Source organism: Perissodus microlepis, chromosome 20 (assembly GCF_051167445.1).
Source record: "Perissodus microlepis isolate ML-2025 ecotype Zambia chromosome 20, ASM5116744v1, whole genome shotgun sequence".
Lineage (NCBI taxonomy): Eukaryota > Metazoa > Chordata > Actinopteri > Cichliformes > Cichlidae > Perissodus > Perissodus microlepis.
The window spans coordinates 33192403-33336581 of record NC_140480.1 but is presented as its reverse complement, the minus strand read 5'-3'; the positions used below and the strand labels follow the sequence as shown (position 1 = coordinate 33336581).

The window sequence follows — 144179 nt, the reverse complement described above, 5'->3', positions numbered from 1 at the left end:
TATTGTATAATAATTACAGAAATACTGCACCTGCATTTATTTAGAGTTTGTGTTAGGTTGGATAGAATTGGGACACGTCTCTGGAAACCATCCAGCAATTATAAAGCAGCTATATTATTAAGAGAGGGTTTATAAATCTGCTGGGATTGAGTCACTGACAAACATTAAAAATATCTGTTTCAACCACAGACTTTAATGACCTGAAAATAGTAAAACTACTTTTCTGTAAAAATGTTTTGTTTCAACGAATTTCCCTTTGTCTTTCTTATAGATGGCGTTGGTTCTCTGGCTAACCACAAGGTGACTGTAGGTAACTGTGACGTCATTATTTTTTGTTCCAAGTGCCACCTTTTGCCATCATTTGTCCCGGCTCAGGTTCTTCCTCCAGTCAATGTAGAGGAACCACAGAAGTAGAAATTTAACTGTGTAAATGTGTCGTGAAGGCAGGAAACTGCAGTGTTTTTGATTTGGTATGAACAGTGTTGGAAATCCCGTTTTCTTTCTTTTCTTTCTTTGTAATTAAGCTTCTCTTCCACTTCTGAGAAGCATACTTGTTAAGTGAGTAGTGTGCTGAGAGTGCTTAATGATGTATGTACTCCACAATCTTTGTGCTTGTAGAGAATTTAAACAGTGCCTCACATACACAACAGTGGAACTTGCTAAAGGAAAAAAATGTTTAATAAATAAATTAATCAAAAGGTGTGAATGTCTACCACAACAATAAGCAACAAATTAAGATGACAAATTAATTGTAAAAATGTAGCAAGATCTGTGAAACCACGTGTTTTTAAGGTATTAGATAAGGTCAGGGGCGGATCTAGAAGGGTGGCATGGGGTGGCAAGTGCCACCCTAAAACGATCTCTTGCCACCCCAAGTGCCACCCTAGTTTTGCATTGTTGCATTGTTGCAGTGTTGTTTGTTAAAGTAAGATAGCATTAACACTTTGAGTGCAGTTACAGTTTACAGTGAATCTAAATTTTAAAACTGAATTTATTGCATAGTGTTAGGTTTGTCCTTGTGCTGTTCTCCTCTGTCTTGTGGAGGACAAATTTTTTTACTGGCACAAGTAGTTTGTGGGGCATCTTATTGTGACACCTGGTTGTTCTCTCATTTTAGTTTTAGTAGTATTTTTAAATGGTTGTGCCAAATTTTAAAAATGCCAGCTGTATTGGCTGCATTTTCAGATAAATAGTTGTATATGTTTACAAAATGTGTGCACAAGTTTTCAAAATGTAAAATTTATATTTGCATTTCAAGTTATAAAAATTATTTACTCAACATGTCTGTGGTTTTGACAGTAAAAAAATAACTACTAGGATTTTATGTTTTTTGTGTGATTTTAGATCAGTTGTGTTAATACAGTATGTCAATGAAAAAAACAACTAAATTCAGACACAAGAGGTTGAGCTGAAAAGAATGATACCAAACAAGGCAGGAAAAAAATAAATACAATGAAACAATTTGAGGGTGAAATACAAATGTAAATTCAAAAGGAGTCAAAATGTCCATTTCTATTTTGTTATTTTGTACCTCAGCGGGTTAACCTAACAAATCATGAAAAGTTAGGTTTAGATTTTTGTTCATGACGGTGCAGATTTCTGACATTTTGTGTAAATTTAAGCATGTACAATTTGTTTTTTTTTCTAACAAAAAAAGTGTGAAACTGAAGTTAGAATTGTGTTTGTAAAGCAACCACCCCATGTTCTGTTGCTTTCTGGATTTTATACTTATTGGGCTACATATTTATTCATTTATTATATTGGCCATACAGTACATAAAATCAAAATTTGCATGTGTTATGTAACTAAAGTGTTTAATTATATGGGCTACAGAAAATAATTCAGTTATAGACTATATTTATATGAAAAACGTGTATACTTACTGCATTTGAATCATTTTAAACATATGCAACCACCTGCATATTAGAGGTGGGAATCACCATACATCCCACGATACGATATTATCACAATACTTAACGCACGATACGATATTATTGCAATTTTTTAAAATATTTTGCGATATTCAGATTCTGTACATAAAGGTAAACTTTATCAATATTCATTTTATCTAATATCAAAGTCTCACACTCAGTCTTTCTCTCATTTCAGTCAGTTTTATTGTTGACAAACTGAACGGTTTGTATTACAGTCTAGTCCAACTTAACTGAATGCAACCATCTGGTACAATTATAGCTATTCTGAACTATGCAATTTATGAAAACTGTGCAGCCCCTTCAGCAACTGAAGAATTTGAAAGTAAATTAAAACAAAATATAATTTTGCATTAAATAAAAAAGTTTTAAACTTAATTCAAATAAAACATGTCTTAAATTAAAATAAGTAAACTGTCATGTTTATTGCTGCCAAAAAAAAGTTAAACACATTTGGACAGTGAAGGAATGTCAGGATTCTTGCTCAGAAAAAGGATCAACATGCTCTGAAGTCAGAGCACAAAAACTTTTTTTGTAACAAAATATCGATTTCTGCTGTCCCTGTATCGATACATTATTAGCAAACAAAATATCACGATACTACACAGTATCGATTTTTTCCCCCCACCCCTACTGCATATGTGTTTGAAAAAAAAAAATACTTTAATTTTGCCACCCCATTTGACTTCCTTGCCACCCTAAGAAAATTTCTCTAGATCTGCCCCTGAATAAGGCATTTAAGGTAGTCTGTAATAGTGATCCTGGTAACTTAACACAGCTAAATTTCCTGGGAGCAGAAACAGCTGGAAGGTGGCTGTGAATGGGAGAAGCGCTGTAAACGGTGAAACCGAAGGTTCACTGAAATTTCTCAGAACGTCTTCTGAACTGTATGTTTTTTAATTGAACATTTACCTGAATGTAACGTGCGACAATGTTCCCTCAGTGCTCCCCTGTTAGCTGGGTAGTGTGCTGTATTAGGAAGTGTTTCAATCCTTTTGCACATTGACGTGGAAAGCCTTGATTAGAGAGGATGCCCACTCCTGCCGTGTGGTTTAATCAAACAGGGAAGTTGAGCAGGTGCCGGTTACACCATTTTCAGGTTAGCATGTATGAAACATCCCATAACTGACTGAATTTAGAAAGTTTAATGCGTTTTGTAATATTTACATTGATACTCTAGATATTGGCAGTTAACCGTGTCACATGGTGCTCAAGCCTTTTAATTCAGCTACTATTGTTGTTTGTTTTTTTAATAATATATTATCCTCATTTTTAAATCAAGGCGTAGGCCTGTTTTGTGATATTCATGGCTTCTAGACTTCAGGAAGTCATCGACTGCAAATGATATTCATCCAAGTATTAAAAACAATGCTTATATTTAAAAACTATGTTTGTTAATTTTGTTACTCTGTTTATAAAAACGGTTGTTATTCCTTATAATTTACTAAGAAATTGTATTTATTAAAAGCTTTTGAATTTAAGCTTATTTTTACTTTAATCACATCTTAACTGCTTCATTTAAAATCTGCTGAGGTGGTGTACAGAGGCAAACACTTAATTCAACACATTATGAGCCTACCTGTATACATGTAGGAACTGTTTCATAAAAGATTCTAAATACAGGCATTTTGTTTAAAACTTACATACAGTTCATATTTTCTGCCTATATACAATATTGCACAGTTTAGGTCAATTCTGACCTGTGCCAAGAATTCCCTCATAAGAATCTATAGCAAATTTAGGACCGTGGATACATTTAGAACAAGCTATCTGACATTAATAAAAGGATGTTAATGTGAGTCCTTAATGTTTCAGAGGAGGGAAAGTCTATCTTTTAGAATTTACAACACTTGTTATTGGAAAAAGACCACATCAAGTCCTGTTTTACTAAAGACATGACAACATAGCAGCCACAATGATTTAAATATATTTTTATCAAAAATGAAAAGTGGCATGAACGTTCTGAACCTCTACTGCTGTATCGTCAAAAACCTCCTCTTACTTTCCATTTATAACAATAAATATAAGTTCAGTATTAATTAACACTTTGAAAACTAGTTTGTGCTTTCAAATCACAAACTGGGGGAGGGGGGGCTGCTGAAATGGCTGCTCGGCTGTTGTCATAATTTCCTCCTGTTGAATGATCTAGTTCTAATCTCAGAATGAGCTACATTGTGGGTGATTGGCCATGCAGGTGAAACTTTAATATATTCATTTGTATATATAGCATAAATACAGAATATTTCTCTAGCTTTACTGTCCACTCAGAGCACTTTTACCAATACCTTCATGAAGCTCTTTTATGTTTATGCTTCTAGAACTTTTTACAGCCAAAGCTGATTTAGAATCACTAGTTTACCTTGGCCACGATTCAAACTAGTAACCTTGTTAATATGAGGCAGCGGTAACCACTGCACCACCATAACACCTTTTTTTCAAATCTTGTGCCTGTTGCATCTCTGACCTCTGTAGCACTTCAGTTTTATTTGTGCACCATATACCGTTTTACTGTTTTGAGATTCCTATTTGCTGTTTTGACACATCATTCAAAGACCAACAGGTACATTAGAACCATCAGTCAAAGGTACAAGAGGCACCAACTTTCAGGCTCAAGGTCATGAAAATACTTTAAAGGTAACTGTACCATTCAGAGAGAGTCAGAATAGATTGCTGAAGAACATTAGTAGGTTTAATCATGTTAAACACCAGATTAGTTGACTGCATGTACAAAATGAATATAATTGTATGCATTGAGACAAAAACAACAACTCACCTTTGACTTATTTTACAGCTCAGAGGTGTTTGTGTGGCTGACAGGTGTAGATATAGCTCCTTGTTTTAGAAAACTTCAGCAGATGTTTAAAACTCTGCACATATGGCAGGTTGTAATCTACAGAACTAAGTCACTTTGATCCTGATACATCTGAACCAACAGGAAACCAAGTCTTTCTTCGGGGTGTGACTTCATTTGACACATTCTCACCACCCACCACTGCTAGTGTAAAAAACAAAAAACAAACAAAAAAAAAAACCCCACGAAACATGAATCGTAGTGAGATGTGCATTCATTTACTGTTGTCTGTAGTACTGGTGTGAGACTTTAGACTTGGTGTTCATGTTTGGTGTGGAAGAGAGAAAATAAGAATAACTACATGAAGGGAGAAAGAAACAAATCAATGCAAATATCAGTGAAACCGTCCAGATACAGTAAAGTCTGATTCAAAATGCTGCAGCAACAGTCCTGACAGGGACCACAGAGAGAGAGCATATATCTCCTGTATTATCTTGTTGAACTTGTTGTTCCTAGAGTATTTAAAAGTAGAGTGGGAGGGAGAGCCTTCAGTTTTCAGGCCCCTCTTCTATGGAACCAGCTTCCAGTTTGGATTCGGGAGACCTTGGATCTCTACATTTAAAATTAGGCTTCAAACTTTCCTTTTTGCTAAAGCATATAGTCAGGCCTGGATCAGGTGACCATTAACCCTCTCTTAGTTCTGCTGCAATAGACCTAGGCTACTGGTGGCTTCCCATGATGCAGTTTGTATTAAATAATTAATCATTGATAATGATTAAAGATAATTTTGATCTCTGGGTGTGTTGCTTTTGTCCTTTCTTCCTCCCCTCACCCCCAACCAATCAGAGCAGATGGTTGCGCCTCTCTGAGCCTGGTTTCGCCGAAGGTTCCTTCTGTTGAAAGGGATGATTTTTACTGACACTGTCACCAAGTGTTTGCTCATGGGGTCGACTGATTGTTGTGGTTTTCTCTGCATTATCGTTGGTGTTTGCCTTACAATATAAAACACAACAGTTGACTGTTGTTGTGAATTTGTCTTAACTATTTAAATAAGTGAAGAGAACAACCGATTCAAAATCTCTGCACTCCTGAATGTGTGAAAGATGCATAGGAAGAAAAAAACTTACTGACTTACTTAACGCTATTTTATGAGTCTCAATGTTTTGTTCCAACTCACCTTCATGAGGTATAAAACATCCAAAAACATTCCAACTCACTAAAGTAGAAATGGCCGCGACTCAGTACAGCAGCCACAGAAATGGAGATGAAGAACATGACCCGCTCACACTTAGTGTTGGAATGCTGTTTGTTGGACTGAGCCTCTGCTCAAAGTAAAGCCTCACTATGGTATTTTTTTTTATATATCTATGTATATAACTGAAAAAGCTAATTTCCCTTTTCTTTGCCTAATTATATCTATAATGGTCGTCATCCTCATTATCAAACAGAGTTTGAGAAGTAAATGTTACCTCATCAACTGTGTCCATTGATTACCTTAGATACAGACCACAGCAGACCAGTAAAAATAGCTGGTAAAATTTCATATAATAAAAAGAAAATAGAGAGACTTGAAAATTCTAAACATGTGTAATTCCAGAACCTCTGATAGATTCATTCCATGCAGAGAAATAGGACAACCGCAAAGCATGCAGGCTGAGTCATATATAAACAGGAAACAGTGGTTTGCACAGCCACACAAAATCATTTTCAAATAAGACATGATGGGACATGATGCAGAGAATAGATGTCGGGTCTTCTAACAGACTGGATCACTACATGATTCGTTGTGACTGCATGTTTGATAAAAGTTGAGAATTTACTGAGGAAACAAATCGCCTGCAGCCTGCCACCTGTGAACAACTGTGGTTTCCAGCATGAAACCAGTTTTCTTTTTCTTTGAATTTCCATTGCACTTGCTTGTGGTTTGATCTGCATTATAGCTCATTTGCCTTCACCCAAACTCGTGGGAACCACACCAGCACCTTACCAGTACTTGACACATTTGTCATTTCTGCTAAATCCATCAAAGTGACTCACTCATTATGTAGGTCAGAGGTATATCAATGTTTTGTTTTTTTTAAATGGGCCGTCTGAATTAAAAAAAAGGAAAAAAAGAAATAAAAAAAGAAAAGAATAAAGCAGTGTGGAAACAGTGTGGACCATTTATATAGAAACACCAACATGATTTTAAGGATCAAGTGAAGATTTGTTCTTTTATGTAGATGAATTAAAATGGGTTGAACAAGAGTTTAAACATGTTTTTTAATTGAATAACTAATTTTACCTGCTTTTATTTATTAAATAATTTATTTATTACCTGCTAAGTATTTATTAAAAGTCATAATTCACTTTAAGCAATAGGAAAAGGCAGAATATTATGCATTAGATGTTTTTTTAATAGGATTGGGATTATTAATTGTTACTCCTTTAATATGTATATCAGCTAGAGATGATTTCAATAATTGTACCCTGATCGACAGTGTGGGCCATTTATATGGATACACCGTAATAACATGGGAATGGTTGGTGATATTAAAGTCCTGTTTGTGGCATATTAGTATATGTGAGGGGGCAAACTCCTCAAGATGGGTGGTGACCACGGTGGCCATTTAGAAGTCGGCCATCTTGGATACAACTTTTGTTTTTTCAATAGGAAGAGGGCCATGTGACACATCAAACTTATTGGTAATGTCACAAGAAAAACAAATATATTAATTTTGCACAGGAAAGTACTCAAGTAATAGTATTAAATTACATCTGTACACTGGGCCTATCACCACTGGAGGAGACAGTGATGTTGGTCACTACAAACTTCCCCTCCCAGTTTGTAAATGATACCAGCATTACTAAACTGTTTACTGGCCATGTTCAGACACTGATGACTTTTGACTAGTTTAAGGTCGTGGTCTGTTTAATTACTGAACATGTCTGTAGTGCAGTGCAACCACGAGACAGGAAGCATGTACTGTACCGCTCTCTGTCACCAACTGTGTCCCACATACTGTGAAGAAGACACTGACACCACTTACTAGTAGGTTAAACTGTTTATGTGAATGTGAGGTTATTTTTATTATAACATTTCATTAGTAATATTATCATACTACACTTTATGTTAATATTACTATGGTTTATGAAACCACTTAAGCTATTCACGTGCTTGTCTCCCTCTTGAACTGGCGTCTTCTGCAGTGATGATGGTTACTGTTGTGAGCAGTGTTGGGACTAACGCTTTATTAAGTAACGCGTTACAGTAACTACGTTATTATTGTGGTAACGAGCACGGTAACTAGTTATTATGCCAAAATCAGGAACGCGTTACTCGTTACTGGGATTTAGATGCGGTGGCTATCGTGGAGCTTCCACAGATTCAGTAACATTAGCAAGTGGTGGAGGCCAGCAGGTGGATGAGGAAAGGGGAGGCAGGAGGAGGAGAGACCCGAAGAGTGTCAGGTGAACTGAACTTCAGGTAAGAAGTTATGACCTGCAGTCTATCTGGGTCAGATATAAACCAAATGTAGGTGGAGTTTATTTTCGCCATGCTGACTTTTTTGTACTGCATACTAGCTAGCATGAAGGGGTTTCTATACAGCTGGGTGGGTGCTATGATGTTACTGATGTTGAACTTTATTTTGTTCATAAGGTTAATTATTAGAGTTGCCAACCATCCCGTAAAAAACGGAGTCGTCTCATATTCAGAGAAAATATTACGCGTTTTGTAATATTTTCGTTTCGTATTGAGGTGAAAAGGAACAGTTTGTCCCGGACTTCAGCTACAATGAAAAAGGCACAAAGCTGGATTTATTCTGCGTCTTTACGCTGCAGCTGCCTCTTCTTCTCTCATTCTCTCCCCTCCCTCTCCCGTTTCTACTTCAATCATGAAACTGATCAATGATCAGCTGATCGGCTTTTCTCTCTTGTTTGTTTATCGCCCACTTTGTGCCAGAAAGAAGAAACCAGCGGATGTGGCGCTAAACAACAGCAGCACGTTTAAGCTTGATCAGCTGTTGTTAGAATTTATTTAATATTACTTTCTAGTATCAGCTGATGTTTGCTGGAGCCACAGCTGTAAAGCTGCTGGTCATGATGTGGGTTTGGATATGTGGTGAGAGGGAAACATGAAGATGAAACCAGGAGATGTTCTTACTGAATCATCAGAGCTGTGATGGAGAAACAGGTTTACCTTTTAGGTGACATGAATGAGTTGAAGGGAAGTTATGAACTGTTTCTGAGAGACTAATAACACCAGGATCCTTTTCTAAATAGCTGACAGCTGGTAACTGTGCAGGGGCGGGTCTAGCAAAGTGTTGCCAGGGGGCCAGGTAGGACATTAACAGGGAAAGGTGGGCACAAAGAAATACTTTTCTTTCTTATTCTCATTTAAAATATCTAGCTTTTAATAAATAATTATCTGAGTCTTACAACAAATGATTGATAGATTGATGCATATATACCATGAAAACTGTGTACATCACTGTCACAACAGCGTTTGTTTTCATTCAAAGGCTTTATGATTTTTCCTATAATGGTGGGCCGGTCTCTAGTCAAAATGCCTGGGCCGATTTTTTTTTGTCCCAGTCCAGCCCTGTATGCAGCTCATCTGCAGTCTGGTGTTACCTACATCTTCCTATTCAGAAGGCAGAATTTCAGAGTTCTGAGTACAATCAAAAGCACCACGACTGCAGTTTTCGTGTTCGATGTAAAAAGCGCACATGACGCTGTGACGTAGGCTAGAATCATGGCGCCGGTCAACGACGGTCCAGGCGTGGGATTTCTCTCGTGGAAATATGCACATTATCTTTTCCTTTCTATTGGTAGGTGGCACAGTGGACTTGTGGCAAGTAAGCAAGCTAGAAGACTGGCAAAGTTATGGAAGCAACACATTAACAAGAGAATTCTGAGTAAAACCAAAGTTACTTTGCCTAGTAACTAGTTACTTTGAAAGTAACGAGTAACTTGAAGTAACTGAGTTACTTTTGATAGAAGTAACTAGTAATGTAACTAAGTTACTAATTTAAAGTAACTTACCCAACACTGGTTGTGAGTCCACTGCCTAACCACATGAAACCAAAGAGGGAGAGTTAACTGAAAGCAAAACAAAGTAGTACTTTCTTACACTCATTTCAGCTGATTCCTCTGCTCCCACAGGAAGTATGCAGAGTGTCCTCATTCTGACAACCGCATACATTAAAATCACTGAAGACAATTTAAATGAATGACGAATTCATTTTATGTTATAATGTTTATAAATAAAATTGAAAAATTGAATTAAAGTTTGAATAAATTTTCATCAAAATGAGACATTTTCAATTTTTTAAAGAAAAATAAATACTGAAACTGAACAATCACTTTTATGTATGAACAATACAATTTTTGTTTTAATCTTATTTTTATTAAATACTAGGGGTGGGAATTTAATGCGTTAATTGCGATTAATTAATTTGAAAAAAATAAATTAATCGCACTTTGCATTCCAAGCAAAGGGGAACTTTTGTCAATGCAAGATTTCCTGGTATACTGATTACACTGATGCACACATCAGAGCTACAAAGAATCAGAAGAAAGCATGTTGCTTGAACTGATCTGAGGCAAATTTCATTTCAAAAGACTACCTGACCAAAGCCTTGATAAAAGCGTGGTTTTGTGCAAATTGTGCAAAATGGAGCTTGCATACAACCGAAGCACTTCAACCTTACAGTACCATCTAAATGCAAAACATGTTGCAGCATTCCACAATTTGGGATTGAAACAGAGATCTTCACTGGTAGGGGAGGCGAAACGATCTAACAAATATGCCCCGAAGGCCGCTAAGGCGCTAACGGTAGAGGATGACAGCTATGTCAGTGTTTGCACGTTAAAAGCTATGCTGGAACAGCAACGTGAGGATCTGACTCATCAACAGCAAGATAGCTTCAAGCCATTTGTCAAATTAAAATCATAGATAGAACTAACAAGAGGTTGGACAGCATTCTGAAGGAATGATGGTGCTGTTGATGAGCAAACTGAAGAGAAGCGTGTGAAAAGCAAACTGAACGAGTTTGAATCAGCGGTCAGCAGCATGCACGAGAAAAACAAAGAGTTAACAACCAAGATGGATTGTTTAGAAAATCAGTTGAGGAGGAGGGATGGAGGACGTAGTGGAGGATTAATAGAAGAAAAAGCAGAAACTTGGGAAACATCGGAGGATAAAGTCCGACACATGCAGAAGAAGAAGCTGGGCCTGGCCTGAGACAGCATTGAAATTGAACGCACTCACAGAGTCGGTCCATACAAGTAGAATGGACGAGCTGGCAGATTGTGGACAGATGTAAAAAGAGACATTTAATCCTCTCATTTGAAAGAAAGCTTTACAGTCTTTACATCAATGAAGATGTTTCAGAGTCCATCAGGAAGAAGAGAAAATTACTGTTACCACAGCTGAGAGTGGCCAGAGACAGAGGTGATATTGCCGTCCTTAAATATGATAAATTAATTGTCAAACCGAGATTCCAGAACATTCGACTTAACACTTAGACGTCAGTAATTTTGTCATTTGTAGCTTTTATGATTGGTCTGTTTGTAAATGGCCGACTCTATACTTCTATATACTATACTACTCCCAGATTCTCCAGAACAGATTTATCAGTAGCTCATGTTAATATTTCTGAGACACATTTAGAAGCTGCCTTTGAGAATAATGTATCTGAAATGAATGGTAAGTTGTATAGGAAAGACAGAAACACATTTGAAGGAGGCGTAGCCCTTTATATTAAAGTGTTTTGCAAGGGGAGAGTTAAAAAACGTTTATACCAGCCTTGAGGCCCTGCTGCAGGTACAGTGTAAAGATGCCACCACAAAGAAGGCAGCAAAGACAAGGAGCCTCATCCTCTCTGATTCAGATGAGGAAGCCCTGTGTAACTGGGCCCGGAGCTTGTGCAGAGCAGAATCCACCATCAGCTAGACGACTGCCTGCTGCAGTGAGGGTCCAGGTGAGCAGGGACCCACCCACAGCTGTCTGTACTGGCCCGCAAGTATTTGATTAGTCCCGCCACTTCTGTCCCATGTGAGTGACTGTTCTCACTTGGAGGTCACATAGTAACAAAAAATGTACTTAAAGTACTTAAAATAACACTTTATTTTTAAGTCTGCCCAATTTTGTCCAGGAATATTATGTTTGTTTCCCTGTTTTGAATCGGAATGTAGTTTAAATGTTGTTTTTTTCCATAAATTAAAAGAGCTTGAGTTTACAATATTCATGTCCGTGTCTATTATTTGATTCTGCGCCCACTAAAATCCTTTTAAAGTAAAAAAAACCCCTTCTGACAGTTTCAGCTGAAAATAGTTTGACTGGTAAAGATTTTTATTGAAACAGTATAAACACATTATGATTGATTAAGATTACATGTTTCAAAGACATTCACACTACATCATCTGCAAGTTTGTTGTTGGTTATTTAAGATATTCAATCAACCACTTAATCAGCTTAGCAAGTTAGCAAGAGTAGAACAATAATTAATCAATAACCAAAATATGAAATCTTTAAATAGTCACAAGTAATTAAAATCATGATAAATGACAAACCGACCAAACAGCATAAGTCAAGTCTTAGTAAAGAGAATAAACATATATTAAACATATTTTAACTTCAATAAAAGGAACAGTGATGGCATCAAACAACACTTTGACATTTTATCTCATGTAAAGAAAAAAAAAACTAAGTACAACACATTTTGTGAGCAAGCTATAACTATGTTGCTGTTTCATATAATTTTAAAAAATATAATTCTGCTATAATTCTGGAAAACGTTCAGACTTCTGAGATGCAGAATCTCAAAGGCCCAGCAGTACTTCTTGTGCCAGCTGCCTCAGGAGTTTTTATGCAGTAACCCAGTCTGCTCATCTATCACTGTATACTTTAGATCAGCCACCAAACAGGACAAAAAAGACTACAATGCACTGTGATGTCTGCAGAAAAAATAATTTGTGCTGACTCGCTCTCGATTCAAGATTTTTACAAATCCAGTATCAGGAAGCAGGAAATATTACTGCAGAGCCATCACGCCCTCATCACAGCCTGATCCAGCTCCTCCCCTGCTACAGAGCAGTGCACGCCAGGATGGCCGATCGGAGCAGCTGATAGGAGAGGAGGTGGCAGCAGGGACTGAGCTGACATGGCATAAAATAAAACAGAAAGTTCACAAGCAGCCATACATACATACCTTACACATACTGTATATATATGAACTAGTTATGCATATTTTAGATTTGCATTTAGGCATATGTATTCGATAAATAATCGAGAATCTCTGCACCATAAATGTGCTATATGTGTTTTTATTGTCTGTGACATGTCGATGTCAGGTTGTCAGTATTGTTGCTGTCAACTGTGTTCTGTACACTGAGAGCAAGGGAATATCTGGAGCCCACACACACACACACACACACACGTATGATTGACCAGTAAAGAACACATATTAATCTATAGTCTATCTAAGTTGACTTGCTAATGTAAACCTGTGAACAGCTTGAGGTTTCCTGCTAAAAGCAATTTAGTTTCATAGTATTTCAGGCAGTACATGGTGTATTATGATGATTTAGTTTCATATTGAATAACAAAAAGTTTACTGGATCTATTTATTAAATTCCTGGCTAAACTTGGATCAGAGTTAGTTTAGGTTAAACTTCCAAACTAATGAAAATGTAGAATATTTACATAGTAAACTTTGAATTAAATGGCAGAATAAAACATTTCAACTTGGGGTTTTATAATAATGTGGTTTAGTTTTCAATAGATAATTGAAAGGCTGATTTTATTGAGCTCTCTTTTACATCTTTGTGATTGCTCCTTAGCACTTTTCATGCAAACAGTAAACATAAGCTGTGGTTCAAAATGTCAACATCTGGTTCGATTTCCAACAGAAATATCCATAATCCGGAAAACTGTTCACCTTCCTGCTGCTACACTCCACTTTTCTCTTTTATCCAGCTGCGGTATTTGGTAACTCGGGTGTAGACACCAGGTCTGAAACTTAGAGCACAGCCTTTGCCCCAGCTCGTCACGCCTGCCAGGAAAAACTGCCCATGGGAGTTGGCGACAGACAGGGGCCCGCCGGAGTCACCCTGAGAGTTAGAAAGAAGAGTCACAGCAGAACTTGACATTCAGCTCACTTAATTTACTGAGAAATATCTCCGACTGAATCCCAACAAGCATCACAATACAAACCATGTGATTTTCTGAAGGCTTTTACACACTAAAAACCGATGTTATTTTGCTGGAAGGATTTGTGGAATTTATTTTCTTGAACCAGGCTCGATTTTCTGATCTGAATAATCATATCGCTGATTTTGGAAATCAGATGAAGCTGCCAACAAGAGCTCAAACTGCCTTGCAATGTGTACGACAGCTTTACTGCTGTCTTTGAAGCCTTTGTGCCAGTGCTGTGCCAAAAAGTGATTTCTGGTGGTTGCAGGAATTTAGGGTGTTATAAATGACTTGTTGACCTAAAATCTGTCAAAAATAGGTCAATCACATCTCTCATGAAGAATATCAATTAGCCAGAAAGTGACTTTTATATATGCTTTATTTATCCAGGTAAAATTAACATTGACATTAAAAATATATTTTAAGCTTACTTGAAGTGATCAAAAAAGACCTGGATTGATGAGAATATGGGTACAAATAAAAAGAGCCATGAAGATATTTCAAAAACAGACAATTTCTTTGTTTTATATGTAACCCTGTCATAAATCTTTTTCACAACAGTCTTTTTACTGATATAAGTAAATATATCAGACGTAAAAAAGAAAAACCCACAGAAAACCATCGGAAATCACTTTTTGGCACAACACTGGCAACAAAGACAATTTCTACAAATCAACTACAATAATTTCTACAATCAAATCAGTCGATCCGAGTCGAGTCGAGTCGTGGCCAGTCGATCAGAGTAGGCACTAATGAAAAGGTGCTAACAACCAGATTGCAAGCATGTGTGAATTATTTGTACCTGACAGGTATCCACGCCTCCTGAAAGGAATCCGGCACATAACATGTTATCTGTGACCCTGTAATACAGGAGGAGATTACACAACCGACTGCTGAAGATCAGAATTTCCGCCATCTGGAGGACACTCGCTGCGACACCTGAGAGACAACAAGATCATATCATGTAGAGCTTGTGGATGAATAACAAAAAAAATAGATTCTGTTTGTAAAAGTTTATATTAAACCAAACTACCTCCACAGATCTGCTCCCACTAACTACTCAAATGTTTGTCTTTCTCATTATTTTATTCAAACTCATCACCCTCATCACTTCCAGTGTGGAAAGAGCTTTGAGATGGGCAGTGTTTAAGTGATTCTTTATTATCATCTCACCATCTTCCATGGTAGTCCCCCAGCCGGTGATCCAAGCATCTTGGTCTGAGTGGAAGTAGTAGGTGGAGGAAGGCAGGCAGATGGGTCTGATGTGCTGGGTTAGGCTGACTCTGGTGTCCAGCTCCATCAGAGCGATGTCATTGTCTTCAGTGTATCTGTTGTAGTACCTGTGAGCAATGATCTGCTTCACACCTCTCTTTACTGTCCACTCATTGGTCTGGTTCTGCACATGGAGGCCTAAAAAGGCCTCCCATTGGTCAGCGTGAGACAGCCTACATCAATAAAACAGACAGCTGTAAACAACTTCTTTAACCTCAAATCTTGAATTGAATTTAAAATAAAATACTGAATTAGATCAATGATTATTAGCCATTGGATTATTAGCCATTCAGTGAAAAGACTGGCTGTCAGGGATTCTAACAGCTAGTCCTTTTACTGAATGGCTAATCATTTAAATTAATAAATGGATAATTTTAAATTTATTTCTACTTATATTTAAAGGCATCTTTACTTTTACGTGGTTTTAAACAAAGCATTAAAAGGATTGAGGAAAGACTTGCATAGCCTCTTGTTTTTCTTAGTATTTAATGATGGCACAATAAACTACCTTTTGCCTTTAATAAGTCACTTTTGTATAATTAGTTTAAATACTCTCTGAATTCTGTTGACACTGTAAAATTGTCAAAGTATGCTAATGTTAAAACAATGTTTTGAACTGTTCCAAACTCAGAGTAAATTTGTCCCTACATTTTTTCTTTGTTTTTTTTAGTTTTTTTTTTACTGTCTTAAAAGTACAGAGTTTGTCTCCTGAATCCAAATTGGGAGTTTGTTCCCACATAAGAGGTGCCTAAAAGGCTCTGACTCCCATTCTACTTTTAAATATTCTGGGAACAAAGGTAAGCCAGGAGGACAAGACTTAGGTACCTGATTGTTCAAGACTTTAGGCTGTTGTTGTTCTATTTCTACGCTATATAAATAAAATGAAATTGAAATGAAAGTTGAATTGACCTTGTGTGTGATTAGAAGGATTTTAAATTTGATTTTGGATTTAACAGGGAGCCAATAAGGAGAAGCCAGTACAAGAAAGAGATGCTCTCTAGTCCCTGTCAGTGCTCTTGCTGCAGCTTTTATGATCAACTGAAGGCTTTACAGGAAGTTTTTAGTACCGCCAGATAATAATGACCTACAGTAGTCCAGCCTAGAATTAATAAATGCATAGACTCGTTTTTTAGAATCACTCTGAGACAGGATATTTCTAATTGTAGAGCTACTACTGCAAGAAAGCACTCCTACATTTCTGTTTAACATACACATTAAAGTACATATGGTGGTGAAAAATTCCAAGATTCCTCACAGGAAGCCATAGGAATGCCATTTAGAGAAAGTATACAATAATGCCTAATAATTCAAAAACATAATGGGGTTCTTAGGATAGAGTTACATAACCTCCACATATTATTTGATAGTCTACTACTTATTGGCAGTGAAAGCCCTTTTCAAGGCCATATTAACAGTGTCTGTCACAGTTTGACACACATGAATTGTTATAAAAGGATCTGTGACTGGCCTCAGACTACAGACTGAAACCTTACCTGAAATAAATTAATCTGATCTGTCATTCAAGGTCATCTTCTGAATCTCTTTCAGTGTGTCTAAATGGCAATCATTAAAAAACATTTTGTTTTTGTGAAAAAAAAGCATCCAAAGTGAGGCATATTGGATGCTCTGGGTTAAAATTTTGGGTCTGAGATGGAATTTCAGACGACACAACCAAAGAGTGAGAACTGGAATTCCAGGTAGAGAAAACTAGCATTGCACTGGAAGCTGTCTAGAAATTCCAGAGTAGATGACTATGAACGAGAGATTCAGGCAAGGTTTTAAAATTTTAGATGTCTGATCATGGATCCAAGTACAATCAATGATCAAACATCTGAACACTACTAAACACTCAGTACTTCAGATGGAGGAGCTCCTACTTGTAAACTGTAGTGTCTCGGACGCAGTGGGCAGCAGTCAGCAGCCAACGGTCACTCAGCACAGAGGCTCCACACACGTGTCCTAGCCCCTTGAAGTGGAGGCTTACTTGCCAGGGCCACTCACCCACACTAGCTGCCTGACCTCCCACGATACGAGTGCTACTGTACAGATTCGTCCCGCAATCTGAAAGCAAACACAGATCTCAATGTCCAAGTAACAAGAAAAGTCACACTGCAACCATCTGTGGGTGAGTGTGTGGTAAACGTACCACAGTTAGCCTCGTCAGAGCCGTCCTCACAGTCCTGCTCTCCATCACACTCTGGGTTCAGTTTACTGATGCAGAGTCCATTACTGCAGTGGAAGGTGAACGCTGAGCACACCACTGAAGCTAAATGAAAGGAGACACACATGATATCAGTCCCTAAGAAAACTCTAATCTAACATGTCCGTGAAGGTTCTCAGTCATCCAGGTCATCGTAGTCTAAGGAGCTTGGAAAGAAAAGTTGCTTGAAGATGTTTCACCTCTCATCCGAGAAGCTTCTTCAGTTCTAAGGGTCAAATGGTAGAGAGTCCCAGATTTAAACCCAGTGGGAGTTTCCCCCCAAAGAGGGACAAAGGAACCCCCGATGATCCTTTAGCTAATCACATGAGCCAAGGTGTGAAAACAGGTGTGGGTCACAATCAGCCAGGGTTTCGGGTGAGCTCATTGTGAAACCTAGCCCCACCCTATCGCGTGATTTCCTGAGGTCAGATGGCCCAGGGTGTGAGTGGGCGTTAAGGGGTCTGGGAAGGGATCTCAAAACTGGATTATAGATGGCAGACAGGAAATATACCAAGTGTCTGCCAGGGGGATCGAACCGGCAACCTTCCGGTTACAGATGAGCTTCCCAATCCCCTGACGCCTTCGAAGCTTATGTCTTCTATATTGTGTGATGATTCATGTGCCGAGTTGATTTTTTTTTTCTATTCTCAAACTGATCTCCTTGTTGGAGCTCAGTCTGGGGGGAGTTCTTTTTTTTCTCCTCGTCTTTCTTCATGTTGTGCATTTTCCATTGTTATAACTCTCTGACTTGTCTTCCCCATGTGATGTTTGTGTAATGTATGTATAGTCGGAAGGAATTCCTGTGCTGAAGACACCCACAACTGTCGTCTACAAACTCTAACCGGCTGCTGATGATTACCCTCGTCAGTGGTCCACTACTTAACAGTGTTTAGCTGAGCTTCAATCAACACTGGATCTTTGAGTGACCTAGTCAGTACAGCCCTGGCTCTGATATGAACCTGTCTTTTGCTCTTGTCTGTGTGAATGCTAAATTGATCATCATATCCTGTTTTTTTTAGGAACCTGGAAAGGAGTGTGTCGCAGGAGAAGAGCATTATTGTAAATATCGAGTGTTGGGTTTTCATCTTTCACACCATGGACCACGAGCGCTGTGCGGGAGTAGGGAGTACCAGGAAGAAGTCACGTCTTTGGAAACTGTTACATTATTTATAATGAATAGTGAGTAAACAAACTAACTGTCACTAACCAGAAAGTCCTGCATTTGGGTCCTGTTCGTGTCCTGAACCTGACATGGGGAGGTAGGTAGGTAATTGGCGGGGTGTTGACATGCAGTTGTTGCTTGTGAAGTGAACTATCGGTTGGTTTTTTGTACTGTATGTCTGGGACTTTTGTATAAAGAAAAGAAAAACTGTTCTATAGATAAAGTTGGGGGGAAAGGATTCTATCAGAATATTTACTTCATCTTCTTTTAAACAGGCTTTATGTAGCTTTTAGCTCTTCTGAGACCAATTCAAGTTGAGATTTAATCCACATTTTTTGCTAAACCTTCTTTAACTCTTTTTACACAAAGAGATCTTTGATGGTTTGGACTCACTGCAGTTGAGCTCATCACTGTTGTCTCCACAGTCATCCCTGCCGTTACACTGCAGAGTCTTCTTGATGCACCGGTTGTTGCTGCACTTGAACTTTCCCGGACAAGCTGACAAGACAGAAAAAAATCCCTTCATCTATTTACCTAGTTCAGAGAATGCTGCAATCCTGTAATTAAACATTTATAAAATAAATAAATAATTCTCTTTAAAATGATTTGGGTTCAGGCCTCCTCCTGGCATCTCCACCTCTCTGCTCATTACTCACCTGTCACAAGATCTGCTGATTAACCTACCAGTTCCTAATCGGGTCATTATGCTGGTTTCTTAATGTGGAAGAAGACTCTCCGTCCTCATCAGATTATTGCATCAGCCAGGAAACGTGTCTGACATCTGTCCTGTTCTCATCACCGTCAGGCTCTGTTTTGATTTTAACCTGTGTTTCTGTGCAGACTTCTCAGCATTTAGATTCCTGTGATGTTAAAGCAACTGTTGATGTGATTTGGAGCTATACTAGTAAAACTGAATTGAACTGAACTGAATTAATTTTGTTGATAGTGCGCATACCCAGCACTACCTGTAACACCTTGTCTCTGATTCATGCAGAGCAACTTCCTTGGTTTTTTGATAGTCTGTTAAATGAACCTGTCTTAACTTTTAACAGTGCTCTGCGTGTGGGTCTATTTAGATATAAACATGCCCCACACTGAATGGATTGGCGTATTTCTACCCTTTGTAAAGAGGAATGGGTATCCACCAAATCCCAGTTGTGATAGGGACTGCATTTGCCATGAACGAGGAATTCCCAAAAAGCATGGGACAAAAACTTGTGCTGTACAGTGGTAACACTAATTGTCTTCAGAGCAGTACATCAGGAGTTTAAATCCCAACCACTAAGGCCCCTAGGCTACATATACCAAAGCTTTCCAAAGCCTACTTCAGTATATGAGAAAGAAATATATAAATGAAGCAATGCCCGCTCGGACGTTGCCTATATTAACAAGATCCACATCAGGTGTTGAGGGGCCACGGCATGTTAATGAGTGGCTACTGGAGCCAGGTTATGGTTCCAGTGGACAAGCTATGAGAAAAGGGTATTATCAGAATGCTACTACACCAGTTACCCCTATGAAAGAGATTACATGAGGATTTGGGACCTATGAATTATTTAACGCCACAATTTACACTTACATTCAAACAACTAGTTGCTCAGTGTTCCAACATCTGTAAGAGTCCGTAAGAAGCAACTGCTATTACTTTCTATGAGGTCTTCTACTAGAATATCTGAATACTGCATAACAGACAATCCCCCTCTGGCAGCACCATGTGGAAGGTCCTGTCCATTTGGCTAGGATAAACAAGCACATGGCTCAAAAATGAGCAGTGCCCAGAAAGGAATTGGCTGAAACACCAGAGGGGCAAAACACCATCTGCAGATAGCACATTCACTTCCTTTCAACCTTGACGAAGAAAGCCTATGAATTAATGTGTCACACATTGGTGGCCACAACTGCCCGTGTGCTTAATGGATAACTCAGGCAGCAGAAACCCAAGAAAGAAGAGGAGCAAGAAAGTGAACCATGGTGAAAGGACGGGCCCCTGCATGGCATGTAGCAACAGCAGAAGAAGTGGCTGAGAAATCTTACCAACAGCTGGACCTAACGACAGCACAGAGACACTGATCACAGCACAAGAACAAACTGTAAGCACAAGATCGATAGAGACTGGGGTCTACCACAACAGGGAGGACCCTAAGCTAGCAGGCAGGGCGTACATGAAATGCCACAACCTAGTGGCTGGCACAGTTATATTTGTGCCACAAAACCAACCAATCACAGACTTGGATGCAAAAAATTCTGATTGGCTGTTTTGGTCTCCAGTCAGCTCACTAGCCACTGTAGCTAAACCCAGGCAAATATCCCAGAATGCATTTTGTCCAAAGCTCAAACGAGGCAGTTGCCGAGGAACGCAGAGTGGCGGAGTTTGAAATATTACTCTTTCTGGGTCACAACATAAACTGTGTTCATTTCTTCACTCAAAATAAATGTCTGCTAAAAATGCAACAATTTTTTTAAAAAAATTTTTACATACGCTCTGAGCCATAATTTTGGTTTGCTGTGAGTGATTTTTTTTTTTTTTTTTTTTTTAGTATCCAAGACACGTCACACCCAAAGCAGAGTCACAAAGAAAACCCGTGTTTGTGTCTGGACTCACTGCAGTTGATCTCATCGCTGTTATCTCCACAGTCGTTCCAGCCATCACATTGAGAACTCTTGCTGATGCACAGGGTGTTGTTGCACTGGAACCTTCCTGGACAAGCTGATAAGACAAAAACAAAAATCATGTCATCTATTTATGTCATGGTACCAGAATTTTAGACTTCTGCATTCTATTTTTTTGCAGGTTTATCTTTAGTTTTCTTCTTAGTCGTTATCAAGGTTTCTGCTTTGGCTCCAGTTGTGTTTATGATATTCTGTCTTTCAGTAACACTGCTTCTCCAGTAAGAACCATGTATTATGAAGTCTTCTTTCTGTGATTTCTCCTTGTTTAATCGCTTCCTTCTTTATTTTGCCAACCCTAGTCATATGTGTTTAGTGTTCTGTTTTATTTTGTCTTGTTTCCCTGATTAGTTTCAGCTGGGTTCCCTCGTGTTTCCTGGTTTTTCAATGTTTTCAATATTTTCCTTTGTTACCTTTTGGGTTGGATTGCCTTCAATAAAGAGTTGATTTAATTTAATCCCTGCCTCAGAGTCTGCATTTGGGGTCCTCATTCACACACACACACACACACACACGCACACACACACACACACACACGCCAGATTACGAGATTAAGTTAGATAATCTGTTGTGGCAATACCTAAAGTTAAGGGAGAAGCCAAAAAAAAAAACAAAAAGAAGAAGCAATGATCGGTGGATGAGCTTACCAACCTTTTTAATTCCACATGCTCCTCTATTCTGGACACTCTGGCTCCTCCAAAGACTACGTGTACTAAGTCTTTACATCAACTCTGGCTGAATGAAAATACCTGTGCTCTGAAGCTTCAAGTGTCACTGAAAATCCTTCAAAACTGTTTATCAAAATATCAGAAGTCTATGAAAGCTGCTAAATCTGCCTTGTTGTCCGGTCTTATTTTGACCAATTGCCACAAGCCTCGCTCCCTTTGTGAAATTTTTTTTAAGGTATATTATTGATAAAATTACAACTTCAAGGGCCCAGAGAGTACTCAGTACTCTCACATCAAGTCCCAGTCCTAAATACTTTGCTGTCTTTCAGCAGTTTGAGCCTGTATCTCTTTCGGATGTAAAGGAAATAATTGATCACTTAACAATCTCCATTCCCCATATGATATTCTTCCTGCCCGTAATTTCAAGGAAGCGCTGAACACTATTGGGCCCTGTATTTTATGTATATTGAATGTCTGACTGTCTTCAGGTTGTGTACCGTCTGCCTTCGAGCATGCTGTTGTACAACCTGTTATTAAGAAGACCAATCTTGATTCTAGTGTTCTTTCAAATTACAGGCCAATTTCTAAACTTCCCTCTTTGCCAAAAATCCTGGAAAAAGTAGTATGTAAAAAACTTCTTAGATACCAGTGGTATTAGCGAAAAGTTCCAGTCTGGCTTTAAGACCAACTACTTGATCTAACCTTGATCAAAGAATGTTATTGCACTGCTGAGTCTATTCAGTCTTCTAAATCTCACTTAAAGACTCATCTTTTTACTTTGGCTCTGACTTGGGTTAGTTTGACTATCATTTGGCTGGTTTCTATGTTTTTCTTGTGTTGCTGTTGTTTTGCTGTTGGTAAATTTGTCTATTTTATTGGCTCCTAACTTGTGAAGCACTTTGATTGCCATTGTTGTTTTTAATTGTGCTATATAAAAATGTTTTGATTTGATGAAATGAAATAGGTAGAAATTAAATTTCTGCTTTACTCACTGCAGTTTTGTTCATCTGTGTTGTCTCCACAGTCATCAATCCCATCACACAGCCAAGATTTGGGTTTACAGTGACCATTTTTGCATTGTATCTGAGATGCGTCACATGCTAAGCAGAGAAACAAATTGAACACAACAACAATAAAATGCTACAGACTGAGTGTGATTTACAGTTTTTTTGAGGTCAATTCCAGTTGATATTTAACCTGGATTTTTTTTGCTAAACCTTCTTTTATTCTTTTTAGACTTCATACAAAGAGATGTTTGATGGTTTGGACTCACTGCAGTTGATCTCGTCACTGTTATCTCCACAGTCGTTCCAGCCATCACATTGAGAAATCTTGCTGATGCACAGGGAGTTGTTGCACTGGAACCTTCCCGGACAAGCTGATAAAATAAAAAGTCCCTTCATCTATTTGCCTGGGTTGGAAAATGCTAAAATCCTTTTATTAAAATGTTTTTTAAAAGTTCTCTTTACAGTCAGTCGGGATGAAGGCCTCATACTCAGCAGTGAAACCCTGGTCAACATAGGAGGAGTCCGAGTTAAACGTAATGGTCACCTTGTTGCTTTTGATGGTGATCAGTCTGGTGTTTAAGCCATTGCCACACAGCCTACAACAAAAAAAAGAGATAGACAGACACACACTGAGCTGTCTGTCTGTCTGTCTGTCCATCTAAACAGACATACATACACACACAAGTCCTAAAATAGTGTTTTCAACACAGTCTAGTGACACGGGATGAATAACTAATACTTAGAGCACATACAGTGTGATTCTGTTGAATAACACAGAACAATACTCGTCCAGCTACAGAGAAGCTTCATGACCAAACAGCCAAATGTTAAAACTCAAGTTTTTTCCTGAAATGTAAATTTGAGCCGGAAATCTGAGCTACAGACTCCTCAAATAGATTCAATCAGTCATAAGCTCAGGTACTTAAATCCCCCCAACCCCACCCCACCCACTCAGTGTGCAATATCACTGATCACACTGCACCTCACAATGCACCTGCTCATCAGAGGGCATGTATGTGTATGTATATATATGTAAACGTGTATGTGGAAATATGTGTGTGTACATATGTACGCATGCATGTATGTATGTGTGTATGTATTTATGGGTGCATCCATGCAGGTGTATGTATAACTTGTACATATCTTTCTTGTGTAAATTTGTCTGTTATTGTGTAAATACGTATGCTTTTGTGTACTTCACACACATGGAGAGATGCCAAACTGCCTTTCATTGTTTTTGTAACAATGGCAATAAAGAGCTATTCTATTCTATTCTATTCTATTCTGCATGTTGAACTAGTTGGATGTGAGAGAGTAACTTCTTATTTGTACCAGAAAGAACACAGCTCCAGTAATGTAGCCAAGAAAAAACAAAAGAATACATGACTTTTTCATGCAAAGCATGACTGCACAACTTACTGATGTGTGGCTCAAAGGTTAGAACTGAGTCTAATTTTACCCCCTTTAGATTGTAGCAGTTGGCTTCACATTAGCATATATGGGGATGAATTTCAAAATTGTTCATGTAACTTTCAACTAATTTTTCAAGTGGCCTTGAGCGATAGCTTTCCAGGCATGAAGAACAATGACCCATAAATCATTCAAGTATAAAAAAGGGATGGGGCAATGTTGTGCCAACACATAACCAACTACAGTAATTCTACATTAATTCTGATTCTGTGGTCATCACCCAGTGTGTCAATGGTCAGCACAAATGCAGTAAGCCAGAATTTTTTGTTTTAAGCATGCTGTAAATTCTAAAATAGGAGTTTTTCTACACCTGGGTCTGTATGATGTCAAATATTAGGAAAATCCTTTATATGGTCACCGTGCGCACACAGCTGTGCCTGTGGGCACACAACCTCCATCCACCTGCTGTTCCAACATTCTGTTTGTGAGCATCAGTTCATTAGTAAAAAGTTGGCTTAACGAGAGAGGAGCTTGTTTCAGACTGTGCTTAGAGGCTACATCAAAAGCCCATTATAAGATAAATTATTATTATATGAACAGTGAATCATGCAAAGCTACTCTAGTCCAGTCCAATAATAAAAAATTGAGATGAAAATGAGCAGAATAAATCAAATTTAAGGCAATGTTCACAATTTGATTGATCAAGTCATAAAACTCTTCTGACACATTGACTTGTGGTCTTTATTTGGGATTTGCTGACTCAGAACTCTGCAGTTTTAATTTTGGACTCATGCAATCCCACCACTGGCACGGATGATGTACAAAGTCAGTAAAAGGAGGCATAAACTGATGCTTACTTACCTTTCACCGTTGATGTCAACATAATCATGGGGGCAATGCTCACTTTGATTTCCCACAAAGAACTTTTTGAAGTCAACCTTCACAAATTTTTCCTTTGCAACCTGAAAATCAAATACAACTCAAATGTAATTATTAACTGAGAAAATGTTGTGAAAACGGATGTCAAGGTCAGTGGATGATCAGTGGATTCTTTGGGGTTTTAGATGGGATCTGCATCTGTGTGTATTGTTTTCCATCCATTTTTACCACTCAGCTGTAAAAGGCTGATAGGGTGGGTGGGGGGGGGATTGTCATCAGAAATCTGATGTAGATGATAGCAACCCCTTATTCATTTTTTTATTCTTAATTTTTAATTTAAATGAAATTAAAATAGGATCTTGAGGACTTACCTCGATGTTCCAGACACATGATGTGCTTGGAGGGTAATTGGAGGGGAAAAATGGTGAAGAGAACAAGCCTTTGTCTTCAGTCATTGTGCCACCACAATCTGAACAACAGATAGTTCATCACTATACTCAGCTTCCATTTATTAGGTTTCTAATATCACAAGAATCAGCAGAAATGTCAGGAGACGGTGTTTACACTGACACAACATAATCCTGCAGGTCAACTGAATTCTATTTCCGTACACATTCAAGTGCATAATCCCAGTTACAGTGACATGTTTTTGTCTGTGTGCTCTAGCTTATGGATTTTTTTATTGAATAATTATAAGTTTATGAGAATGCATCAGTTTCTTGGAAGACAAAATTACACGTTAATCTATGTATATAAGTGCAATATTATTTTCATGAAATTCTTTGAGACCCAGTGAAAACAATTGTTTCTTTTTTCCTTAAAAAAACATGAAGAAGTGATAACTGTTCAAAATGTGTCTTCATTTACTTAGTTTAGTCACAGGAATCTGGAAGTAGCTTGCTTTGAAGCCAGGGAAGTTTTTCTCCTCATTTGTGACCAGCGTCAGTAACATGACGTTTCCAGAGATGAAGGATAATGATTTTTGAGGATGACCACACTGTCTGAGAAAAGAATGGATATATTAACTTTTAAAGAGGAACTTTAAAGAAGCCTGAAAGGCCCGTTTTATTTCTGATAACACAGAGCAGTGATACCACAGTCCTGGGGCTGGATGCATGTAAAGATGTGAAAAAGAAAAAAGAAAAAACATCCCAAGCATTTATAAAGGAAGAATGTGTCATAAAAATACACAGCTCTCCCATATAGCTCAGACCAGATCTACACAGTTTGGTTTTTAAGTTAGGCAGGAATTAAGGTAGCTTACCAAACTAAAACATCTATCTACATTATTACAAACTTAGCGTTCAAAAACTTCTTTGCAAACAAATCCAACAATAAAAAGAATGAGTGTACCTTTCTGCCTTTTCCCGTACACATAGCTTTAGCTGTGAATTTGCAAAGATTCATGCATCCGCCCCTGAAGTATATCTGCCCATCACTGTAATAAGCTAAAATCTCAAACACACAGAGGTAGATAACAGTTTAAATTCTTGGAGAGGGATTATTTGTCTCACTCTGTCAGAGCACGTTTCTCTATGGGAGCCAGCGAATCATAGGCTTTGATGAAGTCGTGCTGACAGTCGTCCTCCAAGATCAGACTGTGGAAACTGAGCTGGACTCTGTGGCCCGGGTCCGCACGAAGCCTCCACTGCAAGTTGAGATTTGGAGGATAAAGATAATCTGGAAACCCTGGAGAATGAACAAATCCAGGGTTTCTGACGTGGATGTTGAAGAACATCCTCTCTGAAAATACATTGAAAAAAGTTCTTGTTTGACCCACACCAGCACTACCATGAATGCATCACTTTTTTTTCAACAGGATATGAAGGTACAAGCTTTTATATTTTGCAACCTATTTACCTCCATAAACAGACTTCTTTACATTTTAATTTTAATAAAGTTGTATACTTTACTACACAAATGCTTGCAGGTAAACCAGTTCTCACCAGTTAATGGGGTCCTGGCCAAGCGCTGATCTATAGCTGTGAACACAAAAATACATTTATTAGGACACCACATATCAGTTCTTCACTACTAACTCAAATTTCATGACGCTTAAAATGTTCAGATAAATACTGGTGGAATTTTCTTTTTTAATCATGTATGATTTTATTTTGCTGTAATGTAATTATTTATTATTCAAGGTCGCTCTGGTTAGCATTTGTTCAGTTAAACACATCAAAACTCACATAACTATGACAATAATGATATCTTGTTGTATCACACACTTCTTTAACAGTCTCATAAAGTCCCAAATAGTGTACTTTTTGCATTTTCAGATAAAAGCACTTTTGTGAGCTTTTTTGCCACATCAGCTGTCGAGCATGACACCTGAAACTTTTTTGCAATAGTAGCAGCATATGCTGAGGCTACATCCACACTAATTGTTTTGGCCTCCCGTCCACGCTGAGACGGTGTTTTCACTGGTGGAAAACGCTCTCAAAAACGCATACATTTCAAAACGGTGCTTTTGCGTCGCAGTGTGAGCAGCGAAAATGGAGACTTGCTCAAACAATGAGGCATGGTAGTCATATGATGCAGTCATCTGACCAATTAAACTAAGATAGCGGAGGGCATTATACAGCAGTTGTTTTGTTTGCTCTCAATTTTGACAGCCCTGTTAAAGATTAATATGTCTGCACATGCTCCAGATAGCTTTTCTTCAAATTCTTTAACTCTCACTCGCTTTTGCACTTTTGTACTTTTGTGATACTCAACATCTCCACCTCACTGTTAGTCCATTTAAAAAACTCAGTTCTTTTTCTCAACATTTTTCTGCAACGTTTCAAAGAGCCGGAAAGTAAATAACTGGCTGACAGAAATGAGGCAGGCTAAATCTTCTTGCTTTTCACGCATGTGCAGGACTGGGACGTAAGCATTTTCGGCCGTTTTAATGTGGAAGCTCAACTCTGTGAAAACGACTGAAAACGATAATGTGACGCAGAGTGTTTTCAGGCAAAAACGCTGTTTTCAAATCTATCCGGGCTGGTGTGGACGTAGCCTGAGTCCCCATTGCCTTATCAGATACAATGCAGCAGTCTAGCAGCCACTAGAGCAAATCCAGTGTTTCAAAGACTTCAAAGTTTCTCACCACTGGGAGACAACAGTGATACAGAAATAGATATGTTATTCTAAGTGGTCTCCAGCAAACATCAGTGTTGCATGTACCACACACTATAAGGCATTTTCAGCAGTCGTGCAACCACTTAGGAATCTCTGTTATATTCTGAATCAACTAAAATCACACTGTGAGGGAAGTGGATACCAGAAGATCTCAGATATATGTTAACCTAATATTTTTTAAAAAGTAAATATGGTGCTTTGAGTTCAAAGGCTCAAATATTAACCTAACTTAGATCATTCTTGCACTTTTCAGAACTTTTGAGATGTTTCAAGAAATGTGTCCTCTTCATGGACTATGTGCATCTTCCTGTCTAATGCTGCCATCTGTTAGTCACTGCCGAGTCATATACCTGTTGGAAGTCTGAACTATTTCCTTGACCAGAACCACCTCTTGACCAGAAAGCAACATTTATCCAGGAACTCATTTACAATGGTAATTGATTTGGTAACAAACAACAAACAAACCTGTAAAAAAGTGTAAATTTTATGGATCTGTGAGCTGTCAAACCTTGTGAGATGATGCTGCTGATGTTCAGGGTGTCACTGGGTTTCAGCAGCCCTTGTCCCTGTTGGCCCCATTCACTTTCTGCTGGAGGCTCCAGAGATTCAATGGCTTCATCCACAGTGGTTTGCTGAGGGACGGGGACATCAAACTTCGACTCATAATACACCACAATGCTGTCGTCACCGCTGTCACCCTCACTGCTCCACAAGACACAGAAAGGATTTATATAGACTTTATTTTTAAAGTGCCCCACTGAACAAGAGAGTTCAGTATTTTAGGTACAAACCAATCCACCATATTAAAACCAATCATCGAATACTCAGATGCAAAGGACTACAGCTCAGCGTTTAACACCACAATACCAAACTGGCCATATTTATAAAACCTAATTTATGTATTCAAAATATTAATATGTGCATTGCTGGTAAATATGGACCCAATTTTGAATACCCCTTCTTTTTTCATACCTCCCAGTCTTACACATGCGGTTTTAGTGTCAGGGTTACAAGGTTAGGTTTAGGCTGAGGTTTATGATTAGGCATTCATTTTTGATGGTTAAGGTAAGCGGCTAAGGAAAGCATTGTGTCAACGACAGGTCCCCCCTAGGATAGCAACACCTGATATGCGCGTGCGTGTGCGCATGGCTGGGCATGGCTGCCTTCTGACCACCCCGGGAAGCCATTGCATCTTGATCCATGTCACAGTTGTACCGACTCTAATGCATCTTAGAAAACATTAACTTCAAGAACTGACTGTTGATTCAGCACCGTAACATCGTCAACTAGATAAGCTGATCACAGTGAACAAATGACAAACACACAACATTTAACAGTCAGCATCACACCATGGCCACTGACAGGCAGTCAAGTTTTTATTTCACAGTACCTGAAAGCCTGGACGATGTTGCAGTTGAAGTATTTGGCCAGCACTGAGTTTTTGAAGTAAATCAGTTTCAGCTGAAAGAGAAAAAAGTCACACATCATTGCAGTGACTTCCTTTAATTGCCTCAACAAAGACAGAAACACACAACAGAGGAAGCCACAGGTTTGTGATAACATCAAGATTACAATACAGATTCATAGCAAGCAGTCATTTAGCAAAATGAACCATGTTGTAAGTGAATCATTAGGCAGTTAACCCTGCAATTTAATCAGGTCTCATTGTGTGGATGTATACATGAACTGCTTTAATTCTTTGTGGCACAGATTAAACAACAAGATCTTGATCCATCTCGACAGGATGGCATCACACAGTCGCTGGAGATTTGTCACATGCACAGTGACATGTGAGACTGTGCATGTGACAAAGACCAGTTGAGACCAGTTGACTACTGTGAAGTCACTGTCATGTTCAAGAAACCAGTGACATGGTGCAGCCACAAGAAGTTGAGTATCATCATCGAGCCCAAAGAGGCCCAAAGTGTACCAACAAAATATTCCCTACACCACTACACCACCACTACCAGGCTGAACTGTTGACACAAAGCAGGATAGGGCCAAGGTTTCCTGCTGTTTACACCAAATTCCGACCCTACCATACAAATGCAGCAGAAGTCAAGACTCTTAAAACTGTGCAATGGAAAAAAAAAAAATCATAACATAGAAAATAGTCTCAGTTTAAAAATGTGAGATGTTATCTGTCTTCTATTGTGAATAAAATATTGGTTTATGAAATGTGCAAATCATTGCAGTCCTATATTGTCCAGTTCTTTTGATGTTACTGAACAACCACAGTTTCCTGTTCCCAGCCGACAGGAGACGTACCCAGAGTGGATTCAGAGATGCTGTTCTGCAAACCTCGGTTGTAACCAGTGGTTAAAGTGATACATGCGATACAGCATACATGGAGAACACCCATCATGCTGTGAGTCTGTTAGGTCTCACCTGTTGGCTGACTTGAGCGGCCAGCTGAGTAAACTCTGAGCTGCTGGGATCTTCATGCTCTGGCAGGAATCGCTGGTTGCTGATTCCCATGGAGCCGATGTAAATTCTCTGCACCGTGTCATCGTTGTGTACTGATGACACATATGGATGTTTCAATATTGAATATATAATTACCAAAATTTTCAAACAACTGTTCGCATAAAAAAAGCCAGAACTAGCTGTGAAAGTCCAATTCAGAAAAGTCACCTGGAGTTATACCAATTACTCCAAACCAAGTTTCCGTTTATATTATATTATATTATATTATATTATATTATATTATATTATATTATATTATCAAATAAAGAAGCTGATGTGTTATCAAAACAAGTGTCTGCATGTTTTCACTTCATGGATGAAGCAGGATGAACAGGTGAAAGAAGTAAACTTTTTCAGTACTTGGGAAAAACAAAAAAAGCAATATTATAAAATGAACTAAAAAATATATATAAATTTCCTTATAGTTTGTAGCTGTGACTCAGCAGGTTGAGCAGGTCATTTGCTAACGACTTAAATGTTTGGTGGTTTGATTCCTGGCTGCTACTGTCTACATACCAAAATATCTATATCTATATTAGTAGAAAAGCAATTTAACTGTCCACTACATTTCTGTAATCCTACTACATCAAAGTTCAGACTCTCAAATTGAAGACCCAACTGGAATTTTGGCAGTACAATAACTAAATCTGCAGAAAAACCATCACTTAACCCTAATCCTTGTGACCGTAAAAAATAGAAGCAACAACATCATTCTGAAAAGAAAGTTCATGTGCTCTGTTAGCCCAACCATGACTGTGGCATTGACAGAAAACTCAGAATGTCCTCTTGACAGTACAGTAGGACTGATATAGATTGTATAAATGGTGAATGCAGAGGTCTCCAACTCATAAAGAATTGCTGGGTCTTTGAAGGATACCTGCTGTTACTCCACTGTGAAATCGAGCTGAATGAACTGCACACCTTTACAAATGAGTAAAGTTTAATAAAGTCTACTTACGATTAAGGGTCACCAAAGCCAGAAAGGCTACTATCAGCAGACCGACTCCTATCGACAGCCTTTTCTTGGACAGGCTGTAGTTTGTGCAACGGTCACCAGACTGCAGACAGGAGACTGTTGTTAGAGTTTGCTCAAGATGCAGATTTTGTCACTTAAAGAATCAAACAATACATTATAAGGAAGACAATGACATTGATGAAGAAACATCTTAGGACTGAAGTCAGCACAAATTGAGTCAGTCAGTAACAAAGTCCTGCAAGGATGCATTAAAAGAAATACACAAACAAGGATTCTCTATGACAAACATTTAAGCTATGGAAAATATGAACTATAAGAGGAAGCTTTTGGCTGCTGGCAATGAGACAAGGGCAGAGAAAGTGAATTGTAATCGACACTTAAGGAACGGTTTATTTTATATATTTTTGTCAAGTCAGAAGTAAAAATATTGAAGAGGAGAATGTGGAGTGCTAAGTTACTGGGAAACACTAGATTAGTTAAGGTTTGTTAGCAACCTGCATCCATAAAGTGTACAGCTGAATTACACACATACAGAGCTGCTCATTGTTCTTAATACATTTCAACATGTCACGGTCCTGGGTCGGTGACCCAGTGTTTTGAGTTTCTTGTGTCTCTGAGTTTTTGTATTAGGATCTTAGATCTTTGTTGCCCCAGTTTATTCTTTAGTCTAGTGTCTTAGTTTGGGTCTCTTGTATTCTCTTTAGTTCTCTGAGTATTTAGTTAGCCGCCCTCTGTGTCTCCCTGTTATTGTTCTCTGTGTTTCTTAGTTGCTCTGTCTCCCCTAGTCAAGTCTGCGTCTATGTTACATTTCCTGTTTTACTTTGAAGGTCTGTGTCCTACGTGAATGTATTGAGTTTCGCTTCCCTTGGGTCTCGTTATGTCCGATTTCTCCCAGCTGTGCTCCCCTTCTGTGTCTCATTCCCCTAGTTATTTCCCAGTGTATTTAAGCCCTGTGTTTCTCTGTGTCAGTGTCGTGATCTCCCTCATGCTGTGTGTTTCTCCCTGTGTGTGTTTTGTTAGATTCTTCTCAGTTTAGGTTTTGCAGGCGTTCTTTGTTCAGCTGCCATTTTAAGTTCAATCCCGTTTCTAGTGAGTTTGCGTTTGGGTCCAATTCCTGCCTGCACGCAGCCGAAACATGACACAAAAAGGCACCAGCACCACAGACAAGGTGAAGTTGAGTTCAGTGACTTCAGTTAGCAGCTGTAGCTACAGCCACACTCGCAGGTTCAAGCCTTAAGAGTATCCAAACCAACGAGTGGTCTAAAAATGGTTTGGGTTATTTTTATGAAATAAAACCAGTTACTGCGACTCATGTCCACCATCTGGATTAGTCACTGTTTTCATTAATGCTATTTTTAGGCAGCCTTCTGATGACAGCCTGAAAAATTACCCCAACTTCTCGCTATAAGTGGGCGGTTTCTCAAAAGGCAGAAATTCAACCATTTCCTTCTTTTCTTTTTTTTTACTTTCTGTGATTAGCGTTAGGGTGGAAATATGAAAAATGATTAGTGAGATTCTGTCTCTTCTAAAGAGAAAACAGTGGTGAGAGCAGGTGAGAGAAAGACTACAAGATTGTGTGCACAGATTATTTAGTGGTGCACAGAATTTGGAACCATTAACAACATATTAATATAAAACAAGAACATCTGTTTTTTAATCTAAGCTGAAACCAACAAACCTGTTCCTGATGTGACATAATGGGCGGGTTAACATTACAGATACTGGACTCACCTGTCTGGTAGTTAAACTCTCCTGTGAACCCAGTAAATCCACAGTGTCAGTGTCCCAACTCATGGTTCCCAGGGGGCCTTAAAAAAAAACTTCAGTGTGGTTTATTGTCCTCTTTATTTATTTTTATTTTTTTTATTTAAAGATCAGCAGGTCTCTCTCTCCCTCTCTGGGTAGAAACCGACGGGTTTGTGTTGGTTCTTATTGGAAGCTCAGTTCTGGAAAAAGACTGAGTACAGAGATGAAAGATGAGATTGGTGGCCTGTTCTTTAAACCGTATTCAGATTCTGATATATGTAGGAATCATCCTAATTTTAATCACATCAAATTATTAAGACAGAGAAGTCTGATCCAATCTGAACATTAACATCTCAAAAACTCTCTAAAAAGATCACATTTTCACCGCTCGTCCTTTTCTAAATAAATCTGAATGTTTAATTTGGGACAGTTGCACTAAAAAAGTCTGAGTACCAGATGGTTGATACATAAGTCAGACCCATGTTTGGGCAAAAGACAACAAGTACCATTTTTTTAAGTGGTTTTATAGAAAACAGTATGACAGCAACAGTTTTCTCCTTTTTGTACAAAGTTTGTTTTTCATGCACTTTGACACTTTAGTTGGTTTTTGTTTTTACATGTTGCTATGATGTAGTAAAGAACAATCACAGGGACTTCATGAGTTTCAAAAACTGTTATTTGCAAATAAATAGATATTTGTCATTGGTGCCGCGACCAAAACCTCTGACTGCACGCTCACACTCATTTCTGCTGATGCCCCGCCCCCACAGGATGTGTGTGGTCTGTTCACATAAAGAAAAACATATTAATTTAAAAACATTTTTCTAAGAATGCTGACATGACCAGATATATATCTATTTTCAAAATGCCATCACTATTTTACCTTACACCATAATCCTTTCTAAACCAGAGCACATCATGGAAACTCATATCTAATTGTTAGCAGAGATTTTGCACTTGAGAAAAGAATATAAATTATTTTTAAAAAAAGATAACAAAACAACAAAATGATTCTGGAAACTAACAGAAGCGGAATTTCATTAAAAATCAAAACAACAATAATGCATATTAATCCAAATATAAGAGATAAATGTAGTAATGCTGTGAGATAATATTTGTATTTGAGAAGAACTCTTTAACTGAAGATCTGATTTTTTTTTCTTCTTTTGAAAGCTTTAAATATCCTACTTGTCAGTTGCTTCTGTCAGTGTGGGAGCAGCAGCACAGAGTCTTTAATGTTGTGTCTGAGTGCACTTCAGCAAAAGTGATTTAAACAACAACAGTAGTTGTATGTGTCAGAATAACTTAACAATTTAGTTTATTTTACCGTCTGTGGGAAAATAGGACTTTTGGCTCAGCTAATTTAAGTATCCCAATATGTCACGATGATACACCAGTATCCACAAAAGACAGCAGGGCTGAGCACACCTCTGCCATTTTTCACCACCTCTTTTAAAGTTAAGAAAAAAATTTTCCTTCAATTCAGCCGGCGGGACAAAAAATAAACGACATAATATTGAGTGCGCAGCTGCAACTCAGCTGCTAAGTTGTACCTGCTCCACCTGCACACCACCTTCTCTTCAAACGTTTAAAAATACTGGCGACCACCAGTGCTGCCCTGCAGCCTCCTACTAGGTACACCTATGATATCAACTAGTTATCGAATTCACTAGATTTTCAGAAACCATGAGCTGAAGACCAGGAGCCAGGACGGCAAATACACACAGTCCTACCGCTCACAGAGAACTGCCTAAGAGCATGAACACTTCTACTTAAGTAATGAACACTTTTGCCACCTTTGACTATCAAACAACATAACAGACATGAAGGTTAAATAATAATAAATATTGTTTTAAAGGAAAATGAAAAGTGGATTCATTATTGATTGGTGGCGCTGTCACTTGGTGTTCGCTCGCTCTGCGGTAGAGTATCACTTCCTGTTCCTGCTCAAACACAGTGGTGTTTCTGAGTAGCTTATTTGCTTAGCAATTTAATTAACAACTTTTAAATACATTCTTCTTTCATAGTATAATCTTCACGTGCTTCATCCGAAGCACACTTTCTGTGTACTCACTACCTAATTTATAGCCAAAGTATTCACTCACTGTGTCTGTACTGTTTCGCTAGCTTAGCTTAGCTCGTAGCCGACTCGTTAGCACCATGACTACTTCACCTGTCCCTCCTGCACTTTCTTGCTCATTGTGTCAGATGTTTAGTTACTCCTCGGCCTCCTTTAGCAGTAATGATATCTGTAACAAATGTAGCATATTTGCAGCTCTGGAGGCCAGGATTACTGAATTGGAGACTCGGCTTCGCACCCTTCATTCACCCGTAGCTAGCCAGGCCCCTGTAGCTGGTGCAGCCGAAGATAGCGTAGGCCCCGCTAGCTGTTCCCCGGCAGACCCCAAGCAGCTGGGGAAAGAGGGCGGCTGGGTCACGGTGAGGAGGAAGCATAGTCCTAAACAGAAGCCCCAGGTACACCACCAACCCGTTCATGTGTCTAACCGTTTTTCCCCACTCGGTGACACACCCGCCGGGGGTCAAACTCTGGTAATTGGTGATTCTGTTCTCAGACATGTGAAGCTAGAGACACCGGCAACCATAGTCAATTGTCTTCCAGGGGCCAGAGCAGGCGACATTGAAGGAAATTTAAAACTGCTGGCTAAGGGTAAACGTAAATTCAGTAAAATCATAATTCACGTCGGCAGTAATGACACCCGGTTACGCCAATCGGAGGTCACTAAAATCAATATTGAATCGATGTGCAACTTTGCTAAAACAATGTCGGACTCTGTAGTTTTCTCTGGTCCCCTCCCCAATCAGACCAGGAGTGACATGTTTAGCCGCATGTTCTCCTTAAATTGCTGGCTGTCTGAGTGGTGTCCCAGAAACGATGTGGGCTTCATAGATAATTGGCAAACCTTCTGGAGGAAACCTGGTCTTGTTAGGAGAGACAGCATCCATCCCACTTTGGATGGAGCAGCTCTCATTTCTAGAAATATGGACAAATTTATTAAACCCCCCAAAATATGACTATCCAGAGTTGGGACCAGGAAGCAGAGTTGCAGTCTTATACGCCTCTCTGCAGCTTCTCTCCTCCTGCTACCCCCCCAAAAACCCATCTCCATAGAAACTGTGTCAGCTTCCAAAAAGACAAAAAACAAACTAAAAACCAGCAACAAACAACTTAAACATAAACAATTACAAAGAAAGAACAGTACAGTATCCACATCTGAACCAAAGAGTAAAACAGTGAAATGTGGATTATTAAATATTAGGTCTCTCTCCTCCAAGTCTCTGTTAGTACATGACTTAATAATTGATCAACAAATTGATTTACTCTGCCTTACAGAAACCTGGTTGCAGCAGGATGATTATGTTAGTTTAAATGAATCAACACCCCCAAGTCATTCTAACTACCAGAAACCTCGAAGCACAGGCCGAGGGGGCGGTGTGGCAGCAATTTTTCACACCAGCCTATTAATTAATGAAAGACCAAGACAGACTTTTAATTCATTTGAAAGCCTGATGCTTAACATTGTCCACCCCAGCTGTGAAACTCAGAAACCAGTCTTACTTGTTATCATCTATCGTCCACCTGGGCCTTACACAGAATTTCTGTCTGATTTCTCAGACTTTATATCTAATTTAGTTCTGAGCTCAAATAAAATAATTATTGTGGGTGATTTTAACATCCATGTAGATGCTAAAAATGACAGCCTCAACATGGCATTTAGTCTGTTATTAGACTCAATCGGCTTCTCTCAAAATGTAAAAGAACCCACCCACCACTTTAATCACACTCTAGATCTTGTTTTAACATATGGCATAGAAACCGAACATTTAACAGTGTTTCCTGAAAACCCTCTCCTGTCTGATCATTTCCTGATAACATTTACATTTACAATAATTGATTACACAGCGGTGGAGAGTAGATTTTATCAAAGTAGATGTCTTTCTGAAAGCGCTGTAACTAAGTTTAAGAATATAATCCACCCACTGTTATCATCTTCAATGCCCTGTACCAACACAGAGCAGAGCAGCTATCTGAACGCTACCCCAACAGAGGTCGATTATCTTGTTAATAATTTCACCTCCTCACTACGTACGACTCTGGATACTGTAGCTCCAGTGAAAACTAAGGTCTCTAAACAGAAGTACCTGACTCCGTGGTATAATTCTCAAACACGTACCCTAAAGCAGATGACTCGTAATCTGGAGAGGAAATGGCGTGTCACAAATTTAGAGGATCATCATTTAGCCTGGAGAAATAGTTTGCTGCTTTATAAGAAAGCCCTCCGCAAAGCCAGAACATCTTACTATTCATCACTGATTGAAGAAAATAAGAACAACCCCAGGTTTCTCTTCAGCACTGTAGCCAGGCTGACAAACAGTCAGAGCTCTGTTGAGCCAACCATCCCTTTAACGTTAACTAGTAATGACTTCATGAACTTCTTCACAAATAAAATTTTTATCATTAGAGAAAAAATTACCAGTAATCATCCCACAGATGTAATATTATCTACAGCTACTCTTAGTACCATTGATGTTAAGTTAGACTCTTTTTCTCCAATTGATCTTTCTGAGTTAACTTCAATAATTACTTCCTCCAAACCATCAACGTGTCTTTTAGACCCCATTCCTACAAAACTGCTCAAAGAAGTCCTGCCATTAATTAATTCTTCGATCTTAAATATGATCAACCTATCTCTAATAATCGGCTATGTACCACAGGCCTTCAAGCTGGCTGTAGTTAAACCTTTACTCAAAAAGCATCTCTAGACCCAGCAGTCTTAGCTAATTATAGGCCAATCTCCAACCTTCCTTTCATATCAAAAATCCTTGAAAGAGTAGTTGTCAAACAGCTAACAGATCATCTGCAGAGGAATGGTTTATTTGAAGAGTTTCAGTCAGGTTTCAGAGCTCATCACAGCACAGAAACAGCTTTAGTGAAGGTTACAAATGATCTTCTTATGGCCTCTGACAGTGGACTCATCTCTGTGCTTGTCCTGCTAGACCTCAGTGCAGCGTTCGATACTGTTGACCATAATATCCTATTAGAGCGATTAGAACATGCTGTAGGTATTACAGGTACTGCACTGCAGTGGTTTGTATCATATCTATCTAATAGACTCCAATTTGTGCATGTAAATGGAGAGTCCTCTTCACACACTGAGGTTAATTATGGAGTTCCACAGGGTTCAGTGCTAGGACCAGTTCTGTTTACATTATACATGCTTCCCTTAGGCAGCATCATTAGAAGACATAGCATACATTTCCACTGCTATGCCGATGACACCCAGCTCTATCTGTCCATGAAGCCAGATAACACACACCAATGAGTTAAACTGCAGGAATGTCTTAAAGACATAAAGACCTGGATGGCCGCTAACTTTCTGCTTCTTAATTCAGATAAAACTGAGGTTATTGTACTCGGCCCTGAAAATCTTAGAAATATGGTATCTAACCAGATTCCTACTCTGGATGGCATTACCTTGGCCTCCAGTAACGCTGTGAGGAACCTTGGAGTCATTTTTGACCAGGACATGTCCTTCAACGCACATATTAAACAAATATGTAAGACTGCTTTCTTCCATTTGCGCAACATCTCTAAAATTAGAAATATCCTGTCTCAGAGTGACGCTGAAAAACTAGTTCATGCATTTATTACTTCCAGGCTGGACGACTGTAATTCATTATTATCAGGATGTCCAAAAAACTCACTGAAAAGCCTTCAGTTAATCCAAAATGCTGCAGCAAGAGTACTGACAGGGACTAGAAAGAGAGAGCATATTTCTCCTGTTTTGGCTTCCCTTCATTGGCTTCCTGTTAAGTCCAGAATTGAATTCAAAATCCTGCTCCTCACATACAAGGTCTTAAATAATCAGGCCCCATCTTATCTTAATGACCTTGTAGTACCATATCACCCTATTAGAGCACTTCGCTCTCGCTCTGCAGGCCTACTTGTTGTTCCTAGAGTATTTAAAAGTAGAATGGGAGGCAGAGCCTTCAGTTTTCAGGCCCCTCTTCTGTGGAACCAGCTTCCAGTTTGGATTCGGGAGACAGACACTATCTCCACTTTTAAGATTAGGCTTAAAACTTTCCTTTTTGCTAAAGCATATAGTTAGGGCTGGACCAGGTGACCCTGAATCCTCCCTTAGTTATGCTGCAATAGACGTAGGCTGCCGGGGATTCCCATGATGCATTGAGTTTTTCCTTTCCAGTCACCTTTCTCACTCACTATGTATTAATAGACCTCTCTGCATTGAATCATATCTGTTATTAACCTCTGTCTCTCTTCCACAGCATGTCTTTTATCTTGTCTTCCTTCTCTCACCCCAACCAATCACAGCAGATGGCCCCGCCCCTCCCTGAGCCTGGTTCTGCCGGAGGTTTCTTCCTGTTAAAAGGGAGTTTTTCCTTCCCACTGTCGCCAAAGTGCTTGCTCATAGGGGGTCATATGATTGTTGGGTTTTTCTCTGTATCTATGAAGCGCCTTGAGGCCACTTTTGTTGTGATTTGGCGCTATATAAATAAAATTGAATTGAATTGAATTATATAAAAATGTAAAGCCATTACATCGGTGAAACACTCTTCTCACTGCTATATCATTATAAAAGAATTAATTCAATTTGAATTGACACTTGAAGACAAAACCTGTTTATTGCAAACTAATCTGTTCATTCAAAGTAGTGTGTGTGTGTGTGTGTTTTGATGTGGTTTAATCTCAGTTAGTTTAACTTCAGTTAGCATAAAGAGATTCTGATTTGTTCATTTTCTGATGATTTAGTTATGTTATGCTTGCAGATCCACATTTACTGTACTTACATTTATATAGTAATGCGTAGTTTCACTGACCAGTTACATTCTTGCAGCACTTTATTCTAAATTTCAAAAACTTGATCTATATCACATCCTGTGAGGTGACAGTGCTAACTACTGTAGCAAATCTTGTGCCTGTGTCAAGACACGATGTACTTCAGTCCTTTTTTGCGCCATACGTATGGATCATGAGATTCCTCCATGATCGGCAAAAAGCAGCAGGAACCTTTGAACCTGTTATTCAAACGTACCTGGGAATCTGGATTAAGGTGGTCGGAACATTTCTTGGGACATGGGCAAGGTTCTCCTTGAATTCAAAAATTAATTTAACTTAATTCAATTCTCCACTGATCCATGAAACTTTGCACAGACATGGCATATTTGACCAGGACAGTATATAATAATTAATATTGCTCCTTAATGCTGAACAACAGATGTAATCATGTTAAACGCCAGATTATTCAACTGCATGTACAAAAACGATTAGAATAGTTTGTATGAAGACCAAAAAACACTCACCTTTGACTTATTTTCCAGCTCAGAGGTGTTTACGTGGTTTTCAGCTGCACACGCAGTCGGTTGTTTTAGCAAACTTCAGCAGATGTTTAAAACTGTCCACATTTGACATTTGAACCAACAGGAAACTAAGTATTTATTTAGGGAGTGACTAACGTTGAAACCAGTTCTCACCACCCACCAGTAGTTGCCAGTGTTAAAAGAACCTACAACAAAACAAGTGAATGTGAAACTACTTTAGTAAAGCAATATTCAGCTACAGTTTTCTGTAGTACTGGTGGTAACTGGTGTGAGACAATCAGACACAATTCAATTAATGTTCAAACCCTCAAAACCACACCATAATAATCAGATACTGAAAGTAATAGAAACATTGTTTTGCTGATAAAACATTCATAAGGCTTCCAAAGCAAAGACTAAAACTTCAATTTACTGTCAATTTATCAGAAGATGGAAACAATGGTATCTACTACTGATATGACGATTTTATACTTGTATAAAACATTATGTTGAGTATTGGTTCATCATTCATTTAAAAACACTGGAAAAAACCACCAGTAATTTCCATTTGCAAAAGGACTTTAAAAAAAAAAAAAGACTGGCGAATTAAACATAAAAGTTTAATTCACCAACTTAAAAGGAATTATCCAGTAGCAGCCCACTTCAGTCAGCTAATGACGAGGATGTAGTTTTGTGGTAATGAGTACATAAAGAAGGAGCTCATGACTCGTTACTGAGGAGAAGAGTCTTGGATATTTACCTCATAGAAAGATTAAATGATGAACTTGTACTCAATGTGATGTTATCGTTCCCTCGTGATTTTATTTTTTTGTCGGATACATTCTGCTGCCATGTTTGTATATACTTTAGACCTGGAGGGATCTGTACTCGGGTTTTTGAAAACACCTGACCAGGTTCAACTTCTCAAACATGACGGAAGCCGGACCACATCCAGTGGTTTTTAAGTGGAAATACCGCGAGCGACTCTGAACCAAAGCACGCCCTAGAAAACGAGCAACACGAGACATGCAAGATGCATGCAGATAAGAGTCGGTGCACAGCAACTTCTCGTGATCAGCTCAGACCTTCGTGACAAAGGAAAAAAATCTGTAAGAACAAAAGTAATAATAACACTAGGAAACTAAAACTAACAGAATAACATTAAAATGTGAAAATTACAAATTAAATCATCATTCTTAGAGTGAATTAACTAATGTTCCATGACATCTCGAACCATCCATTTTTTCCCTTTTTAAGTATGGTTACATGGCTCAAAATAAAATCTTTCCTCTCCACGCCGAGGTTTTCTCAACCCACCTAAAAGATGTAATCTTTCTAGAGAGTCCTGAGTATATCCTGGGCTTCCTTCTTTTAGGGCATAGAGGTGCCCAAACCACTTCACCTGGCTCCTTTTTATGTGAAGTAATAGCAGCTGTTTTCTGAAGCCCTCCCAAATGACCAAGCTCCTCCCCCTCATCTCTTAGGGAGAGCCCAGATGGACTCTTAAGCGCTTCCTCTCTGGGTCTTAGGTGATTTTACTCAGTTGGTCACCTCATAATTACAGAGTAGCCTTTTCCTCCTTAATCTCCCCTAATACACAGTTCCAACAAACCAGGAGTTTCCAGTCATTTGTAAAACCCTCCACATAAGTCCTGATTAAAATGAGTCTCGATTTCCATCTGGGGATCGCCATTTTAAACCAGCACTACCCAGATTCACCTGAGTCCCCCTCCCTTCCTGTTTCTCCAGCAGGTTTCCTCCTTTATAGAGAAGGATCCAAACCTGCACCAATCAAGTACTCCCAGAACTCCAAATAGCTGGCAGCTGGACTGCTCCCACATGGGTTTGGCCTTTATCCCAAACAGAAACGCAACAAAATCAAAAGCACACAATACTTGAAACATAAAACAATCCTAACCCAGTGTACAGTGAGAGATCCTCTTTATTATTCCACCATACCACATTCTGCAAAAAACAAAGATTAAGACAAAGATTCATCCATCATATCTTTTTGAGCAGTATAAGCATGTCTGTTTCCAGAACCTCTGAAAGATTTGGACCACACAGAGCAGTAAGACAACCACTATACATGCAGGCAGAGTCATATATAACCACCAGTCACAGCTTTTTTCTTTGCATCCACACAAAGTCCTTTTCAAATAGAACATAGTAAGAAATAAAGCAGTGAATAAAGCAACAATGCTGGCTGTTTTAACAGACTGTATCACTGCATTATTCATTGTGACTTTAAGACTGTATGTTTTGGTAGAAGGTGTCAGTTTACTGAGGAAGCAAATAGCCTGCAGCCTGACACCTGTGAACAATCGTGGTTTCCAACAGGAAACTTTTTGGGGTTTGTTTGCTTTTTGAATTTCCATTCCAGTTGCATGTGGTTTTAGCTGCACATCATTTGTCTACACCTGAACCTGTGAGAACCACACCAGCACCTTCCAAATACTCGACAAACTTTGCATTTCTTTTAAGATGCTCCAATAGAATCACTCATTATGTAGTTTATGTTTTTTTTTAAATTGAAAAACTGCTTCACAAAGTACTGAAACAAGTTTAAGGACTGAAATAAAAGTAATAATTGTGCTCAGGCAATGAGAGAAATAAAAATTGGCATTAAAATATCCTTAAAGTAGCTAAAGTACAGTAAAGGCATCGATTATTAGTATAATATATCAATAATATTAATTTTTTAAATTGTGACTGTTTATTGTAGGTTGTTAATATGAATTTCACTGTAAAGCTACAGCTGGAGATGGCTTTAATCATTTAAGTCTGATCTATAATATTATATGTATATGAGTAGTTTTATATTTTGAATTCTGTAAAATAATAAGTAATCAAAGCTTTAAACTATGTGGTATAGACAGATTATTTAATGTCATTGTGCAAAGAAACTATTTTCTAGTGGTTTGTCATAGCTGAATATGGAAGATAAAAGAATAAAAAGGGACAAGAGAGCTGCAACGAGGTTAAACTGCTAAACTGTTAAAAGAAAAAAATAAATGTCAGGATTTTTTCATGTGTGTGTGTCAAAGAATTTAACTTTAGTACATAGAAAACCACTTAAACTATTCAAGTGCTTGTTTCCTGTTGAACTTTCCTCTGCAGTTCTGGTGCTAATTGGTGCAAAAGTTGGGACTCTCCCACCAGGTCAAAGTGTCAAACCACATCAAATCAAAGAGGAACAAAACTGATAATAGGGAAATTTTCCAGGTTACAGTTTTACACAGTAAAATTGTAACTTTAACACAGTAAAGTTTTCAAGTAAAACAAGTTAGTCCTGTCACACACTCATACTGACGGATGCCTCTTTCCCCAGTCTACTCACACACGTAGAGATAATTTAAAAATAATTTTAAATGAATTTTGACATCAGTGCCAGATGACTATTTCTACTATTTCATTATTATTACTTATTATTGATTTGTAAATAATTGGACATGACTAAGCTGAGCTTATTATATTACAGTACAGTACGGGATATTTCTAAATCATCACACAGCTCATTCTCGTTCTCTTGACAGTAAAATCTTTAAACATACTCGAAATGCTTTTTGGCGTTAAGTTGAAAGAAAGGCAAATGTCAAATGTAAAAGTGAGGTCAGAGGTCAAATGTAATGTAATATTTGGATGCAAAGTATAATGTGGAATTAGAATCCCCATGTAACAGTATCATTTCCTAAATGTTGCTAACACACACAAAGACAGCTGAATTTTAAGCGCTGCTTTAAAAATAATAGACATTTTATGAAATATTTGACTCTACTTGACTTCAAAGAAGAGGTCATAGGTCCAAAGTAAAGTGATATTTAAAATCCTTGTATATGCTCCTGTATCTTTAACACTAATACAGATGAATAATACTACACCAAGAAAAAACTGGAGATTTAATACATCACTGCTCAAAGACGAAGAGTTTATCAAATACTTTAAAAAAGAATGGACTCTATATTTAGGCTTTAATGACATTCCTGGAACATCAGCATCTGTCCTCTGGGAAGCATGGAAAGCCGTGATGAGAGGTAAAATAATCTCTTTCTCATCACATAAGAAGAAAGAAGAAAACAAAAAAATTCAGGAACTAGAGAAAAACATCAAATCCTTAGAAAAAGCCTATGTGTCACACCAAGATCAAGAAATATTAAACAAAATACGCAAGACAAAACTAGAATTAAATGAAATCATTAATAAAAAGACTAAATTCTTAGTACAAAGACTTCGCCTGCAAAATTATGAACACGGTAACAAATCCGGACAATTTCTTGCTAACCAGTTAAAAATCAATAAAGAAAAAACAACTATATGTGCTGTTAAAGATTTATCTGGGAATACAATATATGATCCTAAAAAAATAAATAACATTTTTAGGGATTTCTATGAAACTTTATATACACCACAAATAAACCCATCTAAAAACGAAATTGATCAATTTCTCGACAACATAACTCTTCCAAAATTATTAGACACCCAAGCAATAGCACTGGATTCGCCACTGACGCCAGGTGAACTCCAGGAAGCTCTGATAAGTATGCCCAATAATAAGGCTCCAGGTCCAGATGGTTTTCCAACAGATTTTTACAAAGAATTCTGGACAATTCTGGCACCAGTTTTTCACAGGATGTTGCAGGAAATCAAAGAAAATGGTAGACTACCACCAAATATGAACTCTGCAAATATCAGTCTCTTACAAAAACCAGGCAAAGACCCTGTATATCCCTCAAGCTATCGTCCAATATCCCTTATTAATGTAGACCTTAAAATAATCTGCAAAGCTCTCTCAAAGAGATTAGAGAAAATAACCCCCCTTTTAATTCATCCTGACCAAACTGGTTTTATAAAAGGTAGGCACTCATCAACAAATACACGTAGATTACTTAATTTAATAGACTACTCATGCAGTAAAAGCACTGAAACCATAATATTTTCTTTAGATGCAGAAAAAGCATTTGACAGAGTTAACTGGAAATTTCTATTTGCAACTTTACATAAATTTGGTTTTGGACCCTGTTTCATAAACTGGTTAAAAATATTATATAACTCCCCATCAGAACAAATGACCAAACATCCTCCCGCTTCTCTCTTCTGAGGGGCACCAGACAGGGATGCCCACTCTCCCCTTCACTGTTTGCAATTTTTATTGAGCCACTAGCAGCAGCAATTAGACAGGCTACAACAATTAAGGGCATAAAATGTAAGAATATAGAACATAAAATCAGCCTTTATGCAGATGATGTGTTACTTTTTCTCCAAAACTCACAAACCAATATCTCTGGGGTAATTGCATTGATAAATTCCTTCTCAAGTGTATCAGATTATTCAATTAACTGGTCGAAATCAACAGTTCTTCCGATTAATTGCTCCTTCCATAATTCTTCTCCTTCCCCACTGCAATGTGGAAATATAAAATATTTAGGTATCAATGTCTCTCCTAAACTTTCAGAATTAACTAAATTAAACCACATCCCACTTTTAAAGACAGTAGAAGGCGACCTGGCTAGATGGAAATCTTTACCCATATCACTCATGGGAAGGGTCGCCGCTATAAAAATGATGATCTTGCCAAAAATAAACTATTTATTTTCAATGATCCCAAATAAGCCATCACAAGATTGGTTCAGATCTCTAGACTCGTACATTTCTAAATTCCTTTGGAAAGATAAACCCCCACGTATCAGCTTAAAAACACTACAAAGGACCAAGGATAAAGGAGGATTAGATCTGCCTAACTTTAATCACTATTTTTTAGCCAACAGGCTTCAGTTCATCTCTAGATGGTTTAAACACACCTTCTTAGATGAACCTTGGATAGATGTAGAACAGGCACTATGTAATAACCTAGAAATTTCAGACCTACCATTTATCAGCTCAAACATCAAACGACATGAATGCTTTAAAAGCATCAATATTAGCTCTTCTCTGACAGCATGGTGGGAGTTTCTAAAAATGACAGAGTCTTCATTAATCCCATGCAAACGTACACCTATCTGGAACAACCCGGACATATTACAAAACAATAATATGATAAACTTTTCAGATTGGAGTTGCAAAGGAATTAAATACTTGGAACATATATTGGAAGGAACAGACTTTATTTCGTTTGACAGACTAGTTATACAATATGGGATCAACAAGAAACGATTTTTGGAATATCAACAAATTAAATCCATAGTAAAAAAGAAATTTAATCCCAGTGAAGCTGAATTACAAACACCACCAAGTGTGGTACAATTTCTTAGTCTAAACCCCCCCAAATTATTGTCTAAAATATACAGAACACTTTCTAAAATAGATGAATCAATATCCCTTCCTATTGCAAAATGGGAAGCAGATTTATCAATCAACTTAGACTCAAACCTTTGGTCTCAGATATGCTTAAAAACCTTTCAATGGATCAGAAATCCCAGTTTGCAATTAATACAATACAAAATATTACACAGAGTGCACTATACTGGTCATAGGATGTTCAAGATGGGCTATACGCCTTCCAACAACTGCTCACACTGCACAGCAAATACACCGGACAATTACATCCACGCTCTTTGGTTCTGTCCACCAGTTCAGAAATTTTGGCGTGAGATATGTGAAGACTTATCAAAGTGTCTGAAATGTAACATTCCAGCCTCCCCTTTAGTGTGCTTGCTGGGCAACTTGGATGAGGTCACTGCAGAAATAAACACAGCCCACGTTGTTTTTACGGCCCTATGCATTGCCAAGAAAATGGTCCTCATTAACTGGAAAAATAAAAATAATCTTAATTCTAACCAATATAAAAACCATCTAATAGATCACATTAGTCTTGATACAACCTCTGCCATCACATTTCATCAATCCCTTTGGGCTCCTTTGATCGGCTTCATCACCTAGTGGGGGTGGGGGGTCATGGTTTGGTCCTGCCTTCGCTATTGTGGTTGATGTGGGGGTAGGGACGGCCTTAGGGCGTCTGGGGAGTCCCTAGGGACGTTTCCCTGGAGGGCCTAACCTGGGGGCTGTGGCCATGACCTGGTTAGAAGCTCTGGGGCTCTTGGATGGTGTTTTCCTTGTGGCTGCGTACAGCGGAGATGGGGGAGGGTCTGTGCTGGCGGACGTTGGTTACTGGCCTGGTAGCCTGGCTGCCCCTGGGAGGGTCCGGGACGGGCGTGGAGGCTTGGGGGTCTGGGGGTGCTCCGCCCCCCGGTCTGGGGTGCTGGCCGGGCCTTGGGGGCTTGGGTCCTGGCTGTTGTGTCGCCGGAGCAGTGGGCGGGTGGGTGCAGGGGGGCTCAGCCCCAGTGCAGGGGACCTCTGGTGCATCGGCCCAACTAGGGGGCTCTCTAACTGGTGGGGAGGTTGTTACATCTTTGCAGGTGGTCTCCTCACTACAGGAGCTCACTCTGCAGGTGGGGGGAGAGATATAGGAGAGGGGGAGAATGAACTCAACCTGGGTGTCTATTGTCTTGTGTAGTTTGGGAGATGATTGGATGATGGGGTGGGTGCAGTTTTCTCTGGGGTGGAGTCGGGTGGGCTGCCCCGGACTCTGTGGGGCTGGGCAGTGCTGCTGCTGCGGGCCCCGGTCCGGATGGGCCTGGGCCTCCTTGCCCTGGTGGGTTCCAGAGCGTGGGGGTGCCTACTGGGGTCAGCGGGGGAGCTGGCCCCAGGGAGGGGCCGCTTGCCCCTCCCTTTCTTCCCTCCCCATCCTCAGCTGCCTCCCTATTCCCGCTCTACCACACCCACCCACACACGCAGGGCTTGGGGTGCAGGTATGTCACCAGGGTGCAGGGAAGGCACTCCCCCTCTGTCCCCTTCTGGCCGCCTGTGCCTCAATTTTATTCTGCAACCTAGACATCCACATTACTCACACTCTCACATAACACATACATATAGGGCCTTGGGGGTGGGCACGTTTTACAGCATCCAGAGGATGGTCGTTGTACTCCAACCCACCTCTGGCGCTGGTGCCCTACCCTCAATTTTAAATGCATTTAGACACTGAGGGTTTTCGGGAGGAGCCGTGCTGCTCTCTGAGAGGAAGCTAGTACCATGCTCTCCTGAGTTTTAAATGCACTTTAGAAGAGCACACAACAACATTACATATGAGCGGGCGTAGGGAGGTTTGAGGTCTTCACTCACCCCAGTTCTGTTAGCCGTCAGGGCTGGGGGGCTGGGAGGAGGTGCTGGCCGTCGGACTGGGGTCTGGGATGCGGGGCCTCCCTGCTACTGCAGATAAGGAGGTGGTCCTCTTGCCTCCACCCCAGAGAGAAGGGTTACATCTCCTGGGTCTAGGTGCGGCTTGCCCCTCTGGGGGCGGGGGTACCTGGACCTGGGATATAGAGTATGTTTGGGGAGTGCGACTGTCTGTGCAGTGTCTATTTGTGTCTGTCTACACGTTGGGTGAGTGCCGAGTATTTGGTTGTGCATATGGGGGTGGGAATGCACGTCTGTGTCCGCGTGTGCCTGTTTGTCTGTGTCTATATGTCAGGTTGGGTCTTAGACTCAACCTCTCTGGGTACATCTCAGGCCCTCTAAAGTACGGAGGCCTATCTCCCCTCACCACACTCCCTGCCGGTGGCTGATGCCCTTAGACGTTGGTGTGTTGGTGGTCCTTGTCATCTGGGGCTGGGCGCTCATGCATGTACCGGCTCACTCCTGGTGGCCGATTGGCGGGGCCGGGCGCCTGTGGCCCGGCTGGGCTCCTTCCGGGGGGTGGGATGCCCTCAGGCCTCTGGCCTCTGGGCCTGAAGCTCGGTCCTCTCTGGCACAGCTGGCTGCCGGCGGAGCCCGCGGGCACGCCACTGCAACCCCCTCTGGCCTCTGCTCCGTAGCTGCGGGGTGACCTCTCGTTTGGGGCTCTACTCAGCTCTTCCCAGGAGGGTGGCACGGTTCCCCCCCCCTTTGGTGGTCCTCCTCGGGTCCTTGTACTCTGGGGCCTCTGGATATCTGGGGCCTGGATCTCCTCCATACCTGCTTCATACCCTGGTGGACGGGGCTATGGCTCCCCACACTCCCTAGCAGATCGTTACATGGAGAAACCTTTGGAATACAAGCATGCTGATCCACACAGGTATGCACACAGGTGTACACACGGGTGTTCACAGACGCGGACTACACCTTTCTTGGCTGCTGCCTCAAAGCACATTGTGCGCTGTCTATCTTGCGTGCTGCACAATATCGTTTATTATTTAGTATCTACTGTTATCTACTGCTAGCTAGTTTATTGTGATGGTGCTGTTTTTATTATGTTGCTCTTTGTTGTTTGCTTTCTCTTCTGTTTTTTTTCTCCATACAGGTGATCCAGGCGTTTGGTTTGTTTGTTTGTTTGTTTTTTCCTTTCTTCCCCCCCTTCTCACCATCTCTTCTCCCCTTTGGTTTTCTTTCTCTCCCTCTCTTTCTTTCATTCTTTCTCCCTGTCCTATCCCCCAGTCACGTCTGTCCCGTTTGTAGCAACCGAAAATAAAATAAATACATAATTATAATAAAGGTCAATCAAATGGACCAATATGGCAAGGCCATGATGATCCACTTGGTAAAATAAATCCGCTTGGCATCTTTCTTGGCCTTAAGACAACAATTCTGATGGCTAAAGATCCAAACGGGACACAAAAAAAAATAAAAAAATAAAAAAATAAAAAAATAAAAAAAATAAATAAATAAAATCCTTGTATATTATTCACTTTATGCCTATATATTATCAATACAAATAATAGCAGTTAGAAACTTTTTTAAAAATAGATATTTTTAGTATTATTATTACTTTGAATGAATGAATGAATATCTTTATTCAAGCAACCGAATAATAATAAAGTTATTGTAATGTACAATTGTAATATACAATTACACACACAATAAAAAAATAAAAAAAACAAGTTTAGCTCGAAAAGGAGTGGGATGAAGACAAGCTTTTTAACTCCCACCCCTACAATCTTATCTGAGTTTTAAATTTTGTAGTTACGCAGTACATTTAAATATTTGTGACATACAATTACAATTATAAAATTATCACATTGTCATAATTACAACATACAGTAGTGTAAATATTAAGCATCAGTAATACAGTCTTTGTTACCACCGTTGAGTATCACAGTCATCACCATCATGGTCATTACATCCTCTCCATATATTATTTATATTTTAGCTATGAAAATATCAATGAAGTTTGCTTCCATTGTATAGTAGTAACTTTATCAATTTTACTTTTGAGAATTAATTCTGGTCTACTGTTTCCTAATAATGGAGATAGCAGTAATAACAACAGCATAAGACAATATCAACAGTGTCCATTTCAACTCTACAAGATAATTGTTTATATAAGTATTTGTTGTTAACATTCTATATATAAACAAAGAAGAAAGAAAGAGAAAGAGAGAAAAAAAAAAGAAAAAAAAATCATACAAGGAATATATTGTTATTTACTATCCTGGATAAACAATCACACACTCGATTCCTCTTTGTACCTTGACAATATACATTTTTTGTACCTCAATTTAAACAGATGAATATTTGGACATTGCTTGAGCTCTACATCCAATCTGTTCCAAAGTTTCACTCCACACACAGACACACACAAACTTTTCCTGGTGGTTCTAACTATCTGCCTTTTAAAGTTACTACATCCCCTCAAATTATAACCTCCTTCTTTATGTGTAAAGAGCTTTTGGATATTTTCTGGCAGTATACCCTTATTTGCCTTATATAGTAGTTGAGCAGTCGAGAATTCAACTAAATCAATCAATTTTAATAGTTTTGACTGCAAAAACAAAATATTAGTGTGACTATAATATCCTACCTTATACATTATTCTTATAGCACATTTTTGTAGTATAACCAGGTGATGCAGAGAACTTTTGTAATTATTGCCCCACACCTCTACACAATAAGTCAAGTATGGTAGGACTAGTACACAGTATAGCAAAAACATTGCATGGCAGTTTAAGAAGAACTTGGCTCTATTTATGATTGAGATACTTTTGGACACTTTATTTTGTATATGTCTGATGTGTGATTTCCAGCATAATTTGCTATCAATCATTACTCCCAAGAATTTTATTTCTGATACTACATCTATGACTACACCATCTATTTTTATTACAGTATCTACATTTACATTGTAATTCCCAAAGAACATTACCTTGGTTTTGCTCAAATTTATAGATAATTTGTTAACATCCATCCATATTTTTAATTTCCTTAACTCATTGTTAATGTTAAGTACTAGGTCACTATGGTCGTCGTTAGAATAAAAAATATTGGTGTCGTCAGAAAATATGACTAATTTTAATAACTTTGATACATTAAATATGTCGTTTATATAAAGGTTAAATAGAGTTGGTCCCAGAACTGATCCTTGTGGCACTCCACAGCTAATGCCCAAATACCCCGATTCAAACTCGCCCATCTTCACATACTGCTGTCTCTCAGTCAAATAACTTTGGATCCATTTCAAAGCCACTCCCCTAATACCATATCTGTCTAATTTTTTAAATAATCTGCTATGATTAATCGTATCAAATGCTTTCTTCAAGTCAATAAATATCCCTGCTGCATGTCTTTCCAGACTGTTGGTTATCTCTTCTATTGCATCAATGATAGCCATTGAAGTTGACCTTCCTGTCCTAAATCCGTACTGACTTTCATTAATTAGTTTATGTTTGTCAATAAATTTACCTAGTCTATTATTATAAAGTTTTTCTAATATTTTAGAAAACTGAGGGAGCAGGGACACTGGTCGATAGTTAGTGAAGATGTGTTTGTTTCCACTTTTATATATGGAAACAAACACATCTTCACTAACTATCGACCAGTGTCCCTGCTCCCTCAGTTTTACACTTTGACGCTCAGATCAATCAAGTACTTTCTATATGTTGACAACAACACTTGTAAGAATCATAGTTTTTAAGTTATACGGCTTTTTGTCCATTTTCCACCAATAAATCATTCAGTCGACCTTGAAGACTGCGGTGGGTGTAAGCCAAAATTTAATGGACTGCTGACATAACACCACTCTACATCGCCTGCAGAGTTTGATCAAAATTCATGCAACATCTTTCAATATATACAGATGTGACATGCACACGAGCACTACCAAAAACATAACCTCCTTGATGGAGGGTCAGATAGATAGAACGGAGGTGTCAAAGATGTGGCTGAGGAGCCAGAACCGGCTCACCAATGCACTGCTCTTCACAGTGTGATAACTGCAATGAAGTAATAGGTATACTTTTTTCAGAAAAATCTTTTTCTGTTTCTGGTGTGGTGACACTAGGTTTACTCCACAGGAGAAAAACTATCTGGACATGAGGAGATGTAATGTGTAACACACAACTGTGAGGGTTTATGTATGTCCTCTGTAATCTGTAAGACTTGATTTAATGTGGAAAACTGACATAGACTGTTGAAATTGTTGAAATTGCATAAGGTCTTGATTTATCCTGTATGTAAAATTTATTGACACATGCAAACATACAACGAAATACAAGGCAAAAACTAAGTTTATAATTCTAACAGGTGTGTGTCTATGAAGGTATGGTTTTAGTGTGTTTGGGATTTTTATGCTGAAAAATGAAGCTCTTTGGGAATCGCCTTCTTAGTACAGAAATAGTATTTTATGTCTTTGGCATTTTTCATTTATTCACATAAAAAAAGAGGACACATGATATGTTTTTTCCAATAGGCTTCTAGTAGCGAAGTGCCTAAAGATGGAGTTTAAAATGGGCTCTTTGCTAAGTCTAATCTTATTCAAATCAATTTTATTTATACAGCGCCAAATCACAACAACAGTCGCCTCAAGGCGCTTTATATTGTACAGTAGATTGTACAATAATACATACAGAGAAAAACCCAACAATCATATGACCCCCTATGAGCAGCACTTTGGCGACAGTGGGAAGGAAAAACTCCCTTTTAACAGGAAGAAACCTCCAGCAGAACCAGGCTCAGGGAGGGGCGGGGCCATCTGCTGTGACTGTTTGGGGTGAGAGAAGGAAAACAGGATAAAGACATGCTGTGGAAGAGAGACAGAGATTAATAACAGCTACGATTCAATACAGAGAGGTCTGTTAACACATGTTGAGTGAGAAAGGTGACTGGAAAGGAAAAACTCAGTGCATCATGGGAATCCCCGGCAGCCTACACCTATTGCAGCATAACTAAGGGAGGATTCAGGGTCACCTGGTCCAGCCCTAACTATATGCTTTAGCAAAAAGGAAAGTTTGAAGCCTAATCTTGAAAGTAGAGATAGTGTCTGTCTCCCGAATCCAAACTGGAAGCTGGTTCCACAGAAGAGGGGCCTGAAAACTGAAGGCTCTGCCTCCCATTCTACTTTTAAATACTCTAGGAACAACAAGTAGGCCTGCAGAGCGAGAGCGAAGTGCTCTAATAGGGTGATATGGTACTACAAGGTCATTAAGATAAGATGGGGCCTGATTATTTAAGACCTTGTATGTGAGGAGCAGGATTTTGAATTCAATTCTGGATTCTCAATTCTCGGTTCTCAATGCTGAAAAGACAAAGCTAATGTTGTTTTCAAACATGAAGAGATTTCCTCAAACTGTCCCTTTGGTGTCCACTCTTGAGGGAAACCTCATAGAAGTGGTGCATACGTATAAATATCTTGGCTTTTTAATTGATGATTCTTTGACCTTTAAATCTCACACAGACAATCTTGTGAAAAAACTCAAACTAAAATTGGGATTTTTCTTTCGAAACAAATTTTGCTTTTCTTTTGAGACAAAAAAGCGTCTTGTAAATGCCACATTTTTATCTGTTTTAGATTATGGTGATCTGCTGTACATGAATGCTTCCGCCCAATGTCTTCATAAGATTGACTCAGTATATCATGCCTCTTTACGGTTTATTACAAACTGTAGGGCCTTGACCCATTGTAGTGATCTGTACGCTCGAGTGGGATGGCCTTCGTTGTCCTCCAGGAGGTTTGTTCACTGGTGCATCTTTATTTATAAGGCCCTGCTTGGACAAATGCCCACCTACATTTGCGATCTGCTCACACGGAGAAGTACTGTTTCTTACAGCCTGCGTTCAAGCGATCTTTTTTTGCTCAATGTTCCATTTGTCAGAACTGAACTGGGAAAGAGGGCTTTTATTTATGCTGCCCCTTTCACATGGAACATGATGCAAAAAGACTGGAAGATAGCAGATCTTATTTCATTAAATGCTTTTAAGTCCAGATTGAGAGAGCCAGAGAAAAATGTTTTTAAAATGTAATTGTTATTTATAATATGTATGTAACTTTGTAATTTCAACATGTTGTCGCCTCTTGGCCAGGACTCCCTTGAAAAAGAGGTTTTTAATCTCAATGGGACTTTTCCTGGTTAAATAAAGGTTTAAATAAATTAAATAAAAAAAATAAAAATAAAAAAATTCTGGATTTAACAGGAAGCCAATGAAGGGAAGCCAGGATATTTTTATTTTAGAGATATTGTGCAAATGGAAGAAAGCAGTCCAAGAAATTTGTTTAATATGTGCATTGAAGGACATGTCCTGGTCAAAAAATGACTCCAAGGTTCCTCACAGTGTTACTGGAGGCCAAGGTAATGCCATCCAGAGTAAGAATCTGGTTAGATACCATATTTCTAAGATTTTCAGGGCCGAGTACAATAACCTCAGTTTGATCTGAATTAAGAAGCAGAAAATTAGAGGTCATCCAGGTCTTTATGTCTTTAAGACATTCCTGCAGTTTAAGCAATTCGTGTGTGTTATCTGGCTTCATGAATAGATAAAGTTGATAGATAGATAAAGATAGATAAAGTATATAATGTTCTCTCTTTTTTGCACAGTTGAGGAGTGTGTCAGGACACATTTTACTGCGTGTTGTATTTGTATATTTATGTGACATTTATGTGACAAATAAAGGATCTTGAATCTTGAAGTTTGGTGTCATCTGCATAGAAGTGAAAATCTATGCTATGTGTAGACACAACATCAATCCCTTGAATTAGGTGCCTTGATTCAGTGCTTTAACAAGTGACAAAATAATCCTCTGAAAATGGTCAGATATCAGGAGTCGACTGAAAATGAGTGAAAAGCAGAGAAACTTCAGAAAACCAGGAGCTCTATTATATCAGATCACTTTTAAAATGATGGGTGTTTCTGTGATATTTGCAGAAGCACTTAATTTCCTCTTACATATTTATTATTATGTGAATCTGCAGATGTGCCTGCAGATTTCTGTACCATTTTATCTGGTAACAAAATTTGGTACAGGGCACTAAGTGTCCATGTCAGAATAAGGAATAAAAGGAAACACAGTGGCTTGTAATCTGTATACACGACACTAGAGGTCAGTGTTTTACCAAGCATACCCCTGAATCCATTGATGCTAGAGCTCACAAGTTAGATACAAAATAGACCCAGAAATAATGAGCCAAGAGCGTTTCTGGGGAATTTTGGACAGTTTGGGGTTTGTTACAAACTGCTGGACTTGCACGAGCAGTTTGTAAGAGTGAAGGATAAATGTTGAGGAACAAACGCAGCACACCACATTCTGATTTCTGTTGTCTTTATTAGTGGAATGGAATATACACCTCTGTGCTTTAATGCTGTTTTCTCCGTCATTCATTCATCGCTCCTCACTCTCTCTCTGAGACTGAACATCAACACTTTAACTCTGAGGCGTCTGAAATGCTGCTTATCGTCTCATCTAAGCTCCCATTGTGTCACCTCAGGATCAGACCAGTGTGCTTCAGTCAGGTTCACCTGACATTTAAAAAAAAGTGACATTTAAATTGAATTACCTGTGCTCAAATGCTTTAGAACCACCACGTCATTCTCAAAGCAACATAAATAAGTTAAAGAGCAACTTAACACCCAGTTTTAACTGGAAACAGTCTTTCACACATTCATCAAATCTGTTGCACACATAACTCTGGTTCTATGAGTAGTCTTTGGGCTTCTGGAAACATGTAACAGTGTAAGCAGTAGTAGACAGAGTCAGAAAGAACTTGAACGTTTATATTTTTCCCCAAGACTCCGGATCCTCATCAGGAGATTCCTGTTGCTTATTTCACAAACAAAGGAAAAAATCTAAACACAGCATTAAGGAAAATTGTTATTTGCTCATTACTACATTACATTTAATTTCATCTCATTACATTTCTCATTAATAACTGGAATTATTATGTTGCTCTTTAAACCTCGTGCTGAAACTGTGACATACAGAGAACATCTGACTGGAAGGGGGGGGGGGGGGGGGGGGGGGGGGGGGGTTAATGGATGAATTTGGATCACAATAAAATCTATGACTGCAGTAATCACTACACTTAAACTGTGATTATTACATCTCATGGTCAGGCCAGTCCCCAGGACAGCGTCACCCCCTAAATCATAACACGTATGTCCCGTTCTAAGCCATGACTGAAACGTATATATTACATCTCTATGAAGGTTTATGACAGGACTAAATTACCAAAGAAGGATGCAAATTTAAATTTAGATGTTTCCTGATTTCCAGAGACACCAAAGCAACATGACATTAAACAGCAGATCCCAGTAAATTAGAGTCAAGCCATGATTCCCAGTCATGGCTCCACCCATCAGCATCTGCATGAGTGACAGTACCTCACTCATGAAATAAGACTGGATTTATATCGACAATAAAAATGAATTTGCTTCACAGTTTTGGAATTTAAAAGTAATAATAATTAAAAGAAACGTGTAAGGTAAAGGAAATGTTAAAAAAAAAAAGTCAGAAGGCCAAAGAGGCCACAGTGTATCAGCTGGCTAATTGAACACAACCTATTTTTAAGTTTTATAATAACTGACTTAAAGAGTAAGCGAGTGGGCGTCGATGCTCCTTTTTTGTGTAATTGTCATTCGACACAGACAGTGGGGGGGTGGATGCCAGCTGGAGGCCATAGCTACAGAATAAAATGAAAACATTGAGACTGCGAAGGTATTTCAGAAAACAAGCCAAAGATCCAGCCCGTCCGTCCAGTCCCCGCTCTCTCGTTAAACTACAGGAGAAAACAGATAAAATACCTATAACGGTATCCATGCATATTTGTGACTGCTCATCATACGAACACATACACGCATTCACACGTACACGCAACAACAGCCGCCCGACCTCGCGCATACACACTTTGCATTCTGGCGAGGAACATGCCTGAATGATTCACTGATAATAATCTGCTTCTCGGTAATCTAACTGCTCGGTGGTGCAAACACTCGTCTTGAAAAGATTCAGGGACAGAGGGGATGAGGAAAACAAACCAACAACTGGCAGGAGAGAAAACAATAAGAGTCGTCATGCAAAAGAACAGATGATGAGATTTTCTTCCCCACTATGTCGTGTTTTTTTCTCTTTTTTTCTCTGATATGCTTTATAAATTCCTATGATCAGTAGTGCTACTTCTACTGTACGAGGCTCATGCACGAAGGAACGCCAGTCAGATACCCGATGACTTTCATCTCTTTTTTCTTTTTCTCTATTTTTTTCTTTTTTTTTTTTTTTTTAGATTTGAGGATTTGATTGGAAGATGCGGGTGAAAGTTTATGATACAAAATATGTTACAGTATGTACCTCTTGTCTTCTGTCTGTGTGTCACGCATTCACACTTGCTCTTAAATGGTTCGAGGAAACGCTTCAACAAATCGCTCGCAGCTGAGCTCACACGTGGCCGACGGCGTCCACTCTTGAAAAAGCATGTATGGTTTTGAATGCACGTGCTGACGTATATTTAAAAGGTAACTTTCAACACATCTGAGCACGAGTCTCCGCCCAGTGAGCGCTGACGCTACATGCTTCCATAGATGCAAACAGAGCCTTTATTTTACTCAAACCAGTGCACTCAGTTTAAACTCATATTGAGTTACCATTTCTTTCCGCCTGCATACTAAGAAGTAAAAACATTAATGTTCAACTTCAAATCCCTTATTTGTAGAGTTGTGATCATTATTTTAGTTATACCAGATTTAGATTTTTGTGGATTTAGCTGATAACAGACTGAGACTCTCGCAGAGATTCCTCTCTGTCAGCGTTCAGATGCCAGTAAAGCCACAAAAGGAGACCCGTCTCTCTTGAACATGTAAGGTAAAGACTGTGGACAAATGCCCTGTTTAATCTGTTCAAATTGAACTCTGGTTCATTTTCTCAGTCTGGTTGCAGAGCGGTTTCATTACAAGTGTAAACATGATTACCAGGTGTACTTAATCAACAACATTTCTTTTACAGTTATGAAGTGATTTTGTTGGTTTAAAAACGGACTCGCCCGATCCATTAACAGTAACATACTTAGCTGACTTACTGTCCAGTCTGCTGATAGATGTTCACACTTTTGAATGTCACTTGTGGCCTCGTGCTCAGAGAAACAATTATTTGTAAAGAAGCATCATGACTTGTTTAATTGGATTATACATTTAAAAAAAATAAAACAACTAAAATATCTAAAAGTTTCTCATTTGTTGGAACTTTAGTTTAGCATCATAACATTACCTTATGTTATAAGAGCATGTTGGCAAAAGATTAAATAAGCTCTATAAATATTGTGGATGAGTTACTCGTATTAAAGCCTTTAAAAGCATGAAGACATTACAGAAGAAACGGAGGATTAATGATATAAACAAGCGTGAGTCATTGCTCATGTGGATGTTTTCCACTTCAGAAAAGATGTGAAAAACATGCCTTTTTCTTCCAAAGTGTCCGTCGTCAGGGCGAACGTACTCTCAGCGCTTAAAGAGCTTTCAGTGTCGGCGTTTCCTTTCCCCTTCAAATCTATTGCAGAATACTCGTTATGTTCTCTCTCAGTGGAAAGATCGCATAACAAATGCATTTTTTTAGTTGCTTTACACTTTGTTCCCTGCAATGATTACTGTAGTTTTAAACACACACATTATAACTGTTATTAATATTATTCTGTTCATTTGTTGATGCTATTTTCCTGCTTGTTGTAATGTTGCATATTTTGAAAGGTAAAAGGCTCTTGATCCCGGTCTGGGCGTTAGTGTCAACACTGACAAACACTTCAGAGCTACAGTCAGACTAGACCAGAGTAATCCAGTCCAGGACCATTAATTTAACTCTCCACAGTTTATTTAGAAAACCAGGTGAGTCCAGTGCTGCTCAGACCAGCTCCTTAAAGATGCAGACTGCCCAGTGTAGTTTTGCGAGTTGCTCAACAAAGATTGTTGGGTTTCACTGAGTTTCCCAAATTATTTGAAGGTCAAGTGATCACGAGTTCCCCTTCATGATTTCCTTGATTTTCTAAATATGAGACCTTCAGCTGCTCAGCGAGAACCGTCAGAGAGCTCGTCCACAAACTCTTCAAAAATCCATTTGAGTGCAGATGAGTCTTTCAGCTTCTTTGTTTAGAGTTTAAACCTTCATGTTTCAAGCAAAAGAGATCCAGAAGTGAACTTAGCTGTGCAGCACTGTCGCTCCATTCAGGCTTCAACATGTAGTCTGTCATTGGAATGAAAAGAAATCCAGCCAAAGAAAACAAAAATTCCGGCACACGTTTCCTACAAGAAAATAAAAACCTCAAACCACAAAATGTCTTAGATATGGCCCTTCAAGCTGCTGAGGGTTATTTGGTTGTCTACAGGTCATCTCCATTACATCTTTTACCAATAACTAAACCAGCCTATTCTAAATGATCCTCTGGTGGTTGTTGGTCCCTCCCAAAGCAACAGGTAATGCTCTCTTTTTTTTTTATAAAACCACTCAGTCCATTCATGTCGAGTTTGCACTGAAAAATAAAACTTCTGTCGTCAGCAGTCATTTAGCATACCTCCTCTAAAGGAGGGCAAAACAAAGCCAGCCAAACCAAACCATCAGCCAGTTCGGGATGACTTTTGGAGTCTTGGCTTCTTTTCCACTGATGTTTCAGGTTGAACCCTTCATGGGTTTGTGCAATGAGATCTAAAAGGTCAAAACTGTGCAAGGTGGGTCAAATGTGTGCAAGGAGACAAAATGCATGAGGGTGGATCCTAAAGGTTTAAGAAGGTCTTTTGCTTCGTTCATGAAGTTGTAGCTTTTGATTTGAGCTTTTTTTTTTTTTTTTTTTTTTTTTTTTTGAGGTTCTTATTTTTCAGTTGTCGTTGGATATGGTCGTACATTTTGCTTCCCATCTCACCTGCCGTTTTAGCTATACGACTGTTTAATCCATGTAACCAGCGAAATGTATGTGGAAGTTAAAGCCATCAGTCAGGAATCAATCTGAGTATTTTCTTCCCGATATTTCAGCTAGCAGCGCCCCAGATCCAGGATCAGAGGTTCAAAGGAAGTTCACTGGGAAAGTGGCTGGTGGGGCGGAGGGGTGTCAGGAGGGATGTCATGTGTGGAGCTGGAGGTTATAAGGAGGAGATTTTGACGGTTTCATGAGTAAAAGCTGTTGCTCGGGTGTTGCGCAGGATGCCGGGGATGGGGGCAGGCGATGGGGGGAGGCTTTCGTCCGGTGTGTTGGCAGGCGGCGTGGGAATGCTGATGATTGCAGCAGTGAAATCTTGTTCCCCGCAGTTCAGCTTTAGGTTGTCAGCCTGGGCGTTCAGACTGGAACGACTGAAATAAAGAAAAAGAAAGAAAAGATAAGTAAAAGGTTGTTTTTTTTTATTTTTGTGTATCTTTATCTGATTATAGCATCTGTGTTTACGTTTGTGGCGGTATGGAGGTTGTTTTGATATGCAGGGTGTCCAGTTCCTGGACGCTCCCCCGGCTGACTGATGCAGTGGAGTTAGCCAGACGCATGGCGGCTCGCCTCCTGGCCCTGCGGGGGCAGCAGCCGGTGGGGTTGTTCTGTGCCCCCTGCTGGCTGGATAGAGAAGTGCTGCGACTGGTCCTGAAGCCCACTGACTCAGTCATACACAGCTCGCTGTAGGTCATCTCATCTGTGAACTCATGGTTCTGTAAGCAGAGACAGGAAGGAGGGAGGTCAGCTGAAGTTTCAATCTTGCATGTGTGGATTGTGGAACATGCGCTTTTGCATTTCTCTGAAGTCGTAAATCTAAATCTTTGTGATTTTCTGCCTCTGCATATTTTTGTGGCCTAATTTGTATGTTACAGTTATACAGTCTCTTAAATATATATTTTTTTCTTCTCATTTCTTTTATTTTTGGGATATTCGTGTTATTTTTAGGGTGTTTTCTGCGTATGATTGTCTTTTTGTCTTTAGTTTTTCCAGATGAAGCTGTTGAAATTCTTCTGTTCATTAATCTACGTGTGATCATCAGTCTGTGACTGCTGACCGTCTTAAAAAGTGAAGCTAAAATATCTCTCTCTCTAAACTGAATGACTGTAAGCTTATTTTAATGGCATGGATGAAAAGGACTGAATGAAATGTAAATTTCAAAATGTACTGAGAGAGAATCCAGAAGGGCGACTTAAAGGAAACTTTGGTGAGACTGTTTATCCAGCTTCTGTTTCTAGGATCAGAAACAGAGTTTATATTAAGGCTTTGTACAAAGACAAAGAACTGCTGAAGATATTTTAAACTGGTGTTCAAAAAAGTAAGAGGCAGCTTGAGTTCTGTCTGCGTAGGATGTAATAGTTGATGGTCCTGAGGGAAATTAAATGTCTGAAACCTCACCGTTGTCTTCTCCAGACAGTGCAGCAGGTGGTGGTGTTGGTGCTCGAAAGCCGATCTGTTCTTCACACACAGAGCTGTGCTATCGCTGTCACGACCCTGAAAATACACACACGTAATAAAATTTGTTTAATAAATAGACTGTTTTGTAGAATTGGCGATGATAGCTTCACACTTTGAGGTTCTCTTAACAAATGTCCTTAATAAGGTTGTTTGCAGAATTCAATAATAAGGATTTCTCTTATCATCAACACTTCTTTCTACAAAAACTTAAGTTCAGTTCCTCTTTTTAATGTCAAATATTAACACATTCATGTATTCAATGAATATTTGTAGGCTCATACTGGTCTTTGTTTGCTTCTTTGACCAGTAAAACCACAATAATCACTTTCTATGTTGGGTCTGCTATGTTTGATCCTGAGCAATCCAGTGCAGTGTTAAATCTCATTTGCACTCATGTTCATAGAACATGAGTGCAAATGAACTGAGCTTGCTGTTTGTTAAAGGAATATGTACAGTGGTGCTAAAGTAGTGAAAAGGAGAACAGGTTTTAAAGCTACATATCTGTTATCTATATCATATTTTATCATATATATCATATTACACCAAATCAAATATGACTAAAGTTTGGTAGTAAGACTCTGGAAATGGAAACTATCTGCATTTAAAGGTTTACTGAAGAAAGAGGAAAGAGATAAAGCTGAGATGAGTTGGATGTGATGTAGAAACTCGCATCATCGGCATAAAAAACAAACAAGTATTAATTCCTTGAATGTGTTGGCTCCAGGCTGTAATGATGAAGACAGAGTTTTCCAGGCAAATGAAAACATTTTTTACATGTTACTGGTCACACTGTCAGGAAACACTTGATTGTCAACAAGCTGGTTGACGGGCACAAACTAACTTTTAGCTGCATAACACTTCATACATGTGACAAAAGTTCAAAGTGCTTCATAGAGGAAACAGTTGCAATGTAAAAGTAAAAGAACCTGGGGACACAAGAAATGAAAATGTAATAAAATAACAAATCTTATTTTTAAAATGAAATTAGGTGAAAATAAAAGTAGAGGAGGCAAAATACAAGGAAAATGAGAACATTTACTCAAACATGACTTCTTTTCCACTGGGTATCAGAAAAATTTGAGATGCTCTCAAATTTTGATACCTCCTGAATAAGCACAAAGCTTCCAACTATTCCTGAACAGAAACAGTCCATTTATTTGAATACAGTTTTCCCAACTCCAACTAAATAAAGGTACTTTCAGCCACTCCTTTATTTCCCGAGGGTCCCTACAAAGGATGGATTCAAGATGCCTTTCTTTACACCAGCCGGGTTTGTGACCTACTGAGTTTCATTTTTCCACCTGGAAACTATTCAGGGATTTTCATGGATAAGGTGAACGTGTTAATCAGTAAGCTTCAGCGTTTTTGCTTTGTTTTTTTCTCTTTTTGCATTATTGTTCAAACCTATTTCAGCTGCTGCTCTGTCTTGTAATCATTTCATCTTATTTGCAGCAGGGGAAGCATAAATAGATCAGAACATCTATTTTTGAGGTACGTGTTTCTTATGAGACTCACGAGTTTACTTTCATAAACTTGTGAAATGTGGGACATTGTCTGGATATGTGGGGCGGCGGGCTGAGGGATGAAGCTGCTGTACAGTCCCACATAAGACGGCACACCTGTTCAGAAGGACCATGCTGTGTTTTTGACTCCACCACTTTTATGAAGCGTTCCTCTAACAGCTGACGGCTCATACTGAGGTTGTAATAAAATAACTGCTTTTCTAAACTGTCACAGGTAAATAATCTGCGTTTAATAAAAGATTAATAATGCAGCAAAAAGAGGCTTCTGCATACATGCACTTTAAACAGTAACTTTTTAACTAATATTTGCTTGCACTTGTAAAGGAGTCATTTTTAATGCTGAGACTGTGTGATTTCCACCACTGGATTTGAATGAGCTCATAATCTTTCCTTTGGCTCAGTCTCCTAAGACAAATCTTTGATTTAAAATGCAGAATTTCTTTCCTAGAATTTCGTTTTTTTTTTTATCAGTAACTCATCTTCAGTTCACATTTCTCCACATTAATAAGAAACAACTGCAATAGTTTTCCTTTCATGTTTTAAAAGGCCAAACTGAGAGCTGATCGACATCTTTAAGACTCTTTTCTTCTTATTTTAATCACCTTTATCTCTTTCTTTCTCATTTTGCTTTGTTTTTTTTCCCAGCCGGCTTTTAATTGAGTTTTGTTATTTTCCCTAAACTTTTTTTCACGTGTTATGATGAAGAAAAATGAAGCTCTCTTCTTGCCCTGTAGCACAGATTTCCTCCCTTTCTCCATATATTCGCCACTTTCTCTGCACCCCATTTTTCTTCCTCTTCACCCTCATTATGCACTCTTTAAATCCAGCAGTCATCCCTCATTTTGGCTCAGTGCAGCAGAGAGATTAAGACTCAACAATATCTGTGTGAGTCTCTGTGTGAGACCCATCCACTCACCCTCTACCTGAAGCCTAAAGCCGTTTTCATGATAAAACATTTAAACCCGGTGAATCTTTCATCCTCTTGACTGAAGAAAAAACTGAGACTCTGAGTCACGATTAAGCTGAAAGATAAAAAAAAAAGAAAGTTCCTCAGATCTGCAGTGATTTAGATCCAGTTTATTTTCAGAATGTAATAAAAATATTCCTGCAGGTTCACGATGTGGGATGCATCCATCTAGTAAATAGGAACAAGACTAAAAGGCCGAGGGCTCCTCTGAATCTTTCATACTCCTCACACCCCAACAAATTATGTGAGTTATGAAATTATAACAAAAAAAGAAACCATTCTTTTCTCTAGTCTGAAAATGTTGGACAGTTATTGGTATTTAAATGGAAGTTTAGATTGGAAACTAAAGGACATCTTTAATCATACTACACATTAAGTATGGCTGTTCTGTCAGATAGCTAGCATCACTAGCATTTTAGAGAAATATATACAAGGAAAAGATGCAAAAATGGTGCAGTACTGGACACCGAGAGATAGCTGCCCTCTTTAGAGTTTCAGATTATTTATTTTATTTTGGCTTTTCTGCTGCGTCCCAAACAACAGCTGGATCTAAGGTGCTAAAACTGTAGGCTCACCCAGTTTGTTTAAATGTGATGCCAACGGTTTCTTTAACAAGCATCCATTCAAGGAGCTGGAACTAACAAACATCTCACTATGACCTAAAACCAGAGTCACACTGGGGCAACAGTGTTTGGAGTCTCCAGGAATGGCCAAACAGAGATGTAGTTGCTGGAGGATACAAATTCAAGAGCAAAATGACATTGGCACTCAGCAACCTCGCTTTTATGTAGAAATATAGCCAGGATACAACCGGTTTACGGCCCCTATGCAAACAGACTGACCACAGATGAGTTGTGCTGATTGGGCCAGACCAACTGTGACTGATTGCAAACTAAATCTGTCTGCATTTATAAACTGAATTTTTACTCTAGTGTGACTGAGCCATAAACTCATAATATGATACACCACAGGGCAGCTTTTTTGGGACAGCAGTATCTTTGATGAAGCATGGGCCCATTTACACACTGAGGAAAGTTCAGTGTATAAATGGTCTGGGCTCTTGTGGGTTAATGCCGAAATATTGAAACTGTTTCGGTTGTCAGCTGCTTTTTAATTATTCTGATCATGTGTTTAATGTAAAATCTTAATCTGCAGGTGTATCTGTGTATCTGTCAAAGAAATGTAAGATGATATCAGAAGACTCTAATTAGCATTCAGGGTTATTTCATCCTGCTGCGTTTTCATCTGAAAGGTTTCTATGTGTCTAGGAAAAAAACACCAATTAGCTGCCGTTTGTTATGTGTAAAACAACAACCTGTGCAGGATCCTGAAACTACTGAATTTGCCTTGTGCGATCAGTAAAGTATCTAACCGTCTGATTTAAATCTTCACAGTACGTTGTTGTTTGTGTCTGTTGCATCTGTGGACAGTGATCAGGTTCCACTGCTCTTTTGCCAAGTTGCTGCTGGGGAAACTCTCCTCATGCACTTGTTATTAGTGAATCACCAAACTGCTGAAGCAGCAGCTCTTCGTCTGTCTGAGGGTCTGAAGCGCTCTTTGTTTTGCTGCCTCTCTCTTAGTCTTGCCTCACCTCAGCATGTCAAAACTCATTAAATCTGCAGCTCACGTTTCTAAAAATTAAATACTGAATTCAATTTGCAGATGATAACTAAAATGACATTGATTGTTTGGGGGGATTTCGAAGAAAACAACTCACAAGTAAATCTTCAAACTTTCAGAAAAACTCTGGATAGTTACTGGTACCTGCCGCTTGATAGATGGATTTACTATTTTCTAAGAAAAACATTGTTAATGGACAAAATCCACATTTTTACAAAATAGCTATATTTACACAATTAATATATTTCACTGTAATAATTGTCACGGTCCTGTTTTTGAGTTGGAAATCCTTCAAGCTTGACTTTCTTTTTGCGTTCTGTTAGTGTCGGTCATTAAAAATAAAAACAGCCAGGCTTATAGCTTTAGCTGGTGTAATGTCAAAAATATAGAATGAATTTTGCTAGACAGTTTGAACATATTTATTAAGTCCACTGAGCTTTAAAGCTAAACATGACGGTGATACGTGTTATTTGAGGGAAATTATAAACACAAATAGAGGGGAAAATATCATTTTAGTCGTGTAAATCACAGGGACTTATTTGTTTAGCTGAGTCAAAGATGGGCGTGTCACAGTCGCAGAAGCTGAATGTGTGGAGTGAGAAGATGGACCCAAGTGCAGACACGTGACGAGACAAAAAAACATGAGCCGTTTATTAAGGCTGTCAAAAATAATACAAACAAAAGGGCAGAGCGAGGGCAAAACCTAAACTGGGTGAACTAAAGCTTAACATAAAAGTGGACACGGACACCTGAAACATGAAGACTCGGCATGAATACATTCACCTGGAAACACAGCAGGACAAACGGATGAGGAATGAAGACTAAATACATAAAGGAGGTGATCAGGGGAAGTGGAAACACACGGGGAAAAAGCTGATTAGAATGAACAGAATGACGCCACAGGGAAGTGAAACTAAACACACTGAACATGGAACACCAGGCCTCTTCAAAATAAAACAGGAAACATTAAGACACGCAGACTTAAAATGACGAACCGAAGAGGAACACATTCACTATAAACATACAGAGGGAAAAGGGGACTGGAGATGAGACATGGAAACAGAACATGATGGCTGGGGGAAACACAAACAAAGACATTACTGAAACACATGAAGAGCGAGGGAGACTAAGGCTACGTTCACTCTGCAGGTCTTAATGCTCAAATCCGATTTTTTGATCAAATCTGATTTTTTTGTCTGCTCGTTCACACTACAAATAAAATGCGACAGCAAACGCGCTCTAGTGTGAACCCTCAAAGCGGCCGCATGCGCATAAGAAGACGTCACACACAACGCGCTGTTTAGACCCAGAGCAAACAATATTGTTTGACTGATGGCCCTTAATATAAAGACTTCAGACTTTACGTTTCCCAATTTTTGCTTTAAGTTATTTTGTTATTTACATAATAATGTAAATAACCTAATAATTATCCTTATTGCTGTTTTAGAGGAGCGGTGCTTCAAAGGGTAGTTGCAGATTTCTGTCAGAATCTGCAGATTATACAGTACAAAGAAAATATTCAAGTTTCTCCAACGTTGTCTTCCCATCTTTCATTGGATGGCCAGGAAGCGTTCGCGATGTCTTCTCCGGTGCTTCTCCGGCGCTGATAATTAGCGTCTGTCTTGTGTCAGTGACGTAAAAGACGGATTTAATGCGACATGACCGTTCAAACAGCAGTCGCTTTCTAAAACATCGGATATGTATCGGATTCAGTACCACATACGAAAGTGACCCAGATCGGATTTGAAAATATCGGATTTGTGCCGTTCACACTGTCAGACCATGATTGGATATGGGTCGCATAGGGTCAAAAAAATCGGATTTGATGCGCTTTCGCCTGCAGTGTGAACGTAGCCTAAGACACAAGGGGAATCTGATAAACAATGAACTATAACAGGGCAACCTGGGGAAAACAGAATGAGCTTAAATTAATTTAAACATAAATCATAAACCATCCAGATATATTGAACTCAAAGCACTGGGTCAACCAACCCAGCACCGTGACAGGGTCCTGAAATGCATTGTGAGAAGTCAAGCTTACTGCAGCTAAAATATAGATAAGTCATGATCAGCAGAATCCCAGTGAACCATATTATGGATTCAGATATCTGTGGTCCTAAAGGTGTTGGTCTGCAGTAGCTCCTTCGCATACATTATGCTTATGGAGTGGATGCATGCCTGTAAGAGTGCTGTCATGATTAGCAAAACCAAGGAGGACAAAGATTTCCTGAATTTAAAAGTCAAACATCCTGGAAATCTTATTACAGAGCAAATGATGGATGATGAAGGTATTTATAACGCTGGATGATGTATGCAGAAGTAAACATCGTCATCCCCAAATTTATTGCATGTACATGTGGCCTGAAGATCTCTCTGTTCACAGTATACTGCACACATCTGTGTGTGGGACACTTGTGGGCAAACAACAGGAAAGTGAGAAACTACATGTAGCTGATGAGGCCTCGTGCATGGTGGTTTTTACTGAACAGACCGAGATGCTTCAGGTCAAGGCAAATTTTCGCAGCTGCTGAAAGTCAGCACATTTGCACACTCGTTATGAAATCTCATGTAAAATTTATTTGCAGGCTCAGATTTATTTGTGGGTTTAACAGTTATAAAGTTTGGCCCCACACATCAGCCAGCTTTCTCTTTGGGTGTACTTTTATTTGATTTTTATCTTGTTTGTTGTGGTTTATGTGACTTTGTGTTTTTCACTCTGTCTTTAGTCCCTTTATCTCTCCTTACCTTTCCACAACTTTCTGAGTTAACCCGAGTGTAATCCAGCCTTCTTCCTTGACAGTGAGAAATCATCCACTGTTAGTGTGAGTGTCTGCATCCATGTTTGTGTGTCTCACCCCGAGCCCTCGGTCTTCTTTGTACTGGAGGAAGGCATTGGTTGTTCCTTTCTTTGCCATGCGGATCCGAGCCAAGCGCACTTTCTGTTTGACAGAAATACAGGAAAACAGCAGCGTCAGCGCCTCACACACACACACACACACACACACACACACACACACACACACACACACACACACACACACACACACACACACACACTGTAGAGGAGCACATCATCTGTCTCTAATCTCATAATTTTTCAGGTGAATTGCAATTTTTGCTGCAAAGCTCCAGTTTTCGGGCTTTAAAGGTGCTTTTCAATAAAACGTTATTTTTTCAGCTGATACAATAGAAGCATAAAGATGCACCACATGTACGTTTAGGGTGCACCCAAAGAATAAAAATGAAAACTGATGGGCATGACAGCTACACAGAAGTCAAGCCAAAATATCACAGCTGCCTCCTATTGGCTGGGTGCAGTATTGGTCATAGTGCCAGAGGTGCACAACACCAGGAGAAGAAAGAAGCACAGTTCAGTGAACTTAGAACTGAAGAGGCTTCTTGGATGAGAGAAAAATCTCCAAGAAACTTAGATTATCTTGACCTGGATGGCTGAGAACCCGCACAGACAAAGCAGCACACAGTTTCAACATATTTTGGTTTCATTTATCAAAAGTGGGATGAAGCAGCGACGCTGCTTATCTTGATTTGCTCTTTCTGTTTGTGCAGTGTATTAAACATTTTATGACTCCACCCAAAAAGCAAAAAAATGACCTGATTTTTCACGCCAGTGTCGATCGTAAATGGCAAGTGGCCAGAACGGAAGCACTGAAAGGAGATGTTCAAGGAGATGGCCTTAAAGGGTTGCCTTGGCCTGTTAGATGTTCACTGGACCTCAGTCAAAAGATAACTGCTCAGTGAGTAAATGAATCAATGCATGGCTGAAATGAGGTATCTCTGAAAACAAAAGTTTTCAGCCAACTTTAATCATAAAAGGATTTTGTTTTAAAGGCCACAGTATCTGATTAGACTCATCCCAGAACACAGCATGGATGGGTGGAGCTTGAAGAGGTCAAAGGTGGATGTTTAGTTACATGGTTTTTATTTGTGTTGTCTTAAACCTGCATCAGAACCTAGAAGCTGCAGTCTTACTTCTTGGTTAGACTATTTTGAGCTCGATACTGAAACGTCAGAATCAGACCTGCTGTGCTCTCCTCTTGTCCGCTCTCTGGTTCTGGTGGTAGATCCGGCTGAAGTTGGACACGATGACAGGTACAGGAAGGGCGATCACCAGGACGCCGCTCAGAGAGCAGATCGATCCAAAGATCTTCCCTGCGATGGTGTTTGGAACCATGTCTCCATATCTGCAGAGAGAAAACGTTTTTCATATGAAATTTCCGAATAAATGAATCCATTAATTCCAAGCAGGAGGTTAAGCAAGAAGAAGACTTCTTTATGGTGATCATTATATAAATAGCATTGTGTCCCTCCAATAAACTTTGAGGCTGCAATTTACTATCCATCCATCCATCCATTCACTTCTCCTTTTCAGGGTCGCGGGGGGCGCTGGAGCCTATCCCAGCTGTCATAGGGCGAGAGGCGGGGTACACCCTGGACAGGTCGCCAGTCTGTCGCAGGGCCAACACACAGGGACAGACAACCATTCGCACTCACATTCACACCTAGTGGCAATTTGGATTATCCAATTTACCTATCCCCACAAGCTGCATGTCTTTGGACGGTGGGAGGAAGCTGGAGTACCCGGAGAGAACCCACGCAAACACGGGGAGAACATGCAAACTCCACACAGAAAGACCCCGGCCTGATGGTGGAATTGAACTCAGGACCTTCTTGCTGTGCGGCAACAGTGCTAACCACCGTGCTGCCTGCAGTTTACTATATAAACATAATTTAGACAAACAAAGTTTAATACTGGGAAAATGTTTCCACTAACACGAATCACTGAAACTGGATATTTATTTGATTTTAGAGGGTTTTTTCAATCTGTGGTATTAGTTAAAAGATAAATAGGCAAGTCCTCCACAAGATTACAGTGCCAGTATTGAAAAGCTGCTCACACACACACTCACAAATTCCTGGTCGCTGCCTCATGCGGCCTTCACCTTTCATTGTGCTCAGCCATAAATCACAGGTAGTGAGACGAGGACAAGTAAGAGGAGGAGGAGGAAGAGATTAGAGAGCTGGCAGGAGGCCAGGATGCTTTGTGTGATTCTGCTCAGACCGACGGGAGAAACCTGCAGCTGCACCAGTCAACAGTTTACTATACAAACCAGTCAACAGCTAGAAGCTGATTGATGCTCAGCTCCACCTGTTTACTTTGTTTCTTTAAGTAAATATTCAGAGAGATATGATCAGCAATCGGTCCTCCAGTTTAAGAAGTGCCGTTGGATGATGCAGCCAAAGTCTCATTTTTGAAAAGCTTTCTTAGCTTTATTAAAGCAGAGATAAGCCTGAGAAATCACGGGCCGCGGCGTGCTCATATGATAGCCGTTGGTTAATCACAAGGTAGTATAAAGCATACTTGGCTCTGTTGTGCTTTTTGACTTTAAAGGGGATCATATTTGAAAAATGAACATCATGTTATATTTAATAAGGCTTGAAATGGGCAGATGAAACCATAAACTCATCAGGAAAAGTGGATCAAAGGAGCCAAAGGTCATTTTTCAAAACGTCTTTACAGCAGGACTACTTTTTGAAAGTCTTAAGGTGTTTGGACAGGTTTCCATTTTTGGATTCAGAAGTTATGTAATTGTTTCATATGCAGTCTCTGAGTAGGAGTCAGTGATCTGTAAATGGCTCTGATTCAGATGAATATTCATATATATCCATTTAAAATTACACTTATTTTTTTTTAGCTTAGTTTATTTTATGGGAAATCTTAAAAAAAACTGCACCACGTTTCATTAACGTTTCCTTTTTGCTTCCTTTTTACTTCCTTTTTGCTTCCCAACCTACCTGTACTTTGTATTAGGATCTGAAATGAAACATTATCACACAATAACTTTGAAATGCTGCTGTAGTATTTATTTGTACTTCTTTTAGCATCAAAAACCTTATTTTAGAAAGTTTCTCCAAAGAGACGTAAAATCTCTCATAAAGTTGTTATTATAATTAAGTCCTCAGTGAACTGTGTACCAATCACTTTTACTCAAAGAAATTATTTCTTTCCAGCTGATTAAATGATTATTTTGTAAGAACACATTCCCGTTTTTTTAACTGGTGTCTGTTTCACTGTGGATTTAACTCTTGATATTACACATATGCAAATCAGCACAGGCTGTACAGTAAATCAGATATGTAGGTAATGAACTGCAGCTCTCTGCTCGTGTACCTGCTGCAGTAGATTATATATCCGTCCTTCTCAAAATAAGGCTGCGACCTTGTCTGCTGTGTGCTGCTCAAATCTTACAAGCCATTTTATTATTTTTTAAAACTTTAAAGCTAATTTTAAAGCTGTGCAGTTGCTCCTCCTGAAGATGAGTTTCATAATGAATTGCTTCTCATTCTTGGCATAAATCCTGTTTTCTAAATCTAATTCCACATGTACTGAAATGCATTCAGCTGACTGACAGACTGGATTTGCATTTTTCCCTCATTCCTTCATAGCTTTTCTTTATAGTCCATATACCCTACACTTTACTTCGTGGTATAAAGTGCAGAGATGGTCCGCATGGAGCCAGAACATCCTGAAGTTTAATCATTCGAGAAAATCCCAGGTTCCTTATCTGCTCTCTTACTGGATCAAAATTTCTGTATCGAGGTGTTAAAGGCAGACCTTCAGTGGTATCAGTGTGTGTTTGCTGATTTCCTTTTTTTCTCTATTAATCGGTTTACTCTGTGGTTAGTTCCAGGCCTTGATTTCAAATGACCTGGACTCTGAAAGCTAAACATTATGCTGTGGTACTGAAAGACAAACACCGTGTGCTAAAAGCCATGTTTGAGAAGCTGGAAGTATATTATTTCTCTTAAAATGAGCCAGAACACGCTCACCAAACCTGATCCTCTGCTTTTTGAAACCAGAATTTCCACACTTCCAAACATCGGCTCAGACCTGCGTCCCACCGTGTCACTCACATAAAGCACAAAGACAGAGTGAGACACTTCTGAAACAACTAATATGGATACTTGAAGACGTTTCACCTCTCATCCGAGAAGCTTCTTCAGTTCTAAGGTCAAATGGTGGAGAGTCCCAGATATAAACCTAGTGGGAGTGTCCCCCCACAGAGGGACAAAAGGACCCCCTGATGATCCTCTAATCGCCTGAGCCAAGGTGTGAAACTGGGTGTGGGTCCCAATCAGCCAGAGTTTCGGGTGTGTTCATTGTGAAACCTGGCCCCACCTTATCATGCGAATTCCTGAGGTCAGATGGCCCAGGATGTGAGTGGGCGTTAAGGCGTCTGGGAAGGGATCTCAAAACTGGATTATAGATGGCAGAGAGTTGGTGTCGTAAACCCCCGCCTCTGTTCAAAGATGGTCGCTCACAGTGGACATAGATGGCTTCTTTCACTCCTCTTTCAAACCATCTGTCCTCTCTGTCCAAAATGTGAACATTGGCATCCTCGAAAGAGTGTCCTTTATCCTTAAGATGCAAAGAAGGAACACACACATGTAAAGGAAGCACTCAAAACGTGCGGCTATCCTAAATGGGCGTTCTTAAAGTCAGCAAAGAGGCACAGAAAAGAAGACCAGACACCAGCGAGGGAGGATAAGAAGGACAGACGCAACAACATTGTCATCCCCTATGTAGCCGGTGTATCAGAAAAACTTAGGAGAGTTTTCTCCAAGCATGACATCCCGGTGCATTTCAGACCCAGCAACACGCTCAGACAAAAACTGGTTCACCCGAAAGACAAAACGCCAAAACACAGACTTAACAATGTGGTGTTTGCTGTACAGTGCAGCGAGGAATGCCCAGACCTCTACATCGGAGAGACCAAACAGCCACTTCACAAGCGCATGGCACAACACAGAAGAGCCACCTCCACAGGACAAGACTCAGCAGTCCATCTGCATCTTAAGGATAAAGGACACTCTTTCAAGGATGCCAATGTTCGCATTTTGGACAGAGAGGACAGATGGTTTGAAAGAGGAGTGAAAGAAGCCATCTATGTCCACTGTGAGCGACCATCTTTGAACAGAGGCGGGGGTTTACGACACCAACTCTCTGCCATCTATAATCCAGTTTTGAGATCCCTTCCCAGACGCCTTAACGCCCACTCATATCCTGGGCCATCTGACCTCAGGAATTCGCATGATAAGGTGGGGCCGGGTTTCACAATGAACACACCCGAAACTCTGGCTGATTGGGACCCACACCCAGTTTCACACCTTGGCTCAGGCGATTAGAGGATCATCAGGGGGTCCTTTTGTCCCTCTGTGGGGGGACACTCCCACTAGGTTTATATCTGGGACTCTCCACCATTTGACCTTAGAACTGAAGAAGCTTCTCGGATGAGAGGTGAAACGTCTTCAAGTAACTTAAAGAAGTCCAGACGCTTTTCTTTGCAAGCTCCTTTGACTACGATGACCTGGATGACTGAGAACCTTCACAGACAAACTAATATGGATCTTTTAGGCCCTCTCGCTGGTCGACTTTCCACTCTCCAAAGCTAAATGACTTTAGCTAAGTGATATGCAGTTAATTGTTAAGATGCATCTTTCACCCAGCTCTGTGCTTATTCTTAAATTCACTGGACTCATGGCTGAGGAGAGTGCATCACTGACTGTAATTCGCCGGGAGCCGAGGGCGTGCTGACGGCACGCGGGTCAGTTTTACTGAACCTCCAGTGTCCTCAGCCGGGAGACATATTGGCAGCTGGGAGCAGATCAATGGAGATAACAGAGGGCAGAGAGGAACAGAAGTCATCTGTAATTGTTGGCAAAAAGCACTCAGAAGAATCGACGGAGACGTCAGACTGTGGCCAAACAGCCAGGATGAATCTGTGCCGGATCTCTAACTGAACATCAGAGAGGCCTGTATCTTCATCCTCCCTCATTCATCATTTCTCAAGTTTTTACATAATTTTTACTTCAAGGTTTGTAAAATAAGCACAAACTACAATTTAATGACATTTTAAAGCATATGTATGTGTCAAAAGTGTGCAATTTACAGAAAAATATACAGCCTAGGGTCCGATACCCAAAACTAATATTTAAATTTTACTATATTTCATCTCGTTTTCATCTCTTGGCTTGTCTTAATCTCAACAGTGGAAATGCAAAGAGGAACATATGGAGGACACGAGGACAAACGCTGACATGAAACACAGGTAGGCAAGGAGGTGGAAGTAAAGCAACAGGTAACATCTAATAAAAGGTAACAAAGAACTACAGCAGTGAGGGAAACAGACAAATACAGACAAATGAAACTGCAAAAGACTAAAACACAGACGTAACAGCACACATGGTCAAGGACACACAGATACTATAAGATCAAACGTCATAGACCAACACAGTGACTAAACCCTGAAACCAAAAACTTTAATTGTAATTTCTGTTGCCTACATCTAACCAACATGTTAAAGCTAAGAAAAAAAAAACAAGTTGTGAGTCTTCCCTTTCCGGAGCTCGTGCACTGTGGTAGATTTATGCCAGGCCAGTTCCCTTCCAAATGTAGACTCTAAGTCTTTATGACTGTGGCAGCGTCACCATCAGGATATTAGTATGCTCCTAAATAACCTCCTATTGGCTTTGTTTCTGTGGTGCTGGCACAAAAATTTCACAGGAGAAAACATCAGAGCAGAAAGAAAACATCTCAGAAATCTCATTTTCAGACAGCAGCATAGTTCAGGACTTTAACCCGAAATACTGATGAAGGGCGAAGTCATAAACTGGCCAACTTCCTACAACTCCTGATGCTGTAGAACAAGATGGGAAAACAGGCAACGAGCTGCTGCCAGCCGTGTGAGTACAGCTCAGAATGCAAATGAATGTAAATGGAAATGAACCGCTCTGTGACGGGCAGACGGCCGACCGGAGCATCTGCCAGCTGTTTAACTCCGTACAGCTGGAACAGCAGCCTCATTAGCCTGCACTTTATGGACCCTGTGATTCATGCAATTGTTGAAGAAGGAAGAAAGAGCCTGCACATTCATCAGGTGCTACCATCATTAGAGGTGCCCTAACAGCCAAGTCATTTTTCCCCCGCGGGTGCTGCAATTTAATCAGTTCAACAACAAATTTACATTTCCTCGCAAATGTTGAAAACTAAATTAGATTTCATAGGCGATTTGTATGGATTTACAGAAAAAATCCAATTCGAACCAACTTCTAATAGCCATCTTATCACAGATGCTTCAAAACTGTCATTAAAACTTGTAAAATGATTTTTTTTCAAGTGGTGAGCGCAGCCGTATACAGGAAAACAACATTTATAAGCTGCAGTATTACAGGCGGCAGGCGGCACAAATGGATTTTCAGGTGTAACAAGAGGATGATACAAATGCTTTAAATCAGCCAAGTTAAGCAGCTGTGAAACTAATATTCAGCTTAGCACATCACTCATCAAGCCAGCTAACCCCAAATGTTCATGACCTTTTTCCTGTTTCTGGATAGAAGGGCTTGAGACAACAGAGATAGAGCTTAACTTTTTCTTTTCTGGGTTCAAGCATATACCTGTCTGTTAGTATTACTGACATCCACTACATGCATTTTAAGGTGTATCCCACAAACCAAATAGCAGATAGACTTAGCCTCCTGTGGGACTGCATCATGGGGACTGTAGTAATCTCTGTCTCTTGTCCACAGCATGTCTTTATCCTGTCTTCCTTCTCTCACCCCAACCGGTCGCAGCAGATGGCCCCGCCCCTCCCTGAGCCTGGTTCTGCTGGAGGTTTCTTCCTGTTAAAAGGGAGTTTTTCCTTCCCACTGTCCCCAAAGTGCTGCTCATAGGGGGTCATATGATTGTTGGGTGTTTCTCTGTATGTATTGTTGTAGGGTCTACCTTACAATATAAAGCTCCTTGATGTGACTGTTGTTGTGATTTGGCGCTGTATAAATAAAACTGAATTGAATTGAATGGTCTTCTTCACCGTCTTTGCGTTCATATTTGTGCATTTAATCATTAGTAAGGATTAACGTTTGGCTCTGGCTCACACAGCGTGTCTTTTGTCCCTGCCGTTCCTCCCTGAGCCGCGTTCTGCTGGAGGTTTCTTCCTGGTAAAAAGGGAGTTTTTCCTTCCCACTGTTCCTAAGTGTTTGCTTATACAGGATCTGATCGTAGGATAATTTCTCTCTAATACTGTGTGGTCCTTACTTTACAATATAAAGCAGCAACTCGTAATGCTCTTGGAGCTAAATAAATAAACTTGAATTAAATATATTCTGGGTTGAAACTTTTTAGTAATAAATCTCAGCTCTGTGAATGTGAAATATAAAAGAAATTACAGATTGACAATGATTTGATTTTTAATAAAAAATGACTGATGCTGTCTTTTCAATCTATCATCTACCTTTTATAGCAGCCGGTGATTTTTGAATTAGTTTCTTGCATTTCTACTAAAACTGAAATATTCTTTAATACTCCTAAATATCATTTTCAGTCTTTGTGCTGAGAGAGTCTAGGCTGAATATTCAATATACTGAATATTCTGTGGATATTCGTTGAAAGATTGTCACGTCAGTTTTTGCTGATCGCTGTTTTCTTTGTCTTCACACTTATAGCTAATCAAATATAAAGTATGAAACGTTTTTATACAGCAAAGCTTGGCACAGCAACAGCAATGTCTGATAAATGTCATGCAATCATGGCTCATTTGCTTTCTGTTATTATAGTGCATTTGCTGTTTACTGCTGGACCTAAATTATGAGACATATTTAGCTTTTCCTCTTTTAATACCAACAAACACGCACATGCTCCATTTCTCTCTCGTAGCTGTAAAGCGTCTTCCTTGTGTTTGTGAGTTTTTACTACCAGACGGCAGCAGTAAATCTGCAGTGGCCCTCCGTCCAGAGCCAAACATTACACGCAGTGCCCCTTTAATGGACCATAAATTAGCTTTGATGCGGCTGCCTCTTGGTTTGAGGGAGTGTGTGTTGAATGGAGGCATATCATGGTGAAACAGATTCAATAAACATGGAACCAACTTGTCTGAAAGATAAAACAAAGCTGCTGCACTTGTGTGCAGCTAAAGTTACATTAAATATGTTCATATCTTTTATTTTTGTGTCACAGAAATCAATTCAAGTTTTAAATTAAGGCTTAAAACAGTCTCATCAGCGTCCTCAGCCCACAGGCTTTACAATGAAATGCAATCAGGAAATGATTTATAATTATGAATCTCGTTGATTCCCACTTGAACATGTCGTTTGTTTCCTCATTTATCCACATGGTTTCTGTTTGGATGTTTTGGTGGTATCAAACACCATCCTTCTGGAAACATCATGCCTGCAGCTCCTCGCTTTATTCTTTGCAAAGATTGTAAACTGTAAGAAAACAGATGGATTTAAAGTACTGGGCCACTTAAACACTGCGCCTGCAGAAGCTGCTCGGCCATGGAAACCTAAGCCTTGAAGCTCCTGGTGCACAGCTTTGTGCTGATGTTAATGCCACAGGCAGTCTGCAGTTACTGATTTAGCAGACTGTTGGTGAGATTTACACCATCAGCTCCACTGCTCTGAAATGCGACTGCAGAATGTGACAGAGTGGTTTCTAAAGACTTCAGCGTGGCAATAACATTGCTTATACTTGACTGTGGAACATCTAACAGGAGAGACGTTTCACAAAGTGACTGATTTGCGCGTCTTTAGCACATCCTATTCTTTCCCAAATGATTGTAAAAGTAGACTGCGTGGCCAGGTGCGTGATTTTATACACTTGTGACAATACGACTGAAAGCACCTGAATTCAAAGATTAAGAAGCATGACCCAATACTTGAGTGTGTGTTTATTTAAGATTTCTTTCCATCCTGTATCAGAGCCAGATATTATCTATTAGTAAACACAACCTGCAGCCACAGAAGCTACACTTAGTGCAGAGGTAGACTTTCCCCGCTATGATTAAAATCGATGCAGCATTCTTGTACTTTCTTTCTCTAGCATCAGTTTTTTGTTTTGTTTTTTTGCATCAAGGTTCAATAACTTCAGTGTGTCTGAGGCTGTTTGATTAGGTGGAAGATTTATTATTCCCCAGTCAGGCCTGTTTTTCTTATTTATAAATTAAGGTACTTTTTAAGCAGATCTATAAAAATATGGCGTAGACCTCTGGATAGATCTATGGTGGATCTAAAGATGAAGAAGAAGAAAAGAAGATCAAAAGGTCAACCAACTACATTACCCAGAGTGGCCCGAAGGCCCACAGCCATTCAGCAGAGAATAATCTCAAACATAAAGCATGGTCAACCTATGAGCCACCTCCTCTATAATGCATAGACACATTGTATATGGATTATAGAGTACATACTCACATAGTACTCAGAGTGCAAAGGCACAGACTCACAATGAAGCCTGATTTATATTTAACTCATTCAGACAAAAACATGACTTTAATGGTTTATCTTATTCACTGACCCAAAGAGTATTACTGCATGCACACACACACACACACACACACACACACACACACAGTGTAGAGTCTGATATTCTATCATTTCCACAATTTCCATGAAGATCTTTTCTGTTGGTGCAGCAGTTATTGTACAGTAGCTGTAGCATGTTAGCAGCTTTAAAGCGACAGCTGACGATTTTTTAAAATGTTTTTCAGTCTGAACGAATTAAGGAAATGAATGAATATGAATGCCGTCTTATTCATTCAAATAACATTTGTGTAATGGCATGTGTACCGGGATGTTCAACGTGCCTCTGACAGACGGAGAGCGTGTGCATCCTTTAACACATGAAATAAAACATTAATTAGATAGAAAAATTTAATTTCCATGTTTTCTTGAGTGACTGTATCAATATTTCTGATGATACAGAGTCATTTCATATGTTTGTGCTGGTCAGAAAATGAGTTGCAAATCATGTGATGAACATAGAATTACCACATGGAAACAGCACAGTGCCGTTCGCTGTATCTCAGGCTGCTAATGTGTATTCAGTTTGCTGAGAAAGATGAATAAAAGCTCTGAACAAGTGAAACAAAGTAAGCTGGAGCACTGTTGAGCTGGAGCTTGACCAAAGCTGAGCTTGGGAAAGCCTGGCCAGACTAAAGTCGCACATCAGTCATAGCTTAGCTGAAGTTTAGCTGGACTTTAACTGCAGCCAAAGCAGCATTTAGTTACACTTCACCACAGGTTAGTAAAGCAAATGATCTGAAATTAGCCAGATCTCATCCAGAGCTGAGCTGACGTTCAGTTTACCTGGATTTCTGCTAAACTACATTTTTAGTTACCGCTCAGCCAAAGGTGCTCGCCATGAACTCACTCAGACCGCGATGGATGCTCAACCAGCAGAGGTCAGTAAAACGAAGCTATTCAGCTCAGAGTAAAGTTGCTCTTTATAATGTAGAAGGTTGTGGCTGCAGAGTGGGGTGATTAAACCAACTAAGACTGTGTGTGTGTGTGTGTGTGTGTGTGTGTGTGTGTGTGTGTGTGTGTGTGTGTGTGTGTGTGTGTGTGTGTGTGTGTGTGTGTGTGTTTGAGAGAGAGAGAGAGAGAGCCTGGAGCTGCTAATATTAAATAATGGATGGCAGCATTAGAGGGCTTGTAGCTGGCATGTCGAGAGAGGCATTAGAAAGTTTATATTGTCTCTCCGTGCATCGCTCCCTCCTTTCTCCACACATTTCCTTTATTTCCTTCCTCTCTCTCGTACCCGTTCTGTTCTCTCCTCCATCTCTCTTGCCATCTCCCATTTCTCTCTTCTTCCCACCCTCCCCCCTCTTTCTCCTGGGTCATTATCTACAGCTGCTGGAGCCAAGTCTCCGTCCTGCAGCAGGAGGAGGACAACACATCGAGTGGTAGCTTGACGCGAAGCCAGAGGAGGGAGATGGAAGGAGGAGGAAGCAAAGGAGGGAAGAAAGGAGGGAGGAAAGAGGAGGTTGAGTGAGGACAGTCAAGAGAAGGGCGAAGAGAAAGAGAAAGAAGGCGGCGAGAAGGTCAAGATGAACAAAGTGTGAGAGAGAAGAGGAGGAAAAACAGCGTATACTGAATCTGTAAATCTCAAGCATGTGCAGTCACATACAGACCTTACTATTTACCCACTCAACCTTTTAATCATATTTTCTGTAAAACGGGAGTTATTTATAAACCGATCAGTGCCTACAGGCTAAGTGTCCTCCACACTGCACATAAAAAGAAATCTGCAGGAGAAGCTAAACACTGAATCGTTTATACCTTTATTTATTTATTGGTCTGAACAGTGGTTAACATGGAAAATACTGAGAGACCCTGTAAAAGATGCAACATTAATAAAAATGACAGCTGTTGTGCCTCAGAAACTCTCATAGCATTTAAAGTTAGAAAAATGTATCGTGCCAAAACATGAAACATTATTTTAAAGAAATCCAAGAGTGAAAAATCAGAGTTGGACAAACTCAAAGCCTAATGATAGGAAATTACACTTTACTGTAGCTGGTTTCACTGAAATCTGAAGGTTTTTATCTTTTCTCTTTTACAGTGTATACACGTGAAAAAGGAGAAAATAAAAGCTGTCTGAATCCAGCGGAGCAAAACGGTCTCATTCAGATATCTGACTGTAGTGACCCTGCAGCTGGAGTTGGAGCCAGCCGTCGTCATAAATAACGGTTTTACAAAAGGGGAGTGTCTCGGGAGGCACGGGTCAGCCCAAATATTCTGAGCTGCTCTCTCAGTATGTTAAATATTTCATGGCCAGAATTATGTCATCCTGCACCGAGCCACGATACCAAAGACCAGACAGACACAAGCCGAGAGGGGGAGGCTGGCGAGGAAAGATGGAAAACACTGAGGGAAGTGAAAAAGAAACAGGAAGGTTGGAGGGTCACTCGAAATCTAAAAACTGATTCCCAGCCATAAGGACTAAAAGACAAGCAAATGCTGCTTCCCAATTGGAGCAGATAGAAATCCAATAATGCAGAGTCAGCCAATGGAACGCAGAGACCGATCCTTATCTCCCACCTGTAATAGGGGAGCCAGCCAATCACAATCTAATAGAGGGGCAGACAGCCAATGATAATTCGTTTAGTGAGAAGAGCAGGAAGGACAATCAAATTGTAGGGAGAGCCACCCGATCAGATACAATGGAAGAAGCAGAGAAGAGCAGAAATGAAAATTTAAGGACTTTTAAAAATGTATTTCTTAATATTTGTATTTTACCATTATTTCGAAATGGGGAAAAGCCTTCGAGCTTGTACATCTTCCAACTTTTTGCATTTATAAAAAAAACAAAACGTAAAAAAAAAAGAAGAAGAAGAAGGTTGAAATGTATCCACTCAAACTCAGCTTAATATGATTGGATATTTAAGCTATTTTCTTTTGATTTTTAAACAGCGTACAGGCACACAGAGGAGTGGCGCTCGACTGCTTTTCTTTCAGTCAATATGTTCCTCACTAACTCAGCACTTGAAATAATCGCACTTTGATGTCTTTACGTGATCCAAAAGCTTTAAATTAAGAACCACTTTTAGAACAGCTGCTCTTAAGTGGAAGCTTTGAGACATTTTCATTATCATTTTTGGAAGTTGGAACGTCTTTCATACCTTAAATGTTTTCACAGGTTCTTCACGGAGAGCAGTCAATGTGACCTGAAATCACAGATCCTTAAACATGATGCCAGATTTTCTTTTTGTATATTTTGAACATTTTATAAGAAAAAAAACAGAACCACAATCATCCTCTCCTGCAGTGACTCCATGACTTTCACTAATGCTTCTTATGTTAGTCATAGTTTGCATCTTTGTCTGTGTCAAAAAATTCCTTTTTTATCAACTTTTCTCACTGGCTGAAAAGACCTTCATGCAAATGTTGCACCAACAACCCACATTACAGGTGCCAGTGGGTTTTCTATAAAACCTTAGGAAAAAAATGGGACAGTGAGCAAAACAGCTGAAGGCATGAGTGTGTACACAAAAAGACCTTTTAATACCAGAGGAGAAGAAAAGAATCTGCTGAACATTCAACAAAATCCCCTCAGTGCAAACAACCAACAACCGCACAACAAGATCCAACTCAGAGTAGAAAGAGTTACAGCAAATCTTCCATCGCCTTCATGGCCGGAACAACCTCCAGAGGCGCCTCGGGGCAAAAATGCACCGTTAAGCCTCCAGAGACCTTTGCGATACGCATCGGTGTTATTACTCACGAGTAGGCAATTCAATTGTGTTCATATGGCGCCGGGTCAGGAAACTGTTGTCTCAAAGAGCATAATTGTAAGATGATGACCAGAAACCAGTCGTTACTCTGTAGTTGACCTTAGTTATACAGAAGATCAATTATTTTAAGTTATATTCTATATAAAATGAAATATAGGATGTGTGGTTTCCCAGTTATCTGTAATAGATATATGTGATTTCGATTACTGGCCCGACACTCGGAGATATTTGAATTTGTTCATTTATGATGTAACAAATAAAACTTTTTGAACAGTCAAACAATCCAAATACGTACTAAATAAAACCACTCCCAGATGTGCTTGTAATTAACTGTTGGCGTCAGCTTTGCTGTACTTTTATGGTTTAATATGACACCAAACAAGACAGATGTTGGCACGGTTAATTTTTTCACAAATTTGTAAATAATGATGTTATGTAAATCCAAACAATATGTTAATACATTTTTGGCAGCACTGCTGATCCACATCAGACTTCTTATTTATACAGGGAGTGCAGAATTATTAGGCAAATGAGTATTTTGTCCACATCATCCTCTTCATGCATGTTGTCTTACTCCAAGCTGTATAGGCTCGAAAGCCTACTACCAATTAAGCATATTAGGTGATGTGCATCTCTGTAATGAGAAGGGGTGTGGTCTAATGACATCAACACCCTATATCAGGTGTGCATAATTATTAGGCAACGTCCTTTCCTTTGGCAAAATGGGTCAAAAGAAGGACTTGACAGGCTCAGAAAAGTCAAAAATAGTGAGATATCTTGCAGAGGGATGCAGCAGTCTCAAAATTGCAAAGCTTCTGAAGCGTGATCATCGAACAATCAAGCGTTTCATTCAAAATAGTCAACAGGGTCGCAAGAAGCGTGTGGAAAAACCAAGGCGCAAAATAACTGCCCATGAACTGAGAAAAGTGAAGCGTGCAGCTGCCAAGATGCCACTTGCCACCAGTTTGGCCATATTTCAGAGCTGCAATATCACTGGAGTGCCCAAAAGCACAAGGTGTGCAATACTCAGAGACATGGCCAAGGTAAGAAAGGCTGAAAGACGACCACCACTGAACAAGACACACAAGCTGAAACGTCAAGACTGGGCCAAGAAATATCTCAAGACTGGTTTTTCTAAGGTTTTATGGACTGATGAAATGAGAGTGAGTCTTGATGGGCCAGATGGATGGGCCCGTGGCTGGATTGGTAAAGAGCTCCAGTCCGACTCAGACGCCAGCAAGGTGGAGGTGGAGTACTGGTTTGGGCTGGTATCATCAAAGATGAGCTTGTGGGGCCTTTTCGGGTTGAGGATGGCGTCAAGCTCAACTCCCAGTCCTACTGCCAGTTTCTGGAAGACACCTTCTTCAAGCAGTGGTACAGGAAGAAGTCTGCATCCTTCAAGAAAAACATGATTTTCATGCAGGACAATGCTCCATCACACGCGTCCAAGTACTCCACAGCGTGGCTGGCAAGAAAGGGTATAAAAGAAGAAAAACTAATGACATGGCCTCCTTGTTCACCTGATCTGAACCCCATTGAGAACCTGTGGTCCATCATCAAATGTGAGATTTACAAGGAGGGAAAACAGTACACCTCTCTGAACAGTGTCTGGGAGGCTGTGGTTGCTGCTGCACGCAATGTTGATGGTGAACAGATCAAAACACTGACAGAATCCATGGATGGCAGGCTTTTGAGTGTCCTTGCAAAGAAAGGTGGCTATATTGGTCGCTGATTTGTTTTTGTTTTGTTTTTGAATGTCAGAAATGTATATTTGTGAATGTGGAGATGTTATATTGGTTTCACTGGTAAAAATAAATAATTGAAATGGGTATATATTTGTTTTTTGTTAAGTTGCCTAATAATTATGCACAGTAATAGTCACCTGCACACACAGATATCCCCCTAAAATAGCTAAAACTAAAAACAAACTAAAAACTACTTCCAAAAACATTCAGCTTTGCTATTAATGAGTTTTTTGGGTTCATTGAGAACATGGTTGTTGTTCAATAATAAAATTATTCCTCAAAAATACAACTTGCCTAATAATTCTGCACTCCCTGTACAATGGTTTTCATGCAATCTAAAGCAGAATGTAAACTGATACAGCAATATGGTAGTTATGAATATTCATATTAAATGTGGCAACTTTCCAATGTTTAAAAGCTCTTCTGTGACCCAAGAGCTCAGACTTTAGCGTAGTCCAACAGGGTTACCGACGGTTCCCTCTTCTTCCAGGAGGAGCTGTTATCACAGATGTCTTCATACAGCCATCTGCTGCACACATGACGCACTCATCAGGACTCAACCTGAGTAACAACGTGACGTTAAATGCAAGTTTACATCAGCGTACAGAAGAAGTGATGTTTTTTTTTTATTGTGATCAAATGAAATATTCAAATACACCCGGGCCATTATGTGCCATGATGACCAGGCAAAATTGACGTTACATTATTTAAATGCCTGCTGTCAAATTTGCAGATATAATTTTTGTGTTCATTTACACCTTTTAAGGAGGTGGAGTTGTGCAGAGGCTCCACTGAGGAGAAGCTGTCTGTGTGTTTTTCCCTGGAAGTGGGATTCTTGCAAAGCTACTCCAGCAAAATCGAGAAATAAGAACATCCATTCATTCATCCAGTTTCTTCCACTTCATCAATCCAGTTCAGAGTTAAAGGTGACAACAACTCTTTAAAGTATGATTTTGTTCAACAGTTTTGTTATTGAAAGGCAGAAAACTGGTCTGAGGATCAGAAGTTGGTCTCAACTGACTGTGTGCGTTTGACTGACAGCAGCAGAGAAACTGCCAGAGTGCTGATGTTACACCGTAACAAGAGACGTAAACACCATTCGGATAAGGTTTTCATTTCAGGGATTTTAATCCAATCCCGAGCATTTGTGTCATCGCTGCATTAATAATTACAGCTAAAATGAGCCTTTTCCATTTCCTGCATTTTATCAGCTCTCTGTGAAAATTAACTTTTGCATGCGATGAAACCACGTGACCAAACAAATGAGTTAATGCAGCTTCTAGGAACACTCAATATTTCACCATCTATGCTTCACACAACTGCAGTGAAAAGCGGTGGGGAAAAAAGGTGAAATTTGGGGGTTTGAGCTTCCTGTATGGCTCCCCGTGAGTGTCCTCTTCTGCCTCCAAACTGTTTGAATTGTTCTTCACAAGGACACCGGTATCGACCGGACAAGTTTGATCACCAGCTCAGTTTGTTTTTCCTCTCTGAAAACTTCTATTCTGGGTTACATCAGGCTGCTAAAAGCCTCTCTGCTCTCCTCCTCTTTCCATCCTCATCTTTCCCCTCCTTCCTCCATCACCTCTCCTCCTTTTCCTAAATCCTGTGCTCTCCTTCCGTCTGCTCCCTTTCTTTCTCCTCTCCTCCTCCAGTGTAATCCATGGCCATGTTTAATTGATAGAGTGATGATGAAAGTTGCAGGAGGAGGGATGGTTGTTCCATGTTTTCTCCTCCTCTGGTGAAGGAGATCCAGCTCTTTAAGCAAACTGAAATCCTGCCTCTCCATCCCCTCTCTCTCACGTTCCTTTCTCTGTTTTTTAAGCTCTTGTTTTTTATTTCCATGCATTCCTTTACTCCTTTTAAATCTCACCTTTTCCTCTTTCAGTTTTTGCATGAAATCATCTTTTGCAAAGATAGCATCCTTGTCTGAAACCCTAACATATGGCTGAAAGCCGCTGTCACACTTAGATTCAGGTAAACACCTTTAAATACAGGTATGGACAAGAGCTCTGTCATTGGATTTAACCGACTGGCTTCGGGTTATTCGGCTAACACCACACGTTCGCTAGACCTGCTAGCCGCTCCTTCCTCGCCAGACTGATGTTACAGAACGCCCCTTAAAACCATGAAAATATCATCTTTAATGCAAATATTTTGGCTTTACATTACCTTCTGATAGCCTTTTGTGACATTATTACAGTTCTCATCCAAGCCAGCAGACCTCTGTTATAAAACCCATAGTTTTACCTCATGGAGTACGGTGGACAATCAAGGTTTTGTCAAAGCAGTCTGATTGCTTTAAACAGAAGGTGACAACTTAAAAAAATGTCAATCCATCAGTAGTAAAAACCCAACTACAGGACTGACAGGGGAGAATTTTTATATTGCAAAGTCCCTCCTTTGTGAATCTGACTGCCTCCTTCATCCCCTCCTGCTGTCTGTTACATTCATTATTAATAATTTAGATTCAATTGCATGAATACCTTACAGCAATTGCTCTCAAAGTTTTTAAAACTGAGCCTTTTTTGATAAAACAAATGTTAAATGCACCCAACTGAAAAAATGGGAAGATTGTTGTGAGAGAAAGGAAGAAAATAATAAACAGACAGACACGTGATGTTCGACGACGGGTGAGCTACAATCAAAGAAATCCCAAAAATAAGACGGAAAGTCTATTTTCAGCAGAGTGGTTGCGTTGTTATCTAAAGCTTAGAGTTCCAACATCCAGATCAAAGTGAATCAAACTCTACTGTACAGTGACATCAGAGACATTCTGGACAAGTTTAACGAGCAAAACGAGCTCTGCTCACGTGGTCTGCTCGCTAACGTCATGGCGTCTTATTTATTTCATCAGGAAACGAACCCTGACAGAGACGTCAACTTCCTCCTCTTTCAGCCCACCAGACCATGTCACAATAAAGACCTCAGAGTGATTCATCATAAACCAGATATGATATCATGTCCAGTGTAGCCCTGTCCCAAAAGCTCCACTCATCACCTAAAAACCACGTGTTGCCTCGGAACAAGTGAACGCATTGTTTTTATGAGGGTTCTTGAATATAACTTGTGCTTTGTTACAACTTTGTTTAGCCCTTTAAGCAATGACCAACATCTGCTTCATATTAATAGATACAATGAGCTGCTCTAATTGCCCTCCATCAACAGTGCAACGTAATGCATCTTCAATTAGAAAGAATGAAAAACCATTATCTGGTCTGACAGCTCTGCAGTTTATATGTGGCTTGGTTTGGGAAAGTTGCAACAGTTAAATGAAACCAAGAAAACAGGAAGTGAGTCCAAAAGCCGCAGCGATCCACTCTGCTGTGATTCTGCAGCCAAACTAATGTAGAAAATGTCCATGTGACTCAGAGATTGATGAAGATGGAAGTTACTGAGCTGAGGCACAAGTGAAAAAGTTGTGCATGGCTTAATGCATCTCATCTTATGTTTGGAGTATATTTGAACAAAATTAGATGTGTGTTCAATATTGAAAAGTTATCAGCTGGGCGTGGATGTTGTGGGGAAGAGGGAAAGGCAAGTGGACAGCTGATAAGAGAAACTTTATATTTTATAGAGAGGGGTACATTGTAAGTTGCCTGTAACCTTAATTTTGCTAGTCTAGCAAGTGTTTTTCCAATCTTTAAATGTGGGGGTCAAGGGGAAACGAGGATAAGCCAGAATGTACAGGAGGGACGTTCCAAGAGCAGGTTTAAATAACAAAAAGCAAGCCTTTTTTACTGTTATGAAATCCCTAAGAAAGGCAAAGTCTGAATAGTCTGAACAATAAAAAATACAGGTAAACACAGGTAAGAAAGAGACACAGGTGGAGCCAAACCCAAGTGAAACTAATCAGGGTGAAGCAGACACTCACAAAGCAAGATCAAATATGATGCAAAAGAAAACTAAGTAGTAAAGTAGTAAGTACTCAAAAGACAATGAACATTGAGACATGGGGACTAAAACTAAACAGAGGGAAGCATGGAAGGCACAGATCTGTCCAACAGCCAAGAATCACAGCTGTCACAAATGATGAGCTCAAACAGAGAATAGACTGTCAGAGAAAATATTCCGACTGTTGGATACATGCAGGGCTTACGACATTTTAGATAAGACTTCAATAATATTACTTAAGGTTTTAAAGTTTTATTTTCATAGTTATTCAGTAATGACTCTTTTCTACCTACAGGGAAAGTGATGATCAGGTGCAATCTTCTTACTTTTTCCCCACAGGCAGACGTTTTCTGACCTTCAACATGGTTGATGTCTGTGATATGTTGAGCATGTTTTTAGAAGGTAACTACGATTAAGTGATGGATCAGAAAAGACCAATACCTTTAGAGCAGGCCATTTCATTCAGGTGTGTACATAATGTAGACTCCCACACAAAGGAGGAAGCCCTGACTGGTTGTTGCTTGGTGTTTGAGAGGTATCCTCGTTAGGCCTCTGTTTTAGCACTGGACTTAGACTTCTTGACCTATTTGCTGCTGACAAAAACAGTAATAGTTGTTTGACCTGCTTCCAAACATGCCTGCCAAATGCAACTCAAATGAATGCACCATCATCATGTTTGCTGACGACACTGCTCTGATTGTTGGTGTCAGCACGGCTGACGAGTCAGCACACAGACAGGAGGTAAGAGCTGTGCGAATGAAACAACTAGATGTGAATAAAACATTAGACATTATAATGGACCCTAGGAAGTCCTGACAATAGCCTCACTGCGCGTCAGCATCCCTGCTGCCAAAAAGTTCAGGAACATCCCTAATTCTCGGCATCGACGAGGCCTTATCTGGGTATCAAACACTCCCTGGCATAATAAAAAGAAAAATAGCACCTATGGAGTTCTGTTATGACCCAGATTTGCCTCAGTGTGCTGGCAAGATAATGGTATGATCCTATATTGATTAGTCTTTAATCCACTGGGAGATATTAGAGCTGTAATATAAATATAAACTGGGAATCGATGTGTGAGCAGTGAGCTGTAGAGTGCTATTATTAGACTCTAGATACTGACAAATGGTACATAAAATATCAAATAAACCATGAAAATCAACCATTACTCATCAGGTGAACAACCAGGAACCTCTTCATGTTCTGGTATAAGTTATTTGGCTCCAGGTGCTGTGTTGAAGTTTAAATGTATGACTCTTTTAAAATATTGAGCAAGCTGTTTTACTTTTTGTTCTCAGATGCAGGTTTATAATAAAATAATAATATAATAATATAATAAATAATCATACAAGGCTGAGCTGAAAGAGAAGACAAAGTAAAATGGTGGTAATAAAACAGCCCCCAATAAAAAAAAACGATGTACATCACATGAAAACACAACAATAAACTTAATAAACAATAAATTAAATTAAAGCCTTTTTACCCATCCACAAAGCAAAGTCCACACAATAAAAATCTTCATCACAAAATGGAAAATATCTTTTAATTTAAAACAATGTTTAAATTAAAAAGTAAAACAAGTTTGTGAATCTCATTTAAGATGTTCAGTCATGTTGGGTTTAAGGCCTCAAATGCAGACATTAGAGTCGGACAGGTTACACAAACCAATGAACTGTTTAAAAGAACAAACAATGAAACAAACAAAAACATAGAAATTATATCAGAACAGGTCCAAAAGTTAGGAATACAAGGAGATCAAGAAATTAATAAAAAGACTGAAGAAAATACAAGATAAGCTAGAGACAAGAGGGTGATGGTCAAAAGAAACAGCTGGGACCAATTCACAGGTGGAAACAATGAAGGCAACTGGAAAAGCAGGGTCAAAGAACAAAGGCAGGAAGTACGTATATGCAACACATGAGCCTTCAAAGTAAAACCTAAAGACAATTAGCCAACAAAGGCAAACATGAAGAAGGACGTGAACCTAGAAACAAAAAGACGTAAACAAACTAATGAATATATATTTTCCTGATTTTGTTTTGTCTTTTCTTTTAATAAACAACTATTCTTGTACAATGAAAATCATACAAACTCAGGCATGCACATATATTCTCACATTTATTTACCAAAACTCTGATTGATCATGTATGATTGCGCTGATGATCTATGTGCATGGATCTGTGAAGTGGCTAAATCCACAGTGCTGATGGACACACCTCTGTGGGTTGTCCTCTAAAGGCAGTTTATGTTAGTGCTAGCAAATTAACCAGCGATGCTCTATTGCTTTGCTGTTTTTAAAGGCACATGCAGCACTTCTAAACTTCTAATTTCACATATTTGTAGTTTTCAAATTTTAAAAAATAATTCTGAGAGCTGCTTTTGTATGACACATAACTTATTTTTGCTAATGAGGAGGTTTCTCATATAAACAGAGTGAAGATGCCAGCTTCCACACAGCAAAGGGCACTTCAAATAAACCAATTATTTAAGATTAAAACAAATATACCGTTCTTTGTGGGCATTTCTTTTGACCTCAGGGAGCTTTACGTCAGTTCAGAGGAGAACAAAATCATTTGCTTTCTTTCTACATCTCCCTCTCTCTCTTTGTTTCTACGCCTCGTTCTTCCTATTTTCTGCCCTCTCATTTTCTCCTGTATTTACATCCCCCACGCTCTCTCCCTTCTCCCACCTACCCTCCTCCTCCTCCCCCTGCATACTCCTCTCCTTGTTATGAACTCATCGGTGTTTGTTGCTGAGAAGAAGCTCACGTTGTTTCAGAGTGTCTCTAATGTGCTTTATTTGTTCATTTTGCATAATCTAAATTTCCATGTTTATTTTTACCTCTCTCTCTGTCTCTCCCTCTCACTCGCTCACACACACACACACAGACACGTGATTTGAACATCACATGATGTTTTAAATGTTTTAGATAAGCTGTACACGAAGAGACAGGAAGAGGGAAGTGCAAAGCTAAGGAAAGAGAAAGAAAGAATGAAAGAAGGAATGATGACACATTGATAAATAAACTGTTGTGTGCATGAGCATTGTGTTTGCTTTGACAAAGACGATGTTGCTCTCTGACTGGTTGCCAGATATCTGTTGAAGTGTTCACCAGTTTCACTGAAGAGTTGACTCTGTATGTAAACAGAAACATTTGACACTCATCTTACATTTTGTCATCGGTCAGAAACTTGGTCAAACCTCCTCAAGCCTGTTTCAAACCTCCAGGATGCTTTGACAAGACGATCCCTTCCAGATATTCCAGCCATCTTTAATGTAACTGTAAGAGGCCTTCAACACATTTTAATTATATATGACGACTTCTGGAACTGATCAAGGCCCTGGAAGATCTTCATGAAAGCTCAGACCACCTGGAACTCTGTTGGGAGAGCCTTCAATTGAACTACTTCTGGAACAACTTCAAGAACGTTCAAGTTCAAGTCTGCCTGAAGCCTGTCACATGCACTGGAAATCTTAAGTGCTCACGTTGAAGACAACTCACCTTGGTGGTGCTCCTAAGAGTTGTTGACCCACCTTGCCCTCCTGTGAGCTGTTAAGGTCACATGGAACAAGGTGTAAGTGGGAGTAGACCCTTCACAGACACTGTTCCATTGGCCGTCTTTTAAATAATTTAAATCATCCCAACATCTTAAAGCGATTTTTAAAAGTCCACTAAAAAAAAACAGGAAAAGGAATCTCTTGACCGTTCATGACACCACCTCCTCTGCAACTTCTTCAAGATTTTCTCTAACCTCCATAATTCCTTGTGTAACAGGGATTATTGTAACTTCGTAAAGAACATGGAACTCCAATAGCAGCTATAACACCACAGACTTGGAACCCCCACAAAACAAACCTTCCCTGAGAATATCGAGAACTTTAGCAAGGACATTTGAAAAATGTGAAAAAAAAAAATGGAAAGTGGCCTAGAAGAATATTAATCACTTAAAAATCCAAAATCCTTTTAAGGAATCAATGACTGTAAGGATTACAGGAATATCAAGGCGTTAAGGTCTAGTGGATTCACACTAAGGATTTCTGGATTATCACCAGGAAAGTCTAGAACAAAACTAAAATATCTCATAAGAGGTTCCAGAAGCCTCAAACCCTTAAATTACATACAGGGGTTCCTCAAGACCCCCGTAAACAACCCTGGAACATCTTTAAAGTTGTGCATCAAGATCCACATAGCATCAAAGAAGTCTTTTAATTTATCAAGGACACCAAGAACCTTCTAAAATTGTTCTTGAACAACTTGAAGGATGGATAGAATTCCTAATCATTCACCAATATATCTTCAGCATTCTTTGGATTCACCTAAAAAAGCCAAACTAGATTTCTAGCACTAAACAAGAGTTTATAAAGTCAGCAGTGCAGAACACAGAATCAATATGATACTCCAGGTGATAAATGATTAAAGCAGGAAAAGATTATATTATTCCTGAACTGTGTCACGGCTTTACTTTGTCAAAGTCATTAGTCACTTTCTAATATCAGTGGCCATCCATAGTTCATATTACACTAAACGGCTTAAATATCATGCTTGCCTTCTCTTCCTGTGCTCTTCTTTATTTCTCTTCCAACACTTCCCACTGTAGCTTCAGTGTCTGTAAATCAGCTTAATGTGAAATCTGTGCTGAGGGAAACAAGCTTTGACCCTCAGACGACCGGCATAGCTGCGAGCTTTATTGGAGGCAGTGGGGGAGACGCAAGGATGATGGGAGGGCGGCAGAGGTCGACAGGTATATTCAGAGCTCAGATTTAATTTCCTCTGTTCTTCTGAACTGATTTTAAAGTTTTTACTGAGGACATATGAATATCAGTTTCTTTTAAAGCAGTCTAAGTTTTGGATAAGGTTGGTTGTTAGCAATGCTAAACCCTCTGAACAGGCACACGTTACCCTCTATAATAATGGACCAGCAGCAGCTGGGTGAAAGAAACAAAAAACAAAATACAGGATTTCACCTTGGAACTGGAGACTTTCCTGTTTTTAATAGCAAGTCAGTCCCTACTATAGCTCTGTGTATTTATAACCCTGTAAAATAGAAGCACTCACACACTCAGAGAACACTGCATTTACTCACATTCATTTCTCAGAGACATCCTAACATAATAAGGAAATTAAACCAAGTCTTGACTTCACGCTTTAATTGGGGGCCTAACAGCTAAAGTGGTCAAAGCACAAGAAGCAGTATTATTATATTGTAGCATTTTTAGGCTCTAGAATACATGTTTTTGGAAGTTTATTGTAGGGATGGCCCATCCCTACAATAAACTTCCAAAAAAAATACAATATACCAAACAAAAATACAATATACCAAACAATGACCTTGCCCAAAGTCTAACCAAGTACTTAAAAATGCAATTGAAAATGAAACTATAAAGTAAGTGTAAATATATTGTTAAAACATGTGATGCTAACACACTGTGAGTGAAAATAGAGCAGAAAATACTGGCAGCACCCAGTGGTTTCCCTCAACCTCATAGTAGATAAACCTATGATATCAATTCTCGAGTTATCGCATTCCCAAACTTGGGTGTCCACACCGCCCACCCCGCAGGGTCACCCTTTCATTTATGGCTCAGGGGTAAAGAAACTTGGCAGAATAATGGTACAACATGAGATGCAAATATTGATGCTATGAGTCGTGTAATTTAGGCAGAATTTGTGCTCTTTTTTTATCTGAAAAGAGAAAGAAAACTTAGAGTTAATTATCATCTACATTGGACAACAGAAACAAAAGTTTAAAAGACCCAAAAATTAGACCCCAACTTGAGTTGATAAAGACACTAGAGGGAAGTTAAGTCTCCGCCCACAGTGCAGCTGTGTAAAGGTATTCAGGTCCCCAAGGAACATGAGTAATACAGAAACAGTTCAGACGACACTGACTTAAAGTGCATTCATTACCTGGAGACTTACCCTGACCTTAAACCAAGTCTTCATACTAGTTTTACAAATTATAGTCCATTATGCTGATGGGTCCTCACAGTGTCTCAATATAAATAGATCTATGTCCCCATAACATTAGTAAAAAGAGCACACACTCGTGTGTGTGTGTGTGTGTGTGTGTGTGTGTGTGTGTGTGTGTGTGTGGGTGGGTGTGCAGTTGGGTGCATGCACATGTCTGACAAACCATCTGTCTCAGTTTCTGTCACATAAAATCATACTTTAATCAGATTATGAAATCTTCTGACCACAAAAACCACCTGAAAAATCATAGGCTAGTGTACGTAACCATGGTAACAGCCCCAATCCCATTTAGGCTCGGAAGCATGGAAGTAAGTGAGTGTGTGTGTGTGTGTGTGTGTGTGTGTGTGTGTGTGTGTGTGTGTGTGTGTGTGTGTGTCAGGGGATTTGTGATGAAATGAGGATTTCCTAATCACAAAGCAACAAGATAAATTACTTTCTTGCCATGTTGAAGGACACTGTGAACGGTGTTTGGGTGCGTGTGCACGTCTCTGGGGTAAAAGTAAAGAATCAAATCCTTAATTACATTTTGCAATAAATTCCTGGTAGTGCTTGTTGAAGGGAAGAGACCGAGTGTGTGCACATGCTTATGTATCTCTGTGAGGACCAATGAAGGTTATTGAACTTGTAAGGACATTTCAGTCGACACAGAGGGTTGAATGATTGTTCAGGTTTTATTTTAGTCTGAGGTCTAGGCTACAAGCTATATTTCATCATATTATATTGTACAACTGATTAACATAAAATGTAATTCTGGTAAATTAAATATTTCTATTATGATAGATTATAGATATCCATCTATTTTTTCTACCTCATTGGTTTGAGAGAATTTTGCTTTTAAGTGATATAATAGTTTAAAACTACACTATCTATATGTATGTGCAGCAGATTGTGGTTGTAGAATTTGGCCCATATGGTGAGTGTTTTCTGTGAATGTGAAGAAGGTGGAGGAAAATGTGTTCAGTGTTGCTACATGAATAAATATTAACATCATTACACACACTGCAGCTACAAAGGTCACTGATTTCACAATAAAAGATGATCCTGCCTGAAAATGTCTAACAGAATCAGGTGTTAAAAAAATTAATATCATAAGAAAACAGTTTGTACAGATAAGGAACCATTTTAAACATCATCTAATTTGCATGCACTGCATTTAGGTACTATGCTAATATTTGGGATATTACTGCATAGAGACTGTTGCAGAACTAACCCAGCGTTTAGTCCAGAACTGGTCTAAAACCAGCCTAAACTGCTTTAAAGTATCTACACTACTTCAAAATCAAGTTAGAAACCACTTCTGAAACTAGTCTAAATCAGTCTAATAATATTCAAAATTCATTCTATAACCAGATTGAAACCAGTCTAAAGTCTAAAGCCAACTTGAAAATCAAGCAAAACAAGTTAAAAAAAAAAAAAACCTCCATCCAGAGCAAAAACAGTTCAAAGTCTGAAACCAGTCTAAAACAAGCATCTCGCACTCAAAACCATGGAGTCATCTGGGATTACTTAATGAGAAAGAGACAGCCTAAATCCACTGAAGAAATGTACGTTGCTGCCAACTAGCTTAAAAAATGGTGTGCAGGTGTACTAAAGAGAACTGGTTCAGTTCTAAAGGAAACTGGTCACACCAAACTCTGATCTCATTTATTTTTCACTTTGTAAAAAGCAAACTGAGAAATGACTGAAATGTTTTTGCACTGGGGCCGTTTCATTTGCACATCACAGCTAACAAAGTCTCTGAATATTAGGCTGGAGATCCCTGCTGAAGTCATTCATGAGCACTTATTGCTTGTGCACCTCCACATTACAAAAATGTCTCTATTAGCATACTCTGATTTGTACCACCTGATAATTACCATGTTATATAATGACCTGTGGTAAATGTCATGCTGCTGCTGCACACTGTCTGAATGGAGCACCTTATACAAGTGTGACCTGTTACATAACACGCACAGAGGGGAGCTATGCGGACTCACTTTCTCATTGCACTGTGGGAGAATAAAAGTTGATTTAAGGTGTAATAATCAGTTGTATATAACTAATCAAGCTTATTATTATCATGACATCATAAAAATGAAAAACTGTTCACAGGAGAGATAAAAGAAAACATTATGACAGTCAAATCAGTTAATTTATTTAAATATTTAACAGCAAACTAGGAAACTGCACCATAAAAGTCACTGAGGAAAGCTGTATTAAAATGGCATTGAGGAAATTTATATGGTTAAAAACAATAAAAATGTAACTTTTGGAAAAGTGAACACAAAAACTGGACTAAAGTGTCGTTCATGAAAATGTAACTAGAGTAGGGAAACAGGATTGATGTGCTAATATATAGAAGACTTAGTAATAACTATTTTTGTCATGGAATTAATGCATTAACAAGAAAGCTGCTCTTTTTAAATGCAATTTACAATTTAAAATTTAGAAAACGTCCAAAATGAAAATACTGAGAGGTTTACCACTCATTAAAAGGAAAACTGTCAATCTAATCCGTATGAATTTGAAACCAAAGAAAAATGAACTCTTAATAAATTATTTAATGTATCCAGCACTCATCTGGACTTCTAGATCTGCTGCCCTTCACTTAAACTTCCTGCATAGATCTAGAACAGCATAGATCAGAGACTCATTACAGTTGCTGCCAGGAGTTGATCGATCGCAGGTTATTGATCGGTGTCACACTGTGGCCCTCAAAGCTCTCCGCCAAGGAGACAGCAGTTGATTTCTCCTCTGTTATGGATCTCTGGTGGAGTTCTTACTCCATCACAGCCCAGTAAGATAGGATAGATGTAAGGTCACATAGATCAGCAAATCCCCTATCAAGGTGATCACGTGATTCCCTCTATTTTTCTCTGTGTCTCTCTCACACAGGACAAAGCTAAATTAATCTTCTGTAAGATTAAAAAAAAAGAGGCAAATTTCATTTAACTGTGTTATTTGTTCAGGCGGTTTTCTTTCTACCTTTGCGGAGACCAACATTGGTGCAATACTGTCATGAACTCTTACCTAATAAAACCAATGTTTTATTCTTACATAATATATAAAGTCAAATCTTCAACCATCTCTTTAAAGGCAGGTGAAAGGAACATTGTGTGGTTCTCTGTACATTCTTCACTTTGCTAAGTATCTTTAGGCAAGTTCTCATCCAAAAATGTAAATGTCACAGTCATTGGTTAAATTAGGACTTTTGCCTCGAATCCTTTCCAGCATCTCAAACTCTTGCCAAAGGTTCAGATTCTAAAATCTCGCCTGAAGCATTACAGTATTCAAGAATCGCGCCTTATAACTTTTCAGAATCTTGTCTTGGATAACATTCAAGAATCCAGTCTATTTCTAAAATCCTACTGAAAATTTCCAACAGTTAAAATATGAGAATTGCACATCTGAGCAACTTTGGATCTCCAGGAATTGCAAAGTACTGGAGGTGAGAAATCAACCACATGTGCCAACAATATTTTCTGAACTAGTGGAATCGTTGGTTATTTCAGTCCATTTGTGGCTGCTTATTTTCACTTGGGTGTCACTTTAGCGACTTTAAATATTTAAAGGCACTCAAACACACGGTGCCATAAGTCTCAGAACAATCAGCCCATGCCCGTGGCCATTTTATATCGCAGCCTGTTAGCAGAAGGATTTTTTGGACTGATTATAATTTTTTCATTTTCTTCTACTTGGAGCTGTGTTTGTCTGAATCCTCTGCCTCCCCACCTCTTCCTCTCTATTAAAACATTAACAGTGTATGCCATGTGTTGAGATGGCCTATAATTCTGTTTTATAAGGCCAGTGCTGCTCTTGCTCTCAGGCTCATATACATCCTGTTCCTCAGAGGAAATGGCTGCTTCCTATCTCGTTCCTATAAATAATACCGATGGTAAAGTGCTCTGCAGCAGTACAAACTCTGTACGGCTGAAATATACAGAGGGGGTAATAAAGTTGCTCTTATACGCTTGTGTTTGTCTAATGTGTTTCAGGTTGGATTAACCTCCCGAGGGCCATAAATGTGTGTTTGACCCGTACTAACAACCAGTGTGTTTTCCCAGAAACTAACCAGAGCTTGACTGGTGAAAAATGAACTCGATTAAAATTCAAATGATTTTGCACAAACTCACCAAGCAAATAGCTGACTATCTTTTAGCAATATTTCTTTGTGCTTGAATAATATTTCTTTCATATGCAAAACTATGAAATTTATGATTAACTTAGAAAGATAGAAATGTTTAGAAAGAAAATGAAAACGAAGAAAAACTGTGGATGAGCTACTCCAACATCATCTACATATTAACGGATCCAACACTGAGTTGGGACTTTGAACCCCCTTTTAGTTTGTCTTTTAAAAAGTTTTTTGCTTCTGAAAAAAATCTCTTTAATATTTGAAACTGCACTGGAGAGTCCTCGATACAAATGCATCTCGTTTGTATTCTAGTCTAGTTTCCGTGTCATGGCCACTCTTTAATTTCCACCTGAACAGTAGAAGAAAATCTCAATGAGATAATTTCAGCTCATCAACAGGTGAATAGAGTGTTTCCCCAGTGAGGTAAACTATTAATTGTTCCATTTAAATGCTTTTTATCAGACCACCTGAAGGAAAGCGTGGATTATCTGAAGTCCAGACACAAACAGTGTGCACATTTTCCTGGCAACAGCTCTCTGAATGAGCTCCAGCAGATTATGTTTCCCCTCACATATATTGCTTCTGGACGGGCTGCAATGGGTTTATGATTTCACTTCCAGTTTATTTGCGCAGTGATAAAACACAGGAGCAAAGCAATAAAAGCAGCACGATGAAAAACAGTGATAACAAACTGAACAAAGAGAAACAAATGAGTAGATTGGACCACAGACAAGAAACAAGCTGGAGAGAGAAAGGAGGAAGAGAAGCAATGAGAGATAAAAAGAAGAGTGATATGCCGGGGGATGTAAAGAAAAGAAGAAGATGAAAGAGCGGAGGACTGTACGTAGAGAAGAAGGTTTAAAATCCCAGCTGAAAATCAAAATTCAAGCTGCATTTGAAAGTCTCTGAAAGTCTATCATCGTACAAAAAGCCTTCATTTAAAAATCAGACAACAGCAAAAATATGAGAAATAACATTCATGTCCCTGGTGATCATTTTCCCATCATTCATCTGTTTTTAGTTAGATTTACTTCAAGCATCTATACTGAACGGGTGAAATGTATGTTTCCTGCTTATATGACTGCTTAAACTGCTTCCTACTTAAAAGCATATGAAACATGACGACACGCAGCACCAGACTGAGAGACGGCTTCTTCCTCAGAGCTGTGAAATCCATTTCAATGCTGTGACCTTTTGCACATATTTATTCTGCACACCTGCACGAATGGATAGGGTGGATTCAATTTTTTCATAGTGCTGCTTTTTATAGTGTCTTTCTTCTGTGGGTGTACATAGATATAAAAAGTGTAGTTCTGTGTGTATATATGCATGTATAGTATATACATCAGTATGTAAAAAGAGTGAGCTAAGTGCTTCTTCTCTGTGCCGAGAGCTATCAAACAAAATTTCATTGTTTGAAACACATAAGAAAGGATTCTTATTCTTATTCTTTCGAGCAACTCAAGAAACACTGTACGTAACTGTATATAAAAGATGGCCATTGACATCCTGGAATCACCCACTGCTGTGAAGCCTCGAGCCGTCACCATCTTTTTCTTTTGAAAGCGAGGAGTAAAGCGTGTTTGTCACATGTCTCTATTCCACTAGTACCTACTCGACTTGATTGTACTTGATTTCAGTTGTTTTCCATTACAACTGAGTACCAGTTCAATGTTCTTGGGGTCATTATTCCAACGTGGTCTTGAGTCCCATAATGTCATTTGTATGCAGCACAAACAACACAACAATGGAGTTCCCTGGAAAACCCTAAAAACGAGTGGAAAAGGCCAATAGCAGTGAGTTGTGAGTCACACAGCAGGCCAGCCCTAATATCTCGCTTTATCCTTCTTTTTGACTCCAGTGAGTACCATAATATTTCAGATTAAAATCATGCTATAGTCAGTAGATTTAAAGCTGCTGAATGAGTCCATAGACTCATTAGAAAAGCATTTACTAAGGCAGGATTTCTCTCATTGGAGTTCTTCTTGCAACCACAGCAGTCGCCCCCTGCTGGTCTTTGGAAAGAATGCAGCTTTAAGGCGCTTCTGCATTGGCTTCAGTGCTTGAACACAAACTAGCAGTCAACATATTTACCACTCTGATGAAAACGTGTCCATACTGTTCAGCATTACTGGGACCTTCATAAAAGCACAGATACTAACTCTGGGTCACTCTGCTCCAAAGCTCCGGGGAAATGAAATGATGTCCATCATTTCCAATATCACATTTCATTTTTATTTTGACAGCTTTATTAATTTTTTTCTACTTAATTTATGAACATCAAACATCAGAGGAGATTATTAAAGAAGAGATTTGAAGAGGCTGGTGACTGCTGACCTGATTTCCACAGGTCAATATTTGGGCCATTGAGGCAATTCATCCATCACAGTGCAGTTTTATTTATTCTGTTAGCACACATGTTTTCTGGTGTGAAGCCAAAGGGAAGGAAAACAGTAACGAAGCGAAGGAAAGAAAGGGATACTCGCTACAAGGGTGTAGAAAGACAGAAGGAGGAGAAGAAATGAAGGAAAAAGGGAGGAGGTAAAAGCCCTGGTTATGTTTTGCTGCCTGCAGAATCCATTTAGAGGTCAGCCTCTCCCTGCTGATAAGTAATGGACCTGGAGACGGGAGGAGAGGAGAGGAGACCTTTGACACACCTTTATTATATCAATGCCTCAACTCACAACCATAACCGAAAATGAATGCCAAATCAACATATGAACGACCCTCCCCTCCCACCATCAACCCCACCCAAATAGTATAAACACAAAAAAAGAAAAACAAAACCAGAAGACACTCCATTCGGCTTTCTTCAAAAATTCAAAACTAAATTATCATCAGTGATAATACACAAAACTCCATTAATGCCCAAAATAGAGACAAACTCTTCAATGTTGGACACCATCTTGTAATAAACAAACTTTCAAACGTGCACCCACTAACCCTTTAAACATAATTCCTAAATTAACAGATCCTGTTCCCTTCATTTTGTTCCTCCTTGTGAGCAATATACTCATCTTAGCCTGACCTATTAAAAAATTAATCAAGCAAACCTCCCTACGCTGCGCTGCAGAGTACCTCGGACCCAGGATAAAGAGACCCTCCTCCAAAACACTCCCAAGGCCAGCAAGCCACTGAAAAAAGGCCAGCTAGCCTGGGACAGCCAAGCCACAGGTGCTGCAGTGTTTCCTCAGTCAGACAGAAAGGACAGTGGTTCCCTGTTCGTGGATCCATATGTTCCACGTGTCTGTTCGTAGCCATGGCCCCATGCACTATTGTCCACTGGAGATCCGCACTGTGTTTCTCTATGGGAGGTTTGTACAGGGACCTCCAGCTGCCCCTTGGAGATGACCCCGGACCCAACACACCTGACCACTTCGACTCCAGAACACCAGCCAACAATCCCCTGTTCAGCATCTTTACAGCCACCTCATATATAGCCTTCTTCGAAATCGTTGACAGGTCACCCAGAACAGGTATTCGAAAGGAAAGAAGAGAGCCTCCCTCCTCATCCTGCTCCCCAACTGCGGCACAAACAGACAACGAAGGAAAGTCAGCTGAACTTGGTTGACCACCCGCAGAGCGAGTCCCCAGCGCAGCCCTTACGAGTCCAGGAAGACCACCCATGACTTCTTCCACTAACTTCTCCAGAAAGCGCAGAGATCTGATTCCAGTCTCCTGAGCCAGCTTGGCAGCCGTTTTCCACTGCCCCGCCGTCCTCAGGCCCGCCAGCTTGGTAAGACCAGCATTTACAAGGAACCTCTGCACACTAGCAGTGCTGAGCATCCTACTTGGCACCAAGGGATTGTAAAAAAGAGGCTCCTCAACAAAATCACCATAAAATTGAGAACAGTCTCTCTGCACTTTAAAAACAGTCTTCCAAGCAGTCAAAACAGACTGGTAAAAAACAGAGGTCTGTGAAAGGTCCATGCCAGTTAAGTCTATAGGAAACAGGTGCTTGTCATATGTCAGGTCCTTTATTCTGTGAAGCAGCGTAGATGCAGTCTTGAACCAGGGTGGTTGTTGTCTTTGATAAAGATAACGCTGTGCTGTCTGAAGACGAAACGCTGTGATACGGCTGCGAAGGTCAATCAAACTCTGACCCCCCTCTGACACAGGTAGAGACAGCACAGCAGACCTGATCCATTGAAACCCTCCCCAAAAGAAATTAACCAGTCTTTTTTGTATCTCCTTGATAAGAGAGGTTGGAGGTTCAACAACAGTAGTACGGTGCCAGAGTACAGAAGCGGCCAGGTTGTTAACAACCAGAGTCCTTCCCCTGTAGGACAACTGTGGCAGGACCCAAGTCCATCGAGACAACCGGGCAGCAATTCTTTCAACAACACCCTCCCAGTTCTTCCCCTGAAAGGCATCAGTTCCCCAAAACACTCCCAAACACTTCAGTCCCTCCCTGTTCCACTGTAAGTCTGCCGGTAACACTGGCTCCTCCTCATCAACCCACCCTACCAAAATGAAACCTTCACACTTTGACCAGTTAACCTTCACGGAGGATGCTCGCTCATATAAGTCCAGTGTCTGTCTGAGTGTTTTAATATCACTTTGACTGGTTATAAAAACCGTAACATCATCAGCATAAGCTGACAATTTTACTGGATTTCCTGCTTCTTCAAATGTAAAACCTGAGAGTCCCTGTCTAAGATGGTGAAAAAGGGGTTCAATGGCCAGCGTATACAAGATACCAGAAAGAGGGCATCCCTGCCTGATGCCCCTCTGAGCTGGAACAGGCCGACTTAACCCTCCCCCCACCTTTAACATGACAGCAGCGTTTGAATACAACAATTTGAGCCAAGAAATGAAAATGTTCACAAACCCAAAAGCTTTAAACAGTTTTAAACAAAAGTGGTGATCAACTCTATCAAAAGCTTTTTCTTGATCCAGAGATAAAAACCCCACATCCAAGTCCTTGAGCTTGGCCAGATCAATAATGTCTCGAATTAAAAACAAGTTGTCCATAATAGTTCTTTCAGGGACACAGTATGCTTGATCCACATCAACAATCATGTCAATACAGGTCTTCAACCTGTTAGAAAGACATTTTGCAAGAATCTTGTAGTCCGTACAAAGCAAAGAGACAGGCCTCCAATTTTTGAGCAAGCCCAGGTCCCCTTTCTTTGGCAGTAAAGTCAAAACTGCCCTCGTGTAACTCGTTGGCAAGATCCCAGTGGTCATACAGAATGTGAAAACCTCATGAATGTCCTCTCCTAGCAGCGACCAGAATTCCTGGTAAAATTCCGCAGGAAGACCATCAACTCCTGATGACCGACCACCGTTGAGTTGTTGAACCGCTGAAGACATCTCCTCAAAGGAAATAGCAGACTCCGACACAGCCGATTCAGCCTCATCCAGCCGTGGCAGCCCCACCAGCATCTTCGTCACACATTCAGGGTCACACGTGTCAGCACTAAAGAGGCTGGCATAAAAGTCAATGGCAAGCTTCCTCATTTCTACTGAGTCAGATGTCACCTTCCCATTTGGAAGCCTTAAGTGCAACATTTGGTGTGACTCTCGAACCCTTTTCTCCAGCTTAAAAAAGAACCTTGTTGGGGCATCTATTTCTTTAATAGTAGAAATCCGAGTCCTAATAAGAGCACCCTTTGCCCTTTCGTGAAGAAACTTGCCCAAAGCCTTCCTCCTACTGTCCCAGGTATTATTTGTATTATCTGTCCCACTTATAATCTCAGTCTCTAGCCTCTTGAGCTCTCGTTCTAAGTCCTCAAAGCAGTCTTTAATAGTGGCCGTTGCATGTGATGTGTACTGGTGACAAAAAAGCTTAATCTGTGTTTTCCCCATCTCCTACCATTGAGCCAAATTGCAAAAGTCAGTTTTCCTTTGTTTCCAGTGGCACCAGAAGTCAGAAAAAGCTCGACAGAACTCTTTGTCATGAATCAGCTGCACGTTAAAGTGCCAGTGCGAACAGATGTTAGAATGCATCAATAAAGAAATATCTGCAGTCACTAAATGATGATCAGAAAAACCAACAGGTGAAATCTCTGCTTTAACTAGTCTATTATTATACATCTGGTTGACATATAATCTATCAAGCCTAGCTGCCTTCACACTGCTCTCAGAAACTTTAACATATGTGTACTGTCTGGTTGTGGGATGGAGCTTCCTCCACACATCAGTCAAATCATTCTGAAGAACGATTGTAGACAAAAGTGAGCCCGAAGGTGGGTGAGGCTCTCCTGTGTTTCTGTCAACTGAAGGGTGGGTTGTGCAATTCCAGTCCCCTCCCACCACTATTATTGAACCACTATTTAATTTTGATAACTCATCATTAATTTTACGAAATAATCGCACACGACCCACAGCTGAGTTATGGGCGCATACATTCATAAAAGCAAAAGATATTCCCTTGATGGTTGCTTTTACTACCTGTGCCCTTCCCTGCTCTATCTCACAGACAGAAACATGTGACAGTTGAAGGTGCCTAGAAAATAAAATTGCTACACCCGCACTGAGGTTAGTACCATGACTTAAAAAAGCCTGCCCACTCCAACTCATTCCCCATTCTGTCTCATTATCCATAGTGCTATGTGTTTCCTGCAAAAGGAACACATCAATGTTTTTGTTCTTGCTAAGCTCCACTAAGACTGCACGCCTTTCCCTATCCCTACCCCCATTAATGTTAAGTGTACCTACTCTCAAATTTGCCATATAAGACAGAGAGAAGAGGGGGAGAAAAAGAGAAAAGACAGTGAGACGCTTCCAGAAAGACACCCTTAGTGCTCCGAACATTTTACTATGCGTTTAAAGGAGCTTTTCCTCGTTTTTCCCTCCTCAACTTAGTCAGGATCTTTTTAAGACGGAATCTTTTCTGTTTGCTCAATTGTTCATAACAAACAACTGTTCTTATTTTCAGAACAGATTTTATAAAAAGATCAACATCTGGAAAAAACTCAGTGACTTCCACAGACTGCATACCAAATGTCTCATCCAAAAAGCGGTTTATATCTTCTAAGGAATACGACTGCTGATGGTCTTCTTGTGAAACAACATCAGAGCATTGTGACAGGGAATCATCTTCCAACAAGTCGTCTTCCTCATTTTCCGTGCTCAAAGAACCTGAAACTACATTCACAATACCCCCCTCCCTTGCCGTTACTTTGGTCTGTCCACTGTCCTGATTTTCCTCCACACGTTCCCTGTCCTGTATGTCATCACATCCATCCTCCACCTCATTAGTCCCGTGTACTATCCCCTGTTCTTCTAGCCCAGCCTGTGGAGCACTGGCTGCGACCTCCATTCTGTCAGCCTGCGCCGCTAGCGGCTCGCCGATGACAGTGCTGCTCGTAGACGGCTGCTCGTCCGCACCGCTACGAGCCACCGGTTCTCCTGTACCGGTGTTGTGCCAAAATGTGATTGCCTGCCAAAAACTGATTTCCAATGTTTCCGTGTATTTTTTATGTGTAATATCTTTATGTATGTTGGTAAATAGACTTCGGTGAACAGCGTTTACAAAGGGGTTATATATAGAATTAAGAAATTATCTGTTTTTTCAAGTATCTTTACAACTGTGTTATTGTACTTACATTATAACCAATCCGGTCCTTTATCCCCACTTAAAATATTTTTACAGAACTATTGTAATATTTGCTGCCATTTCTGCTGTCCTCTTGGCCAACTTACTCTTACAAAACACATTTTTAATATTAATGAGATTTTTTTTTAACTGCATAAATAAAGGTTATATAAAAGTTACTGCCAAAAACTGATTGCGGCTTCTACCTTGTTACACAAATGTTGTTTGTGGCTCAATATTACTTTATGTCATCCATGAGGGATGCATTTGACATATGTTTCACATATTATAGCCCAACAAGTTACTTATAGCAGTTTAAATACGAGTAATCCATTTTTGGCAAATGCCGGAAATCAGTTTTTGGCAGACAATCGCTTTTTGGCACAACACCGGCATCTACAGCGCGCTCCTGCTCACTCGCCCCACTAGCATGAGCCTCTTGTTCACGGCGCACCTCCTGCTCTTTGTGAGGGCAGGATGAGCGTTTATGGCCAACATCACCACACTCAAAGCACTTCATGCTACCTGCACTGGCGTAAACAGTATATAAGCCGTTTTCATATCTTACTTTAATCGACACTTCCAGTGTCTGCGAAGGATCGTTCAGATACATGAAGGCCTGCCTTCTTAGTGACTGAACGTGCTGCAGTCCGGCGTCTTTGCAGCCAAGACGAACAACCCTGAACCCACTAGCAAACTTTCCAAAGCGGGTCAGTTCCTTTTCAAGTAGCTCATTCGGGATGAACGCCACCTTGAAACGAAACCGAAAAAAATATTGAAACCGAAAAAAAAATATTGTAACTGAAAGAAATGTACTGAAAAATCTTGTATTGAAACTGAAAAAAAAAAATTGTAAGCAAAAACAAAAAAATTACAGTTTCAACTAAGTGTTTTTCACTATCAATTTTTTTTTCGGTTTCAATACAAGATTTTTCAGTACATTTATTTCAGTTACAATATTTTTTTTTCGGTTTCAATATTTTTTTCGGTTTCGTTTCAAGGTGGCATCGTTCTGATTCCATATGACTCAAGGTAAAACTGGCCAACTAACTAAAATTCTTCACTTCACACAACACAATGAAATAAACTTGCCTTACCTTTTAACCACCCATAAGCCCAAAGTTTTCCGGAAGAAAACAGTCCAAATGTCCCAAACTCACTCAGCAGCTCCACGCACTCACCAAACACCTTCACACACCCATTCACTCACACTCCCAGCATGCAGTGCAGGAAGGAGAGGAGAGGTGCATGTGTTTTGTTAGACTTGGGTTTTTTCCAAAATTGTTCTCCTCTCTCTTGCTTTGGGGATTATGACAACGTTTTATATTTAAAACTTTTAACATTACTTTTGAAAACATTGTTACCAGTTGGTTTCTGGACTCCACATATTGATGTTTGTTTTGAAGCCAGAAGTGACTATATTTAAGTGACATGGTGGAGTACTAAGTAATCAGTTAACAAGCTTGGTTAAGAGTTATAACCATAAACTAGACAGCACTTCTTCAGCACCACACATTAAGCCTTGTAATTTGTCAAATAATTCCATTAAAATGTATTTGTGAATTGTATCTGTTAGCAGATGGAGGCTGGGGTGGATGGTGGCCACACAGTCCTCCACACAGAGGATCACTAAGAATAGACTGATGATGATCACTTTGCGCATCACCAGTCAGCTAATATGGACACCACATGACCTGCACATGCTCCTGTTTTCCTATAGCTGCTTGCAAACCTCATTATGTACAAGATGTCCTTTTGGGTTATAGCCAGTCATAACTCAGAGGGGTCTGTCTCTCTTAAGATGTGTTTGTTTTACGTGTAGGGGTTAATGTTTCAGCCCACAGAACATTTTAATTTGAGTTAATTATTTTAATGTTGAGTGAGCGCTAAGTGCTGCTGTTTATTTCTAATGTGATGGCTTCACATCAGAGCTATGAAACTTTAAACTGAATGCGTTTAAGCATTAAAGCCTTCTGTCCTATAAAGGAGATGTGAAACTGCATTAGTTTGTTGTACAATCAAAGTGATGCTAATTTTAATGGAATAGGTTTTTCCCCCCCTAATTGGTGCTGTGTTAGGCCCACAGTATTATTGGTCACTTTGCACACCAATGGTGACGTCGACACAGTTCCATAGCAATTATACCAGTGCTTAGGGCATGAGTACCTTCTGCAGTACGCTTGTGAACGATGGGTGTGCCACCCAGGCAAACCAGCTACATCAGCGCTGGTATGAGAGGAGAATAAGTCAAACCTGGAAGCAAAAGAGTTTTGTTTCTAGAGAAAATGTAATCTTTTCAAACTGCTCCCTCTGTACAATCTGGTGGCAGCACAACACGTGAGATTACAAAATTCCCAAAACATCATTTACGTGACTTTAAGCTTTATAAAACTCTCTAACCCATTAATCTTGTTTTGTAGTGGATGCGATGCAAAGTGCAGGATTTTAATAGCCAGCATTGTGCTGGAAAAAAAAACCCCATAAAAACCTTTTATTTTCTTTCACCCAAATAAGTCAGTGTTTCAACTCTTTACATTTTAACACTGCTGGTTGTTTACTACAATACTGAGCAGTTTGAGTCATTCGCGGCAATTCACACTTTCCCATTCACACCTTTTGAACTCTCTTTCTCTCCATTCACAGACAGGTAGGTGTAAAGAGTCGTATAGAGAAGACGCGCTGAATGTGTGTTGTTAAAAAGCAGTATGGTCGGCTCGCTCTGAGCTTATGGCAGATTCCTGACTCACGCTCTATTTCTGATGTTTCCAAAGGCTCTTTGAAGAGCAGATAATAGATCAGGGCTGGAGAGCTGCAGGGTGAAGACACACACACAGAAACACACACATTCAAACTCCATCCACATGGCAGCGGTGATGAGTGTAGGCGGCAGCAGGGTGAAGATACACCACCGTACTCGACAAGCAACGAGTGGGAAGCAAACACACAGACACACACACGCAACGCACACACTTCATCTCTTTTCATGGTGGAAACAGACAGTAAAGCTGTCTTCCATAACTAATAATGAGGACGTATCCATGTCCCGACACGAGAGTGTTTACGGAAACTGAGCATGCCAAGGTTGCCATGGGGACGATCTTAACAGGTATACAGTCATCAGTAGCAGGATTAAAATCTGTTACACGTCAGGCCAGCAAACACACAACACTGAACTGATGTTTACCCACCCCAGGGTCGTCATGGTGACGATGGTGTACCAGAAGGAGGCCGGGATGGAAGTGAAGGTGGAGCCTTTGGTGCCTTTCTCGGCGTAGAACATGACGGTGGCGAAGATGATGATGGCCATGGTGAGGGAGAAGAGCAGGAAGCCGAGCTCGGAGGCGCAGCTCTTGAGCGTGTAGCCCAAAATCCTCAAACCCTGTGAGTGACGTGAGAACTTGAAGATTCGGAAGACGCGGAAAACCCGGAGGGTGACGAAGGCGCCGCTCACGTCCTCGTTCTCGGGCATCACCAGGCCAATGTAGTATGGCATTATAGCCACTACGTCAATCACAGACATCACAGAGCGCATGAACTTGCAGCGACTGGGCGCGGCGAACAGGCGCATCAAGTACTCGAAGGTGAAGATGAGCACGCAGGCCGTGTCCATGCAGAAGAAGGCCAGCTGATATTTCTCCCCACAGGGAAGGTCCTTAACTCTGCCCTCTGGAGGCCGGCAGGGCACCGTCTCCACCACGTTGGCGATTACTGACACAGCAATGAAGAAGCCGGTGACATAGTAGAAGACAAGCGCCATGGTGGAGGTGTGGGGGTTCTCAAAGGCTCGCCACAAACGCTCCCTGGGGGTGCTGTCAGGAGGAAGTGGGGCGTCCATCGACTCGTTGGCCTCTGTGTCCTCTGCCAGACGCTCCTGGTTCTCTTTTTTCCTGTCTCTGTATTCCTTCACAGGAAAGGGGAATGGAAAAGAAAAACTTTAGTGTCGCTTACATTAAGTGCCTGATGTGGCTGAGCAAAAAACAAAGGGATTCTGTAACAACTGTATGTAGTTTGTGATGAGATCAGGTTTCTTCTCATGTAGAAAGAATTTTTCAGAAGACAGATAAAAATACAAACTCTAGGTCCATTTACTATGAAAGGAGAACAGGTGAACACACATTACAGGCACAACAACCATCCATTTCTGATAGTCTGTGCTCACACAGAGTTCCACAAATCCCCTCGTACACCTACGCTGTAGGTGTACGACTTTAAACTGCCTACAAGCAGCTGGGCTGCCCTCACAGCCTATCCTTGAGCCAAAACATCAACAGACAGAAGTCATACAAAATCCTTTCAGATACTTATTTGTGCTTTTCTAATGCTGATACATGAGAGCCTTGCTCAGGTTTCTGGAGTTGACCAATCAGAGTAAACCATGAATTTTGTGATGAGGTGAAGCTCCAGTTCAGTAATATTTTACTTATATCGTTTAAAGAACCTCCGAATACTAACGTTTGGAAGGCAAAGAAGAAGAAATACTTTAAAGTAATTAACTAATGTTTTTAACTAATAGGTACCTGTTTCTGTTGTCACTTTCATGGTCATTGCAGTTATTGCTATGATATTAGTGACAAGAAAGTATTGTTTTGGTTAGTTATGTGGCATACTTCTAATCAAAGAAGCATCAGAGTAGAGCTCCTTTGGTGAAATAGCCCATCATTGGCTCAATAATTAAATCACAACAATGCTTTCCAATATTTACGATGTTTTTATCTTAGTTTTAGAGTTTGTAATAACTTTCAAATCAATTAAATTTTATTGCTGCAGCACCAAATTACAACAACGGTCGCCTCAAGGTGCTTTATGTTGTAAGGTAGACCCTACAATAATACATACAGAGAAAAACCCAACAATCATATGACCCCCTATGAGCAAGCCCTTTGGTGACAGTGGGAAGGAAAAACTCCCTTTTAACAGGAAGAAACCTCCGGCAGAACCAGACTCAGGGAGGGGCGGGGCCATCTGCCACGGCCGGTTGGGGTAAGGGGAGTGCATTGTGCATTAACAAAACTTTGGCTCTGTCCTGTTGCTGTTTACTCAGTCCTCACTCTGAGCCCCACACAGACCCGCTCTGCAATAATACTGATATGTTACTGAAACAGAGCAGAAGTAAACTGAACTCAACAGAGAGTCAGAGTGGGGAAGGAGGAGAATACTATTGCTAGACGCATACGAGGATGCACGTTTTCTTTTTTAAAGGGAGCAGAGTAGGTTCCAGTGTTTCAGGCTTTTTGTAACATTTCTACACAGAGATCAGAACAGAGATAAGCCATCACTCCCAGCCTTCTCTCAGCAGTGCGCACACACAGAGCAGCATCAATGTTTCTTGCTTTGCTTCCCTCCAAAGTGCTATTTCATAACATGTCTGTCAAAAGGCAACTCATCGTGGGACTAATTAGATTGATGTTACAAAATATCGACATTATAATTAGTCAAATTAATATCTACGATGCAGTCTCATAGTTCAGGTACAAATGTAACAATAGACGGTTTAACATGCCAGAATTAAAACCGTTAAAGTAGTCCCGTTACTTTACTGATTACTATAATTAGTTACTTTATTACTCAGTTACTTTTAACAAAAATGATACACAACCTGAATACATAATAAAGCAATAGACCTTTCAGCCCAATTCTATTTTTTCTGCATAATCCATCATATAAAATTGAATCAAATGAAAAGTCTCTTTTTAAAACTTTTTACTTTTAATCTTTTAACTTTATGCATCAAGAAAAAATTTAATTATATGCAACAGACTTGGAGAAATGTGTTTAACATTTAAACCTATTTTCTGCATATTCCAGCATATAAAATAAAATAATGTTTTGTGTTTACACTCACGCTTTCAAATAGATGCAAGTGAAACACAGCAGAAAATAAAGAAAATTAAAGATTCAGCAGCACTGAGTCCTGTCGCTCTTAAATCTATTGTCACCTGTTTAGCAGGAGTGGGGCGGGGGAGGTTTGCACCGGTGCCACAGCGGTCATGTCAGTGGGAGGATCCGGGGGTTTCTCTGTGAATTTCACATTCTCATGGCAGCGTGCTCAGCACTCGCTCAGATTTGAAATTTCATTTTTTGCTGTATAAAGACGTTTCGTCCCACAAAGAATGTACAGTGGACACTAATGGTTTTGTCACTTTTATAGAATCAAACTAGTAATGTGAGTACTTCCAAGCTTAAACGCTGCATGTTCGTACTCTCTCCCGCACTCCATATTATCCATTGTTGATCACGTCTGTTGCTGCCACATACGTCGCACGCTCGTACATCATTGTCATGAGACACTCTCACAATCAAAATCCCGGTTTAGTAACGCAGTGTGCTTATGGGAAAGTAGCAGTAATCTAATTACTTTTTTGCAATCGTAATCCCTTACTTTATTGCTTACTTGAAAAAAGTAATCAGATTACAGTAAGCTTTGGTATTGAATATTTAATAAAGTTAGATTCGACGGCACAAAAAGCTGTCAGTTTAAAGAAAGATTGAATATTACACTACTGTAGATGATTAAGTAAACCGTCTGTTTTGATGAGAGATTTTTTTCCGCTCTCCTGCAGAGCATCACTTTTTTTAAACACCTCTCTGAACCTCCATACAGGGAAGGGGGCATCTTGTTTTGCTCAATGAAATCAACAGCAAACCTTCAGAGTCTGAGAGTTAATAAATATATGAAAATGACCCATCATAGGCTGCAAGTTCTAATTTATGAATGACAGTCAGGTTATGGTTGATCTTTTCACTCATGAGTGTGGCTGTTCCTCTCTATCAGCTGACCACAGCAGCTGCAACATCAGTGGCCAACAAAGCCAACAAACCAAGCACACATACTTTTTCAGACATAACAAGGCTTTTGAACTATAGCTTGTGAGACTGCAGCCATGGTGCAAAACTCTGATTCTGTTTTACACAGTGCAGAAAATCCCAAAGCACTGCGTGCGTTTAGGCACATGGAACAATAACAGCATTAACGCACAGATGGCTCAGGATCTGACTGAAATAACATTTTGTGTTTTACACAGAGTACATGATGTTAGCTACAACACATAAATTTCAGGCTTGTAAAAAGGAACAGTTTGTAATAAAGCAACTCTCTGCTCTCCAGCTGAGAAACACATGCCTAAAACTTTCCCTTACACTAGTAGTATGATGATCTGGGAACAACACCAACACGACGATATCAGATCGTGCAAGTACTTTACTCTCTGTTTACATTCGGCCTAGTCTGTGGCTGAGAGAGTCATGCCTGATATGTGGAATCTGCACGCTCCATTGGTGACCAGTCCACCCCAGGCTTCATACAACAATGCATGAAAAGTTATAGCAGGCTGACTCTTCTTATCCCTGTGTTATTGCTGTCTTGACCCACCAAAGTTGGTTTGAAGACAGGAACTGACTGCGACTAATCTCACACCTGGGCCCCATCTTTAAAGGAGCCACATGAAAAGCAAGTAGGTCGGTCACTGTTGCAATAACTTCGGTCACACAGCTGTCTTTTCTGTAACGTTTGGGAATAATGCTGTGTGGTTTGAGATCAATTGGTGGTTTCTCGTAAGGCTAATGGAGTTTAATCATTTATAAATGTGCTACAAGTGAGTGCTCAGTTATCTGCTTTGATATTGAACCACAATAATTCAAAGAAGGGGCATGGTTCAACATCACAAAGGTAAAAATTATTAGAAAATTCAATTCAATTTTATTTATAAAGCGCCAAATCACAACAACAATTGTAAGGTAGATCCTACAATGATACATACAGAGGTAAATCCAACAATCACCCCCTATGAGCAAGCACTTTGGCGACAGTGGGAAGGAAAAACTCCCTTTTAACAGGAAGAAACCTCCAGCAGAACCAGGCTCAGGGAGGGGCGGGGCCATCTGCTGCGACCGGTTGGGGTGAGAGAAGGAAGACAGGATAAAAGCCAGATGCTCTCTGGAGAATCTGACGCATCCAGGTTGAGATGGAGCAGAAAGCTGAACTTTGCTTTTCGCCCGACTTTCTGAAGATGTTCGTTCAGTTAAAAATAAACACAGACTGATGACAGGAATATATATTTTTATAGAGTAGTTTTCAGATTTTAAGAAACAAAGTACTTTCACCCGGTTTTTACATCATTCTGTATTAAATGATCACCGTTTCTCTCTGTAGCACCTGCTGCTGGCATTCCTGAAAGCTTTTAGCAAGACAAGTAAAATGTAAAGCAGCAAGCAGCTTCTACAGTTTGATCTAGAAGGTGATTTAATATTCAGTAAACGAGCAAATTTCAGTAAATATCAAACACAAGAACAGAATTTGTCGACTAAAGGACTAAAAAAAAATTTGTGGGAAATTGATGAAGACTCAAAGAAAAAAAAAGAACTTTAGATACCAGAATTTGTTGGAGCTGAATCAACATTTGTGGAAATGATCAGATCTGCCAAATAAGAGGAAATGAACAATTACTCATTCACGAGTCAATGAATGGGTCAGCTATAAAAATGGGGATATAAAAATAAAGTCTGTGCAGACAAGGTTACTAAAAGGGAAAACAAGCTCTGAAGGTGATCTGTTGTGCTGAGAGTGGGCAGGGAACAAAGAGACTTGTTTAAGGCTCGTTAAAGAAATCCCCTACAGAAAGCCGTTGTAAGGAGCTTTCCAAAATCAGGAGCAATAAAAAGGCAAATCAGATTGTATTTGGGCTGCTGCCGTTTCCGAGGGCTCATCACCGCTGTTTTAATGAGTCGAAGTTTGATAATGGGGTTTGAGAGCAGCCCTTGTTACTCAGTCCCCTCAGATCCATCAATGTTTTTACTCTTTAGGCGTTTGGCTGATGATGTTCCCCTCCAGAGAGACTTAATGAGTGCAGAAGCAGAATAACCAGCATTAGAGTCAACCATTAGAAAGAGATAAAAGGTCAAAGGTTCACATAAGTACACTACAAATGATGCAGGCATTATAAAGTCGTCTAAAAGGACTGCAGTTAAAAGAACATAAAGCTGAAACCTGCTGCCCTCATCATTTGGACTGTTAGAGCTGTAATGAAGCCCAGAGGCTCAATGGAGTCATTGGGCAAGAATATGCAACATTTTGGGGTTTTTAATCCAAAATCTCACTTTTGTCTATAAGGATTGTTCATACCGCACTATTCAGAATGTTAAATGGCCATTATTAGACGTTTTTACCCCATTAGATGTGGTTAGTAGACATCCTACTACACCTGATGGTTCAGCAGGCTATTATTACCGCATTTATTTCCTTGATTGTTGACAGGGGCAAAGATTACTGCATACACCATTAGGAGCAATTTGACGAACCTGAAAAGCAATAATGTGACTGATGACAACTGAAAATGTGTCCTCTGTTGTTCATAACGGAACAAAATCCAATTTATCTCTTTAACTTGATGAATACCAATCTGTGTATAAGTGGGTTCTCATTTGTGATGCAGTTTGTAACAATTAGTAACATTTTGAACTACAAGGGGGAGGCTTTGTAGAAGAAAGAGTAGGTGTACCTCCATGCAGCAGTCTCCAATGATCTCCGGCACGATGCCGTAGAAGGCCAGCTCTTCGTCAAAGGCCTGGATGCACTCGTGTCGTGGGTAATGGAGCTTCCCTGTGCGGTAAAAGTTCAGAATGTGCCGGAACATCTCGTGATCTCTGTCAAAGAAATATTCCTCTGTGTCCTCGTTGAAGAAAAACTCTTTCTCAGAGGAGCCCAGCAGTGTGTCAGGATAACGGTCCAGAGTGTTCTTCCATGTCTGAAGAAAAAAAAAAGGAAAAGAAATAAGAATAGAGGAGTTTTCTCAGGTTCTCATGTACAGTAAGCATCAATCGTTCATCTTTTTATGTTATACCACTTATTCAGATTCAGGTTGCAGGGGCAGCAGCTTAGACCTCCCTCTTACTGACCACCGACTCTAGCTTAACCAGGGAGACACCAAGACATTCCCAAGCCAGCTGAGAGACATGATTCCTGGGGCTTCTTCCCAGGAGGACATGTCCAAAATACCTTGCTTAAAAGGCATCCAGGAGGCATCCTAGTGAGATGCCTGAACCACCTCAACATGCTTTTTTTTTAATGTGAAGGAGTGGTGTCACTACTTTGAGTCCTTCCTGGACACCTCACCCTCCCAGCCAAATTTGTTCCTATCCAGTTTTATTCTTTCAGTCACTTCCCTGAGCTTTGGGGTGGTCAGACATTAGCCCCATGGGACCTGATCAGGCACAGCCCGAAGAAGCAGCATGCTGTGAGAGTCAGGTGGGTTGGTGGAGGCCACAGTTACTGAAGCTAGTTCCTGGGACATGCAATTTCGTCCATGGTGTTGCATTGGAAATAACACCCTCAAATAGCAAAAGTATGTAGGCTGCTATAGGCAGTCCGTCAGTGTAAGCAAACTACTTCTGTTTCAAAAAGATCTAAACTTCAGCAGGAAGCAAACAAACTGCCAGATTAGTTTCCGACAACTACATAAAATCGTGCTGCACTGCTATAGCCCACCGACAAACACGTCTGTGGAGAGAAAAGAGAAAAGCTTGTTTTAAAATGCTGCCAGCAGTGAGGTCCTGGATGTCAAGGTTTGAGCGTTTAGAGGAATGTTCTGCTTCATTCCCAAGTTGATAACATTTATTTGAAAATAAATCAAATATAACAAGTCCTTTGAGAAAGTGAAGAACGTGGTAACGACTTCTAAACTGAAGTAACCTTCCCACTGGTGGTTTGGGGCTTAGTGAAGTGACCCGTGTAAAATGTACAAAAGATTCTAAAAATAAAAATCCAAATATCACATTCATATGTGAAAAGCAAAAGTGCTATTTGAAGGAGGCAGTGAGATGTTAGATGGGAGCAGTGGACTGTCAGTAACTAATGGTAACGGTGAAGCAGGGCCTTTTTAATGCCGCTGCTGTTTTGTTTAGGATTCCATATTAAATGGCAGCATTACTGTAACTTTCTATTTTTACAGCAACTTCAAGCTGCTGCATTTTGTTTTGAAAAATGAGGACAAAGTCACAAGCTCGACAAGAACTTTCCACTCATTTTGCCACCGCAGCAGAAAGTACGCTGAAAGCTACCCAAATCTATTTTAGCTGTGGAGCCATTTTATTATTATTTCTACCCAAATGCACATCAATGCGCTGATTAGACGTACAGGATTTACAACTTGCTGCCGTGGAAGTAGGAGCGTGGCTGGAACACATCACGGGAGCTCGAGTCTCTGGAAATAGTTCTGTAAGTGACAGAGCTCTTAATTTTCCTCCTAGAAAATGTCAAGTGACTGTAACACTTCAACAGATAATGAGTTTTAATAACCTTTAGAGTGTTCTTCTTCATTAAAAAGGACAAATGTACAAAAAATTTTAGAGGAAATTAGAAGTTGACCTTTGTAGGACCTGCAAATGGAATTTCAGTCCACTTTGATTTGGGGAGCGTTCACAGCAGGTCCTGATTTCAGTACTGTCGCATTCAATGACTAGAAAACCGACCAACACCATAGGTTGAATTTCATGTTTGAAAGGCTCATATTAAACAACCAAAGCTTCGAATAATGAGGTCTGCATAAAGCCTACAAATAATCCCAAAAGCTGTTCACTGCTCTAAACGTTCTCTTTCGGAAAGCTGGCTGAAAGCAGGAGGGAAGCGAGCTAAAACGGCATCTTCCAGACAGAGGATGAACTGCACCGAGGCCCAGTTTAAGACAAGTAAGGATTATTTTTAACTGAATCATGCAAATCTACTCCAGAACAGTCCAAGAATAAAAATGTGGAGCTGGGAATATTTCTTTCCTGCTTGCTGTGCTGGAATAACATCCCCCTGCCTAACTGTGTGAATCAGTGCTGTTTTACAGTAATCCCACAACAGTAAACATTCAGGAATAACTGAAGAGTAACTGCTCATAGCCAAAGCATTGTTTTCAAAATGTGAACAAATATAGGCTAATATAGCATACAGCATGATTCAGTTAATACACTGGTTTGTTTTTATGTGAAAGGAAAATAGGTCAACTTTAATGAGAAAAAATAACGACAAATTAAGACCTGCTAACTTAAAACAAACAAAAAGTAATAACTCTAAGAGAGCTGGGAGTCTAATAAGGTAGTTTTTCTTATCAAAATCCAGGATCACTGAGGACTGTTTTTGTTTTTCACTGTTGTTATTATTATTATTATTATTATTATTATTATTATTATTATGTGATACACTTGCTTTTAATAGACTGTGCAATACAGAAAAAAAACTAGGAAGGAGGGGGCACTGAAATGTAACAATGTTGAATTATTATATAATGCATATAAAATTATATAATATATAATAACTGAATGGCATTAACAGAATCTTTGGATCTGCTGTAGTTTATGGAGCTGCTCATCCAACAAACGCAGTGTGTAATAAAGGCTTTGTTGACATCAAAAAGACGCAGCAGGAGGCAGAAACTAATTTAAAAGAAGCACAATTCACCTGAAGAAATTCTGCATTTTCTTGTCATAACAAAGGGAACCTCGCTTAAGACTGAATGTCAGGGAAATAAAGCTGCTTGCTGTAATTGAAACTCACTCATGTTGCACTGCAAAAAAATAATAATAATAATAATAATTATTGAACTACAGCTGACAACCTGCAAATTTTGCACGGCTGATATTAATATTGGCGTTGTCTACCGCTGGAATTGTGTTTACACATGCAGAAGAGTGCTTTTAAATCTAAAACCCAAGAAAAAAAAGAAAAGTTTGATGGAGAATGTGGACACGAGCATAAACACTGCTTATGCACCACAGGCGGTTGATAAACGAGGCCTCTGATTTGTCAGGAAGCAGCCCGGCTTCCCGAGGATTTACATTCATATTGGACAAGCCCACAACGCATAACTTACACCCAGCAGTGACACACACGGGTGGAGGTACGTCCTCTGTAGGGTGGATGTTAAGGCTGCTGAAGCTAAGGGTGGTGGATGTTAAGGATTCGTTCATGCGGGACACCAGCAGGACAAGCGGACAAACAGGTGTGTTCTGGGCTTCTTCTTTCAAACACATGCGACATTCATTAGATCCTCAGAGACCCAGAAAATAACTCTTCTAGTTATTCATCAGTTATAGAAGATTATGAGCATGGCATACATAATGCCAACGTGGTGCCCAGCTCCTCGGTTTTTCCTTTCCTTCCACATTTATTTTCCTTTGAACAGCAAAAACTCAGCTGTAGTGTTGCCCAGGACGACTCTCACATATGAGATTCTTAATGTCAACATTTAATTTCATCTCAACAGTTTAATTTTCTGAAACAGAAAATTATTTACTAAAGAAATATCTGATGATGTTTATACACAATGCTTTGTTAGAGGTTAAGTTTTTATGCATTTCATTTGTCAATTAATCCAAATCATTTTTATTCAACAACATCAACATTTTAATTGTTCCATCCTGTTAAATGTAATAATTTTTTATCTTCTGATTTTTAATTTATTTCTCTTTTTGTTGTTTGCTTGCCGTTTTTTTATTTTTAGGGTTTCATATTGTTTATTGAAAGGTCAAAAAGTCTGTCTTGGTACTCCAACTTCCACTCGTAATTTAAAGGCGTGCACGTTAAGTAAAATGGGAATTTAACTTGGTCCTAGGTGAGAATGTGAGTGGATGGAAGCTCATAACACACAGTAAGTGTCATTTACACTAAAAACCAATAAAAACAACCTAATATTATATTTCACTTACAGTTTTTATATAAACTTTACAGTCATAGTTTTACTTTTGATCTATTAAGTATGTTTGGGGAGTGTAATGGAAGGCATTGGCCTTGATGACACGCTTACTACATCTTTTCATTCTTGGTTAGGACGATTGAAAAGATCTCCTGGATGATTGAGGATGCATCAAGAAATTGAAAAGATGTTGCTTTTATTTCATGTTTTTAAAATAAATTCTTTCTTTCTTTTTATTGTTTTGAGTTCAACCTTTGATGTTCAATGAAAATAGTGTAAATTTGCTCTTTACATAACTCAAACTTTTCTACAAAGTCAGTCACAAAGCTTTCAACTGTGAATTCACACATTCCTGTAACTTGCAGCCACTTTTTTGAAAGCATTTTTAGAGCATGCTCAGTGGACGCCAGCACCCACCTGGAACCTGACCCCGCTGACGTTGAGGTACAGGATCTCATCCGATCTGGACGAGTTGTCCACTGGAGGTTTGGGCATCGTCTTTTTGGCCAGCGGCAGCCAACCCACTGCCGCCGCCCGTGCAAATGGCAGCCATGTCGCCACGCCGGCTGCCATGTTGTATCAGAGCGCCCACCTGTAGAGTCTGAGAGTTCTTGTCCTCGTCGAAGGAGGGAAGAGCGGATGGAGCTAATGAAATGTTTATTGGCTCGGTTAAAGCCTTGCTCACTTCTTCAGCTGCCCTGATTTCCTTTGGCGGTCTGGGCAGTGAGATGCGAGGTGGTTGGACATGTTGGGGGGGAAGGAAAGGGGAAGGGAGGGGCCAGATTGCAGTTGGGTGTCAAGCCATGAAAAAAAGCTGTAAAGGGGCAGGAAAGCAGATCGATGAACAAGCGTGAGGCCCGTGCTTTTATTTTGTTGCAGTTTGGATGGTCTTCTAGTGACGCCGTCCTTTCTGTTCCTCTCCGTCTGGCCTGCGAGACACTTCTCAGGGTAAACGCTGCTTTTTTAAAATGTTTCTCTGTTTCTCTACAAGTTCCTCTCAGTCCTGTTGCTCTAAACAGGATGCACTTCTTGAAAATATGAACTCTCTTGATAGGAAAACATAATTTCTTGAAATCTCAGCAGTCTTAGCACAATAGATTATGTGTAAAATAATAATAAAGTGGTTCTTTGATATTGCCGTCACAGGTTTATTGCTGTGGGGATTTACAAGAAAAGGTAGAAAGATATGAATCCAGGTAGGGAAGCATTAAAACATTTGTGTCTGGCCTCCTCCCTTTCTCTCGCTCTCTCTCTCTGTCTGACTCTAGCTCTCTCACCCACCCTCTTTCCCTGTGAAGACTGATTTGTTGCAGCACCGCAGCCTTTCAAATTCTTATTAAATTGTGATGATGGTCCCTGAAGTTGCAAGATAGACAGAATCGCCTGTGTTGCCTCCCTCCCTCTAAGTGTTTCTCAGCTGTGGAGATTATGGCTGTGCAGCCTCACTCTTCCTCTTGTTCTCTTTCTGCTTTTGCTTGCTGTTTTCCCCTTTATCTGTCTCTGTGTTTTAGTCTCTCCCTCTTATTGAAGTTGCCGGGGCATTAGTGGTGGAGAAAGAGAGACACCAGCTTTGTTTCTGAGTGTAGAAGAGACGTCAGGCGCTCCTTTCTCCATGTCCATGTATGGTTGTCCTGTCAGAAAACACACAAACAGAAAAAGAAGCAGAGAGTGAGAGACAAACCAGGAGGAGAAGGAGAAGGAGGGAAGAGACTGAATTTAGAGAGAAAAGAGGAGGTATGGGTGGGAAAAAGCTGAAGAGAGGTAGGAACTGCAGGGGAAGAAAGACTTTGTTTTTTTTGGCGTATTGTACTACAGCCAAGAGTCTTTGTTCCTACTTCGGGAGCTGATTTGTGTGGACTTGGGTAGCCAAGTGTCCGGGAATGCAACAGAACACACAACCTGACCCAGACCACATCAAGCGCCCAAATCTGATTTAATCAACCTGTTTAATGACCACTGTCAGTTGTTATTAGCCCCATTTGTATGAAGTAGGTCCCTCATCTACCTAACAGACAGCTCAGTAGGCTGATGTTAATCACTGTAATCAGCGATAAACACAGAGCAACCAAACTATACATAAATTTCCAGTGGTTGTGTGGAGAAGTCTGTGAAACAGTCCCAGCAGGGTAGCATGTGATCCCTGAACTGAGATCCTCCCGACACTAAATGAGTAGTTTTGTTCATGATCTATCACTGGTTTAGGAATCAAAACCTTCAGGAGTCAAAAAGGTGCCCACATGGGTAGGTAAACAAGACAAACAGACACTAAGACAACGACTGAGGAGAAGGGCTGGACTGTTTATACACATTAGCTAATCAGGGAATGGGAAACAGCTGCGGGAAATGAAACACAGGTGAGAGTAACCACACAGGTGAAGACAACCAATGTCAATGAGGCAGGAGAAATAAAAGCAAACACCCAACAATAAGCTCAAAGCAACAGGAACACAAAGGGTAACTGTAACTGATATTTTTCAACCTGGTTCTGGCCTCATTACATCCACTCAACATTGGTCCATCCATCCATCCATCCATCCATCCGTGTCCAAGTTGTAGTGGCAGCAATTTAAGCAGAGATGCTTTGACCTCGCTCTCCCCAGACACCACTCAGAGACATCTACAGAGTGGTTCTGCAAAGGTGACCTCCTCTTGTGAAATACTTCACATAGGAAGCATGTATGAGGCATCCTGCTGACATGCCCAAATCACCTCAACTCCTTCTTTAGATCTCTAAACCCCCTCCCAAATGAGCGGGTGAGCCAGTGATGTGGTTGGCCAATCGATATGTGAAAGTGTCCTCTGAACCCCGGGACTCAGAAGTTCTATTTCTCATGAGCACTGTGCTCGACAGGTCTACCATCATTAACTTGTGAATGGAAGAATGAAAACCACCTCAGAAAGTTCCTATTAGAGCCATTTTAAAATGTGTCACAAAAACAAGCTAAACTATGACAGAAAAGACGGGAAAGCAGAAAAGGTTGCTTTTAAAGAATTTCCGAACTACGTTAAACACATTTTAAATAATAACACATATAATGCTGGTTTAGACAAACACTCATTTTATCATTAAATCTAAACGAATCATTTTGATTGACAGTATGTACATCTCATGTCTGTTTATTGATCCTCTTCTTCCTTCTCAAACTTCCCCTGAGGGCTGTACAGCTGAAGCTCCATTCATGTGTTTAAGATGAAGATATAAGGCGTCAGGTTATTAAAGATGTTTTTTATGATGAGACGAGCAGCGTACCCTCAGTCTGCCGAGGAAAAACATCGCTGGCCATCTCCCTCCTTCTCTCTCTTTATTTCTCCCACTGCGTTCTTCATTCAATAAAGACACAATAAAGTTTCCTGTGAAACTCCTCACCATCAGATGAAAAGTTATTGTCATGCATTTATTGCATTAAGTCCACAGTGGGAGCAATAAAACCGCTGCTTCCTCAGGTTTGAGTTGAATCACACTGAATCTGCCGTCTTCAGGAAATTTAACCTCTTAAACCCCCAAAAACCTTTGTGATGATCAACAAACATTAACTACTTCTGCTCATAAGTTTTTGACTATGAGGCTGTCATTGAAATGACATCCCAACGATACTAAAAGCAATAGTGAATATGTTTTTTAGGTTTTATCTGTCTGTGCTCTTCATATGGAATTTTTGCCTGCATGCAAAAAAGTCTCCTCAAATATGACTTAGAAATCAGACTAAACTAAAACTAAAAATCAAAGTTACAAAGTTACATTATTGTATGCAGTTTTCTTTGTACTATCTTTACTTCTAATTAGTAGAATACTTCCCTACTGTAGTATTGTTGCTGTTAGTACTTTAGTAAACATATTAAGCGCACACACAGTCACCTGCCTGTGGCTGTTATCTGTCCTGCCGCGGTAAAGTCTCCAGTGTGTGTCTGTGATGAATTATGAATACACTTTCAGCCTGACTAGTTTAGTTTAGCTGCACTGCCTCAGTTACCACTAAGCACATACAATCCACCACAGAGACAGACACACACACACACACCTTCCCTGCGCTCAGTGGTGAACGTGCTGCAAGTTGAGCTTTCCATCATCTCAACAGGAAAGCTTTAACTGAACAGTAACATTCAGTCACTCTGTCATGACGCTTATTTCTTTTCTCTATATTTTCACTGGTAATTTTTATCAAGGCTTAAATGTTACAAGTGCGTTTCGCCAAAATGTTGATGAACAAGGAGGTGATATATACCATATACATTTGCATTAGGGCATTATTGATCTTGAGTACCGAGTCCATGAGTGAATACAGCTTTGATTAGAATGAGGAAAATACTGTTGTGGGTTCAAATGTCTCTTTTTATCAACTGCTTTTAAATGCGTTGCCAAGTGTCCTTCACAAGCATCAATATGTGATGAACTGGAAGTAAAACCTTCCTCCATGTTGCCATCGCCCAGTGCATTATGAACTAAAGCCAAAGAGCGCTTTGATGAAATGGCAGCGTCTGACTTCCTGGGAATGATAACAGGTTGGCGTTGTTTTATGTGCAAACTGAATGTCTTCCCTGTGATTCATTTTGTAATTTGAATTAAATGGCCAAGAAAATAGAGGTTAGGTTCTGAAATGGGTATTTCAGGTTACTTCAGCAGTTTCACTTCCAGAAGAATGTCCTTGAAGTACCGCACAAGGTGAGTAATGTCTGTAGTAAACAGCTTAAAAAGCTGAAAGGCTTTCTGTTTCTGGCACGTGTTGGACAGTCTTTTTCCACCTGCAGTTCTTTCCTCAGTCTGCAGGCCTGTAGTAAACCCATCTGCCCAGCCTCTCTGTGGGAATCCCTGCTGACATCATGGTTTCTGAGTGAACATTAGATATTTACAGCACCCGCATAATGCCTTTTATCTGCAGCCACTGCTCTGGGATTGGTGTTTAGCTCCCATCAAGCAGCTGGTGCTGCACCTTCGACCCTTCTGGTAATGTGTTGGCTGCTGGTTTTAAGGTCATTACCACCCAAGAGCTGAAGCCCAAAAGTTTGAAAGAGTTTCTACAATTCAAAGAACATAAACAACTGAAGTTTCAGAATAAAAGTCAACACGTTATAGTCCTGCATGTATCTATACAGTGAACTGTGTTCACATGTAATCCATTTCCCCATCAGTCACTGTGTTGTCTGTACAGCTTAAAAGCTTTGAGCAAACCTGAAAGGAGTTCTCCTTTAATGGGATCTGCCTGATTGCTCTTCTACATTCATCTGTTTGTGATTATGAAATGAATCAGCTGAAGTAAACAGATACATTATTCAATAGTGGGACCAGTGGTGTGTTTAGATCAGGTAAAGAGCTTCCATCATTCAGTGGGCTTCCTTTTAAATGTTCAATAACACTTTATAATAAAACCTGCATTCAAATGTCCAATCCCATCCATCCATCCATCATCCATCCCCTTCCTCCCACACAAGTCTGATATGGCAGGCCCAGACATCCATCTGCCCGACCACATCATCCCAAAGTAATCAAGCAGCGCACCCTCCAGTCCATGGTTGTGTTTAGAAACTGTACATAAAACTTGTGACAGAAGTGGTGCCAAAGGGCAGCCCTGCTGGAGTCCAGCACCCGCAGATTATGAGGCTGACTTGCAATGTAGTTCAGGCTCTCACTACAATCGCACAGATGCAAAGTACTCTGTGCAAACAAGCGCGACAATTCAAAAGCTTCCCCAGAGGACAACCAGAGAAACGCGGTAATATCCGGTGTCCTAGTGTGGAAACACTTGTACACCAGTTGGGTAACGAGCTGCTCCAGTGTAATATTTAACTAAAAAATAAGCACAATATTGGAAAATTGTTTGGAAAGAAACTTCTTCATAGACAGATGCATCAGGAAACATGAAACACCACAAGCAGGAGACTTTTATTCAGATCAATATGCAATTTTCTCCAGCAACTTCTCTCCAAGTTCCTGATGCTTCTGATAATACGGTGACTCTGGGTACAATCATCAGGATTTTCATCCCCTTCAGGCAACCTTGTAAAGTAAGCAAAGCAGTTCCTTAACAGAAAAAAATATATATATTTTTCCAAGTTTCTTTTTTCCAAGGGATATTTTTCCCTTTAGGAAGATCACCTTGTGCTTCACCCTCATACAAACTGCCACAACTAAATAAAGTGTAAACGGCGTAAAACTCGATCCACTGGTGACAAACCTTTCAGTAAAACATAAATCTCCTGCATCTGCTCTTCTTCACCTAAATTGATCAATAACAGGAAAACAACAGGTCTCCAATCACTAATCAGCAGAAAACATGTTTCTGATTACTAATCAATAAAGAGAAACCAGGCTGTCTGCTCACAGATCAATATAATGTCCTCGGGAAGTGCGGTGGGGACTTTTCAGTCTTTCTGATTTTACCGTTTTCCTTCTTGTTTTATTGATTGGGGGTTTGTTCTTTGTTCAGCTAGTGGTTACATCCTGTTTCTACAGCTGAGTTATTTTTTTAGCATTTTAATCTCTTCTTTGATCTATTTTTATGTTACTTTTCTCAAATTAGGATTATTGCTCCTAAAATAAAACTTAGGTTCGTGTTTCTGCTTAAGGTTACATCTGCGTTGTACAAATGAAGCCTGCTTTTATTATACTTTTGGTCATCGGTTCTTCAAAACTGAAGTTTTGCTTTGAAGGATACTATTCCACTTTCAATGTTTTGCATTGTACGGTATTTTTACGGGCATGTATTTGGTATATTTTTGGTTCAGAAACTGTTTTTGTTATCATTTCTGTTAAGTGCTAAGTACTCCCTTATTTTTCCACCTTTACCTTTTCATGTATATACTTTATCGTGCTATGATGTAGTGTTGTCATGCTGTTCCATCGTTCAGTGCAAATGTTTGTAGAACTTGCCAAAGACCAGACACACGCAAATCTGAGGTCAGTAAACTCAATAAACAGCAGTCCACCCATCCATCCACCCTGACCTCCACCTGTCGTTATTACTACAGCTCTCAGAGGGTGCTGTTAAAAGCAGTTGTGTTGTCTCACACGACAGCTGGAAAACGCTTACCAAAAATTATTAAATATTAATGTTAAGAATTCGCAGATGAAATGAGTTTGTTTTAAATGAAAGGAAAGCTTCTGAAACAGTAGGAGCAGCGTTTCTGCTGGAGTGGAAACTTCTGTTCCCACACAGACACTCACAGAGTGATGGAGGGCAGCACATGGCCGGCCACTCTAAGTGTTTGTGTGAAACCATTAGACGGCCATCACTGAGCAGCGCTTCACTGCGGCAGACACACACACACACAAACACACAGTTCAGTACAAGCAAAAGAATACAGCATCTGCACAAAAGTGGATATAATGATTAACCGAAAATATGTCAGCTGACAAAAGCAAACAAAAGCGAAATGATCCATCATCCATCAACCCATCTGTTCATCCACCCACCCATCCAACCATTAAGTGCTGCTGAATCACAGTCAGGTGGCAGCAGCATTTTCAGCTCCACCTGGAGGATCCTGAGGATTTCCCAGACCGGATGAGACATATAATCTAACAGCGGGTTCTAGGTCTGCCCCTGGGTCTCCTTCTAAAACTGTAATTGCCCAGAAAACCTGGAGAGTAAGGAGGTCAGGATGCATCCATGCTCCACTCCTTTACGCACCAACATGTAACCACCCGAAGATCATGAGCACATGTCAGGGTCTAATACTTCAGAAGCTTCACATTCACAGCTGACTCTTTTTAAACATGATCATCATCATAATCTCACCATTTTTCTGATGAGAACACATGAACTTTTTATATTAGTATAAACTGCCAACAAATCCAGCTGAAAAGACCTGAACAGGCTGCTCCTCCTGTCATTAAAATCCCATCATCTGCCTTATTTTTTAAAGAGGATCTAAAGGTACCTCAGTGTGAAATTCACCTCAACCCCAACATGTAGCCTGTTTGAGAACCAGTATAATGACAGGAAGAAATGAAAGGATCAGGCGAGCTCCTCCACGCTAGCTTATAAATGCACCACCGTGACGTCAGATATTGGTAAGTTCAAATGGAGAGGAGCACAAGTCTTTATTAAAACGCTTGTTTTAATGTACGTATTGATGTACCGACTACTATCACTGGATTGCTGTGACTCTGATCATGATTTATGATTTATTTCCTCTTTCTTTTGTTTTGTCTGCTTGAGTCTCACCATCTGTACAGATGCTGGCGTTTCCCACCAGAACAGTAACTTAAATTAGCACGGAGCTGCTCACGAATGCAGCGACAGTAGTTTAATAAGAGTTGATGATACCTCCTGACCAGTAGAAGGTGCCAATGTCCTGTTAATACCTGTTGCTGTACCTGATGATTAGCAGCTTGTAATTATGGCTCTGTACACCGAATAGTTTTCCACATTCGAAAATCTTAGACTCAAGTTTCTACGTGTATTAGAAGTATTACATGGTACGAGAAGTAGAAGTATAAAAAAGTAGAAGTAAAATATAAAGCTGGCAGAGGTTTTGCCTTTCCTGTTGTGTCTGAGAGCCTGGAGCTGGACGATAAACCGGACACATGGAAGATTGCACTTCTAGCCTTCACTGGACCTCCGGTCTTAGAAAAGTTCAACACATTTTTATTCACCGACGCAGGTTTGACAAGGTTGTTGCAGTTTGATGAACACTGCTCGTTCAGTTGCACACAGAGCTACCGAAGCTTTGATTCTTTTATTATAGACCTGGAGTTAAAATGTATTAGACATTTTATATTTTATTTTCAACCTTTGCTGGCTTTTCCTTTTTTTATTTTTAAAGTGAACAACATCAGGGATCATCCGGTATTAAAGCTCCAACAGGGTAACCCATTCTATGAAGACATTTTTACATCATCTCATGAACAATTTAAAATGTAAATTATTTTATCAATGTTTCACTGTTGTGTGGAATAATGTTGTTGGCTAATAAAGATAATCAGCAGGTACAAAAAGATGACACTTGAAACATTGTGGAAAACATATAAAAAGATATTTTCTTCCTATTTTTTCCAAATGACTGCAGCAAACTGTTGCATCTATGTGGAAAACCAAAATGACGCCCATACATTCAAAGACATGTAACAAGGCTGGCAGCTGTTGACTCACTGGTCTTAGCACCTTCATGCTGATTAGCACTTACTGTGAGGTTATTTTATGCTCCAGATTGTTGTCCTACTCTGTGCAGGAGAAGATAATTTAAATTAACAAAAGAAACACGGGGAGGACAGGAGAAAAGTGATGGGAAAAGGCAGCGTAAATTTTGCATAAATGCACCAGGATGCATGTTATCGGAACATGCAGAGCGCGGCTGCACTTTCAGATAACATGCAGCTCCACGCTCACCGCTGAGAGCTGTGTCCATTTTTTGCACAAGGACTGATCTATAGCCGGCTCAGACCATTTAAATTGTACACATGTGCTATTTTATGTTATTTTCTGTGCCGTTCATTTATATCTAGTGGCTGCTCTAAACTTTTAGCTGACACACACTGAGGTGAAGAGCCAGATATGTGTTTGTCCTTAAAATTGACAGATTTGCTTCTTGGTTTGCGCTCTGGCTGCAGCCAGCGTGGCACTGCTTTCACACATCAATGTACTCGCGAGCTTTTTGTTACTAAAGCAGCCACTGTTGGGTTTTTAGTGCGTACTTGACTCACTGAACAATCCAAACCATATGGTATGAACACGTTTCTCTGACAGTTCAGATCTTTAACAGCATGTTTACTCCGTGTGCAAATAGCACTGAACACTGACTTTTCATCAGCGAGTTGCACATAAAACATCTGGAAAGGAAACTCTTCTAACAGAAACATGTTGCATGTTAGAGACTGGATTTGAAAACTATTCTGGGTTCTGATATGAAACTTTTTTAGCATGTAGCTAAAGGCTAGATTATACTCTATTGTGGATGCTGGACAGCTGGAGACCCCACAGCCGAGTCATTCCTGTTACATTGTTTGACATCTGCTTGAAGTCTGCTGCCTGATCCGAGTGGACCCTTACTGCCTTGCAGACGTGGAAAGTATGATTCCTTCTTCAAACTAGACCTAACATTACTCCCTGCCTCTAAATATTGACCTTAGAGATGATAGGAGGGTAATCCCAAGCTGTCAAATTTTATTTACGCAATATAAATATCAAAAGATGCCCTCCACCATCTGAAAAAGATGCTATGAGACCAGTTGTGACCCGCCAATCTGGTATTCACGACTATGGAGGCAAAGCTCGCTGCAGATGAGTTCCAGTTTTTTGTTAACCCAGTAAAAGTGTGTATTTTAGCCTTAATCCGGATATTTTCTTTAAATAGTGATTAGAAACAAAGCTTATTATGAGAAAATAAGGCAAAGTCTCAAAACAACTTTTCATCTACTAATTGGAAGGTTGGTGGTTCAATTCCTGGCTGCCCCAGTCTGCATACCAAACATCATCTGGCAAGACACTAACCCCATCTCCGATGCACCTGCTGCAGTGTGAATGTTCAATAGAAAGAACTTATGTAGAAAAACTATAGAAAAAGTTTTTGTATGAACGGCTGAATGAGGTGAGTGCTCAGGTAAAGTAGGAACGCGCTATATAAGAACCAGCTTCCTGCATGCTAGAAAATACACAAATCCTTGCTTTATAGAACTGCATTAATTCTGTGCTGTAGTCCATCATGCTAATGTAATGCTCTGTAATTGCATCAAGCTTGCTAATGCATTGCCAGTATTCCTGAAATGAAGACATATGCCAGTTTTCTCATTTTCACAGCTCTGATCATTGGCTCGGAAGTCTTCAGCCGTTCCTGCGTGCGTTCCAACACAGTCCACTCACTTCCACTCACGATGGCAGAGCAACACAAACACATCAGAGCAACATCGCCCAGTACAGCAAAGGCTCTTATCCAGTGGATTAAATGTGCTGCCAAGGAGGAGTTGACCAAACTCGCATTGATTAAGTATTGCATATGTATCATATCAGGATATCCTGCAGAGTTTCACCAAAAAACTGTTAAAGTAAAAGCACATCACAGCCTGTGTTCCTCTTTCACTGTAAAACCTCGAGTGAAATTTGTTTAGCTACCAAAGTGTGCCCGCGCATTTAAAAGCAACCTTAAAACCAGTTAAAGGCCTGTGCAGCATCACATTAGCTATGAACTGGCATAGATTGAATTTGAAGACGTTTCACATTCGATTATTTACCGTCTGCTTCTCAGCAGTCAGCTGAGAAACGGACCGACTGCGTCACTGACACAAATCAGGACCAGCTACCATGAAACAGTCTGATAACACAGTGACTACACAACAATCTTCATCTTTGATAAGAACAAAAAAAACATTTATTTAGCCTAAAATGTTTATTTTCTTAAAGAACGTTGTGCTAGAAACGACAGTGTCCACATTTAGGAAACCACAGAGCCTTATAGGGAAAAATGATATTTTTCACTTTCCCTTATTGGACGAAACAGAAAATGCCACAAATGCTCTGCGGAGTACAAAATAGTCATTAATCTGCCGATGAAATTAGTCCCCAAGAATGCACTGTTTACTTGAGCGGCTGTTTCAGAATAAAAACATCAACTTTTACATGAGTGAGGTGTTTTTAAAGATGTACACCTTTCGTAATGGATTGAAGCCAGACGTGAGGTCACAAAGTATCAAGACTACAAAAGACGTTCGAGCGTGCAATGCCATCAAAAATTCCTGACTTGCGTGATTTGAATCTTTCCTATCGACTCTCAATTAAACTTTAAAAGGTAAAAAAAGACAATAAGTGAGTTAGGACTCCCTGTTGGAGGTTTAAAGAGTTTCAGGACTGCAGAAGCAGGAGGTGTGTGAATATTAATGAGCACAGTGTGTGCACATGTATGTGTGTGCACGCATGCATATGACAAGTGTTCAAGCGGCAGGTGTGTGTCTGTGTGTGTATGCGAGACTGCTAACCACTGTTAATAGCAAACACACAGAACTTCATCACTAATTCATACAGCTGGATTACGTCAACCTCAACACACAGGCGCACACACACACACACGCACACACACACGCACACACACACACACACGCACACACACACACACGCGCGCACACACACACACACACACACACACACACACACAGAGGAAAATTATCCACATTTATCCGCTTCTATCTTCTATCTAAATCTTAATCTTGAGGCTTTCTCTTAATTATTTGTCATAAATTGGTGAACTTGCTGTCTCCTGTTTATCCCAAACACCTCAAACCTTTCTTTTCTATTCTTTTCTATTCTGTTTTATTCAGTTCTATTCTTCCTCCCTCGTCCTCTTCTTTTCCATCTACAGTTTTTAGTCACAAATGCCACTTTTTCTTCTTTGCTCCTCTTTATTCCAAGTTTTCTACTCTGATTTTATTCTCTTCACCTCCTCGCTCCAAACTCTTACTCACCCCCTCCCACCCCCCCACCCCTCTCCACCCCCACCCCTCTCCACCACGCCATCCCGTCCCGCTCCTCTTCCTCCACTCGACTTTTCCACTCCCTTCTTATTCTATTCTCAGCAGTGGTAGCGGTGTATCTGGAGCAGTTTCCATCCTACTTACCACAGCTGCTGGTGCTGGTGCGGCTGCTGATGATGAAGGTGAAGAGTAAGGCGAGGAGGAAGAGGAGGCAGGTTTTCCAGGTGAAACCACTGTGGACGGATGCAGGAGGACAGAAGAAGAAGAATAAAAAAGAAGAAGAAGAAGTAGGAGGAAGAAGAGGAGGAGTGTTGTTTTACTGTCTCAGATCTGTCCTGCTCTGCTGCCGCGGCAACAACCACATCTCCTGTCATCCCTCTCTGTCTCACTCTCTCTTTCTCTCTCTCTCTCCCTCTCTCTTTCACTCTCTCTCTCTCTCTCTCTCTCTCTCTCTCTCTCTGTGGCTCCACCTCCTCCTGTTTCCTGCTCGACCCTCCCCCTGTCTCCTTTTTGTTTTCTCACTCTCCTCTCTCTCTCTCTGTTCGTTGTCATTTCTTGCTCTCTTCCTCGTGTCCCTCCCTTTTCTCATCACACACACACACACACACACACACACACACACACACACTGCTCTACATTAAACAGACTGATGGGAGTTTCATGTTGGAAGGAGAGAGAGAGAGAAAATGGACAGAGAGAGAGAGGGGGGAGGAAAATTACAACTTCTGATGTAACGTGTTCAGATTACATTACAAAATCTTTCATATCATTATCAAAGAAAAACCCTCATCGAACAAACAGTACAATTAAGTTGCAATTAAAAAAAACTATTTATAAGGAAAAAATGTATATTTGTTATTAGAACGACACTTAAAATTACAGCGTTTGTGTAACAGAGACTATTCTATACTCCAAATTCTAGCACGTGCTCTGCATGCTAACTTATTTCTTTGTTAAATTACTAACTTTATTTTCACTTTAAAAGCATAAACTTAGCTATGACCTTTATTCTTTATGGTGTTAATTTAAATTACTTGTGACAATTTTATTTTAAAAAAACAGAGAGGTGTTACATGTTCGTTAGGGTTGTAATGGGGCAGATTTTAGGGATGTGTCATGAATGGAGTCTTTGTTTGTTTTTATAATAACTATTTTCTGTAACTTTACCTCTTGAGATACTTTCACACCACCTGATTCTGAGAACTTCAATCTAAATATTATAAATTAACATAATTGTATTTAACTGGCAACTGATGCAATATAATCTCTATTGATTTATTCAAAAGTAATTTACTTACCAAAATTAAAACTTTACATTGTGAAACCTTACACAGCATTATTTTTAGGCAATATTGAAACGGACAATATTCCAATAATGTTCCATTACACAACACACTGTTGTGACTTTTCATGCACAGTGACATGATGACATTGACTTTACATAGATCTGATATTTTACCCTGACTAATGCTTTGGTGAAATTACAGTTTTAACCCAGTTAAGATTTTTTTTTCACATATTTAAAATTTTATTTCCATATTAATTCTCAAAATATCTTTTTTTTTTCCTACAATGACCGTCTGCAGCCCATTCAAACATCACGACTGCATGAGGATCCATATAAGTAGAGCATCTGACAATACTCAATATGATTTTAAGTTGCAGTCATGTGTAATCTATTGACACAAAGTACAGAAGTTTTTAATTCAAGTTTGAATGTAGCAGGTTTCCTTGAATCATCTTAAGGGTCGGGTTTCGTTTGTTCCCTTAGACACGTGAAGGTAACACAATCAGCTTAAACACTTAATCAGACAAAACACTGTCCATACGCACAAACACCCACACAGCCGGACACTGGAGCTGTGCACTAAAACATTTAAAGAGCCAGTGATCTGTCCTGATGACAAAGCAAACCATGTGTTTTTCTGTATTTTGCTTTTTAGATTAAATGTGGAGCTGAGAATTAGAAGAGTTGGTCCCCTTTAAAGTATTTCTCCCACTACTTGTTAATCATCTTTGCATCACAGATATGGATCCATCCATTTGCTTCCCCATAAGCATTTTTCTCTAATATCAATGTTCAGTTCTTCCTGGAGGACCTCAGGGCACTCCCAAGCAAAATGAGATACAACCATTCCTGCAAGTCTGCCTCAGGATGCCCTCCTAGTTGGGGTGCCTGGAAAGACTCACAGAGGAGGAGGCATTCGGATCAGATGCCCCAAACATCTTAAACTCAAAGTCTAGTCTGAACTTGCTCTGTCCAAGATCCCCCTCACTGTTAATCTCTAAGGCTCAGTCCAATCATCCTGAGAAGGAAACTCCTTTCAGCTACTTCACCTCATCCTTGAGATCATTACCAAGAGCTGATGACCAAAGGTAAGAGTTACAGCAACTGATAAATCAACAAGCTTTACCTCTGAAGTCTCTCTGTTTGTGAAAAAGTTCAAAAGACTGCATGCAGTTGTGTGAAAAACTAAATGTGTCACATGATAGTTTGTAGATCCACTTATATCAGCAATGAGTTAAAGTAATTGTTTTCTACATGACTTTATCAGTCTGTCACATTTTTGTTGAGGACTAAGGAGAAATATGCAATGACCAAGATGAGGTTTTTTACTGGCAACCCTTCAACACGAGCCATATTTGTTCAGTGTTCTTCTAATTATGCGATCATGAACTTTAAAATCTAACAAAACGGAGACCTTTAAAGTCTGAGACGGTCTGATCTTGGGATGAATCTGCTGGGACACCGACTCACGGGAAGAGCATTGTGTTAACACACAAATAAATGATCCAACTTAGCAAAGCTTCTGCTTTTACCGGGGGTCACACTTGCTGATGATTAGTTAATAGAGGTTATTTGATTAGTAGCACATGGCTGCTACTTACCCTCTTAATTTCTACGGAAGCAGGAAGAGTTTACTAAGTTTTCCAGGACTGAACAAAATCCTGTGTTTAAACTTTCTTTTTCGCATGGCTGTAGATATAAATCTTATCTTGAATATACAATGATTTGATGGGTTACAACAGGGGTGGGGGAAGTCCAGGCCTCAAGGGCTGGTGTCCTGCAGGTTTTAGATCTCACCCTGGGTCAACACACCTGAATCAAATGATTAGTTCATTACCAGCCTCTGGAGAACTTCGAGACATGTTGAGGAGGTCATTTAGCCATTTAAATCAGCTGTGTTGGATCAAGGACACATCTGCAGGACACTGGCCCTTGAGGCCTGGACTCCTAGCTTACAACAATGTACCCAACACCCTGTGAGATCCCTTTGGTTACAATCAGAATGCTCTAAGCCAATAGTTCAGATGTGGGTCCAGCTACACACTTTTGTCAGTCGCCCAGTCTGTTGTTTCTTGGGGAGCGCTATGCACTCAAGGCCTGCTCATGAGGAGCTCCCCTTCCAGCTCCCAGGTCCCCTGTTTCCCATCCAGGGAACGTTTTCAAGGTTCTGGGGATACCTCTAAGTCTGTCCCGTTAGCTGGCATCAGTTTGCTTTGGGAGACCCTACAAAGTCTACGGTCCCAGAACATGCCGCATGATGAATTGCCGTGATACATTTGAGTGAGCAGTACACTACAAATATCATAAAATGACAAATTTAAAGTGAGAAATAAATAAAAAACTAAAGTTAATTCAAACATGAGGCAGCAACATGTACAAAACACAAAGACAGTTTGAAAGTGTGAGTGCAGCAGGTGTACGCCCCCACACTGACAACTCACTCCATCACGATTAAAGAGACAACATGCACACCCGCACACATACACACTTCAATTACAACTAAATAATGAATGTGAAGCAAAAAATCCTCTTGGTCAGCTGTCACTCACGGTGTCATCACAGACACGCAAACCTAAAGACACATCTTCAGACCAGCTGGATGTCTAAAATAAAATAAAATAAAACATTTTATTGTAAAGCCTGACTGAGCGAAGCTTCACAGGGTCAGATCACACAAATCATTGCATCTTTGACCGAGAGGCTTCTTGGATGTTTTTCACATCTACACGACCCTGAGACACAACAACTCCTTAGTGTTAACACTGTAACTCGCTCTGCTTCCCTTCAGGTTTTTTTTACGATACTCTTTTTGTGATATCTTTGCTTTTACTTTGCATTGAGAAGACTAACAAAGACCTTTGTGTTTTTTAGGGGTTTTGTACAGAATTCAAGCTCTTGTCACACATGCTTTTGTTTTACTGTGAATGTGCAACAGTGTTGATTACCCATGTGTCTTTGTTTAACCCGACTCCTGCATGTAAAGATCTGATTTTGTTTTCTGGTGACATAACACTGAAACCTGAATAAAGCTGAATGGAAAGAATGAAAAGTGATCTAACAGGTGATGAGATAGCAGGATTGTTACATGTACACCATTTATAGTTAATGGGCTGAAAGAACAGAAGTACATGCATGGCCCTTTAAACGAGTTTTCCATTGATTGAGCCCTCAAGCCCTGGGCAATTTTCTTTAATTTCAGCCTGAAAAATATCCCTGAAATCAATCAGTAACAGCACCATAACGTCAAGACCAGAATGAACAACTCTGGGCTCTATATGAGACCCCCAAGTGCACAAAGCAAACAACCGGCCCCCAGCACGACACTGATAGTCAGAAAATCCTCATAAAGGATCAAAAGAACAATTAAACTCATATGGTTTCATATACTACGCTGGTGAAAGAAAAAGGTGAGGTTAGCCATCATGTTGTTACATCAGGTATAAATCAGTATTTAGCAGTCCTCTGTAAGTCTGCCAGTATTTTGGCCAGTGCTGGTTTGGAATAAGCATGAGCTGCACACAAATGCAAACAGCTAAATAGTAACTGCAGTTCATTTACGACAATGACTGTCATTAACAACAATGGCTTTCTGGAAGGTAGGCTGAGTGCCTCGAAATTTTAGGGCCAGCGTCAGACGTAGAGCAGTGAGTCAGGGCACAACTGCAACATACCAACGAAGATAGATAGATAGATAGATAGATAGATAGATAGATAGATAGATAGATAGATAGATAGATAGATAGATAGATAGATAGATAGATAGATAGATAGATAGATAGATCCCTTCCAAGTGTGGAAATCAGAGTGATGGATATGGAGTGTAAGTCTTGTCTGCTCTCACAGCTGCCATGACTTTTGTGAAATTATGATTCTTTATGACACCATCTGCTCATTTTTCATAGCCAGTTTGGATCTTCTTACATTACTCTGCAGGTGTATTAATATTGCACTCATTTACTTTACTGTGTCTTTGAAGCTTCCTGTGTTTCATTTTTGTAGTTTTTTGACTGTTTTTCCATTTTGTTGATGCACTTATGTGTCTCCTTTTGGATATTTTACATCTCTTATGGATATTTTGTAATTTCATAGACGCTACGATTTGCAAAGTTTCTTTTTGAACCTTTCAGATGAGTGTTTTTTCCAGTAACACTTGGCTTACTGGTTTCATTCTGGAGACTCTGAAGTTACATCCAGCTTTTATACTCATGCTGGTAAAGATCACAGCCTGCAGACTCCAGCATTTGTTTAGTGTCTGTCTGTTGCAGTGCAGGGCCTTTTGGGTCCCAGAACCATTTCCTTCTACCTCAAACTAAAACTGTATTTATTTATTAATATTATTTATTGATGATGTCAACCATATATATAATTAACCAGCTGACTGTCAGTCACTGTTGTCGATATACAGCTACTAATCAAAGTCTTCTATAATCTTATTACCTGCATATTTCTCTCCAAAGATCTATTCGAGGGTGTGCAAACCACCAGCATCTACTGGGTTTAATAGAAGTGAAATGTTCATCAGATAACAATGTGTCACAAACCCTGTTACACAATGTAAGGAGTTTAATGAGTTTTGGATTTGGCCTGAATTTATTTTTGCATTTTCCATTTTTATTTGTCTCGTCTGGTTTCGTCAAAGCAAAGGTTGGGCTGTAATTGTGTTGACTGACTTGCTGTAGGAGACACAGGAAATACCACGCACACACACACCATACAATTACACTCATTTTTGATGAAATATTATTTCTAAAAATGTATCATTTGAGTGATTTCATGAAGATGTGTGTAATAAATAGTACAGGAAAGGTTTCCATTGCACACCCCCACAATGGCCCAGAGGCCTGATTCATGTTCCCAGTACCTCCAATTTGGTTTTGGGTTTCAACAAAGACAGCAAGTCCTGGAAATAGACACATATTAACCACAGGAAATGAACCCAAGGAGACATAAGAAGGCCAAGAAGAAATCAGCAACTATGAAATAACTAAACTACAACAAAGAATCTACACATTACATACAGTGAAGTTGCTCAGTCCTCGGCACGGATGGTCATATAGACTTATATACATGAATATTAGGCTGGAAACCAGTCTCCAACAAAAAGCCAGTATTTTCTACAATTTCACACTACCTCCACCTAACCAGTGTTACAGTTTTGTTCAAGTTCATGGTCAAAACACAAAAACCTGCTGAAATCATTGAATGCAGTTTTAAGAAGTTGTGGTGCTTCGACTTGATCCTTTTATGAACAAGGTGTCCTGTAACGTTGCTGTGCTGGCTGCAGCTGTATTGACTGTCAAGTGATAACAGTCAAGCTTTAGGGAGCTGAAAGTTCTGCACTAGGAGGTTGGAGGGATGACGGTGTCAGAAGTTTGTCCACCAAACTTTTACACCTGCAAGCATTTTGTTTCTCTTTGTGTCAGGGCCGAAGCCAGAACGTGAAGTGGACCCAAACGCAGAGTCAGAGGCTCAGCATGAAGTGAACAAGAACTTTACAGTGATGTTGTGACAGCAATATTTACAAGTGCTAAAGCTAGGAGTGAGGCTAGGGTAAATGAACGTGAATGGGGAATACTATGAACAGGAGCTATGAGATACTGTGAACATAAGCTGTGATAGACAAAGACCAGCAAGGGGAACTGTGGTGCGAGAGCCGATGGTGGAGAGGCACTGAAACAGAAGCTGAGTCAGAGTTGGTTTGGGAAATTGGTTCAGAGATCCACAGTCGAAGAATGGAACAGCCTTACTCGTTCGCAGGTGGAGTTTAACAAGAGGGGGAGCGTGGAGACGAGGCCTGGGTAAGTCCAGTGGAGTAACGATCTGAGATTCCAAACAGAGACGGCAGGTGAGAGTGGAGAAGACAAACTGAGAGGTTACCGGCAGTGGAGACCTGAGTAGAGACCAGCGTCCAGGTTAGTGAGATTATTGTGATGATGATGGAGTTTTCCAAAGAACCACTGAGAGAGCAAAGGTAAGTACATGAACTATGAGAAACATGGAAGTCATGAAGCCATACACTAACGTAGGTTAGCAGACAATCTGACGAAGGCTGGTTGTGAACGCTGGTCTTAAATACAGCTGGCTTGATTAGTCTCAGGTGGTCATCCTGGGAGGAGTGATGAAGACTCCGAGAGAGCAGGGACTGTGGAAAATTACTGTGACTCACCCACACCATGACACTTTGTTTCTACTTGTTCATTTGTTTCATCTGTCACTTAATTTTTCCTTTCTAGTCATGTTTGGAGACTAAAGCTACCTGGGCAGGTTTGGGAAAAGATCCCAATTTGGGTTCAAACATGCGCCTTTCATTACTGCAGCCCTGCAAGTTGGTAGATGACAAGTTGGGAGTGACAGACGATCTACAGCCAACACTAAGTACATTTTGTATGTAAATGAGCCGAGCCAGCAGATTTGACAAACGGCATTAAGTGACACCTGGTGAATGAGAATGGGCTGAGGGTCATCTTCCCCCCTTTGAGGGTAAAGGTGAAAGTTGTTAAAAAGGATTTCCAAGTACAAAGTGGAAATTAGTCTTTTTGTTTTCATAATTCATGTTCACATTCCCACATGTTCAGTTCATCTGATTTATTCACCTCTTACTTTCTTCATGATGCTGAATGTTTTCATCACATTATCATCACACTTTCATCAAAGTAAACACTGAACAAAGAAAACAAGCAAACAAGGCAACAGCAGAATCTCAAAACTCATCACCACTTTGTTCTGTCATCGTTTTGCTTTCTAAAAGGGTTCATATGTGGGTGTTTCTGCTAACATTTCCGGCTTTCACAGTTATAACACAAAAGTCAAATTTTACAGAACAAGTTAAAACTCTAAAATACAACAGCATGGATCTAGAGTAGATTTCAATTCATGGGAGATTTTTTTTAAAAAAAAGTAATTGCAGCTAAAACTACTACTTGGATGTGATTGAAATATGCACAGATTAAACTGACCAGGACTCGTAACATTAAATCCTCCTACAGAATAGTTTGTGATATATTACCATGGGTCCCAGTAATGCACAACATGGAATAGAATAGAATAGAATAGAATAGAATAGAATAGAATAGAATAGAATAGAATAGAATGAGCCAGGAGTACAGCGGAGAAGTAAAAGGAAAGATGAAGTGGAGGGAGGGTCAGAGGAAAAGCTTTTTGTGGCTGTATTGATCACAGAGGAAGACATAGTGTGTGTGTGTGTGTGTGTGTGTGTGTGTGTGTGTGTGTGTGTGTGTGTGTGTGTGTGTGGCCTCATTAATAATTCAGAGCGGCCCAGTGCAGTCTTGGCAGAGGGATGGAGGGAGTAATGAGGAAAGAACAGAATAGAAAAAAGGAGGAATCTAAAGAAAGGAGGAGAGAAGGACACACGAACTGTGTGTGTGTGTGTGTGTGTGTGTGTGTGTGTGTGTGTGTGTGTGTGTGTGTGATGCCTATATATAGACATCAGTACTGAGTGGACTGACATTTCCCAGACAAACCGGGAACTCCCAGAAGTCCTCAGGGTTCAATGAGGGGAGATCAGACTTCTTCTCTGGACAAATCTTTCTTTGAGAAATCAGGATCATGTGTTACCGAGGAATTACTGGTCGTATAATAACTGAACAATATCAATGAAGATAAAACGAAAGACGAACTGAAAGTTAATACAAATATCAAAGGCTGAACTTTATAAACCAAAACAAAAAAAAACACTTTTATTTTTTTACTTTACTCTTCAGTTTTCCCACCTGGCTGGACAGCGTCCTCTGAGGCTGATAAATGAAGCTAATCTGAATGTGCCAGAAAGTGCAGTTTATCTGATGGCCACAAAGCAAGTCAGCTTTCATAAACAAGTTTTCAGCTTACAAGAAATGATTTTGGTCTCTGGAGCTTGTTTCCTGTTCTTTATAACTTCACACTGGTGAATTTTTGTATAATTCAAGCATTTCAATCTTATCAAAGCTTAGAGGTAGAGGGCTGCTGAGCAGTTAGAAAGTCCAGCAGCTGGTGTCCTCAGTTCCCAGATGTTTACGGGCTGTTGTTACAAGACGAGAGGATGCTGCACAGCAACTGTGTTGCTGCCATCAAATTCAAAACATACTAATATTGCTCATGAAATCGCAAAATGTATGAAATTAAGAGAGGAATGTTCCCATTTTTGACTTTTGGGAACAGATGTCTGTAAACATCTGGGAACTGATGTTAATAAAAGAAGTGGGGATGCTACACTGTAGTAAACGTGACCCTGTCCCAACTTTTTCAAAACATACTGCCATCGATTTCACATTGAGCTAATATTTTTTTAATAGAATAATACAACAATAATAAAAAAGACTAAAACATTTTTTAAAGGGTACATGGCAACAGTCAAAGCCATTAAACTCAAAATGTCAGATCACAGTGGGTTCATCCACATTTTATATACAGCCTATGGTGCTGTGGGGTCAGTTAGCCCATTGGTCAGTTACTGAAGTGCACGAAGTGGTAAGCTTGATTTTTTTCTGCTATCAACTTGTGTTTCATAGCACTCCTATCATAATTAAATAGCCACAGCTAATGGAAGCTAACTTAAAATTAATCTGATAATGTGAATCTCAACACTGTTAATGTAAATATTTCTTATGTCCCTAGAAAAAAAGATATTAAAAATATATTTTAGAATAAACCAACCAATCTTTCAGCCAAATAAATACTAAAATTCACTCAAGTAAAAAGCCTGAGGAAAAGAAACAATAGATGGACCATCTATTTGTCACTGCTGGTAAATGTGATGGATAGCCGACAGAAATGTTCAGTCCCTGTAGAGACCTGGTCATCAACCTTTCACCCATCCACTCTGACCTCCTTCCCTGCATGTTCCTCCCCTCTGATGTTAGACTTCAGAGTCAGTTCCTACCTTCAGTGTAAAAAGCCATCAAACTGCTGCTCACACCATCATTCTCAGTCCTGACTGAGTCCATCCAAGCCGAGGTTATTAAACAATCTTGCCCATGATGTCCAGGACTTTTCATCTGTTCCTGTTTATTGACATATTGAAGCAAAAATGCCAGAGGACCAGGGCAAACAGGTGAGAATACTCAGGAGAATGGCCAGGAGGCATACTGTCTGGAGGCTTGGAGGTGGGGAATGCAAGAAGCATGACTCTGGAGGGCGACTAAGAGGCAGAGCCTACATGTGATTGGCTGAGCACACTGGAGACACCGAACCTGCAGGCACAGGTCCTTCAGAACCCGAGCAGGAAACTGATGCCAAAGGTGGAATCATTTTGGAAACTTGGGGGAACAATGATCCCCTCAGGAGGCCATCAACAAAGACAGAAACCTTCTGAAGGTTGACTGGTGGCCAGAGATTGAGTCTAAGCAGGAAGCCAGCAACAGAAATTGAAAGCATGAATCGTTATTTATTCACCATTAAGCGGCCATTCATTATTAATTTCATGTGCAATACAGAAAACAGCAGCTGTGTTCATATTGACCTATGAAAAACTCACGTTAAACTCCAGACTGACTCACAGCCAGTATGTTACACTGGTATCTGCAGCAGCCTTTAAAGACATCTGGAGTCCCTCCTAACAGCAGCTCCGTCATCAAAACACCCACTTTTCATTTCACTCCGAAGCAAAAGAGTCACTCTCCGTCATCGGTCATAAGTTTATAACTCATCTCATCAACAAACACTTCGCCACGCCGCTCTGTCATCCCTGTTGAATCATCTCCAATATCGCGCTCGTCCTCCTTGTTTAATAGTCTGGTCTGAAGCCTCCAGGGAGAAAAACTAATAAACTCACTGACTGTGTTGATGTGTATAATGTACTGATGATCTATGAAGTCAAGCTTATTTCACTCTGGACATTAAAAAAGCAGCAATGACTGTGAAGTGTTCCCTACCCTCGGTGCAGGAGTTTACTTTGGAAACACGCCACTCTCCTATAAAAAAGCTTCACTCTAACGTCTTTCAGCCAATCACATGATGTTTTTTAGAGTCCAGCAATA

The 144179-nt window shown here is 39.9% G+C and overlaps 2 protein-coding genes across 2 annotated transcripts; both read right to left on the bottom strand.

Moving 5' to 3' along the window:
• Positions 1-13072: 13072 nt before the first annotated feature.
• Positions 13073-33675, bottom strand: LOC146364993 (suppressor of tumorigenicity 14 protein homolog). The gene is made up of 20 exons (XM_084917467.1): positions 33462-33675; positions 31713-31812; positions 30677-30807; positions 29679-29749; positions 28797-28990; positions 27112-27147; positions 26680-26908; positions 26033-26166; positions 25537-25634; positions 25148-25248; positions 23339-23472; positions 23143-23247; positions 22862-22969; positions 21137-21241; positions 18928-19032; positions 17319-17438; positions 17050-17233; positions 15074-15345; positions 14703-14839; positions 13073-13818 (listed from the first exon to the last, which is right to left on the bottom strand). The coding sequence occupies exons 1-20, from the start codon at positions 33522-33524 to the stop codon at positions 13657-13659; spliced, it is 2589 nt and encodes an 862-aa protein (XP_084773593.1). The 5' UTR covers positions 33525-33675; the 3' UTR covers positions 13073-13656.
• A 22618-nt stretch (positions 33676-56293) lies between these two features.
• kcnd1 (potassium voltage-gated channel, Shal-related subfamily, member 1) lies at positions 56294-133327 on the bottom strand. Its single transcript, XM_084916786.1, has 9 exons — positions 133062-133327; positions 120938-122151; positions 116345-116590; positions 110039-110751; positions 70542-70704; positions 69358-69441; positions 62333-62428; positions 61400-61650; positions 56294-61308 (listed from the first exon to the last, which is right to left on the bottom strand). Exons 2-9 carry the CDS (start codon positions 121091-121093, stop codon positions 61101-61103), a joined length of 1917 nt encoding a protein of 638 aa, XP_084772912.1. The 5' UTR covers positions 121094-122151; positions 133062-133327; the 3' UTR covers positions 56294-61100.
• Between the last annotated feature and the right edge of the window lie 10852 nt (positions 133328-144179).

Bases quoted from the DNA above. Each gene is read 5' to 3' on its own strand.
- LOC146364993 (XM_084917467.1), bottom strand. From the start codon at position 33,524: ATGAGTTGGGACACTGACACTGTGGATTTACTGGGTTCACAGGAGAGT. The intron at 27,148-28,796 runs GTTTGACAGCTC...TTGTGTTCACAG, and splicing joins CAGCAGCATCATCTCACAAG to CTATAGATCAGCGCTTGGCC. The intron at 14,840-15,073 runs GTGAGATGATAA...GTTGTCTCTCAG, and splicing joins GGGGACTACCATGGAAGATG to GTGTCGCAGCGAGTGTCCTC.
- kcnd1 (XM_084916786.1), bottom strand. From the start codon at position 121,093: ATGGCAGCCGGCGTGGCGACATGGCTGCCATTTGCACGGGCGGCGGCA. The intron at 62,429-69,357 runs GTGAGACACACA...GTGTATTTTCAG, and splicing joins AAGAAGACCGAGGGCTCGGG to GGTCGTGACAGCGATAGCAC. The intron at 61,651-62,332 runs GTGAGGTTTCAG...CTCTGCTTACAG, and splicing joins ACTGTCTGGAGAAGACAACG to AACCATGAGTTCACAGATGA.